Raw genomic sequence first — 144,179 nt, 5'->3', positions numbered from 1 at the left:
ATTGTAGCCTTTTGCAGCTGACAAATTGTGTCAGCGCTGATTGTGTTTAAGTGCAGGCCAAGGTCTTTAGACACTGCACCCAGTGTGCAGATTACCATTGGGACCACCTTTACTGGCTTGTGCCAGAGTCTTTGCAGTTCGATCTTTAAATCCTCGTATTGTGTCAGCTTTTCCATTATTATTTATATTATTTTACTGACACAAAAACACAGTATGTCACAGCAAATGAGATCTATATGTTGAATTCACAGATCGATCACTTCCCAAGTGTCTAGGGCTGTGTAATGTATTTTCAAATTATGCGCGCAGATCCAAGAAAGGTGACCTTTTGCAGTTGACAGATCATGATTTTCTCAATGTTTATTGTCTCCAAATGGCGGCTGATCCTGTGTGCCAATGACCACTGGGACCACCTGTACTGGTTTATGCCAGAGCCTTTGCAGTTCAATTTTGAGGTCTTGATAATGGCTGAGTTTTTCCTATTGTTTTTCCTCAATGTGGCTGTCACCTGGTACAGTGACATCAATAATCCAAACTTTTTTTCTTTTCCACAATTGTGATGTCTTGTGTATTGTGTCCCAAAACTTTGTCAGTCAGGATTCGACATGTTCATTTTCCACTACCTTTGCAGGTTTATGATCCTGATATTATTATTATTATTATTATTATTATTATTATTATTATTATTATTAACTGCAGTTCAAACTGCATTAAATAGTCAGTGTAGATGTGGCCTGGGTGCAAACTACTTTCTGCCTTTGAACTCAATTTGGAGCAATTAAAGTAAGCAGAGGACAAAGAAAGAAAGTGGAAGGAGAAAAACAAGAGATTTTAAAAGTGGGGGGGGGGGTTAATAAGAAGATACATTTGGACTGTCCCTACCAAATTCAGGTAGTTGGAATGTGTTGGAGATGGAAAGGGGAACTGTTTGGCCACAAAAAAATAGGGATTTCATCAAAAGCCTGGGCTGTTTATGTTGGCCAAATCCGACAAGGATCTAAATGCCTGCATTTTGGAAGGCGCTTCACCCACACCCCTAAGCGGTACCATTTCCCCACCTCCTCCTCCTCCCTTGTACATCTGCCCAGCACGTCCCATGAACAACATCTGTGTTCAGTCTTCTCTCCAAAGCGGAAACTCCTCAGCAAGTGAGCGAGAATTTCCATCGGGTGAACTGTCCTCGCCGCCCCTTTCTTTCCAGCCAAGTTCAGACCCATCTACAAGCTTCTGGAAGGAAAAAGAGTGAAAGATTTTGCCAGCACAAATGGTTCTTTTTTCTCTGTTCCTCTGTTCTATTCCTTCTACCAGTCAGCTAGGCTGGAAAGCTACATTCCACTTAAATCAAGCAGCATCCATATATTTCCCAGGGCTCTCTTAGGCAAGGAATACTCAAAAGTGTTTTCCAATTCTTTTCTTTGAAACATGGTCTACAGCACGAGGTATTTGTAGTAACCAAGTACTAACTACAACTGACCCTATTTCCAAAATCTGACCCAATCTGATGCCTTTACAGTTTTTAGGCCCCTAAACACCACTATGCCCCAGGACAAATATCTGGGGGATCATAGCAAACTAAACAGGTTGCTAGATTTAGCTAAGTGCAATGGGACCCGAGTTGACATTAGGAACCAGCTTGCTGTAGCCTTCATAAATAGGTAAGGATGCTAAATGCTGATTGACATTAATTCTAGTAGTAATATAAGTCACCTGCCAGCTATGGCAACACTATTAATTTCATAGCCCTTTCTTGGTCCAGAAATACTCAGAGGTACTTTGACATATCCTTCCACTGACTTATAAGGGCTTCGTAATCTTTTTCCACTTGCGATCCCTTTCCATCTGAGAAATGTTTATGTGAACCCAGGTATATGAAATAGGTGTGTTTGAGGACTGGGACATCTATAGGAAGACCAAGGTGCTTGTTTATAAAGCTATTGTCCTCCCAACCCTGCTATATGTCTGCGAAACATGGACTGTCTACAGACGTTGCACTCAACTTCTGGAATGATTCCATCAGTGCTGCCTCCAAAAAAATCCTGCAAATCTCTTGAGAAGATAGGCAGACAAATATCAGTGTGATGGAAGAAGCAAAGACCACCAGCACTGAAGCGATGCTCCTCCTCTTCCATCAACTCTGCTGGACTAGCTACATTGTTCGAATGCCCAATCACCACCTCCCAAAGCAGTTACTATACTCCCAACTCAAGAACGGAGAACGGAATTTTGATGGACAGGGAAAGAGATTTAAAGAAGGGCTAAAAAGCTAACCTTAAAACTGTGGCATAGACATGGAAAACTGGGAAGGCCTGGCCTTTGAGCTCTCTCGTTGGAGAGAGCTGTGACCAGCAGTGCTGTGGAATTTGAAGACGCAAGAATGGAGGGGAAAAGGGAAAAACGCGCCAAGAGGAAGGTGCATCAAGCCAAACCTGACTTGGACCGCCTTCCACCTGGAAACTGATGCCCTCACTATGGAAGAACATGCGGATCAAGAATAGGGCTTTACAGACACCTACATATCCACCAAGACACTACACTTGGAAGGCCATCATTCTCAGACAACGAGAGATCACCTAAGAAGAAGATAAAATAGGTGTATGAACTAAACATTTACTGATAATTTATCAGTCAAACAGGCAGATTTTCCCTTCTTATGAAGTATAGTTGAAGCTTTTTCTGCAGAGTGCACTGTAAACACCACATGTTGTGGCAAATGGATTTGCGTAAATTAATTGCATTCAGAAACATACTGTTGCAATTTTTGTGTGACTTCAACATTGAGCTGAGGGGACCCCATTTGGGGTCAGGATCTACAGTTTAAAAAGCAGCAGTAGAAAAGAAGAGGATTAAGAAGAGACACGGTAGTCTCTGTTCCAAATACAAAACAGGCCTGACCTTGCTTCGTTTCCGAAATCAAGCTGATGCCTTCAGGGTACACAAAACAAAATGTTGACAAAAGATGAATCATTCTCCCCAGGGTGAAGAAATGCAAAAACTCATAGAATCATAGAATTGAAAGAGACCTCGTGGTCCATCCAGTCCAACCCCCTGCCAAGAAGCAGGACAAAGTACCCTGACAGATGGCCACCCAGTCTCTTTTTAAAAGCCTCCATAGAAGGAGCCTCCACCACACTTCAGGGTAGAGGTTCCACTGCTGACTAGCTCTCACAGTCAGGAAGTGCTTCCTCATGTTCAGGTGGAATCTCCTTTCCTGTAGTTTGAAACCATTGCTCTGGGTCCTAGTCTTCAGGGCAACAAACACGCTTGCTCCCTCCTCCCTATGACTTCCCTTCACATATCTATACATGGTTATCATGTCTCCTCTCAGTCTTCTCTTCTGCAGTCTAAACATGCCCAGCTCTTTAAGCTGCTCCTCATAGGGACCCTTGATCATTTTAGTCACCCTCCTCTGGACACATTCCAGCTTGTCAATATTTCCCTTCAATTGTGGTGCTCAGAATTGGACACAGTATTCCAGGTGTGGTCTAACCAAGTCAATAGAGGGATAGCATGACTTCCCTGGATCTAGACACTCTGCAGGGCGAAATCCCGGCTTTTAGCTCCAGCATCACATTGTTGGCTCGTGTTTAACTTGTTATCCACAAGGACTCCAAGATCTTTTCACACATACTTTTTTCGAGCCATGCGCCCCCCATTCTGTACTTTGCATTTCATTTTTTCTACCTAAGTGGAGTATCTTGCATTTGTCTCCATTGAACTTCATTTTGTCCGTTTTGGCCCATCTCTCTAATCTTAGATCGTTTTGAATTCTGCTCTTGTTGTCTGGAGTATTGGCTATCCCTCCCAATTTGGTGTCATCTGCAAACCTGATGATCGTGCCTTCTAACTCTTCATCTAAGTCATTAATAAAGATGTTGAACAAGACCAGTGGGCCCAGGACAGAACCCTGCTTAGAGCACTCCACTCGTCACTTCTTTCCAGGATGAAGAGGAAGCATTGGTGAGCACCCTCTGGGTTCGTCCATTTAACCAATTACAGATCCACCTCACTGTAGTTTTGCCTAGCCCACATTGGACTAGTTAGTTTGCCAGGTTAACTAGACTCACTTATTTTATTGTAGCAGAAGGTACAGTTGTAATGTATTATTTAAAACACACACAGTTTAAAACTTGGCATTATACTAAAATGTCCTTTGACCAGTAGCTGGCCACTTTGCATGCCTCTGGTGTTGCTATAAGGAGGTCCTCTATTGTGCATTTGGCAGGGCTCAGGTTGCATTGTAGTAGGTGGTCTGTGGTTTGCTCTTCTCCACACTCACGTTGTGGACTCCACTTTGTGGCCCCATTTCTTAAGGTTGGCTTTGCATCTCGTGGAGCCAGAGCGCAGTCTGTTCAGCATCTTCCAAGTTGCCCAGTCTTCTGTGTGTCCAGAGAGAAGTCTCTCATTCGGTATCAGCCATGGCTTCAGGCTCTGGGTTTTAGCCTGCCAGTTTTGGACTCTTGCTTGCTTAGGTACTCCTGCAAGTATGTCTGCATCTCATGGTGCCAGAGTGCAGCCTGTTCAGAGCCTTCCAAGTCACTTGTAGTGACTCATTTAGCAGAGGGAACTCTGGTAAGTTTGTGTAACAAGATGGAAGTCAATCTGATATTTTTCAGATGCCTTGTATGAAAACTCTTGTAAGTACCAGTTGGAACAGGTTTTGCATCTCACCTGTGTGGCCACTCAAAAAGGGTTTGTTACAGCCACGGCGAGCATAACTATCCCTTTCTATTTGATGTATTTCAATAGCTTCCTGCCCCACTGATTTCAAAGAATGAATACACTTATCTGCCAACTCAAAATGGGCTGTAGACCAGGAAACCTTTATGTCATGCAAAAAGACTCCCCCGATGATGTTCCCACAAGTCGTTTGGCTGAATTACTGATAAGTTTCCCCACAGAAACAAAAGATTTACAGCAGTTTATGGTATCGTTGCTTCTTTATTTTGTACACGCATATTTATCTCTTTGCATATTTTTTAAAAAAGATAGTCACAAACAACAGCACCTCAATTAAGGCGAGATGGGGTTAACAATAAGTGGGGAGCAAGGCATATACATATTTCTACCTAAGCTACAAAACACACAGAAGTATATAAAAAAAGGCAAAGGCAGAGAAACAGCATGATAAATTTGTTTCTTAAAACAACATAACACTAAAAGCCTAGTGCTGAACTGATAAGAAGAGAACGTCGTTGTCGTTATGGCCACAATGCAAAGAACAAACATTGTCTACATTAGCCTTTCCTAGCCAGGTGTCCTCCAGAACTGCCGGACTACAACTCCCATAAGATCACAACCATGCAGGCTCATAGGAACTGTAACCAAACACACCTGGAGAGCGCCAAGACTACTCTCAATTCTCTCCCAGGGGCAGTTTGTTTGCTTTTGCTGAACTGGCGACACAAAATAGGCCAAAATTACACATGTAACACTTCAGTGAACACAAACATTTCAATAATGCTATTTTCCTTCACCGAGACAAAATTAAAGCTGATGTCTCAAAGACATTCATGGCAGGCACCTTTATTTTTATATTCAGTATAAAAAATGAAAGGCAAGATTGGTTGTCCATAAACAATACTGCTTTTTGGTATGAAGCACAGCCATCAGGCATTTTACATATTCCCGAGATTTTTTAATCTTTTGGTAAATAACTGCAGAAGGTTCATCTTCCATGCTATTTTTCAGCATGGCAATGGTCACTTTATTGGCTAAATCTATTGGGTTTCATCCCTGGACTGCACAAGTCTCCAGTCCTCAATGAGTAGCTTAGATATAGGATATATCTAGATATATCTAGTATCCTTAGATATAGGATTAGAGTGAGGGATTCCTTTCTTCACATTCCTATGCATGCTTTCCCCAGAATGGGCTTTGTCTTACTCTTCTTGCTTGTCACTATCTCCTCCCCTCTTTGAAGATGTAGCAATTGAATCTCTGTAAGGAATGAGGTAACTTCCTCTTTAAAGTTATTTTTTTATTGCCCTGGGTTTTGGCCATGTAGTCATTTTCCATTGCCCTCTCTCTCTCTACTTAATCACACTAGAGAATGAATTACTTTAAATCCGGTTTCTGCCTCCTGCAGAATTCTGGGGTTTGTAGTTTAGTAAGGCTGTTAAAGGCTCATCCCTAAACTACAAACCTCAGAATTCTGCCAGAAGCAGAATCCAGAATTAAAGTAGATCCATTCTCTAGTGTAATGATGTATTCTACCTTTGTCTCTTTTCCAGTAAGGACGCATTTTGCCTTTCTCCAGGCAAAATGTAGCTGCATGGATACTTTTGATATTTTATTCTTTTACCTTCCTTAGAAAATGAATTTAGTAAGCGAGTTAGCTTCAAGACCATTTCTATCTAGAACTGTTTTCTTTTTTACTTAAATATTTTGAACCTAAAGTTGTGACTCTGCAATCCTGTCCCATCCTGCTGAATGGAAGCTAATCCTGACTCACCACACGTACGTTTCTGCTGGTTATGAAGTCTGCTTCTAGTACTCTGCTATATTTATGGTTGAATCAGGGGTTTTTTTGAGCCCAACAAAATCCAATAATCATTTCAGGGTGTTTTTTCCTTTCTTTCAACTAAGTCCTGTTTATTATCTAAATCTAATTGGAAGCTACTCTCAAATGGAAACTACAGAAGAGTGAACTCGCCCTTCAAGACTACAATGGCCATGTTACCCACTTTGGGAATTATGCAGCTTTCCTTTTTCAGCTAATTGATAGTGAAATGTGAATGAGTTGATTCTGATCTCTATTTAAGCAGGACTGACTTTTCATGTTCTGTTCATTCCAATGGCATTTGCCCAGGAGAAAATGACCTCATTGTATTTGTATGAATGGCACAGCTCTACATTCATTAAGGGCTGACAATACATTCAATAATGCCTTGAAATAAACACTCTCCTTCTGCAAAGTGAGAAGATCTTCTCATTGCGTTTAAGGTTCTACTGCCAGGCAAAACTCTTCATTAAAAGGGAGTTCTCTAAACTTTTCTTACCAGAATAGGGATCTGGCACTCTCTCATGACCTCTGAGCCCAATTTAGGGTCCCCTATCCCTAACATATATGAATAAGTCCTCTATCTATGTTCTCTAAGTGAAGAACCCAGTGGCCTCAGCACAGAATTATCACAAATGGCAAAAAGTGATGGAAAAATAGGAATACTGAAGCAACATATATACAATGGAAGGGAAAGAACTTCTATGAACTTAGCAACGTATGTGTAAGGCAGATTTAGAAAATGTCCAAATATGCAAAGTTATAGGAAATGAAATATTGTGAGGCTCCCCTTCATTCAAGAACAGCAGTCCCAGGAGCATGGTCAATTTGAACCTTGTGTTTCTGTTCCCCTACCTGCAACATATCCCAAATTATGAAGTTCCCAGATAGTTACGCAATTTTTGGTAAAACACAAGAAGGCACAGGTGAATCCAAAAACAGTGGAGGGCAATAATACGTATAGGGAAAGAGCCCTCATGCAAACCTCTGGTGTGTGATGGGAAAATACTAAGTGCACAACAAGCTAAAAGCATGAGATGGGGCATGAAAAAGGGATGACAAGGGGGGGGGGGGGAAGGAATGTACAAAAAGAGAAGGGGAAATGGCAGAAACAAGAGCATGAAGGATCATAGTAAGGAAGAAAAAGAGAGGAGCACAGAAAGAGATGGAGAAAGCAGGATACAACTTCTTTCTCCATCCTTTGCTATTCTCCTCCCCAAGTTTTCTTCTTTCCTCCCCCTTGACCTTCTCTGCCCTGACTCTTGATGCCACCAGACATCTATTCTTGGATGAAGATCAGCCGTGCGGAATACACCAAGTCAGCAAGATAAACCAGCAGATTGACAGCTGTCAGGACGGCAATGGCAATAAACTTGTCCCAGTAGCAGAACGAAGATGTTCTACAGAAACCTGGCCGGGAGGGTATTCCCCCATGCTTCCGGTCGAACTTGTAGATGGGCCAGATGATGGTGGCTGTTGCGTACATGAGCACAGCCAGAAGAGTGTAGCCACTCAGGAACTTGTTGAACGGACAGGGCAGCCAACCGGTGCATTCGCCAATGCAGAGAATGATAACCACCAACGACAGGATGAAACAAATGCAGTAGACAGCCATGCACCACTGAAGAGCCTCCGGGTGATCATAGGAAACCGGATCACTGATGAAGACAAAGATGATACAAGCAATGAAGGTCTCCACCACCTTAAGCAGGCCGGGAACAGTGGCCATATAGCCAGTGACTTCTCCTGGTTTGGCTTTGGTTAAGGTAACCTCTGTAGAGTAAGCCAAGAAGGCGAGGCAAGAGAATACTGTGGCAGCAATGCGGTATCCTCGCTCTTCACGGGGAAGGCTTTGGCTCTGGATGAAGGTTACTGGGTAGATGATGGAAGCGGAGAGGCACACCAAGGTGGCATACATGGCAAACGTGATGGGGAAGTTTTTCCAGGAGACTGGCATGCGGTGCTGAAGGCCAACAACTTCCACCACCAAGATGACAATGGTGATGGCGAAGCAAATGCACCATGAGAACATGCACCAGTCGCCATTACGGCCATACCAGGCACCGCGGTGGACCACCAAGCTGAAGGTGACACATGTGAAAATAGCTTCCAAAAGGCGGATGATACCCAGTTGAGAAGTCAGGGCGTTAGTATTGAACGACGACTTTGAGCGGGTTACCGGCATTGTAGAAATATCTAAGGAGAAGAATTAAAACAGAGACATGTTAAAAGAGGCCATAAGCAATGTGCAACTTGATCTTGGGGTGTGTGATGGTATAGAAATGGAACTCCTATTAACCCTACCCAGCAAGGCTAATAATGAGGACTGGGGGAAATTGTGAAAGTAGGTGGAAGGCTATTCATCTCTTGTCCCTGGCACAAAGTAGTGAGGAATCTATGCAATTATTGGACCATGAGCACCTTCAGGCTTAGCCAGGATTTGCCATTGCTTAAGGATTCTGGTAACACTAATCTACTCATATCTAAATAATCACTGGTTTTTCATTTTTGGGTCCAGCATCAGGTTCTAACTCCAGAGGGCTAAGGTTTAGGTATAAAACTCATGTTTAGTCAGTGTAAGAAATCTCAGCAGGTTCTGATAAGATTGAAAATGTACGAAGGGTATTTCATTCAACACCAACTGTGTCCTCATGCTCACAAGCATACATTGTCCCTTGACATATCATCTCTGAAGGAAAGTATGCCTTTAGTGCAGTAGTTCTCAACCTGTGGGTCCCCAGATGTTTTGGCCTTCAACTCCCAGAAATCCTAACAGCTGGTAAACTGGCTGGGATTTCTGGGAGTTGTAGGCCAAAACACCTGGGGACCCACAGGCTGAGAACTGCTGCTTTAGTAGCAAGAAAAGGGCCCCTGTCTACTCATGTACACCAACCTGAATTTGGGATGAAACCCCACTAAATGTATCTCCCAACTTGTTATCCAATCTGGAACATACGTTTACCTAAGAGGACCGTTATCCCTTTCGTATGATACTAGAAATTAAGGGCTACTGTTCCCCTAGAGAAGACAGTTATTGTCCTGAACTGTTTCCCAAGAATAATGTAATCTGATTTCTCAAGAACATGGCAGAATTAAATCAAAGAGAATTGCCTTTCTAAGAACCCAACAGCAATTCAATATACTTCATGCAGAGCCAGCTCATAAATAGCACTTAGCAAGCACAATGAAGGCAATGTATAAAATCTCAGTGGCTGAAGCAATCTCTCCTCTGAAAAACCGTGTGTTGACAAACAACAGCTGAAGCCCACCATTTTACTTGTGAGCTGCCATGAACTATGGGACACCTTTGCCTTCTTCCTTGTTATCACATTATAGTGTGACCCCATGGATTCCATACGGCAGTGGTTCTCAACCTGTGGGTCGCCAGGTGTTTTGGCCTACAACTCCCAGAAATCCCAGCCAGTTTACCAGCTGAAGGCCAAAACATCTGGGGATCCACAGGTTGAGAACCACTGCCATAGGGTCTCTTGGGGTAGTTTGCCATTGCATCTCTTTAAAATATAGCCTATGGCACCAGGAATTCCTTGGCAGTCTCCCACTCAACTACTAACCAGGCCTGAACCTGCTTAATTTTTAAGATCACACATGATTTGTATATTTGGTATACAGTGTTCCCTCACTTATCGTGGGTGTTATGTTCCAGGATCACCCGCGATAAGTGAAAATCCACAAAGTAGGGACGCTCTCTCTATATATATAGTATTCCAAGAGTAAGGCAGAAGCAAGGAGAAATTTAAAAGCACTGCACACTTTTCTTTTTCCTAGCTATAAGGAAGGGGATATAAGGCTGTGATTTAAATACTGTTTTGTATCTCCTCTCTCTCTTTTTTATGAATGAACACGTTCCTTGAAACATTATGTAAATCACAGCCACCTTGATTGGCTGCCTCTCTCCCGAGGGGGGAGGATGAAACCCTTTTTCACACTCCATCGTTGCCAGGAGGCGGGATTTGGGCAACGGCAACCATTCATAAACTGGGAGGCGGCCTCACCTCCAAGCTTCATTGGCGTCCCAGTAGGGTAAACAAGCTGGGATTGACAACCACTGGCAGGGCTGCGGGCCAATGGCGGGCGTACTATGCATGTGCAGAGCGAGTGCTGCAAAAACCCGAGAAACAGCGAGTCCACAAAAAGCAAATCGCAAAGTAGCAAGGGAACACTGTACTACCTTCACTCTTGTTCTGAATTAAATATCAGGAACACATATCCCAGATTATCTCTCCTGAAGCCTATCACAATACAAAGCAGCAAATAGAGATGACTAAGGGCCCTTCCAGACAGGCCCTATATCCCAGGATCTGATCCCAAGTTTTCTGTTTATCCCAGATTATCTAGCAATGTGGACTCATATAACCCAGTTTAAAGCAGAAAACCTGGGATCAGATTCTGGAATATAGGGCCTGTCTGGAAGGACCCTAAGGTGATTTTTGTCAGGGTTGATACAAGAAGAAAATTGATTGTGTGTGCGCGCACGCGCACATGTGTGCGTGCACACACATATGCAAAAAAGCAAAGGACTGGCAGAAGTATCTAGAATTCTTTTTTACAGAAAGTGCCACAGGAAATCGTGCAGAAAATTAACTCTGCTGTCAAAGTTGCGGAATGGACTGTAGGTGTTAAGCATATTGAGATAGAAAGATAACAACAGGTTAAAACTGAGATAAATGACAAGTAAACCAAAGAAGCTGAAATAAAACTATCACCGAAGTGCCAAGCAAAATGAAAACATGTCTGAAACTCGCTTTAATAATAATAAACACTGAGCGTTCAGAATGGAGAAGGAAATTTTAAGAAATGCACACACATGATCATGGCAAGCAAGCAGACAAACCCACAGCTTGTTCAACACTCTTCAAAAGCATCTTCACTGCTGATACAATTAACTTACACCTGTAGTTGAATTAACGCTGTCCAGAATCTATTTTGTGTTGTTATTGTGTGCCTATAAGCCATTTCCAAATGTTGGCCCTATCGCAGGATTTTCTTGGGAAGATTTGTTCAGAGTGGGTTTGCCATTTTCTTCCACTGAAGCTGAGAAAATGTGACTTGCCAAAGTTATCCAGAGGGTTTCCCAGACTCCTAGTCCAACACTCAAAACCATGACATCATGCTGACTCCCGGGAATCTAACCCTTGTATCCACAGAGGTTTGATTCCAGGACGCCCATGGATGCCCAAGCCCCACTGTATACAATAGCATAATAAAACGATATCTCATATATAAAATGGCAAGGATATGTGTGTATGTATGGATGAATATTTTCAAGTTGTGAATGGCTGGATCCATTCATATGGAAGGCTGATTGTACCAGGCAAATAAGAGAATCACTTACCGTAGATCCTTGAGTATAAGCCAAGTTTTTCAGCCCTTTATAAATGCTGAAAAAGCCCCCCGCATCTTATACTCGAGTCAAGGTTATTTGTTATTTTACTCTGTTATTATTATTATTTCTATTATATTTATTATTTTACTCTCCTTATTATTATTACATTTACATTATTTTACTTTATTATTGTTGTTATTGCATTTATTATTTTACACTATTTATTATTATTACATTTCTTATTTTACTCTTCTTACTGTTATTATTACATTTCCATTATTTTACTCTATTATTATTATTATTATTATATTACTCTATTATTATTTTACTCTATTATTGTTATTACATTTATTATTTTATTCTATTTAGTATTATTAGTTATTATTTTACTCTTCATTATTATTACATATATTATTATTACATATATTATTATTACTCTTCTTATTACATTTCCATTATTTTACCCTATTATTATTATCATCATTATTATTATTATTATTATTATTATTATTATTATTATTCTGACACCAAAACACAGTATGTCACAGCGAATGAGATATATATGCTGGAATTCATATCACAAAATCACAAGTCGAACACTTCCCAAGCATCTAGGACTGTGTGATATATTTTTGAATGATGCGTACAGATCCAAGTAAGGTGGCCAGTTGACAGATTGTGATTTTGTCAATGTTTATTGTTTCCAAATGCCGGCTGAGATCTTTTGGCACGGCACCCAGTGTGCCGATGACCAGTGGGACCACCTGTACTGGTTTATGCCATTTAACCTACAAATGCCTCAATTAATGTAATTTTATTGGTATCTATTTCTTTTTCAAATTTATTTTTATTAAGGGTAGAAAGGGAAGATTAGGGATTGGGGGGTCAAAAGAAAAAGAGGTGAAAGAAACAAAGAAAAAATAAAACTTTGTACATGTAGAGTAGGAGAACAATGGTGTAATAGAAAAGTAGGAAACTTATAACAACATATAACAATTATTGGTATCTGTTTTTATTTTTATCTTTACCAGTAGCTGCTGCATTTCCCACCTTCGGCTTAGACTTGTCAATACGTTTTCCAAGTTTTTTGTGGTAAAATTAGGGGCCTTGGCTTATATTTGGGTCGGCTTATACTCAAGTATATATTCTTTTTTAAATCTCCTCCAGGATTTCTGTGTTGCATGGATATCTCAACCAATCATAGATCGCCTTCCCAATTGGTGAGGAGGCGTTTTGGAAAATAGAAGGTCCAAATCTAACCTGCTGTTCTGTAGGACAAATTTTAGCAATAGATTTAGAAATAAACTGTAAATTTGTTTTTGTGTTACATTGCAATGAGGACACCTGAATTGCACATTTTCCTCTTTTTAGAAAAAGCAATAAAATGGCCAGGTACCAAAAACACTATATTTTTAGTGTCGAGCAAAAAATGCTTATTATTTACCCACATGTTTTAATGTTCCTTAGTTTGTTTACAATCTTTCAATACCACTCCATTGCCACATTCTTGGGAAGCACAGAAGGCGAGTGTTCTACTGAATTACTTGTTTTTATGGTTTGTACCTAACTGGACAGAAAGTACCTAACAGGACAGAAAATAGCATGGACACGTTTGAACAGAGGAATGGGGATCACATGGCCTTGCAGACGCTGTAAGACAGTGGTTCTCAACCTGTGAATCCCCAGATGTTTTGGCCCTCAACTCCCAGCAATCCTAACATCTGGTAAACTGGCTGGGATTTCTGGGAGTTGGAGGCCAAAACACCTGGGGACCCACAGGTTGAGAACCATTGCTGTAAAACTTCGAATCCCACACATCCCTTAGCCAACAATGGGGGAATATTGGAAGATGCAGTTCAACATCTGGAATCCCCATGATTTCCACCTTTTCAAAACAGACATTACAAGATCTGTGCAGTGTTTTTCCCTCTCTCTATGGGGCTGTAACTGATATTTGCACAGAACTATAGTGCATCCTTTGTATTTCATTTTGGTCCCCCACCCCACATCAAAAACCTGTGAATGCTCAAGTCCTATTATGTACAAAGGTCAAATATGTGAGTAGAATCTGTAGATCAGACATCCTTATGCCAGTGTTTCTCAACCTGGGGGTCGGGACCCCTGAGGGGATCGTGAGGGGGTGTCAGAGGAATCACCAAAGACCAGTGGTTCTCAACCTGGGGTCCCCAGATGTTTTTGGCCTACAACTCCCAGAAATCCCAGCCAGTTTACCAGCTGTTAGGATTTCTGGGAGTTGAAGGCCAAAAACATCTGGAGACCCCAGGTTGAGAGCCACTGCCAAAGACCATTAGAAAACATGGTATTTTCTGTCAGTCATGGGGTTCTATGTGGGAAGTTTGGCCCAATTCTATCGTTGGTGGGGTTCAGAATGCTCTTTGTTTGTAGATGAACTGTAAATCTCAGCAACTACAACTCCCAAATGTTAAGGTCTCTTTTGCCCAAATTCACATTTGGGCATATTGAGTATTCATGCCAAGTTTGGTCCAGATCCATCATTGTTTGAGACCACAGTGCTCCCTGCATGTAGGAGAACTACAACTCCAATACTCAATGTCAATGCCCACCAAACTCTTCCATTATTTTCTGTTGGTCATGGGAGTTCTGTGTGCCAAGTTTGGTTCAATTCCATCATTGGTGGAGTTCGGAATGCTCTTTGATTGTAGGTGAACTATAAATCCCAGCAACTATAACTCCCTAATGACAAAATCAATCCCCCTCCCAACCCCATCAGTATTCAAATTTGTGCATATTGGGTATTTTTGCCAAATTTGGTCCAGTGAATGAAAATACATCCTGCATATCAGATATTTACTTAACGATTCATAAGAGTTATAAAGTACCAACGAAAAGAATGTTATGGTTACGGGTCCACACAACACAAGGAACTGTGTCAAGGGGTCACAGCATTTGGAAGGCTGAGAAACGATGTCCTTAAGCAGAAAGGATGGAGGAAGAAGACATGCAGTGGCTGAGAGTCCTCTGGAGCGCTCTCAGCCACTGCGTGTCTAGCCTTCCTCCTGGGATAAGGACGGTATGAGCAACCCCGTCCTTATGCTGAAAGGACAGCCTGAGGAAAGTGCGTAGCAGCTGAGAACCCTCCAGAGTTCTCTTGGCTGTTGCCTGTCTTGCCCTCCTCCTGGCATAATGTCAAGAGGACAGCCCTAAAATCACGGGAGGAGAATCGGGGAGGATTGGCGCAGTTGGCACTTGTCCCGTTTTCCTCCCAACATAAGGATGGGGCAAGGGGCCCCGTTCTTATGCAAGGACAACCTGAGTTAGACCCAGGCCCTGCCCCAGCCCTGCCCTTTCCCAGGCCCTCTTTCTCTTGGGCGCGTCCCACCCAGCACAGGCCCACAATGTGGCCCCAAGGCAAAAAAGTTTGCATGTGTCTGCTGTAGATAGATATCGGTGGTGCAATGGTTTAAACCAGGGGTTCTCAAACTAAGGCCCAAGGGCTGGATACAGCCCTCCAAGGTCATTTACCCAGCCCTCGCTCAGGGTCAACCTAAGTCTGAAACGACTTGAAAACACACAACAACAACAACAACAATCCTATCTCATCAGCCAAAAGCAGCCCCACACTTCCCACTGAAATACTAATAAGTTTAATTTCTTAATATTGTTCTTCATCTTAATTATTGTATTGTTTTAAACTGTTTTTTGCACTACCAATAAGATATGTGCAGTGTGCATAAGAATTCATTCTTTTTTTTTCTTCAAATTATAATCCGGCCCTCCAACAGTTTGAGGGACTGTGACCTCACCCTCTGTTTAAAAATTTTGAGGACCGCTGGGTTAAACTCTTGCGGCGGCAGGGCTGCTGACCAAAAAGTGGGTGGTTCAAATACAAGGTTTGGGACCCCTGGGCGGGGGGTTTGCGAGGGGGTGTCAGAAGGGTCATCAAAGACCATCAGAAAACACAGTATTTTTTGTTGGTCATGAGGGTTCTGTGTGGGAAGTTTGCCCCAATTCCGTCAGTGGGGTTCAGACTGTTCCTTGGTTGTAGGTGAACTATACATCTCAGTAACTACAACTCCCAAATGTCAAGGTTTATTTCCCCAAAACTCCATCTGTGTTTATATTTGGGCATATTGAGTATTCGTGACAAGTTTGGTCCAGATCCATCATTGTTTGAGTCCACGGTGCTCTCTGGATGTAGGTGAACTACAACTCCCAAACACAAGGTCAGTGCCCACCAAACCCTTCTAGTGTTTTCTGTTGGTCAGGGGAGTCCTGTGTGCCAAGTTTGGTTCAATTTCATCGTTGGTGGAGTACAGAATGCTCTTTGATTGTAGGTGAACTATAAATCCCAACAACTACAACTCCCAAATGATGAAATCATAATTTTTTTGAGTGATGGTCACTCCTTGTGTAGTGAGACATTTTGTTGCCAAATTTGGTGTGATTTCGTTCATTACTTCTTTTGTTTTTAAGGTACTCATTGTGCACAGAACATTTTTATATATATAGATGGCAACATCAAAGTCTGCTTGTTGTTTTTTGTCTTTTAGAATATTTTCAACCCACAAATAGAAGAATCAGTGGATGCAGCATCTACGGAAACAGAGGGCCGATCAAATGTTGCAGAGATATGAAACTGTAGTTGATGCAGTCAGCCTTAAGCACCCAGCTGTGGCCGATATACCAGTGCCATGGCTGGGAGAGCAAATGGGAATTCCTGGGGGAGGAGGGTCTGGGACATGGTCCAAAATGTGCCAAAATTAGGAGCAAGGAACTCCATGGGTCAAAGGGCTGTCAGCCTTTCTTGCTGGAGGACACTTCCTCATCTGGATTTCCTGCCTGGGTTGAAATGGAGCCAGGCATGGGGGCTGGGAGAGGCGGAAATATTCACTGGGGAGGGAATATTGCCGCTCTCACCGCGATCCATATAAGGCCGGGAGATAATCCCTCTTTCTCCAAAGTTGGACATTTGGTTTCAATCATGTTTCACTTCTACAGTGGAAGGAAAAGGGGGAGAAAAGCCTCCGCCCGGGCTCAGGGCCAGCCTGCCGCTGGCGGTCTCTTCCTCCCGGGCCCCTTCCCAAAGAGACCGCTTTCTCTTCTCTTGTAAACCCCGCGGCCAATTTTCCCCATCCATCGCCAGGAACTAGCGGCCCAGCCCAGCAGCTACAACTTCCTCCCCTTGTTTGCATTTCCATTTTAGGAGATTGCGGTCCTTTTTAGGAGTTTGCATCCCCTGCCGCCTGCCTCTCCCTTGGAAGTTGTAATGGTCCAACGAAATAAAGGGCAAAGGGATAATAAAAGACCGAAGAAAGCGATCCCAAAATAGATGGCACTACAATGGAGTGTTTCAGGATCTTCTTACCGTGTCCTACAAATTTTTTCCTGTGACTTATCACTTAGCAATTTGGTCACTTCTCTGATGTTGCAACTGCAGAGGGATAATTAAAGTGCTTTGCCAAGATAAAGAATATGTCTGTGTAGCCAGTGAAGAATTGTGCTCGCATGTCCAGACATATAGCCGTGTTGGTTATATGACGGTCACATTGCCTCACAGACAAAAACTAGGACACATGTGACGAAGCAACATTAGAATGTAGTCAAGATGGAGAATGTCATTCATCATAGAATCATAGAGTTTGGAAGAGACCTCATGGGCCATCCAGTCCAACCCCCTGGAAAACTGCATTCAAAGCACTCCTGACAGATGGCCACCCAGCCTCTGTTTAAAAGCTTCCAAAGAAGGAGCTTCTACCACACTTTGGGGCAGAGAGTTCCACTGCTGAACAGCTCTCACAGGATGTTCTTCTTAATGTTCAGATGGAATCTCCTTTCTTGTAGTTTGAAGCCATTGTTAATGAGGGAGGAAACACAAGCTAGGAGAGGGTGCTGCAGTTTGCTTTTGCCTGAGCTTATTGGAAAGGGCAGATGCACCGGTGGCGCAGTGGTTTAAACCACTGAGCTGCTGAACTTGTTGACCAAGAGGTCACAGGTTCGAATCCAGGGAACGGGTTGAGCACCAATCCCCAGAGTCAGACACAACTGGGCTTAATGTCCGGGGAAATCCTTAACTTTTACCTATTGGAAAGGGCAAGATTTATCTTCTCCTCTGGCCCTGCAGCAATGAGGACAAAGGAGGAAAGTGGGAGGAAGAGAAAGGAACCAGGACTTTGCAAAAACAACTGAAAAAGTGGGAAAGCAAAGGCTGAATCGGGACTATCCCTGCCAAGTCAGGACAATTAGAGGATGCACTTCGAAGGAGGAAGGCAAGGAGGAAGAAGTGTCTTTGTGAAACTTTTTTGACAGCGAACACAGCAGGAAGTCACTGTTGCCATGTGCCTTCAAGTCATTTTCAACTTATGATGACCCTAATATGAACCTATTTGTCCAGTGAGGGCTTCTCTTTATCTTCCTGCGAACTGAAGGGGGTTTTTTGGGGGGGGTCAGGAGTGACTTGAAAAACTGCAAGTCACTTTTGGTGTGAGAGAATTGGCCATCTGCAAGGACGCTGCCAAGGATACGGCCAGATGTTCTTGATGTTTTACCATCCTTGTGGGAGGCTTCCCTCATGCCTCCGGATGGGGAGCTGGAGTTAAAAAAGGGAACTCAACCCGCTCTCCTCAGATTCGAACCTCTGGCACAGGGGTTTAACCCATTCCACCACAAATCATAGTATACATGCAGTACAATGAAGCAATGAATTTTAAGTTCTGCTAAGTACCATCACAAAGTGTAAGGAAAGACACTTCCTACACCCAGACATCTTTGTGAATATACTTCAGAGAGAGAAAATATAATCATTATAGAGAAAGACTTTCCTAGAAGGCAAATGACTCATGCCTAGATAACCTAAAGGCTCCAGATATTGTCTAACCTTGGATGCTAAGCAGTGTCAGCCCTGGTTAGTACTTGAATGGGAGACCACCAATGGACACCAGGGACTGCGAGCTATATTTCAGGGGAAGGAGCAGGAAAAATTACTGAGTATTCCTTGCCTAATAAATCCCTATGACAGCATTTCTCAATCTGGGGGTCGAGACCCCTGGGGGGGGTCACGAGGGGGGTGTCAGAGGAATCACCATAGAACATCAGAAAACAGAGTATTTTCTGTTGGTCATGGGGTTCTGTGTGGGAAGTTTGGCACAGTTCTATCACTGGCAGGGTTCGGAATGTTCTTTGATGTTAGGTGGATTATATATCCAAATGACTACAACTCCCAAATGTCAAGGTCTATTTTCCCCAAACTCCACCAGTGTTCACATTTGGGCATATTGTGGATTCGTGCTAAATTTGGTCCAGATCCATCATTGTTTGAGCCCACAGTGTTCTCTTGATGTAGGTGAGCTACAACTCCAAAACTCAAGGTCAATGCTCACCAAACCCTTTTCTCTTGATCATGAGAGTTCAGTGTGCCAAGTTTGGTTCAATTCCATTGTAGGTGGAGTTCAGAATGATCTTTGATTGTAGGTGAATATTGTGTCCAATTCTGGGCACCACAATTCAAGAGAGATGTTGACACGCTGAAATGTGTCCAGAGGAGGGCGACTAAAATTATCAAGGGTCTAGAGAACAAGCCCTATGAAGAGTGGCTTAAAGAGCTGGGCATGTTTAGCCTGAAGAAGAGAAGGCTGAGAGGAGACATGATAGCCATGTATAAATACGTGAGAGGAAGTCATAGGGAGGAGGGAGCAGTTTTGTGTTTATTATAATTTTATATTGTTGTATATTCCTATGTTTTTTGTAATTATGATGTTGTTTATTGTTTATTGCTTGCAGTTTTGGTTTGCGTTCGGTTGTTCTTTATTGTATTTGTTGTTTGGGCTTGGCCCCATGTAAGCCGCTCCGAGTCCCCATCAGGGAGATGGTGGTGAGGTACATAAAAAGTTTGTTGTTGTTGTTGTTGTTTTCTGCTGCTCTGGAGACTAGGACGCGGAACAATGGCTTCAAACTACAAGAAAAGAGATTCCATCTGAACATTAGGAAGAACTAATGTGAGAGTCATTCAGCAGTGGAACTCTCTGCCTTGGAGTATGGTGGAGGCGCCTTATTTGGAAGCTTTTAAACAGAGTCTGGATGGCCATCTGTCGGGGGTGCTTTGAATGCAATTTTCCTGCTTCTTGGAAGAGGGTTGAACGGGATGGTCCATGAGGTCTCTTCCAACTCTATGATTATATGTGAACTATAAATCCCAGAAACTACAACTCCCAAATGACAAACTCAACTGTCCCAACTCCAGTATTCAAATTTGGGCATATTGGGTATTTGTGCCAAATTTGGTCCACATCCTGCATATCAGATATTTACATTACGATTCATAACAGCAGCAAAATTATGGTTTTGACGTAGCAACTAAAATAGTTTTATGATTGAGGGTCACCACAACATGAGAAACTGTATTTAGGGGTTGCGACATTAGGAAGATTGAAAAACACTGCCCTATGGGGTCAAAGTATGTTGGCAGACGACTAAAAGGAACATATCTTCATGCAAGACATGAACATGCAACCCTCTCCCTGGAATCAACAGAGGAACAGTGTAGGAAAAAGCCATTCCTACCTGATTCTGGGGTAGGTATGAAATGGTTGACTGGCTATTGACAATCCTAAATTAATCAGCATGCTCCCAAGAGCACTTTGCAATCAATTGCAATTTAGGCTTTGCATGATTACAGCCCACCACTCCAGCCTGAAAAGGAAACAGGAGTTCAAAGCTCTCTGCATAATATTATCAGAATAATCGTGGCAACGTTTGCCAAGGAAATCAGAATTATTCGTTCCATGTGGCCATGAAGGGGTTGAGAGGGTAGCAGATTTTTCTTGAGGTTGCCCAGCAAAGGGTGGGAGCTAAATTTAAAGGGGTATTTACCTAACTTTAGCCATTATTTATGGCATTGCAGGGAGGTGGAAAGAGATTAATTAAAAGCAGTGTGGGTGGCAACCTCCTCTAGGTTAAACAGTCCTAAAACACATGGTCTGTGGGTTGGGAGACCACACGGTTTCATTAAGCAATGCAAGCGGTTCTGAAGAAAACGGGCAGAGAAATGTCACATATTTGAGCAAAACATTGAGGGAAACGCCCTGGAAACAGAGCTGCGTATTAGAGAGTTTGCCATCCAACACATCATACATTTAGAGATGACAAATAGTTAGGATAACGTGTTGTCGAAGGCTTATATGGCCGGAATCACTGGGTTCCTGTGAATTTTCCGGACTGCATGGCCATGAAGCCTGGAAAACTCACAGCAACCCAGTTAGGATAATTTTTCCTCCTAAGGCGAGTTGGAAAATATTGCTTTTCCTACCTACAATTCCTAGGATCCCAGAGATACAATTCTTAGGATCACACTGCTGGGGATTCTGGGAGTTGCGATCCAAAACATTCTGGCTTCTCCAAGCTCTTACTTAGCACTGTGTTCAGTTTTGTGGCCTCAAAATCAGAAAGACACAAGAAAAACAGCAATCTTTCTTTGTTCTTTGCGGAAGACATGGCTCTGGAGCTCTAATGAACTGATGTAATCCAGGACATATAATTGCAGCCTGGTCTTGGAGTCATTCCAATTGCAATTTTCTCCTGACAGCCATGCAGCCTTCGGAGCATTTCGTTCCCAACAATGGCACCAAATAATATGATTTCCTCGTTTGCGAAACAAAATACTGGATTGGAAAATAGGATCTTTCCATGCAATTTGGAACGGGGTGTGGTCGAGGGAGGAGAAAAAGAATTAAGACTGTAGGACGCTTGTTTGCCTGACTGTCAATATTTATCCACGGATTCGATATCCATGATTTCACCTAACTATACTCCAAAAAGTATCCCACACTCCAGAAAGTGTTTATGGGCCCCTTTAGGTACTCCAGTTCAATTTTTTGGTATCCTTCTGGCCCGGTAAAGGTAAATGTTTCCCCTGACATTAAGTCTCGCCATGTCCATCTCTGGGGGGGTGATGATTCTTCCTTTGCTTTCCCACTTTTTCAGTTGCTTTTACAAAGTCCTGGTTCCTTTCTCTTCCTCCCACTTTCCTCCTTTGTCCTCATTGCTGCAGGGCCAGAGGAGAAGATAAATCTTGCCCTTTCCAATAGGTAAAGGTTTCCCCTGACATTAAGTCTAGTCATGTCCAACTCTGGGGGTTGAAGCTCATCTCAATTTCTAAGCCAAAGAGCCGGCGATGTCCATAGACACCTCCAAGATCATGTGGCCAGCAGGACTGCATGGAGCGCCGTTACCTTCTTGCTGAAGCAGTACCTATTGATCTACTCACATCTGCATGTTTTCAAGCAGCTAGGTTAGCAGAAGCTAGGGCTGACATCAGGAGCTCACCCCACTCCCCAGAACCGCCACCCTTTCAGTCAGCAAGTTCAGCAGCTCAGCAGTTTAACCTGCTGCATCGCGGCGGGGGGGAGGGAAATGTAGTCAAAATATAGTGTTTGCTATGATCCAAGGTTTCAGTTATCCACTGAAACATATCTATTATGAATATGGGGATCATTTTGTACTGTCAAAAACCTAACTGTGCCATCACTGCTGTATGCTCACTGAAGTGTCAATTTATCCCTTGTCCAGGAATCCATATTCATGCAAAATACTGAGCACCTGAAGTATTGGATCTTTAGGAACCCAGGAAATATATGGGGAGAGAATGATGTTTCTCTTTCCTTCTCAGTACGCCAAATAGTATGTGCTATGGACCAGGTTTTTTTTACAGGTTTTTTCCATCGTTGCATGGAGTCAAGGTGATGTCAAAAATGTAGTAGAAGACAACTTGTGGTCCTCTAGAATGGAGTTATTTAACGGTAGTCCATGAACCAGGGCCCACTGGTGGCACAGCAGGTTAAACCGCTGCGTTGCTGAACTTGTGACTGAAAAGTTGGCGGTTTGAATCTGGGGAGAGGGGTGAGCTCCCGCTGTTAGCCCCAGCTTCTGCCAACCTAGCAGTTCAAAAAAATGCAAATGTGAGTAGATTAATAGGTACCGCTCCGGCAGGAAGGTAATGGCACTCCATGCAAACATGCTGACCACATGACCTTAGAGGCGTCTTTGGACAATTCTGGCTTAGTAATGGAGATGAGCACCACCCCCAGGGTTTGACACAACCAGACTTAATGTCAAGGGAAACCTTTACCTTTACTATAAACCAGTGCTGGTCTGAGATTAGAACACGAAGTAATGGATTCAAATGGGAGGAAAAGATATTACATCTAAAAATTCGGAGGAGATTTTTGAGGGTATGAACTGTGCGAGAATGGGACATGTTGCTTGGAAAGTGATGGAGTCTCCTTTCCTGGAGGTTTATAAACAGAGGATGGACAGCCATCTGTCAGGAAGAGTGCTTTGATTGCACAAGGGTGGGTCAAAAAATAATGCCTCCATTGCTCTAACTTTTATTTCTTTCATAGCGACTGGACTATCTATGCATGATATAATAAAGGTAACCTTACTCTACTGATATAGTCTTTTCTTTTTCTGATTGACTGATTAGAATCACGAATCTGAAGCGAAAAGAAAGAGTCGTCATTGAATTTCTGGCCAAAGAAGGTTGTGCACCTAAGGAAATCCATAACCGCTTGAAGAATGTTTATAATTTGGCCCCTTCTGACTTTTATCTGTTTGGATCTCTGAAAAACAATCTAGGTGGTTTCAGATTAAATGACTGGAATGATGTCAAAACAGCTTTACAATCATGAGTCATGAAGCAAAACCCTGAATTTTTCCAAAATGGTTTTGATGCCTGAGTTAAACAATGGTGCAAATTGTGTACAAATTGATGGTGACTAGGTTCAACAGTAGTTTTTTGTAGAAGACAGTTCAGGCTATGATCTGTAGCAACTTCTGCGGTTATATGTTCATTCATGACGTTTTTATGACGCAAGAGGCAACTCTTTTTGACCCACACTCGTATTTTCCTGCATGGCAGGGGGTTGGATTGGATGGCCTTTGTGGTATCTTCTGATTCTATGATTTCCAGGAAAGGAGGAAACAACTGTAGCCAACGAGCACAAAAGTGGTACTTGTCTCTGACATATCAATATCCTGCACATTAGATAATATACAAGATACTGATCTAGAAGCTCTTTCACCCTCCATATTCACAGAGGTTGGGGCAGAGATGTAGTAAATGTAGTAGTAGAACCCTGAATATTTCTGGAAGCAGTGCTTGACTTCCTTGAATAGCAACACCTGGGAATGCAGCAATTTTGGTGGTTGGTTAATGTCTACAAACAAACCATGGTGAGGAAGGGAAGCAGGATCTGAGGGAGTAGCAAACCTGCAAATAGCCAAACCCAGGAATGAGAAGGGCCAACTTGAGGACAGGCCTGTTTTCTGCTGCTCTAGAGACAAAAACTCAGAGCAATTAATTAAACGGCAGGAAAACCGACTCCACCCTAAACTTTAGGAAGAACTTCCTACAGTAAGACTTGTTTGACATTGGGACACTATGCCTCAGAGTATGGTGAAGTCTCCTTCTCTAGTGGTTTTCAAGCAGAGGCCGGATGGCCATCTGCCAGGAGTGCTTTGATTGTGTGTTCCTGCATGACAGAATGGAGTTGGAGTGGATGGTCCTTGGGATGTCTTCCAACTCTAGGATACTATGACTGTATTCCTATTTGCCTTAGACAGATGATGATGATGATGGTGATGATGAATGATGGGAGTTGCAACCCAACTACAGCTAGAGGCCTCAAGGAGACCATTCCGGATTTAAAACATATATACAGATGCATGCCATAGATGCAGGCAAAACATCAGGAGAAAATGCCTCTAGAACATGGCCATATAGCCTGAAAAAACCTACTACAACTCAGTGATTTCGGCCATGAAAGCCTTCGACAATACATATATACATACTGTCAGAGGGCCAAGGTAAAGGTAAAGGTAAAAGATTCCTCTTGACATTAAGTCTAGTTGTGTCTGATTCTGGGGAGTGGTGCTTATCTCCATTTCTAAGCCAAAGAGCCGGCGTTGACCGTAGACGTCTCCTAGGTCATGTGGCAAGCATGACTGTATGGAGCACCGTTGAAGCATCCCGCTGAAGCAGTAGCTACTCACATTTGCATGTTTTCAAACTGCTAGGTTGGCAGAAGCTGGGGCTAACAGCAGGAGCTCACCCCACTCCCCGGATTTAGCAGTTTAGCAGTTTAACCCACTGTGCCACCGGGAGCTCCAAGAAACATGTTTTTATTATCTTATTTCTTTGATTATAAGATGCCATAGATCTAATTTCAGTACCATCAACAGAAAAAACATCCATCCATCTATGTACCTACCTATTTATCTGTCTGTCTGTCTGTCTGTCTACGGTATCTATCTATCCATCCATCCATCCATCCATCCATCCATCCATCTATCTATCTACAGTATCTATCTATAGCACTCACAATTCTAAGGTTCCTTCCACACTATCGTTATATCCCAGGATCTGATCCCAGATTATCTGCTTCTCCCAGATTATCTGGCTGTGGATACTCATATAATCCAGTTTAAACCAGATATTCTTGAAGCAGGGCAGTGTATATATACACTGGCATTGTAGAAAAAGCCTAAGACACACCCTATTTTAGAGATGTTTATATAGAGGGAAAATGTGTCTAACGATCAAGGAAATATGGGATTATTACATATGTTCCTTCCTTTGTTGGCAAGCATCTAGGTCTGCTGCAGTTCATGCACACATATATATTCCAGATGCAAACATACATGTTCCTTGTGCACACGCAAATATTGCCAGCAAACATCTAGTGAGCTTTCTGCCAGTCGTAGATCGTACTACACACCTCTTTTCCTTACACACCAACATTACACTAGCAGAGTCTAATACAAATGTCAGTGTCAAAGTGACATGCCATTTATGCTATTTGCACTTGCGAATCTGACGGGATCCACTTGAGAAACCAACCGCCCTGCTAAGCGCATCATTACACGCTCGGCATTTGCACACGCCATTAAACACAACTTCCATCTTGATACAGCGCAAGCACTCCAAGGATACATGAGAACAACCCCACCCCATCGAGCGAACCTGATGCCCATTTTTATGCCGAGTTAAGTCCCGGTCTGATCGGCGAGACTGGCTCCAAATGAAGTTGCATGCAAATGCACATTTTCCACTATGAGTTCCAAAAGGTTTGTGGCTCCAAGTCTGGCAAACTGAAGAACTTCTGTTCTTAAACAGCCTTTTGCTTGATCAGACCACAGGGAGCTCCAGACGGAGGGCTCCGAGCGCTACTAGTGAAAAGACATTTTGTGCAACGATTCCCTCTTTTTCCTTCCTTAATGGATTTTGTGGTTGTTAAAAGAAAATAAAAATGGAAGGAAAGCATGGGAGGGTCACAAGGTGAAGATGATGCTGGACACAAACATGCTCCGTGGAATGCAGAATTCAATGGGGTGTACACTGGACTAAGCACGCTTCAGTACAGTTATAGCTATATGCTGTGGCAACTTGGGATTTGTAGTTTGGTGAAGCCCCAATACTTTTGGCCAGAGAAGTTTAAAAAGCCTTGGAAAACTACAACTCCCGCTGGGAGTTGTAGTTTTCCAAGGCTTTTTAAACTTCTCTGGCCAAAAGTATTGGGGCTTCACCAAACTACAAATCCCAAGTTGCCACAGCATTTAGCTAAAGACCTTGTCAAACTACAACTCCCACTTCAGCCCCTCTTTGCCTTACACCCTCCTGGGCCAGCCAATCACATTTGAATCCTTTCCTCTTTCTTGCAGATGGGAACTCAGGTATCCCGGGACCTATGTGAAGCCTCTCCAACTCTTCTTCTCCTTCCCAATCTGGCTCAAAGTGGGGTTATCACTAATATCACGAATGGGATTACCACCACTAAAAGGGGCCACGCCCAAATGACTTCCTATGAATCCATTTATACCAGTGGTTTTCAACCTTCCTAATGCCATGACTCCTTAATACAGTTCCTTATGTTGTGGTGACCCCCAACCATAAAATTATTTTCGTTACTACTTTCATAGCTGTTATTTTGCTACCGTTATGAATCGTAATGTAAACATCTGATATACAGGATGTATTTTCATTCACTGGACCAAATTTGGCACAAATATCTGATACTCCCAAATTTGAATACTTAGTGGGGTTGGGGGGATTGATTTTATCATTTGGGAGTTGTAGTTGCTGGGATTTATAGTTCACCTACAATCAGAGAGCATTCTGAACCACCAACGATGGAATTGAACCAAACTTGGCACACAGAACTCCCATGAGCAAATGAAAACACTAGAAGGGTTTTGTTGTGCAGTGACCTTGAGTTTGGGAGTTGTAGTTCACCTACATCCAGAGAGCACGGTGGAATCAAACAATGATAGATCTGGACCAGACTTGGCACAAATATTCAATATGCCCACATGTTTGGGGAAAATAGACCTTGACATTCGGGAGATGTAGTTGCTGGGATTTATAGTTCACCTATAATCGAAGAGCATTCTGAACCCCACCAATGATAGAATTGGGCCAAACTTCCCACACATAACCCCCATGACCAACAGAAAATACTGGTTTTTTCAGATGGTCTTTGGCAACCCCTCTGACACCCCCTCGCAACCCCCCCAGGGGTCCCGACCCCCAGGTTGAGAAACACTGATCTATACTATGGAGAGGATGCATCTTGGCATCCCTTTAAGGGCCACAATGGAATCCCGAGAGTTGCCATTTGGTAAAGCACCAGCTTTCTTGGGCGGAGAAGCTTAAAGACCTTGTGAAACTACAACTCCCATGTTTTGTATAGTATTGAGCCATGAAACTGTAGACTTAATGCAGTTTCACACCTCTTGAACTGCTATGGTTCAAGATGGGATTTGTAGCTTGGTAAAGCACCAGCACTCTTTGGCATGTAATGCAAAAGACCTTGTGAAACTACAACCCCCATGTTTCCATAGTATTCAGCCATAGTACATGCACGCTGTAGGCTTAATGCAGTTTGACACTCCTCGAACTGTCTGCCATGGCTCAAGATGGGATTTGTAGCTTGGTGAAGCACCAGCAGTCTTTGGCAGGTTAAGCAAAAGACCTTGTGAAACTACAACCCCCATGTTTCCATAGCATTAAGCCATGGGAGTAAAGATGGTACCAAGCTGTGTTAATTTTACAGTACAGATGCACCCTGGGGAGACGCTATTCTCACCCTTTCACTTTAGTTTAACCAATGCAGTCAGGGAGTATGTCCACATTGCAGAATGAACACAACTTTACATGACTTGAAGTGCCATTTGCACAATGCTAGTTGTAGTCTGGCAACCTTTCTCTCCCAAATAGCAAGTATTTATTTATTTACTACATTTATATACTGCTTTTCTCCCCCTAAGGGAACTCAAAGCCATTTCCAACATTATAAAGGCAAAATTCAATGTCGTACATACATGTGAAAACATAAACAAAACAAAAAGCAAGACAATAACATACTAGAACTACAAATTAACCTAACCATATTAAAACATAAACATAAAACAACATTGAGTCATAAAGCATAAAATAATTAAACATCGATAAATACAATAACATTAATATTAAATGTTATTGTAGTGCCTCCCCAAAACTATAACTCCCATGTTTGCATAAACACTGAGTCATGGAAGTTAAAACTGCTTTACAGATCAACAACAATTCCCATGATTCCACAGCACTGAAAACAGGGCAAAACTGCAGTGTGTACACCAGGCATGGGCAAACTTGGGCTCTCCTGGTGTTTTGGACTTCAACTCCCACAATTCCTAACAGCCAGTAGGCTGTTAGGAATTGTGGGAGTTTAAGTCCAAAACACCAGGAGGGCCCAAGTTTCCCCATGCCTTGTGTAGACACACCCTACAACTTGAGGTCCCTTCTAAACTGCTATATAATCCACATGAACTGCTTTGAACCAGATTATATGAGTCTACACTGCCATATAACCCAGTCAATAGGATGTTAGGAATTGTGGGAGTTGAAGTCCAAAGCATCTGGAGGGCTCAAGTTTGCCCATGCCTCGTGTAGACACACCCTACAACTTGGGGCTCCTTCTACACTGCCATATAATCCACATCATCTGCTTTGAACCAGATTATATGAGTCTACACTGTCATATAACCTAGTTGATAGACTGTTAGGAATTGTGGGAGTTGAAGTTCAAAGCATCTGGAAGGCTCAAGTTTGCCCATGCCTGATGTAGACACGCCCTACAATTTGGGGCAACTTTTACAGTATGATATAGTCCACATGATCAGATTTGAATCGGATTATATGAGTCTATACTGCCCTATAATGGTAGGATGTTAGGAATTGTGAGAGTTGAAGTCCAAAGCACCTGGAAGGCTCAAGTTTGCCTATGCCTGGTGTAGACACACCCTATAACTTAGGGCACCTTTTACAGTGTCATATAATCCACATGATCTGCTTTGAACCGGATTATATGAGCCTACACTGCCATATAACCCAACCGGTAGGCTGTTAGGAATTGTGGGAGTTGAAGTTCAAAGCACTGGATGGCCCAAGTTTGCCCATGCCTGGTGTAGACACACCCTATAACTTGGGGCACCTTTAGCAGTGTCATATAATCCACACGATCTGCTTCGAACCGGATTATATGAATCTACACTGCCCTATAATGGTAGGATGTTAGGAATTGTGAGAGTTGAAGTCCAAAGCACCTGGAAGGCTCAAGTTTGCCTATGCCTGGTGTAGACACACCCTATAACTTAGGGCACCTTTTACAGTGTCATATAATCCACATGATCTGCTTTGAACCGGATTATATGAGTCTACACTGCCATATAATGGTAGGCTGTTAGGAATTGTGGGAGTTGAAGTCCAAAATACCTAGAGGAGCCAAGTTTGCCCATGCCTAATGTAGATGCACCCTATAACTTGGGGCCCCTTCTATACTGTCATATAATCAACATTATCTGCTTTGAACCGGATTATATGAGCCTACACTGCCATATAACCCAGTCGGTAGGCTGTTAGGAATTGTGGAAGTTGAAGTTCAAAGCACTGGAGGGCCCAAGTTTGCCCATGCCTGGTGTAGACACACCCTATAACTTGGAACATCTTTAACATTGTCATATAATTCACATGTTCTGCTTTGAACTGGATTATGAGTCTACACTGCTATATAATCCGGTTCAAAGCAGATAATCCGGATTTTATATGCCAGTGTAGAAGGGGCCTTGGTGTCACTGGACAGGAGCCCCAAATTTTGGGTGAAAAGAGCCCTAGAGATGCCACCACCACACCTTTTCCTTCCATCCCTCCCAAAGTTTTGACTCCCCCCAAAGACTTACTTTCAAGGCAACAGCTTGGAAAGAAGGCCCACCGAAAGGGATGCTCAGCTCCGTCCCGTGGAGAGAAGCTGCCTGAGGCTGGGAAGGGGAGGAAGGTGTGGTCCTGCTTGGCAAAGTGGGTGTGCAATCCTGGGGCCGAAGAAGGGAGGGAGAAGGAGAAGGCTGGCCCGTGGGCGGAGACTGCGTGGAGCGAGGGAGTGGGAAAAGGAGCAGGAGGAGGAGGCTGGGGGCTTTTGTTGTGGCTGTTGCTGGGAGAGAAGAGAAAACACACACACAGAGCAGAGGTACCAACAGAGAGAGAGAGAGAGAGACCACCTCTAAAGTTGAGCAAAGTTTCACCCAACTCAGCACACACATAAACACAAAGAGTCTCATGTATTTATTTATTTATTTATAATTCAATGCCGCATCATAAAATACAGAATAACAAATATAACAATTAAACATGGACATTAATAAATAAAGATTAAAACAGTATACTTACACTATGATTAGCTATTGTCCGTCTGGTGGCTGTTTAGCTAGCCATCTACTAAGGATTACTCCGCTTAACTTATCCAAATCCTCTTCCATGCCATAGTCAATATTATCAATTGTCCTTTAACCTGATTGCCCGAAGGCCTGGTCCCACAGCCCCGTTTTAACCTTTTTTCTAAAGGTGAGGAGGGATGACAATGACCTAATTTCCCCATGGAACGAATTCCACAGGCGAGGGGCCACCACCAGGAAGGCCCTGTCCCTCCTCCCCGCCAAGCGTGTTTGAGACAAAGGCGGGGCCGAGAGCAGGGCCTCCCCAGATGATCTTAAGCTCCGAGGTGGGACGCAGAAGGAGATACGTTCGGACAGGTACGCTGGACCGGAGCCGTATAGGGTTTTATAGGTCAAGACCAGCACTTTGAATTGTGCTCGGAATTGGATCGGAAGCCAGTGGAGCTGGCACAGCAGGGGGATGGTATGCTCCCTGTATGACGCTCCAGTGAGTAATCTAGCTACCACCTGTTGGACTAATTGCAATTTCCGAGCAGTCTTCAAAGGCAAACCCACGTAGAGCGCGTTGCAGTAATCTATTCGGGATGTGACAAGAGTGTGGACCACCGTAGCCAGATCCGACTTCCCAAGGTACGGGTGCAATTGGCGCACAAGTTTTAACTGTGCAAAAGCTCTCCCGGCCACTGCCGAGACCTGGGGTTCCAGGCTCAGTAATGAATCCAGGATACTTCCAAGCTGCGAACCTGCGTCTTCAGGGGTAGTGTAACCCCATCCAACACAGGCTGTAACCCTTATAACTGACCAGTAGGACCTCTGTCTTGTCTGGATTCAATTTCAATTTGTTAGCTCTCATCCAGTCTGACACAGCAGCCAAGCACCAGTTCAGTAGAGTCTGAGACACACATAAACACAAAGCAAGTAGCATCTCAGGCTCCATCTACACTGCCCTATCATCCAGAGCAGATAATTCACATTATCTTTGCACTGGATTATCTGAGTCTATACTGCCATATAATCCAGTTCAAAGCAGATAATCTGGATTTTTTTATGGCAGTGGTGCAATGGGTTAACCCCTTGTGCTGGCAGGAATGAAGGCCGACAGGTCAGCAGTTCGAATCTGGGGAGAATGCGGATGAGCTCCCTCAGTCAGCTCCAGCTTCCCATTTGGGTACATGAGAAAAACCTCCCACAAGGATGGTAAAACATTTATTTATTTATTTATTTACCACATTTGTATACAGTGTTCTCTCACTTATTGTGGTGGTTACGTTCCAGGGCCTCCCGCAATAAGTCATAATGTAGGGACGCTATATTTATTTTAATATTTATACATTATTTTAGTAGTTATACACTATTTTAAGTCTTTATAAACTTAAAGTGAAGAAAAGGAAGGAAAGGCCTTTCGAGGCTGGAGGGAGGATGGAGGAGGGAAAGTGTCTCAAAGAGCGGTGGCAGCAAAAACCCGCAAAACAGCGAAAATACTGCAATATATATTTTAAATTAATATTTTTTGAAAATCGCAAAACAGCAAGTCCGCTAAAAGTGAACCGCGAAATAGCGAGGAATACTGTACTGCCTTTCTCGGCCCGGAGGTGACACATCAAAACATCCAGGCATCCCCTGGGCATCGTCCTTGCAGATGACCAATTCTCTCACACCAGAAACAAATTGCAGTTTCTCAAGTCGCTCCTGACACGGAAAAAAATATCTGGATTTGATACGTAGAAGGTGTTGCGTAATGGTAATCACCCGTACTTCACGTTTTATCAGCCCATACACGGTCTTACCAGAGAAAGAAAATATGCCATACAGGTGATCAGTTAAGAACAAGTAGTTCACTCTTTGTAATGCAGAACAACAGTCATGTGAACACTTGCATTGACTCACTCAATGTCCTTTTGAGAGAGATTCAAAGGGTCTTTCAGTGCCCATGTGGAAAAACCCCTTCCAGCAGCTCATGAAGCAAGAACTGCCTCTCTCTCTCTGAGCTCCTGCACAGCTCAGCCTAAATATGTACCGTAACCGTTGCCAAAACTCCCAGGCTCAGCTAGCTTCTCAGGTGTGGCCCAACCTATCAGTTTGATGCTTTGCATTTTCAGTTAACACACTCACCAACTGATTTCTTATATGCTCCAACAAAAGGGGACTCAAATAATCTGGATTCAGAAGCTGCATAGAATCATAGAGTTAGAAGAGACCTCGTGGGCCATCCAGTCCAACTCCCTGCCAAAAAGGAGGAAAATCACATTCAAAGCACTCCTGACAGATGGCCATCCAGCCTCTATTTAAAAGCCTCCAGTGAAGGAGCATCCACCACACTATGGGGCAGAGAGTTCCACTGCTGAATGGCTCAAATAATTAAGAAGTTCTTCCTTATGTTCAGGTGGAATCCCCTTTCCTGTAGTTTGAAGTCATTGTTCCACGTCCTAGTCTCCAGGGCAGCAGAAAACAAACTTGCTCCCTCCTCCTTATGACTTCCCCTCACTTATTTATACATGGCCCTCATCATGCCTCCTCTCAGCCTTCTCTTCTTCAGGCTAAACTTGTTACAAAATGCAAACAATCCGTGTGTGTGTCAACTGCAAAATTAAGTGCCTGAAGCCAATTGGTCGGACAATGTATGGGGTGATGGCTGAGCCTAGAACTTTTAGATACTGTTGCAGTTTTGTTCAGGCTCAAACGTTCAGGTGTTCAGAGAGTTGGAAGGCATAAACAGAGAGAGAGACAGACAGATTTGATTCTTGGATGCTGAAAAGGAGATCTCTCATATGGACAATGAAGGACATTTAGCGAGTTGATGCAACTGATCATATGGTACATATGTTGTTCTGAATTAAGAAAAGTAAGCAACTTGTTCTTTACTATTTAACTGCGTGGCATATTTTCTTTCTTTCTTTCTTTCTTTCTTTCTTTCTTTCTTTCGGCTGATCCAACATGAACTGAATTTGCTGACCAAAAGGTTTGTGGTTCGAATCAAGGGAGCAGGGTGAGCTCCTGCTGTTAGACCCAGCTTCGGCCAACCTAGCAGTTCGAAAACATGCAAATGTGAGTAGATCAATAGGTACCGCTCCTGCGGGAAGGTAACGGTGCTCCATGCAGTCATGCTAGCCACATGACCTTGGCGGTGTCTAAGGACAATGCTGTCTGTTTGGATTAGAAATGGAGATGAGCACCACCACCCTTAGTCGGACACAACTAGACTTAGGGCCTTTCCACACAGCCATACATCAAGGCAGAAAATCCCACAATATCTGCTTTGAACTGGGTTATCAGAGTCCATACTGCCATATATTCCAGTTCAAAGCAGAAAGTGTGGGATTTTATTTAGCTGTGTCAAAGGGCCCTTCAAGTTAGGGGAAAACCTAAAGTTAGGGGAGAAAGTAAGTGCAAATGTATTTATTTATTTAGTACATTTATATGCGTGATTATGGGGAAAGAGAGGAAAAATCTGCCGTCCGAGTGGTCTCCGGCAAAAGCAAACCGCTGCAGTCCCTCCAGGCATGTGTTATCTTCCCCATAAATACCTTCTGCTGCTTTGACAACACTCTGCTGATGCTTAAGCCGTGGGCCTCCCATCTGTGAAATACTGGATGAAATACAGACCTTGTTGCTAACACCAAACTGCTAGGAATGCAGAAGTGCAGCAAGTAAAAAGAACATTTTCCATTCCGTGATGTGACAGCGCTGCATGCGTGACTGAAGCTGAACTTAAGAAAAAGGGTTTTCTTGCCACATTAGACCAAAGTTTATTTTACTCAGAGAGTTATTTTTCCAACAGCGGCGAATAGCCAGGCAGTTGCTTCTAGAAGGCACAGAAATGCAGCGGATGAGCTCAGCATTTGCACATTTCTTTGTCTGCTCCTCCTCCTCAACAACTGACAGATAGCAAAAGTCAGCATGATTGGGAAACTACATCCCCAACGATCTTTGAACTGAGTGGATGCGAAAACTCACCACTTTGGGCCCTTCCAGACAGGCCCTATATCCCAGGATCTGATCCCAGGTTTTATGTTTATCCCAGATTGTCTGGCAGTGCAGACTCATATAATCCAGTTTATTTATATATTTGCAGTATTTCTATTCCACCCTTCTCACCCCGAAGGGGACTCAGGGTGGATCACAGAACACATATACAGCAAACATTCAAAGCTGTTATACTCTAACAAGACAGACAACAGTACATAGATAAAGGTATATATAGGCTTTCCCATCTTCGGCATCTTGGAGGCTTGTGCTTGGTTCCGACCATAGGGTGGTGCTGTTGCTCTTTCTTCCCTGCCAAAGAGCTTTTGTTTGTAAACTTCCTCCTTTTGATCAAATTGCTGATATTTTCTGGCATTTCCTTTTGGGTACCTTAAATACCTCCCCACTTTAAAGTGGTACCTATTTATCTACTCACATTTGCTTTTGAACTGCTAGGTAGGCAGAAGCTAGGCTAAAGGCCAGGAGCTTACCCCGACTCGGGCTTCGAACTTTCAACCTTTCGATTGGTAAGATTTGCTGCAGCTGGTGGTTAACTTGCTGTGCTAAATCCTGGCAGAATCAGTTTAAAGCAGATCAAATCCTGAAATATAGGGCCTGTCTGGAAGGGCCCTTTGACTCAGGTGGCGAAATGTCTTATTTATGTATGTATTTATTTCGAATGTTTGTACCCTGCCCTTCTTTACCCCCAAAGGGGGACTCAGGACAGCTTAAAGCCGGCAACAATTCGATGCCCCCCATATACAACAGATAAAATAACAATTACATAATAAGTAAAACATTAAAATTAGATTCAAAACCATTTTAAATAGTGCAAATTGAATTAGTTGGCATGTCAAGTTCTACAACCCGAAACCTGTCCATAGTCCATTTTCCATAGCATTGTCGTCATTTTTATTGTCAGCCTGCTATCCGAATGCCTGGTCCCATAGCCACAGGAGTTGTCTTGGGACAAGTCCCGTGCCTTTCCCATTCTGTAAAGTGAACCAGCACAAAGTAGCTCTGCATCTGAATCCAGATCCATCCTTGTTTGAATCCACAGTGTTCTCTGGATGTAGGTGAACCACAACTCCAGAATTCAAGGTCAATGCCTAACAAACCCTTCCAGTATTTTCTGTTGGTCATGGGAGTTCTGTGTACCAAACTTGGTTCAATTCCATCATTGGTGGAGTTCAGAATGCTCTTTGATTGTAGATGAACTATAAATCCCATCAACTATAATTCTAAAATGATAAAATCAACCCCCCCCCCAACCCAACCAGTATTCAAATTTGAGCGTAATGGGTATTGGTGCATAGATATTTACATTATGATTCATAGCAGTAGCAAAATTACAATTATGACGTAGCAACAAAAATAATGTTATGGTTAGGGGTCACCACAACATAAGGAACTGCATTAAGGGGTCACGACATTAGGAAGGTTGAGAAACATTGTGTTAAGTGAACCAACACAAAACAGCTCTGCATCCGAATATGCTATTGTCTACCTTCAAGTCATTTTCAACTTATGACGAGTCTATCATTGGGTTTATTTTTTTTGTTTTTGTCTTGTCAGTTGGGTGCTCTTTTGGGCTGAGAAGGCTGAAGGCTTTGTAAAACTACAACTCCTAGGATGGCCAGGAACCTATGGCACTTACAGTGGTGTCCAACAGCCGTAATTCCACAGTATAGCTGCATTCCCTGGCTCGTCTTCTGAATGCACTTCTCCTTTTTGAATTAGCGTAATACCTTCCTGTTTTATAGACTTTTGCTTCCGCATTCAAAAACCACAAACCCATCCTTCCAAGGAAATATGTTCATGGGCCTTTCAGCTGACTTTTGCAATACTTTTCCCAACAGTGGCATATAATTCTTTAAAAAAGCAAAACATGAAAAACAAAATGAATCTTCCAGGACTTTAAGATCGTCTGGGGAGGCCCTCCTCTTGATCCCGCCCTCATCACAAGCATGGCTGGTGGGGACGAGAGACAGGGCCTTCTCAGTGGTGGCCCCTCGGCTATGGAACGCCCTTCCTAGGGATATCAGATCAGCCCCCTCCCTTTTAACATTCCAGAGAAAAGTCAAGACTTGGCTTTTTGAGCAAGCGTTTGCAAGTACAGTGTAACTGGCATAGAAAAATGGAATGATTAGACAATGGGATTGGTCAATGTTTTCAGCAAGAAGACGCTAATGATATATGTTTGTTATTTACTTTGCTATGGTTTTATATTATTTTAATGTTTTAATTGTATTTTATGGTCTTGGTACCGACTGAATTGCCCTGAGTCGCCTGCGGGCTGAGAGGGACGGTATATAAATATAGTAAATTAAGCATGTGGACAATTTCAACAGAAAGGAGGAAACCATGAAAATGAATAAAATTTGGCTACCAGTATTAAAAAAAACTCTAAAATGACAACAGCAAAACAAGAGAGAGGAAACAAACAAGGACACCTAATCACCTCTCAACAAAAGTTTGCTCCAGGCACTGTCGGGCCATTATATGCTAATCAAGGTGGTTAGTTGAAACATTCACACCTAGCTCCAACAAGAGTCCTTTGTCTCACCCTGGTCATTCCACAGATATATAAACCCTTTTGCCTAGTTCCAACAGACCTCACCTCTGGGGATGCTTGCCATAGATGCAGGCGAAACGTCAGGAGAGAATGCCTCTAGACCATGGCCATATAGCCCGAAAAAAACTACAACAACCCAGTGATTCCGGGCATTAAAGCCTTCGACAATACAGTAAATTAATTAATTAATGTCTGTCCTTTGTGTCTGTAAGTGCTTTGCTCCCAAAAAACCGCAAATGTCCTTAGCCAGAAAATGCAGCTTTGGCCTCAACCGTTCCAGGCTGATTCCATTACAACAAGCCCGTCTCCTCCCCTCCTTTCCTTATTTCCACCATCCCTCTTGGAAGAACAGAGGATTCCTTATATACCCAGCCTCTCCCCATATTTTTATTTTTCAGGCGGGGAAAATATAAGCCAAAGGGCCTCTTCCCATGTAAACGTCGGCACAAGGAAGTGAACAGAAGGCCCTTAAAAACACACACACGAGAGATTAATATCCGCCTAGCAGCTTAGGAAAGGGAGCCATAAATCAAGGTAGCCTGCCACATGGGATGCCTAGATGGCCTTTGGCAAGTGGCTCTCCCTCCCATTCAGCATGCCGCCTCTCCAGATGCAAGAAATAGGGAGAATATATTGCTTGCAGAATCTGAAAAGACTGGCTAGCATTTCATTAAGGCATAAGCTCGCTCGGCTGTAGAGTCCACCTCATCAGTCTCAACACTAGTCAAGAAAAAGGAACGCCCTAATAAACTTGCCTGAAATCTTTTTTTATTGTAACTACCAAAAATCTCTGTTAACATAGTGTGTTCCTTAGCATATTTATTTGTTTTATTTACTGTATTTGTATACCGCTTTTCTCAGCCCGTAGACAACTCAAGGCGGTTAACAGGGCAAAATTCAATGCTTACAATGTCATAAATACAACTAAAAACATAACTAATAAAAACTAAACAAATCAATAAAATATAAATTAATAGTGTCTCCTTGCTAAAAATGTTGCCCGGACCCGTCGTCTAGTCGTTCCATTTTCCTATGTCAGTTACTCTGCATTTACAAACGCTTGTTCAAAAAGCCACATCTTCACTTTTTCCCAGAATGTTAAAAGAGAGATGTCCGATCTAATATCTGTAGGGAGGGTGTTCCACGGCCGAGGGGCCACCACTGAGAAGGCATAATCTCATTAACAGAAAATTTGGTACTAGAGCAGTGTTTCTCAACCCGGGGGTCGGGACCCCTGGGGGAGTCGCAAGGGGGTGTCAGAGGGGTTGCCAAAGACCATCAAGAAACACAGTATTTCTGTTGGTCATGGGGGTTCTTTGTGGGAAGTTTGGCCCAATTCTATCGTTGCTGAGGTTCAGAGTGCTCTTTGTAGGTGAAGTATAAATCCCAGCAACTACAACTCCCAAATGTCAAGGTCTATTTTCCCCAAACTCCACCAGTGTTCACATTTAGGTATATTGAGTATTGATGCCAAGTTTGGTCCAGACTCATCATTGTTTGATTCCACAGTGCTTTCTGGAGGTCGGTGAACTATAACTCCAAAACTCAAGGTCAGTGCCCACCAAACCCTTCCAGTGTTTTCTGTTGGTCATGGGAGTTCTGTGTGCCAAGTTTGGTTCAATTCCATCGTTGATGGTGTTCAGAATGCTCTTTAATTGTAGGTGAACTATAAATCCCAGCAGCAACAACTCCCAAATATCAAGGTCTATTTTCCCCAAACTCCACCAGTGTTCACATTTCGGCATATTGAGTGTCTGTACCAAGTTTAGTCCAGATCCATCACTGTTTGAGTCCACAGTGCTCTCTGGATGTAGGTGAACTACAACACCAAAACTCAAAGTCAATGCCCTCCAAACCCTTCCAGCATTTTCTGTTGGTCATGGGAGTTCTGTGTGTCGAGTTTGGTTCAGTTCCATCATTGGTGGAGTTCAGAATGCTCTTTGATTGTAGGTGTACTATAAATCCCAGCAACTATAACTCTCAAATGACAAAATCACCCACCCACCCCCCTCCACAAAACCCACCAGTATCGAGCGTATCGAGTATTTGTGCCAAATTTGTTCCTATGAATGAAAATACATCCTGCATATCAGATATTTACATTACGATTCATAACAGTTGCAAAATGACAATCATGAAGTAGCAACGAAAATAATTTTATGACTGGGAGTCACCACAACATGAGGAACTGTATTAAGTGGCCATGGTAATAGGAAGGTTGAATACCACTAAACTAGAGGAAGAAGTAACTTGGGGCCCGTCCAGAGAATACCTTTCTCCCAAGAGCTGTTTGTTCCCAGGTTTTAGATGCTTCTTCCTGATTGGTCAGTTCCTAAAAAGAAAGTGCCACTTGAGTAGAAGGCAAAAACTTTGTTTGTGTGCCAGAAATTTCATGGAACTGTGTGGAGGGCACATTTTCTCTGGCCAGGACAAAGTTGTGGCCCCCAGTCAATGTTGTACATCTTTTCACGAGAAGAGCATTCAGGAACAGACATGAATAATCCAGGAACAGCATCCTGTTGTTTGATGCCACAAGCACACAACCAAATCTTTCTGTGCTTTGCTTCTAAAGTGTTGCTAAAGCTGGTGCTTTGCTTCTAAAATGTTTCTAAAGTTCTGGTGGTGAAAATTTCTGAACTCTAAGAAAATGGTTCTAAAGTACTTACAAAACTAGAGGCGCTGGTGCTTTACTTCTAAAGTGTTGCTAAAGCTGGTGATTTGCTTCTAAAGTGTTTCTAAAGTTCTGGTGGCGAAAATTTCAGAACTCTAAGAAAATGGTTATAAAGTACTCACAAAACTAGAGGCACTGGTGCTTTACTTCTAAAGTGTTGCTAAAGCTGGTGCCTTGCTTCTAAAGTGTTTCTAAAGTTCTGGTGGTGAAAATTTCAGAACTCTAACAAAACTTTCAAAATTTTGTTATAAATGGCAGTTCCAATTGGTTTTGTCATAAAAATCACCAATAACAAAATAATAATGAAATTTTGGAGGTTTTGTTAGAGTTCTGAAAATTTTTACCACCAGAAATTTAGAAACACTTTAGAAGCAAAGCACCAGTTTAAGAACTTTACTGCGTGGCATATTTTCTTTCTCTGGCAAGATTTATTTTACGCCACACATACAACACTGAACATTAGTTCTTTTGGTGCATTTCTTTGTTTCTGCTTCACATCAAAGTTCTATAAGTGACCCCTCAGAATGAAAGATGAGGTACAGATTCTCCTAATTTTTTAATGTTCAGAAATCCTTTTGGATAGTGGACATCTGTGGGAATGACCCATGAAAACTGGATACAGGTGTTGGGCCTGTATCCCAAGGGGGAAAGGAGACACGTGCTACTTCCCCAAAGTCCCCTTTTCCCTATGGATGCCAGATCTCAGGCTCTAAACCTGAGTAGTATCTGGTATTCCTGGGTCATTTCCAGGTGGGAGAAAAAACGTAAACTCTCCAGTTTTGGTGGCCTCATTTCCAGGAAGGGCTGGGTGCTGCTATTAAAACAGCAGCTTGCCACAATTTACAAGGCTTGATTTCTTGCCGCGACTTGCAAATACTTTCCAGGAGGTCTATATATTTAGTTAGCCTCCACCTTCCCTTCCAGTCATTGTAGCGCTAGGGTTTTACCCTCCACTTCCAGTGAAAAGCAACTAGGATAGATATAGTATTACTTACCCCATTGTCACAACAGAATGAAAGGGATTAACCCCCTCTTTTCACTTTGGCACAGAAACCTCAGGACCTGGGACAGTTCTGAGCTGGCAACCCTATTTCCCTCAGATAGACCAGTTATATTAGGGATGCTAGGCTGCTGAGTAGTCATGCTAAAACAGGCACTGGGCAAACTTTGGCCCTCCGGGTGTTTTGGACTTCAACTCCCACAATTCCTAACAGCCTAATAACCACAGAGCTGCTGACCAAAAGGTTGTCGGTTCAAAATGGGGGGGCAGGGGGGTGAGCGCCTGTTGTTATCTCCAGCTTCTGCCAACCTAGCAGTTCAAAAACATGCAAATGTGAGCTCATCAATAAGTACTACTTCAGTGGAAAGATAATGGTACTCTATGCAGTCATGCCGGCCACATGACCTTGGAGGTGTCTATTGACAATGCCGGCTCTTCAGCTTAGATATTGAGATGAGCGCCGCCACCACCCCAGAGTTGGATATGACTAGACTTAATGTCAGGGGAAACCTTTACCTTTAATTCTCTTTAGGAATTTTTAAATCCTCCAGTGTGGCTCGATGGTGAACCCATTCATGCTGGAAGATTTGTATTTCTACCAAGAACACCTCTGTAGGGATATCTGGGTCCTCCAATGCAATTTTATGTTTGGCTTTCAGCAAACGTTAAGCCTATAAGTTGTTCTGGAAGATTTAGAAATTCCCAGAGAAGTGTTTTCTGAGATGAAACTGCATACAGAATCCATGGAGAACAGGATCGCACTTCACTTGCCAAAAGGATTTGTTTCCTCTCTGACCCCAAATCCTTCCTAAAATATTGTTAAGCAAACTGAATTATTTTCTGCTTGAATCATAGAATCATAGAGTTGGAAGAGACCTCATGGGCCACCCAGTCCAGCCCCCTTCCAAGAAAATTGCATTCAAAGCACTTCTGACAGATGCCCATCCAGCCTCTGTTTAAAAGCCTCCAAAGAAGGAGCCTCTGCCATATTCTGGGGCAGAGAGTTCCACTGCTGAACAGCTCTCTCAGTTAGGAAGTTCTTCCTAATGTTCAGGTGGAATGTAGGATGGGTAATAATTGATCTGATATAAAGTAATGCAAAGTAATGTTTTTAGCCAGGCTTTGCATGTCAGGAGCGACTTGAGAAACTGGAAGTCGCTTCTGGTGTGAGAGAATTGGCTGTGTGCAAGGATGTTGCCCAGGGGACGCCCGGACATTTTGATATTTTACCATCCTTGTGGGAGGCTTTTGAAGGCCATTCAGTACTAACCAATGTGGCCAACTGCAACATTCGCACTTGCCGCAAACAGACAAGAGTTTTTCCTTCCATCCTGGACATTCCACAGATATCATATAAACCCCACTCGCCTAATTTCCAACAGACCTCACAATCTCTGAGGATGCCTGCCATAGATGTGGGCAAAACGTCAGGAGAGAATGCTTTTGGAACATGACCAGACAGCCCGGAAAACTCACAGCAACCTAATGCTAGATTTCTGGTGTCAAGAAAAAGCAAGGACCACCTTCTACTTTTTGGTAGCTTTCTAAGACATGCTCCACTGCTCTTTTCCCATTTTTCGTGCCTTCTATTCCTCCACCTTATTATTTTGCATTTGTTTACTGTATTTTCTGTATTTTATTTTGATGTTATTATTTGCTTGTTTGTATTTTACTTTGCTATATAGTAAATTTGGGCTTGGCCTCATGTCAGCCTCCCAGAGTCCCCTTCGGGGAGATGGTGGCGGGGTATAAATAAAGATTATTATTATTATCATTATTTGAAACACAACAAGATGAGTCCACAGCAGACAAGATCACTCTGCTGGCTGTTGTATTGGATCACACGTCGGACACTTCCCAAGTGTCTAGGACTGTGTGATGTATGCGTGCAGATCCCAGTATGGTGGCCTTCTGCTGCTGACAGCTGGCAATCTTTTCAGCACCGAGTAAAGGTGGTCCCAGTGGTGATCGGCACACTGGGTGCAGTGCCTAAAGACCTTGGCCTGCACTTAAACACAAAGTGCAGGCCAAGGTTTTTAGGCACTGCACCCAGTGTGCCGATCACCACTGGGACCACCTTGACTGGCTTGTGCCAGAGTCTTTGCAGTTCGATCTTTAAATCCTCATATTGTGTCTGCTTTTCCAGTTGTTTCTCTGCAATCCTGCTGTCACCTGGGATTGCAACATTGACAATCCATACTTTGTTTTTTAACACGATTGTGAGGTCAGGAGTATTGTGGTCTAGAACTCTGTCTATTATCATTATCATTATCTGTCTATTATTATTATTATTATTATTATTATTATTATTATTCCTGAACATTCACCAAACTCCTTCCAATCCTGTCTTTGTTCTTCTCTAATGACTTAGGCACACAGCAAATTGTTTTACCCTGGTCCTTTATTTTAAAAGGACACTGCTGACACCTAATGGCTGACAAATGGTTCTGCCAAGAAGTTGAGTAGGCGGACTCAAGGAAGGCTTCTTCCAGAATTTGAGAAAGCAAGCCTCCCATATTCCAGCCTTTTAGCACCAGTAATGAGCCGTTTTCTATAGTCATGTAGAAGGGGAGTTAATGCATAGGTTTTGCACAGCACTTGCGTTGATTACCCAGCAAACCCCTTCCCTCTCCACCAAGATCTTTGCTCATAAACAACCTGATTAGCAAAGGTGCCAGGCAGCATTAATTCAAAATCTGTCATTGCAAGGGCTGCCATTTTATTGCTTCCTGTTCACTATGGGGGTGGGCAGTGATGAATTGCCCTTTGTTAGTCAGCTCTTGCTTCCTGGTTGGAGCGGGGTTTGGAAATATTTTGTTCCCATTTCTTTTAAAAATTGTTTTCCTAGAAGCATAAATATAAGAGCTTATGGCACTAATAATTGCTAATAGCACTGCCGCGTAAAGGATTATAAAATGCAATAGGTTCATAAGAAGGACGCGGTCTTCCAGGGAACAAGTATAGTATTCTTAGGCTGGCATCATATAACTGATTTAAGAGAGAGAGAGAGAGATCTTAATGGAAAAGTAAACATAAAATACGTTCACGACTAACACAAATAAAGCAAACAAAGATTTAAGCAGTTTAATAGATGCAAATTCTCCATACTTGAAAGCAATGATGGGCCACTATTGGGAGAGGTTTCAATAGAGCATTACAAGGAACACCTTGACAGTATTATTATCTATTTATTTATTTACATCAAATCATCTGGGCGTCCTTGCAGACAGCCAATTCTCTCACACCAGAAGTGACTTGCAGTTTCTCAATTAACTCCTGACATGACAATATATATATATATATACAGTATTTATATTCCTCCCTTCTCACCCCACGGGGGACACAGGGCAGATTACAATGAACATATACATGGCAAACATTCAATACCAATTAGACATACTACATATATGGACTGAGACAGAAGCAATTTAACAGTCCAGTTTTCCGGCTTCATGAGAGTATTCTCAATTCTGGCCACAGGGGGAGCTGTGGCTTCACTATCCATTTCTGACACCAAGTCTTTTGATGGAGTACTTCCTCATTCTTCTGCACGCTGCTGGAAGGTTTTATGGCATCGTAAATTAGTAAAATTAGCTTCCCCACATAAAGCGGTACCTAAATTTCCTTCTTGACAGATGCAACTCTTTCGGCCTGCAAAGGTTGACAGCAATCTAAACTAATGGCGAGAAGCTCATTCCGACCCGGGCTGGTTTCGAATTCATGACCTCTCAGTCAGTAGTGATTTAATTCAGCTGGCTATTAGCTAGCTGTGTGACAGTAAGAGTGGTTTGGTAATAGAACCAACCAAGAGGTAATGAGATTTCCTTCTCTGGGTAAAAAAAAAAAAAAAAAAAGGCTGGACAGACAATCACCAACAAGGCTGATTGATAACTGGGATATAGAGGGAGAAAACATGGAGGCAGTGACAGACTTTGTATTTCTAGGTGCGAAGATTACTGCAGACGCAGACTGTAGCCAGGAAATCAGAAAATGTTTCCTTCTTGTGAGGAGAGCAGTGACCAATCTCGATAGTGAAGAGTAGAAACATCACACTAGCAACGAAGATCTACATAGTTAAAGCAATGGTATTCCCCATAGTAACCTATGGATCCTATGGATAGGGGCCCCCAGTGGCTCAATGGGTTAAACCATTGCGCCGGCAGTACTGAAGACCGGCAGGTTGAAGATTCAAATCCAGGGAGAGCGCGGATGAGCTCCCTCTGTCAATTCCAGCTCCTCATATGTGGACATGAGAGAAGCCTTCCACAAGGATGGTAAAACATCAAAACATCCAAGTGTCTCCTGGGCAATGTCCTTGCAGATGGCCAATTCTCTCACATCAGAAGCGACTCAAGTCACTCCCGACACGCACAAAAAAAACTATGGATGTGAGAGCTGGACCACAAGGAAGGCTGAGTGAAGGAAGATAGACACTTTTGAACTGTAGTGTTGGAGGAAAATTCTGAGAGTGCCTTGGTCCGCATACTCCAGGAAATAATGCTCGACTGCTCACTGGAGGGAAGGTGTAACGAAATAGCTAATTATAATGTAAGTTTTAAATGTGTTTATTGGTGTTGGGATATGATAAGTACAGGCCAGCTTATGTGTCACTTGAGCTGAGGCGTTGCCATAGCGATGGAACTGGCTGTTAGAATGTATTCAAGTTAGAGAAGCCAAAGGGGCGGAGCTAACTGCCACTTGGCAGAGCAGGCATTTTAAAAAGTCAGTTTCTTTTGGTCAGTCTTTGGTGAGGAAGCCAAAGAGGAAAGTGGTTCTGCTGTGTTGAGAAACCGAACCAAGGGATTTAAGTCTTCAGCCTGTGTGTTTAGAGAATCAATTGGACCTGTTGAAATGAACAAGTAGCTTGTGAGCTAAGGGGAAAAAGAAACCCCAGTAGTCATTCATAACTTCAGTGGGGATGGCTGAAGGGAGGAAAAGGCAAGCCAGTGCCTTGAATGGTCAGTTAAGAAAAGATAGAAAAGATAAATAAGTTTAAAACCTGTCTGGTGGAAGTAAAAGCCATACTGAGAGTTATATTGGAAACTGTTACGAGTATTTGTGTTAAACTCAACTGTAACAACATTTAAAAGAATATAGAATATAGAATAACCATCAAGCCTTGTACACTTGCGAATCCTTGAATAGATATTTCTTTGATCAGTTCTTTCGAATTATGACTCATGTCCATTTATTGAGAAGAGGAGTTACCTCAGAAGAAGGCGGCTGAAGATATTGGGAGAAAGGATTCTGGTTTGAGTTACTCCTTTAAAAAGTGCCTCAAGTAAAAACAAGCCTCAGCAACACACACCACCATTATTTGAGTCTCCTCATCTCCCTGGTTATATATATATTTGTGTGAAGGAGCCCATATATTACTGCTACTAATTGTAAAGGCTTGGCCACTGATTTGCAGTGATGCCACCAAATTGTAAAGATGTATAAATATAACTGCTACCAATATGTAGAGAGTTGGTAAAAGGAGCCACCTCTTTGTGAGGGCTTATTATATTGATGACACAACCAATAGCTTGTAATGTTGCTTTGGTCTTTCTTCAATATGTAGCATGACTTGACTTGTAACATAGGCTTGATTTCAAAAAGAAACTGTAACAAGTTTATTGAGGTACAGAAGCTTGATGGTTTCAAAGTTTCCTTTCTCTTAGAGATACAGATCTTCAAAGGTTACATTCATAACAATTCTTAAATAACTCTTAGGCGGTCTAATTCTTCTAACAAACAGGTCTCAAACTTAGTTCCTTTAAAAAGATGTTTCTTTCTTTAACAGATTGTTTCAGGCACACGCTTATCCTTTCTTTATGATGGCTCAGTTACAATAAAGAAGCTTATTAGGGCTTCCCCTATTTTTCTACAACCATTACTTTTATTATAAATAAGTCACCCGACTTATCTAAACTATATTGGCTCAAAGCCAAAACTTTCCTGATTCTTAATACCAAATAATCAGCCTTCCCTTGTATTTCTTTAACTACAGAATCCTCACTGGTTCTCCACACACAACAGAACCAGCCACTTCTGCAGTTCACCGACCACAGACTGACTGCTTTAAAATGGCTGCTCTGCCAAGTGGCTGTTGGCTCCACCCCTATCTCCATGGCAACGAAGCTCAAAGTGAGCTAAGCTGGCTACCATCCTTCAATATTATGCAATACTATATACTTACCCTTACAAACACTTATCTATAACAATACATAACTGTAGATAAAAATTTACACTTCATCACAATTTGTCATTTGTTCGTCGTCTTTTACAGAAGGATATTAGAAGCAAAGGTGAAGTTTTTTGGCCACATAATGAGAAGACAGGAAAGCTTGAAGAAGATAATGGTGCTGGGGAAAATGGGAGGAAAAAGGAAGAGGGGCCGACCAAGGGCAAGATAGGTGGATGGTATTCTCGAAGTGACTGGCTTGACCTTGAAGGAGATGGGGGGTGGCAACAGCCGACAGGAAGCTTTGGCGTAGGCTGGTACATGTGGTCATAAGTACTTGGAAGCGACTGAACGAATAAACCACAACAAAAGGCACCTGCTTGGGATTTTTAGCTGAAGAATTGGGCTTGATGGTCCATGAAACTGGTGTTATGATTCTGTGATTCCAAACACCCTGGGAAATCTCCCCATCTATATAAATAAAAATGTAATGTTCGTTTGTGAGATTAACATAACTCAAAAACCACTGGATGAATTGACACAAAATTTGGATACTACACCCTTAACAGACCAAGTGACCATCACTCATAACCCCCTCCCCCACCCAAAAAAAAACCCAGCAGAAAGGACTTTAAAACCCCAAAAAGCTAAATGACAAAACAGTGCAGGTGTGAAAATGACAGCTCCCAGCATCCCCTAGACCAGGCCCTTTAAGAGAGGAGGATGTTCCAAATGCACTGCTCCCAAGCTGCAAACTTGGGAGCAGTGCATTTGGAAGAAGGAAGAAAGGGGAGCAAGAGGAAGGGGAGGGGAAGGAAGAAAGGAAAGAAGGAAGGAAGGAAGGAAGGAAGGAAGGAAGGAAGGAAGGAAGGAAGGAAGGAGAGAAAAAAAGGGAAGAAAGGAAGGAAAGAGGGAGGGAGGGAGGGAGGGAGGGAAGGAAGGAAGGAAGGAAGGAAGGAAGGAAGGAAGGAGGGAGGGAGGGAGGGAGGGAGGGAGGGAGGGAGGGAGGGAGGGAAGGAAGGAAGGAAGGAAGGAAGGAAGGAAGGAAGGAAGGAAGGAAGGAAGGAAGGAAGGAAGGAAGGAGAGAAAAAAAGGAAGAAAGGAAGGAAAGAGGGAGGGAGGTAAGGAAGGAAGGAGAGAAAGAAAGAAGGAGAAAAAGAGGGAGGGAAGGTTGACCACAGCAACGCATGGCGGGTACAGCTGGTAAATACATATAAACACACAGATTTCTGCAAATATAGATAAGTGATAGACCTCTGCCCCATCTGTCTGATTCGCAATTGGCAAACTCCAAGAAAGCCCATCATACTTTCCAAAAAAATGATTATAAGCCAGTGATTGTATTTGGCAATTAAATGTTTTAATCCAGTTTTCAACATACATGAATAATTTGAAGGAAAAAATAGAAAGATTCTTACACCTATCACAGTGCCTGTGCTGGCGTCTGGTCCCACTCCCCCTTTTGCAACCCCCCCCCCCAAACAAGAAAGACAAGTTTGAAGGAATACATTGATTTTAATTCAGAGATACTGTCATGAGAATGATCTTTGGAAGAAGAATGTATTGGCCAAGATTCTATGCCGGGACACTATGGAGACTCTGAGACAATATCAGGAATGTCCACTCTGGGACACTATAAGGAAAAAATAAAATAGGGACACTATGGGGAAGGCTGCAGGGCAAGGAGTAGACTATAGGGCTCTTATCCTTATTGGGGAAAATTAGGATTTATAAAAGTACACAATTTTGCTAAAACCAGGACTGAAAGAAAATCAATGACAAGGCAACAAGAAATCTGCCTCTCATATAAGAAACAAACCTCTATGTAAATGTTTCAATGAACTGTATAATGAACTTCTCCTGAGATAGGAGAGTTTATAAATAACTGTTTTGTTCACTGATGCATCTATGGACCATAATACATATTGTTGCTGCTGTTGTCTCTCACATATGGCACCTTCAAGATGCTTTCACTCAGTTTCCACATGATAAAACGATTTTAAGTAGTGAAAGAATCCACTTAAAATCTGGTTTCTGCCTCCTGCAGAATTCTGGGGTTTGTAGTTTAGTGAGGCTGTTAAAAGCTCCTCCCTAAACTACAAACTCCAGAATTCTGCAGGAGGCAGACACTGGATTTTAAGTGGATTGTTTCTCTAGTGTGATGAGGCTCTACCGTAGGCCCAGATCAGATCTCTTCCCTGTTACTGAGGCTATAGCTGAAAATGGTAAACACAAGAGCTGTGAGCGGGACTAACACAGCCTCATATTAGATGCCCACGTGGTACAAACCACAGTCTTTCTGTGGAACAAGCTCACAGTTTGGTTTAAAAAAGAAACAACAAAAAAGCAAGTTAAATGTGCAGCCAAATGCTTTAAACACACCCAGCGTATCCCTCTGGGGCCTGGGCTGTTCTGTTTAAGAGCTATTTCCTATTTTAGAGACTTCGGCAAAGCATAGGAAGGAGCAAATATACTTGGGGTTTTTTGGCCAGCACATCTGTAGGGGAACAAAGTAAGCTTCAGTCTATTGTTGAAAGCGTCCATGCTAGCATCACTGGGTTGCCGAGTTTTTTGTGGGGCTGTAAAGCCATGTTCAGAGAGCATTCTGTTCTAACATTTTGCACACATCTGTGGCCGGCATCTTCAGAGGTCTGTTGGAAGTGAAGCAAGTGGAGTGCATAGATATCTGTTGAATATCCAGGACGGGAGAAAGAACTCTTGTCTCTTTAAAGCAGGCATGGGCAAACTTTGGCCCTCCAGATGTTTTGGACTTCAACTCCCACAATTCCTAACAGCCTACCAGCTGTTAGGAATTGTGGGAGTTGAAGTCCAAAACACCTGGAGGGCTGAAGTTTGCCCATGCCTGCTTTAAAGCCAGTGTGAATGTTGCAATTAGCAAGCCTAAATGGCATTGAGTAGCCATGAAGCTGCAAAGTCAATCAGTGAGGGTATCTCCATAGAGGTTGCCTCCTTACCTCTTAGGCAGATACCCTCACTGATTGACTTTGCAAACTTCATGGCTACTCAAATGCTAATTCAAGCTTGCTAATTGCAACATTCACACTGGCTTTAAACAGACATGGATTCTTTCTCCCAATGTGGAAATTCCACAGGTATTCATTTATTATTATGATTATGATTATTATTTCTATTTTAGAGACATGATGATGATGATTATTATTATTATTATATACACTCCACTTGCCTCGCTTCCAACAGACCTCTGAAGATGCCGGTCACAGATGCAGGCGAAACATGCCACACAGTCTGAAAAACTCACAGCAACCTAAGCTTCAGCTGACTGCTTCTTGTTGAACAGTGACCTTTTTTAGCATTAGGGAGCTAGGTTGTCTTGCCCACAGGCTAACCTAAAGTGTCTGTTTGCTAGATGAGAGACCCCACCGGACAACTTCCTTAATAGGATAGTATTACAAGCGAGGAGCAGATCATAAACATATTCTCTCTTTCCCAGAGGAAGCGGCGTCAAGTCAAGGAACTTGAGTACAGTATGGCAATAGACTGAAGAGTCTTGTATCTATACAGGCCAAACATGTTTGGTATCGATGACACAACCCATCTATCCTAATCAGCCAGGAAGGAAATTCTCCAGGCGAAGACAGATCTTCCAGGATCCACCCGACAGACCGAGATCCCTGCAGGCCGAAGGTGACAACAAGCCACACTTGTCATCCCAACTGTGAGGAAGGCTGCTTCTGCTGAAGTCACTGGTGTTACGAGGCAGTGAAGCAGGGAGGAGATCACACCGTAAGGCAACCTTGCCCATGAGCACAGCTTCTGTCCTTAGCATGTCATGCCTCAGATTGTGACTGAATTCCTACTCAAATTGAGAGGAGTGTGTATACTTCTTTGTCGCACTTGACCCATAATGCACATTTGCAATATCCGACTGGCTGCTTTTCTTTAGCGTAAGTGCTGCCGGTTTGCTGAGAATCTGGAGAGTGACAGAAGAGAAGACCTCCATATTACTTTCATGCAACAAATCAGTAACTGCAAGTGCTCCCTGAATCTCTGGAAAAGACTTATGTCACGATCTCTTTATTACTTCTTGGTTACCCATGCACTTCAGATACAGAAATACAGATGAGCGAGCAGAAGCAGCCACAACATCCATTTTCTTTACTCTCCATTTGGATAATGTGTAGGATGGACCCACAGGAGGAGCTGATTCCTCATCTATGGTTTTACTTGATGGCTCAACTGTTGCATTTTATTATAAGAGACTTCCAAGTCATCCTGCCATCAATAGCCTTGCATTAGGGAGAAAGAACTCTTGTCTGTTTAAAGCAGGCATGGACAAACTTTGGCCTGCCAGGTGTTTTGGACTTCAACTCCCACAAAATGTCTTGCAGTGGTTTCCTGCACTGAGTCTACCTATCTGTAATGCAGTCCTCCTCTTTGGAACCATGTGCCACTCCTTCAATAAACTGATCCAAATATGTATCAAGACAAATAAGAGAATTAAGTGTCCCTCTTTACTCACAAGCTACTTCTGCATAGAAATATAGGCAGCCCCAAAGTTAGAGAAAGATAGGTTTTGTAGGTTCTTAAATTTGTTTGTTAAGTCAGAACAGGAATATTTTTGAGTGTAACTCCAGCCACACATATACATATACATATATAAATAGGGGGCCCTGGTGGCACAGTGGGTTGAACTACTGTGCTGCTGAACCTGCTGACAGAAAGGTAGGCGCAGTTCCAATCTGAGGAGCGGGGTGAGCTCCCGCTGTTAGCCCCATCTTCTGCCAACCTAGCAGTTCGAAAACATGCAAATGTGAGTAGATCAATAGGTACTGCTTCAGTGGGAAGAAAACAGCACTCTATGCAGTCATGCTGACCACATGACCTTGGAGGTGTCTGTGGACAATGCCGGCTCAGAAATGGAAATGAGCACCACCCCCCAGCGTAGGACACGACTAGACTTAATGTCAGGGGAAACCTTTATCTTTACGTGTGTGTGTGTATGTAAAGCTTTCGACAACATAGGGAAGGATTAACACCCCTGTAGTGTTTATTTTGCTGTCTGTGCCCCTGTTCAGAAGATGTCATCTCACTTTCTATACCTGTGATAATTGCATTTTGGAAAGTTTGGCTTGTTGTGGAAACAAGGATTGTGATAAAGTACAAACACGTTTTCCCCATGATAACTCTTTCAGGGGTGAATTTCCTTTCCGAGGGGTAGATTTCTCTCACTTCCTGTTGTCTCTCCCCAAGTCTTAACTATGAGTAGTTTATAACTCGGATGTTTGTAACTTGGGGACTGTCAATATGTCAGTAGAGGAGTTTTTATTCATTTACTGGAAGTGTAAATTGATGCCTCTCTAGAAAGGAAATTGTCTCACGACCTCATGTATGTGCATATGCATATGCATACATGGGCACAAATATACACAGAGCTTGGCATTCCAACTAAGGGTGTTCTCTAACAAGGGCATAATAAGAACATAATATTATATAGTAAAAACAAGAAGATAACTGATTTAGTCATTTTAAGTATATTAAATAACAATTACTCAACAGTGCTAAAATTCTGGAGAGGGGCATTTTGTATATTAGATGTGCGTGTGTGTATCTGCATGTATGTAATATGCTAGTTATATACTACTATGCTAAATCGAAAGACAGCAAGCAAAGAAGAGGCCTGCAGCATCAATGGATTAATTTCATCAAGGTAGTTATGGTCCAGAGTTTGTAAGATTTTAGCAAGGTTGTTTAAAAAGTGGTCACTTGGAACCTGTATCAAAGTATGTATCAAAGTCTACTTGACAGTAAATAACAAAAAAAACCCCACATTGCATTAAGAAGCAATAAACTGCTTTGTAAAAATAATATGGCAAGCTCTTCACAAACTTCATAGTTTACACAAACCCTGTGTAAACACTATTAAAAGCAAGGTATATCCGTTATAAGACATACCCTTTGGCCCATCCTCTTCTAGGATTGCCTGGGAGCTTTCCCTTCCACTTTTAACCCATCCTGTAAGTTCTGTAACCCTCACAAAATACCCCAGCAGCCTCTCCATCCCTTCAACTCACATCCTTCATAACTTTTTCTTTGAGCTCTTCATGTGTTAAGGGTTTCTGGTCTTCTTCTGCTATGGGATCATGCTTATGCCTGTGAAGGGAAAAGAAGATAGTGAAGACCTGAAAGAAAAAACTCCCTTGCAATGACTCCTTCCAAAACAGATTGTTTCTGTATCCTGTGGTTTAAAACACTCAGAGGTCCTATGAAATTCCAAAGAACTTCAGAATGTCAACTGTTTTCCTTTGAGAAGGTCTGGCTTTTAGGCTTTCTCTTTATTTAACTCTATAGATCAGGCATGGGTAATACAATGTAAAGGCCATTTTAGCATATTTTAATTATGTTTTTACCACACTGTTACTAAGTAGCTGTTTTTTAAACTTTCGTATTGCGCCTTTTGAACTTGTCTTGTGTGGAGTGTGAGCCACCTTGAGTCCCCACAGGGAGAAAGGCATATTATAAATAAAGATAAACAACAACAATAACAACAATATATTTATTTACTCTATTTCTATCCCTCTCTTCTCACCCTTGCAGGGGACTCAGAGTAGCATACAAATGGCAATAGTCAATAAAAACAATAACAACAGCAGCAGCAGCAGCAATAATAATTGCAGAAATCCCAGAGGCCATCCAGACCAGCCCAGTAGTTTAAACTGCAGGAAAAACACAATCAAAGCACCCCAATAGATGGTCATCCAGCCTTTGTAATTAATAATAATGATAATAATAGGAGAAATCCCAGAGGCCATCCTGTACAACCTTCTTCTAACATGCAGGAGAAACACAATCAAAGCATTCCCAACAGGTGGCCACCCAGCCTTTGTAATAATAATAATAATAATAATAATAATAATAATAATAATAGCAGAAACCCCAGAGGCCATCCTGTCCAACCCCCTCCTAGCATGCAGGAAAAACAATCAAAGCACCCCTGAGCAGTGGGAGAGAAATAGGGTTTTGGCAAGCAAGGCAAGGGGGGAAGGATCTGGGTAGCAAGGAAGGTGAAGAAAAAAAGCTTTTGGTGGCAACAGGGTGGAGTGGGGAAAGAGGAGGGAAAGCTTTGTAGGAGAGGAGGAGGGGAGGGAAGATGACACCACATTATGAGAGAAATAATAGAAAAAGACAGAGAAGGAGAGAAGGCTGTACTAAGCCCAAACAGTGGACACAGAGGGACAATCCTAATGCAAAGGTAGGCAGGGTCAGTGCACATGTGTACAATGGTCAGGCTAGAATAGAGCAGGAGAGAAGCCTGGAGACCCTTAGTTTGTTTTGCAGAGCCCTTAGGGCTCCGCAGAGCACAAGTTTGCTGTTCTGGATAATAAAATTGTCCACAAGGCAAGTGAATTCATTGGATTTTTCCAATAAATATCAGAGTAGTTGAAATCCCCCATTACTATTATATCTCTTCTTTCTGCATGTTTGGTCCTCTGGTCAAGGAAGGATTCATCCAGTTCTTCAGTCTGGCTTAAAGGTCTGTAGTAGACCCCCACGACTACATCTTTCCATGTATTGTCGAAGGCTACATCTTTTCCAGTCCTTGTTCCCTTAATTCTTATCCAGATTCTCTCAATCTGGTTTCCAGAACTGAAGTCTTGCATCTCCTCACAGATGTAAATATTTTCGACATATAATGCTATCCCACCCCCTCTCCTGTTTGGTATGTTTCTCTGAAATAGGTTATACCCCTCCATTGTTACATTCCAATTAGAGGACTCGTCCCACCAGGTTTCAGTTATACCTGTTTACATCATAACTGTTTTGTTGTGCTAAGAGTTCCAGCTCATCTTGTTTATTTCCCATGCTCTGGGCATTAGTGTAAAGACATCAAAGTGAGTAGGACATTCCCATTAGCTGTTTATTTGAGATTATTGTCCTCTTGCTACTTGGTATTTGTTGTCTTTGTCCAACCCTCTCTTTAGCCTTTTGGCTGTTTATTTATCTATTTATTTACTGCGCTTATATACCGCAATTCTCAGCCCCAAGGGCGACTCATTGCGATGTACAACATGAAGAAAAACAAGTGCAATCTACAAAGCATAGTGCAAAACAGTGTACAATTCGTCATAATCATAAAAACATCTTATCAGACAACAACATTACTACAAAATTACTACTACATTCCGAATCGTCTCATCGTCAAGCCACAATCCGATATCATTTCTGCTGTTCCATTCCTATGGTCAATTGCCAGTCATTGCACTTATTGATCAAATGCCTTCTGTTCACTCCGAGCCTTGATAAACTACTGTTCCCAAGGATAATGTCACCTTCTCACTGGCAGCACTGAATCTGTGGATTTCACTCCATCGAGAGGCTCAGTATTCCTTGTTCATTTAGGCAATGGATTTTAAAAGGTTTTGTTTCAGAGGGCTTTTGGTTTCTTCTGAAAAAATTGGTTGGTCCAAGGCCTCAATTGCTCCTTCAACTAGAGCAAAAGTCAGTAAATGCCCTTTGGCCACATGCTGTCATCACCATATTTGCCATGGCAATGAGAACAAAAAAAGACTGCTATTTCTGTTTAAAAGAAGCTGTGTGGGTGTATGAGCTTTGTTTTGAAGGTGAATCACCCTCCCAGACGTCTTCCAAAAAACCACAATTCAGCACAAACTGTGCAGATGCCTTGGTTAAAAGGAAATTTATGGAGTTTTTAACCACTGCCATGCTACCAACCTTTGAGGATGCCTGCCACAGATGCAGGAGAAACGTCAGGAGATAATGCTTCTGGAACATGGCCATACAGTCCGAAAAACTTACTGCAACCCTCCACTAACTGTTTGTATATATAATTGTTCACCTATATTGTATGTACATTTTGGTTTGCCAGTTTGACTGTGCCTCTATGGTGTGGAAAGGGCTTTAGACATAGTACTCCATTTTGTATACAGTATGCTTTTAGACCACAATGAAGGTGGATACAGTTTGTCTGCTTTCAGACATCACTGAGTACAGTTACACATTTTGGACTATATATGCTTAAAGGCATTCGACTATAGACGAATATGCTGAATATATAAAATAAATTTGTTAGTAAACCTGAGATGTTATTTTTTTTTAAAGAAGACTACTTTGTTTTGTCTCTTGAGTGCATATTTTAACTAAGGTTTTTAAGGCAGTATATATCTTTTTGGGTAATTGCAATTACAAATTCTACTTCAAAGAAACAACCATCCTCTGCTAACCAAATATATTTTTGTAGTGCAATATCTTTCTCCTTAGCAGTTTAAAGACATGGTTCTTCAGTTTAACAGATGAGTTACCTGTGTGCCATTACATGAATGCTTGTGAATATCACTTGTTCAGAGGGTTGACTTCTAACAAAGTCATGCTTGTCTTGACTAGTGGTTTTCAAAAAGTGGTCTCCACATATTCATGGAGATTCACATTTGCTAACCGGATGTGACTTCCTTTTTACCTTTTCAATAAGGTTATGGTGCATTTATTTCCAACAGGTTATGGAATTTCCAATAGCCCCTACCTCCATATATTGTCTACGAATCCCTCTCCTTAAATTCTTGCTCTATTAATCAAAACAGTGGGGCTCCCTATTTCCCCAGCCCCACTAAGTCTCAATATGCTAAAGATCCCTTCATCCTTGAACCCCAGACATGACCACAAACCCCCTGCTCCCTTGTTTGTTTTGCCCTATATGAGAAAATCACAGTCTCCTATAGCTCTTAGCCTTGCCTCACCCCTTCTTTAAAATAATTTTTGTCCTGTCTTTCTGCTTGAAAACAGGCCTCTGCGGCAGTTTCACTAATTAAAAACAACACATCCCAATAAAACAGTTTAAAAATATATACAACATAAATAAGGGCATTATTCAATCCACAATAAACAACATAGAATGCAGGAAATTGGTTAAATCCTGCCTCTCCCACCAAAAAGCCTGAGTAGATGTTTGTAATCGGCACCCAAATCTAAACCAGTTTTTGAACTACAACCCCTGAATTCTTTATCAAATGCAGTCAGTGGCTATGCCAGCTATGGGCTTCTGTAAACAGCATCCCAAATAGTAGTTTTGTAATGTGTTGTGGAAGGCTTTCATGGCTGGAACCATTGGGTTTCTGTGAGTTTTCCGGGCTATATGGCCATATTCCAGAAGCATTCTCTCCTGGCTTTTCGCCCAAATCTACGGCAGGCATCCTCAGAGGTTGTGAAGTCTGTTGGAAACTAAGACAAGTGAGGTTTATATATCTGTGAAATGACCAGGGTGGGAGAAAGAACTCTTGTCTGTTTGAAGAAAGTATGAATATTCCAATTGGCCACTTTGATTATTTATTTATTTATTTATTTATTTATTTATTTGAAACATTTATATGCCGCCCTCCTCACCCCAAAGGGGATTCAGAGCGGATTAGCATTGAATAGACTTGCAGCTTCAAAGCTTGGCTTCTTTCTGCCTGGGGGAAACCTTTGTTGGGAGGTGTTAGCTGGCCCAAGAGTTCTTTCTTCCACCGTGGACATTTCACAGATATATATACCTCACTTGCTTAGTTTCCAACAGACTTCACAACCTCTGAGGATGCCTGCCATAGATGTGGGTGAAATGTCAGGAGAGAATGCTTCTGGAACATTGCCATCCAGCCCGGAAAACTCACAGCAACCCAGTCATTTTTCAAGTTCTGATACTTTTAAATTAAATTTTAAAAGTGTAACTACAAAGGAAGGAAAGAAGAAAAGTATACATGGACTAGGCATATTCATTAGTTTAAGCTGTTCAGATTTCCAAGAACATTTTTTCTTGAAGCTGACACCTATACATTGCACATTCAATCATAACTGAAGCAGTAAAGTCTTCTGACCATTGAAAGATAGTGAACCATCATCTTTCTGGAAGGAACAGGTTTTAGCAACAGTAAAAGCACCTAGACTCCAACTACTGGCTGGTAAATTTCCTGTTGCAGAGAGATATGTGCATTGGCAGTAGTCAAAGGTTCTTCTAATACAAAATTAACATGTTCTTATCCATCCAGCTAGAAGATGATTTATTTCTAAAGCGACGTAATGGTGTGTGATATACCTGCAACATTAATTTTTCCTGAACCAAATGTAGCTTTAGGAAAAGATATTTCAGAAGCCAACACTAAGGCCGTTTTCCCTTAGTTGATTTACATAGGACTATCTAACTATTTCATTCCACTCAATTCCGCAAAGCTCTAGCATTAATAATGTAGGCACTGACAAATGGGTTCCTACAGACCTGGAGATTTTTTCCCCCAGAATGATAGAGCTAGAGAGCTAGAGAGAGCCTCAATGGCCACTTAGTCCAGCTCTCTGTTTGATGTGGGAAATCCAGTACAAAAGCTCCCCTCGAAACTATTCCAGGCAACAAGGCATTTCTTTTGCTGTTCAACCAAATCTATCTTTCAATTCATATATTATATTGAATCACCAAACATATATTGAAGATGGAGGAAATGAAACAGGCTTGTTTTCACAGAGCAATGGGTTCAAACTGTAGAGAATGAGATTCCACTTGAATATCAGGAAGAACTTCCTGAATTATTTTTTTGTGTGCGTGTGTCAGAAGCAACTTGAGAAATTGCAAGTTGCTTCTGGTGTGAGATAATTGGCCATCTGCAGGGAGGTTGCCCAGGGGACACCCAGATGTTTTACCATCCTGTGGGATGGTTCTCTCATGTCCCCGCATGGGAAGCTGAAGTTGACAGATGGGAGCTCACCCCATCTCACAGATTCAAACTGCCGAACTTTAGGTCAGCAGTTCAGCTGGCACAAGGGTTTAACTCATTGCACCACTGTGACTCCTAACTCTCTGATGGTAATTGCTACTTGACAGTTGAATATGCTGCTCTGGGGCATGGTCTCTTTCTCTGGAGGTTTTTAAACAGAGATTGAATGCCCATCTGTCAGAAGTGTTCTGATTATGTGTTCGTGCATTGAAACTTGAACAGAGAAACTGAAGTGCAAAGATACAGAATGGGGGACAGCAGTACGTGTGAAAAAGATGTTATTGTCATCCTTGACAACAAGTTAAACATGAACCAGCAATATGATGTGGTAGCTTAAAAAACCAATGGGATTTTGGCCTGCATCAATAGGAGTCTAGTGTCTAGATCCAGGGAAGTCATGCTACCCCTCTATTTTGCCTTGGTCAGACCACACCTGGAATCACACTATGTCCAATTCTGTGAACTGCAATTGAAGGGAGATGTTGACAAGCTGTAATGTGTCCAGAGGAGGGCGTCTAAAATTATCAAGGGTCTGGAGAACAAGCCCTATGAGGAGTGGCTTAAAGAGCTAGGCATGTTTAGCCTTCAGAAGAGAAGACTGAGAGGAGACATGATGGCCATGTATAAATATATGAGGAAAAGTCATAGGGAGGAGGGAGCAAGCTTGTTTTCTGCTGCCCTGGAAACTAAGACATGGAACAATGGCTTCAAACTACAGGAAAGAAGATTTCACCTGAACATGAGGAAGAACTTCCTGACTGTGAGAGCTGTTCAGCAGTGGAACTCTCTGCTCCAGAGTGTGGTGGAGGCTCCTTCTTTGGAGGCTTTTAAGCAGAGGCTGCATGGCCATCTATCAAGGATGCTTTGAATGTGATTTTCCTGCTTCTTGGCAGTGGGTTGGACTGAATGGACCACGAGGTCTCTTCCAACTCTATGATTCTATGAATGGGTTGCACTGGACAGCCCTTGTTTCTAATTCTATGAATGCCATCACAGGAAAAGCCCCGTCTCCACGCTTATCTCCTGCTTCAATGCTGAAGGTGGCACACACAGAGAAAAACAAAAAATGGAAACTCTTTATATACAGGAATGTTCCTCTGGGAGTGACTAGCTCTTCTTACCCAGTAGAAGGTGGTCGCGGGTGGATCGCTTGAGGCTGCTTCTGAAAGTTCTGCCCCAGAATCAGTTGAACTGTCTCCACAGTATCAAAAGGCTTGTCTTGTTCCTGAGAAAGGATAGAATAGGCATTCAGGAAGAGAGGGGCTGGTTTTCATCCTCCCCTAGGATTTAAATAAGAGCCCAAGCCTATGGAAGTGAAACACTCTGACCCATCTATTAAGTCAAATCAATCAATTTTAGTAAGTCCAGACTAAGTAACATGTGTTGATGCAATTGCAATTAGACTGTTAGGGTTTTTTGTTTTGTTTTGTTTTTATGTGGACAACACATGTTTTGGTGTCTCAAATGTTAGCCCTGTTTCTGGATATATTTGACCTGATGATTCCAAAAATGGCACCAGTTTCTCCCCATTAGCTCTAGTTTTTGAGATACAGAACATTTGGCATCTACCTGTTGACAACTGATTGCCCATAGAAAACCATGATACTCATATCTAAGATATTAGAGCTGACATGGTCTATATTCTGAGCTAACACCCCAAAGAACCCAGGAAGAGCCCTAAAAACCAAGACACCAAGGTATTTTTCTTTTTTGTTGGGCTGTGTAATTCTTGTAGTTGCTGAAATGCATTTGTACAAAGTGTTATGGAGCCAGGAATGAGACACCATGACCCAAAGTGTTAGTATGCTTTGATGCCGGAGTGGATTTGAGAACATAATTCTAAACAATGTTTTTTTTCATACACTAGAGGAATCGGAGCACAAATAAGGAGTCACATTAGAATGGAAAAATCTACGTAGATGTTTTGCAGGAGAGTGCGAAGGGAGCCTTTTGTACAACAGTCCAAAGCTGCATATGTTTTCGGGCCCACTAAAATCTTTCCACATGTTAATAACAAAAGCTTGACTGGGCTGCATATTCTGGGGAAATCAAGCCAAAGCCCACCTCTTCCTGTTCTAGAGGGTTTTAAGAGGTTAAAAAAGCCACATTCAAAATTTCTCGTTAACAAACAAATTGGAAACATCTAACCCTTCTTCCACTACCAAAGTTTTCTCCTGCCCACTGCATACCTCAGCAAGCATTAAGGAATACATTGCCAACAGCTCACTGGTCTTCTTTTCAATTGAGCTAAGGTAGATTGGAACGTTTTCATTCCGGACGGCTGTTGTCCCCCCTAGAATGTGCTCCAAGGCTGCCTGATCACACTGCAGCTTCCAAAAGAGAGACTCAATTTCTTGGAGAGGAGGGGAAAAGAGCAAAATTAATACATTATGGCCCATCAAGCTGTGTGTGCCTTATCTAAGCACTGATTTTTTGCTCTCTTTCTATAAAAAGTTGGCTCTTTGGGGCTCTGTCTCTACTCACTCCAGTTGATAGGAACCCTTGGCAAACATAGGTTTAGTGAATGTCATCTTTGAAGGATATTTTCAGCTGGCCCCAGCAACACCTGGCCCTTTTGGTGGCAGGGATTTTGCAAGACTTGGCCAGAGGCAGGTGAAATTCAATGGGTTTGTTTTCCCAGCCCCCTTCCACACAGCTGAATAAAGTCCCACATTATCTGCTTTGAACTGGAATATATAACAGTGTGGACTCTGATATCCCAGTTCAATGCAGGTATTGTGGGATTATCTGACTTGATATTCTGGATAATACGGCTGTGTGGAAGGACCCCCAGAGAACTGAAAGTCTGAAAGAAAAATATACTGAGGGTCAAAAAACCTCAGAAACCACTCAGCCCTTTTAAATGCTACCATGTGTCTCCAGCCTTAATGACATGTTATACTGAATTCCTTTCTTTTGTCTGACGATGTAGCTAATCCGTTCCACTGAACTAACATGAGTTCTCCCAATTTGAGAAAAGAAAAATGTTTTCTCTCTCTGGGCCTTTCTACATATCCATATAACCCAAAATATCAAGCCAGATAGTCCACAATATCTGCTTTGAACTGGGTTATCTGAATCCATGCTACCATATAATCCAGTTCAATGTGGATTTTATACAGGTGTGTGGAAGGGGCCTTCCCCCCCCCCCTCTGTCTCTCTCTGCCACTCAGTCCTTGAAGGCTGGGCAAATCTCTGGTCTTGCAGATCTGTTCGACTAGAATTCCCATCATCTGGACTACAGGTCAGGCCTTGTTGTTAAGGAATGATGAAGCTAGAAGTGGACAGCCATGACCTGTCCAATCCTGCAATCCCACTCTTCAAGCAATTGAAAACTCTCTCTACAGCTGTTTTCATAAAGGTCTCTACAACCAGACCTGCCTTTTCAACAAGTAATTTGCTTGCTATCAGGGAGAAGAATCATGAAGCTTATCCGCTCTTATTACACTTTGGTTCCAGTAGCATTAGCCAGCAAGGAAAGGAATTTTAGATATAACTATCTAAAGCATCTATATTGTTCCCAGCTGTATTAAGTTCATGAGACCTTTCCAATCCAGATAATAATAATAATAATAATAATAATAATAATAATAATAATAATAAGTAATAACTTTATTTTTGTACCCCACCTCCATCTCCCCAAAGGGACTCGGAGCGGCTTACATAGTTAAAATAACATATTAAAATACATAAACAACAGCACAAAACAACAACATTATGACAGCATATAAGAGCAAACATCAAAGCAACAACCAATTAAACTGAAATAATTGTCCATTTCAGATCGTGGGCCTTCTTTCCCCCACTTCCTTTAGAATCCTGATGGCACTTCTAACCACTGCTGCAGAGCAGCCTCAATTTTTGTGTCTTTATGAAGTTGTGCAGAATGCAAGGCTGGAGAACAACAAACAGCCTTCTTGATGTTTTTGGATTACAACTCCCCTAGCTAGAAGAGCAGATGATATATGATGTCGGAAAATGCTGTCTGGTGCCGCACGTCCATTCATTACATGGAATGGCATGGCCAGAAGTGGGTCACAGCCTTCATGCTGAGCAGGGAGTGGGTAGGACAAGTGGGGCCCTCCTCATGTCACAGGATGACAGGACAAGGGGAAGGTTTCTAGCACTTGAGTGATATTGTTCTAGCCTTCAGTTGTCATCACCAAGTCCCACATTTCTGTAGGTTTGTTCTGCGATTACAGCATCGAACATGCCATGTAGCACTGTTTGAAGGTTTCATTTAAAAACAAGAGCAAATCCTTAGACCTCAGAGAAAACTTTCCAACATGTTTGTGGGTCTGCCATCCCACAAACATCACATGTCTGTGATGCCCTCCACCCGCCTAAGCAATACTTGTTTACCATTTTTGATCTGCTCCCAAATCTTGCTGACACCTTTAAGCTTCGACTCAAGGTGGTTTGCCTCTTTGGCAGCTTCCTCCTGTCGGGCTTCAACCTGTTTAAGCTGTGAACGGCGCTCCGCCTCCTTCTGGCTCTCCCGCTTTTTGACCTCTTCTATCTTATGGCGAAGCTAGATGAGCAAAGGAGAAAAATGAGAAACGAGGAGCAACAGTCTTCTTGACGGAATGTCAGAAGGAATGAAGTGGTCTTACATTTACAGCTAGCTGCAGTAGTAGAGGTGTAAAATCACCTTGTGTAAAAAAAATCCATGACACTTTAGGAAAAACATGATGCCATGGATTGTATGTTGGAGATGCAAATCCCGCAAGCCTTTTTTGTAGCCTTTGAGCCCCTTCTGGATCCCCCTAAAGATCATCCATTGAGGGGGAGTAAATGTTTTGGCATAACTATTTGCCTGCCTACTCTTATAAGGAGAGACATTTTATTTAGTTTATAGCAGCATTTCTCAACCTGGGGGTCAGGACTCCTGGGGGGATCACGAGGGGGTGTCAGAGGGATCGTCAAAGACCATAAGAAAACACAGTATTTTCTGTTGGTCGTGGGGGTTCTGTGTGGGAAATTTAGCCCAATTACATCATTGGTGGAGGTCAGAATTTATTTATTTTATTTATTTCGAGCATTTCTTGTCCTTCTCAACCCCCGAGGAGGGACTCAGGGCGGCTTACAACTGGCAATCATTAGATGCCAACAAACAAACAATCGTAATACAAACAATTTACATTAAATAAGAAAGCAAGATTATAAAATACATTAAAATATTGGTCATTAAAATATTAAAACGCAACCAAGTCTAAGTCCGCAAATCCAAATCATAGTCCAGAGTTCCAATACACTATCTATTCATTGACAAGTCTCATGAATCATTGCAGTTGCTGATCGGTCAGCTGCCCAGATGCTTAGACCCAAAGCCAAGATTTAAAAAAAAAAATTCTAAAGGAGAGGAGAGAAGGAGTCACTCTGATTTCATTGGGGAGTGCGTTCCATAGAATGTTCTTTGAATGTAGGTGAACTATAAATCACAGCAACTACAACTCCCAAATGATAAAATCAACCCAACCCCACCAGTAATCAAATTGGGGTGTATTGGGTATTTGTGTCACTTCTGTTTTGTTTTTGTTTTGTTTTTTTGTTTTTGTTTTTTAGGAAAGCTGGTCATAAAAGTACTTATATATCTAGGTTCTTGTGGGTTTTTTCGGGCTATAGAGCCATGTTCTAGAGGCATTTCTCCTGACGTTTCGCCTGCATCTATGGCAAGCATCCTCAGAGGTGTGAGGTCTGTTGGAAGTAGGAAAAATGGGTTTATATATCTGTGGAATGGCTGGGGTGGGGCAAGGAGCTCTTCCCTGCTGCAGTTAGGTGTGAATGTTAGCTGATCACCTTCATTAGCATTTGAAGGCCTGCCTAAGCCTGGGAAATCTGTTGCTGGGAGGTGTTAATCTGTGCCTGGTTTTTTCCTCTCTGTTGTTTAGCTGTTATAATTTTAGAGTTTTTTAATACTGGTAGCCAGATTTTGTTCATTTTCATGGTCTCTTCCTTTCTGTTGAAATTGTCCACATGCTTGTGGATTTCAACGGCTTCTCTGTGTAGTCTGACATGGTGGTTGTTGGTGTGGTCCAGCATTTCTGTGTTCTCAAATAATATGCTGTGTCCAGGCTGGTTCATCAGGTGCTCTGCTATGGCTGACTTCTCTGGTTGAAGTAGTCTGCAGTGCCTTTCATGTTCCTTGATGCGTGTCTGGGCGCTGCGTTTGGTGGTCCCTATGTAGACTTGTCCACAGCTGCATGGTATGCGGTAGACTCCTGCAGAGGTGAGAGGATCCCTCTTGTCCTTTGCTGAACGTAGCATTTGTTGGATTTTCTTGGTGGGTTTGTAGATAGTTTGTATGTTGTGTTTCCTCATCAGCTTCCCAATGCGATCAGTGGTTCCCTTGATGTATGGCAGGAACACTTTTCCTCTGGGTGGATCTTCATCTTTACTCTCGTGGCTTCTTCTTGGTCTTGCAGCTCTTCTGATGTCTGAGGTGGAGTATCCATTGGCCTGGACTACACAGAGAAGCCATTGAAATCCACAAGCATGTGGACAATTTCAACAGAAAGGAAGAGACCATAAAAATGAACAAAATCTGGCTACCAGTATTAAAAAACTCTAAAATTATAACAGCTAAACAACAGAGAGGAAAAAACCAGGCACAGATTAACACCTCCCAGCAACAGATTTCCCAGGCTTAGGCAGGCCTTCAAATGCTAATGAAGGTGATCAGCTAACATTCACACCTAACTGCAGCAGGGAAGAGCTCCTTGCCCCACCCCAGCCATTCCACAGATATATAAACCCATTTTTCCTACTTCCAACAGACCTCACACCTCTGAGGATGCTTGCCATAGATGCAGGCGAAACGTCAGGAGAAATGCCTCTAGAACATGGCTCTATAGCCCAAAAAAACCCACAAGAACCTAGTGATTCCAGCCATGAAAGCCTTCGACAATACTTATATATCCTTTGCATGAACAGCAAGTGCAATAACAACAGTCCCTGGTTCAATCTGATACTTTACTTCTGCATAGAATAAGGAACTAGATGCCAAGAAATGAACTTCACCCTACTATTATTACTTTGCGAAGTCTGAAGGGTACACCCAAGGAATGAACTGGTAGTGGTTTTAAAGAATGGAGTGTTGATTAGGAAGAACTGGAAGGGAAATGAGGCCCCCATTCCATGATATTGGGAGCCCTTCTGAGCCCTCCTCCAGATTTCGCCAGGCCCTCCACATGCTTTGGAATTAAACAAAGCCTGACTTACAATGGAAATGGCAAGGAACTATGGGATGTTGTCAAAACTATCTGGAAAGGCAAAGTTTCCTTTTTCCAGTTTATGGATTACTAACACCATAACCTTAAAGGACCTGAAATATGGTGTGTGTGTGTTTTAAAAACAGAAATTATGATTTGTCGTATAATAATAATAATAATAATAATAATAATAATAATAATAATTTTTATACCCCACCTCCATCTCCCCGAAGGGACTCAAGGCAGCTTATATCGGGCCAAGCCCAACAAAACAGTTAAAACATAACACATTAAAATGCATATCAACAAAATAATAACAAAAGAAGTATAACAAAATAAAAACAACAACATTAAACAGTGTATAAAACAAACATCAAAACCAACAACTAATAGCAAAGTTCAATGTCTTGTCATGGGTGGGCAATCTGGTACCACAGCATTAAAGGACAGAGCTAATGAGTAAAGTGCAAATCTCATATAGCAGCGATGATTAAGGATTTGGATATAACATTTTATTCAATAACACAATCTTGCACCCATCCATCCATTCTATGAAGGATTACATGCATTCAGCAATCAAATGCTTGATAAAGGTTTGGATTAAAATCGGTGTTCCCCATTTTATGGTGTCAGATTCTCTACCCAATCGACATGGATTCATAGGCACAGTTCAACTGATTTGCATTTGTTCTAATGCTCAAATCTGCTCCCCCAGTATTACTTGTTCCTTAACAAAAAGACTTAGGGCCTTTCTACACAGCCCTATATCCCAAAAATATCAAGGCATAAAATCCCACAATATCTGGACTCAGATAACTGGGTTATCTGAGTCCATACTGCCATATATTTCAGTTCAAAGCAGATAATGTGGGATTTTATTCAGCTGTGTGGAAGGAGCCTTATTCTCCTTGTTTAAGAACTTGGGTACTGCGTATTGTTTTGTGCAGAAACCACAGAGGATAGTTGCAGTATTTAACAAACTGCCCTTCTCTCCTTTTGGAAGAAAAGAAGAAAGTAAACGATAGACCTCACATCATTTTTATTCACCTTTTTGATTTGTTCCTGTAACAGTTCCTTCTGATTGTTTTGTTCGTTGACATAGTTGAACTGGGCAAAGTTCCGCTCTTCCACTAAATTAGAAAGAAAAGATAAAGCATATATGAAAGAAAGAGTGTTAATACCAGGCTGTGGCTCATTTTACCCCGCTTCAAGCTGCTGGGAGTCATAAAGGTTGAGAATAATCTGGCCAGTTCAGGATCACCCCAAGCCCTAAAATTTCCAGACCAAAATCAGATCCCTGGGGATGAACCCTTTGTAATGTGATGGGTAGAACATTTTATCTCTCTTAATGTGCTTCCCACTAAAAGGTGGATGTGGTGACACAACTGAGAGAAAAGAAGGAAGCTAACTAAGAAATTATGCAGACCTCCTGAAGAATCTTCACAAATTGCATCAATAAAAGAATTAAACTTTCAAACTGTAACAAGCTGTTGTTCTCCTTGTTGAGTTGGAGATCAGCACACAGCCCCTTCCTATTGTCTGGAGAATTTGCACCATTGTCTCCCACTTTTTGGTGGGAACTAAAACTGAATACCCAGGGCCAGGTTATTATCTCCCTGAAGAAGGAGACTACAATCTAGGCCAGTGGTACTCAACCTTCCTAATGCCCCAACACCTTAATAAAGTTCCTCATGTTGTGGCGACTCCCAAACATAAAATTATTTTTGTTGCTACTTCATAACTGTCATTTTGCTACTGTTAGGAATTGGAATGTAAATATCTGATATGCAAAATGTATTTTCATTCATTGGACCAAATTTGGCACAAATACCCAATACGCCCAAATTTGAATACTGGTGGGGTTGGGGGGGATTGGTTTTGTCATTTGGGAGTTGTAGTTGTTGGGATTTATAGTTCACTTGCAATCAGAGCATTCTGAACTCCACCAGTGATTGAATTGAACCAAACTTGGCACACAGAACTCCCATGACCAACAGAAAATACTAGAAGGGTCTGGTGGGCATTGACCTTGAGTTTGGGAGTTGTAGTTCATCTACATCCAGAAAGCACTGTGGGCTCAAACAATGATGGATCTGGACCAAACTTGGCATGACTACTCAATATGCCCAAATGTTAACACTGGTGGAGTTTGTGAAAAATAGACCTTGACATCTGGGAGTTGTGATTGCTGGGATTTATAGTTCGCTTACAATCAAAGAGCATTCTGAACCCCACTAACAATAGAAATGGGCCAAGCATCCATCACAGAATCCCCATACCAACAGAAAATGCTGTATTTTCTGATAGTGTTTGGCGACCCTTCTGGCAACCCCTAGCGACCCCCCCCCCCCCCGGGTCCTTACCCTAGGTTGAAAAACACTGATCTAGGCTCCGACTCAGCAAATAATAATATTAATAATAATACTTTGTTTATATTCCGCCACTTCTCCCCAACCATCCATATGTTCTAGGGCTGGAAGGCTGAAGGGAAAGCTAGTATTGTTCATCTATTGGGGTACAAAACCTTTCCTCAAAAAATTGGATCCAGGTGGTCAACCATTTTCTTCAGCAGCAATGAGCACGGAAGGCCACAGGCTGACCTTGACCTAACTTCACACACACTTTAGCCTTTTCTGCAAAGCCCTTGGTTCTGGTGCTGCCCACTTTTGTTTCCAGTTCTGCCAACTGCCAGAATGTAGGCCTCGAGAGATCTAAACTGGAGTCATCTAGACCACTGCTTCTTAAACTGTAGATATGACCCTTTCAGAACTCCCCTTTTTCATGGGGTCCTAAAAAAAATTCTGAACACCATGTGGTGGCTGTTTTAGACATCTACACAAATCTGTTGTGCAGTGCATACACTGCGCTCTATAGAAGATGTTTCAGCTGCACTGCATAAAAAGAAAACTCAGCCTGTTTAGCAAGCCTTGTTATCAGCCATTTTTTGTTTTGATACTTATTTCATATAGCTATATATCTGGGGTCATAAATTTTTATCAGGTGAAAAGGGGTTCTAAACCCTGATCTAGAGTTAGAACAGACATGGGAAAATTTTGGCCCTCCAAGTGTTTTGGACTTCAACTCCCACAATTCCTAACAGCCTGCTGGCTGTTAGGAATTGTGGGAGTTGGAGTCCAAAAACACCTGGAGGGCCAATGTTTGGCCATGCCTGAGTTAGAATCTAAAAATAACTTGTTGCAAATAACACATTACTTGTAACAAGCTCTTTTCCCCATAAAGCTGGTGGAGCTATATTACATCCTACTGTTACTTAACAAAGGATAGCACTGTTCTTTTGAGGGCATAATGGAACCCCTAAAGTTTGTTGCAGTTAAAAATTGTGGCTTAAATGATGGAGGAAGAATGGAACATGGTTCACGTTCTCTGCTTTATGTGGCTATTTAGAAGATTATGAGGTGCATAAGGAGCAAATTGTATTAAATTCCATGCCATGAACTAATGGTAACAGTCAGATGCTTTTTCAAAAGAAACTAAAAATAATCATTCCAAATATATTTGTGAGATGACTTATAAAAAAGCATAAAGGGAATCAAGTGATTCCAGGGTGGAGTGGCACTGGAACTGGAACTAATTACTTTAAAAGTAACTGTGTAGACAGAAAAAAAAATCCACTCCCTCCGACACGTTGGCACTCTACAGTCACATAGATCACCTTGAATGTATCTGTCCAACGCAGCCTTTAGGTCTGTTGTTCCAGTTACTTCCAGAATTTTATTCACGACATCATTATAAGATTTAAGCTCCTCCTCATCCGGGTCCTGTTTGCGCTTTTGCTCTGATGGGAGAGAACAAAAGCATTTAGTTGCCCATTTCTTGTCTTAGCTCCAAATGCTACTCTCAGCTATACAACAACAACAACATTTTATTATGGTCCAAAGACCCTTATTGCACCATAGGTGTACAAGTATGCAGGTAATGAGATTTTATTTCCATGTCAGAAGCAACTTGAGAAACTGCAAGTCACTGCTGGTGTGAGAGAATTGGCCACCCGCAAGGACATCACCCAAGGGACACCTGGATGTTTTGATGTTTTACCATCCCCTGTCGCACAGTCGCCACCGAGCTGCTGACAGAGAGGTGGATCAAAGGAACTGAAGCAGTGGCCCCGCCCACTGGCTACTTATACTCACTAGGGGAGAATGGGTGGGGCTAACCACCAGAAAAGTTTTCAAATCTTTCTAGAAGGTTCTGAAGCTGTTTGCTCAGGTGCACAAACTACCATATGTGCAATTCACAGTTGACCACGATGGGAAACAAAGTTTGTCCACGCCTGTTCTAGAAGATGGATTCTGAACTAATTGAAGTTTCCAGGTCACCTTCAAGGGTAAGTCCACATACAAGACAAATCCCAAGTAGAATGCTAGCAGGCTTTGGATTGCAGTAGCCAAGAAATCAACATTCACGTATAGCTGCAGTTGGCCACTGAAGGAAATAAAACAGCACTCCTAGTACATTAGCAAATAGAAATTATTAATCCCTGCTAGCTAATTAACACAATAGTGTACATAATATGCATAATCTCTAAAAACATAAGCGTTCCTCTTCTTTCAGGAACAATTTTTCACCTGTATGCAAATCCAACACAATAGGCTTATCAACGCCCACGATACTTCATTTCTGAACTACTATGTTCCACTAAGACAGTGGCTCTCAACATGTGGGTCCCCTGGTGTTTTGGCCTACAACTCCCAGAAATCCAAGCCAGTTTACCAGCTGTTAGGCCAAAACATCTGGGGCCCCACAGGTTGAGAAACACTGCACTAAGAGAAGCCAACTGTCTTGGCTCAAATCTGCTCCATGAGGTAAACCATAATCCTCCCCAAAGGCAGAGCAACAGTGACTTCAAACTGCACCTCAAGACATACTCACCTTTCTTCTTCTTAGCTAGCATTGCCTCTTCAGTGATAGCCCTCTCTTGAAGCTTAACAGCAATGAATTCAGACACACGGCGGTCATTCTCCTGGAGGCGGAGCAACTCTTTCATTTCTATTTCGTATTGCCGGCGATCTCTCTCAGCCTTTTCCTTCAGCTGTGTTAAACGAGCCTGTGCTTCATCCCTATTATTTATCCCCACAGGGCAAGAGATTCAGAGATATCGGGGGTGAGGGGAGAGAAGGGGAGAGAAAACAGAAATGGGAATCTGAATGTCTTTTCTCCATGCTCTGACTTATGTCATTCTCATATCCCACCAGTAATCTAGGGTAGTTATGGCCCCCAAGTCCTTGGCTCAAATTTCCACCGAGAACTGGAGGAGGAGATAGGCCAGAATTTCTCAATCTGGGGGTCGGGACCCCTGGGTGGTCGTGAGGGGATATCAGAGGGGTTACCAAAGACCATCAGAAAACACAGCATTTTCTGTTGGTCATAGGGGTTCTGTGTGGGAAGTGTGTCCCAATTCTATTGTTGGTGAGGTTCAGAATGCTCTTTGATTGTAGGTGAACTATAAATCCCAGCAACTACAACTCCCAAATGTCAAGGTCTCCACCGGTGTCCATATTTGGGCATACTGAGGATTCGTGCCAAGTTTAGTCCAGATCCATCATTGTTTGAGTCCACAGTACTCTCTGGAAATAAATCTCCCAAACTCAAGGTAAATGCCCACCAAACCCTTCCAGTATTTTCTTTGGTCATGAGAGTTCTGTGTGCCAAGTTTGGTTCAGTTCCATCATTGGTGGAGTTCAGAATGCTCTCTTATTGTAGGTTAACTATAAATCCCAGCAACTACAACTCCCAAATGGCAAAATCATTCCCTCCCCCCAACCCAACCAGTATTCCAATTTGGGCGTATCGGGTATTTGTGCCAAATTTGTTCCAGTGAATGAAAATACATCCTGCATATCAGATATTTACATTATGATTCATAACAGTTTCAAAATTACAGTTATGAAATAGCAACAAAAATGTTATGGTTGGGGTCACCACAACATGAAGAACTGTATTAAAGGGTCATGACATTAAAAAAGTTGAGAAACATTGTCATTCCACATATTCCATATCCATCTATTGTACTACAATTATTCTCCAAAGGCTTGATCCCAAAACCACATTTTCACCTTTTTTCTGAAGACCAGCAGGGAGGGGGCTGATCTGATATCATTGAGGAGGGAATTCCACAGCTGAGGGTCCACCACTGAGAAAGCCCTGTCTCTCGTCTCCACCAGTCTCACCTGCAAACGAGGTGGGACTGAGAGCAGGGCCTTCCCAGTTGATCTTAATCTCCAAGATAGTTCATGGGGGAGATACATTCGGACAGGTATGCTGGGCCGGAACCATTTAAGGCTTTATAGGTTAAAGCCAGCGCTTTGAATTGCGCTCGGTAGCAGACTGGCAGCCAATGGAGCTGACACAACAGGGGGGTTGTATGCTACCTGTACGCCACTCCGGTGAGCAATCTGGCTGCTGCTCATTTACTCCCTAGCATGAAAAGGGTTTCAAGCACCTATGCTGCAAAGTGCTACAACTCAAAATCTTGGGGAGCTGGTGCTAGAGATCCAGTTGGGCAATACTACATTCTATGGATTGATGGACCTGGTTCAATATAGATGGAAACCCATACAGGAAAAGAGTATAGCTCAATAGTAGAACCTATGTGTTGTTTCTAGAAGGTTGTGGATGCGATACTACTTTCTACTTCTAGCTGAAAGGTTGTTGAGAAACAAGGCAAGGAAACTGCCTGAACCACTTGTGGATGATGGTGATATTTATTTATATTCTGCCTCTTTTCTTGACAATGCTATGCAAGATGGATGCTCTAACTCCATCCTAGAGGCTTTCACATGTTCAAAGCCAAATCCTTGCTCGAGGCTTTTTATTCTTCAAAGCAGCTGGCCACAGTTCCCTATTTATGAAACCAAGTCTCCAGAGAACTTCACAGTCAAATGAGAGCCCAGTCTAAAGAACTCAGGAATACAATTTCCTAGCTCCCAATTCTGACCTATTATCCATCTCATCAAATGATGCAGGTACTCTCTGATTTGCAGTGTGGAGAAAGGACAATCAAGATGCAATCAGGCAAAACTTTAGCAACCTGAGAATATTTAAAGTGCTTTTCTTATTTTTGCAGAGAAAAGCTTGAGAGTCCATTAGCGCTGCTTATAAAACTCTGAAACCAGGGGAAACATTATGATTTGAGTAATCAGGCTGCCCTGAAAAGCTTCAGTTCTCTGGTCAGTTCCTTGCCACAAACAACAATGCCAAATTGGGCAGTTTGCAAATATTTAGCAGAGGGAACCAAGTTCCACTTTTCCTTACACAAAATTTGCACAGCACTTGCCTTTGATATCAGAAACCAGTTGGCTTAAGGCTACATGTTAGGAGGAGGTGTGTGATTAATCCTTATAAAGCTATTCCCATGGATTAAAAGGGGGATGGCCACGAGGCAATTAAGAAGCTATCAAGGACTTGGTGGAGTTATATAATGCCTGGGGTTTGAACAGTACAGGGCAGCATCCAAGTGTGAGGTCAATTATTCCCCACTGCATGAGTTCCCTTTTCTCCCACCTTGCTTCATAGGCAGCGGCGGATGTGCTGACCATGGTTGCCACGGCTTTACGAGCCTCAAGCATCTCCTAAGAAATGAAAGAAAAGAGAAAGAAAGCTTTAGATTTCGCCCAACTCAGTTACACCAGCCAGAGGACCATGCTTATTTATGAAGATCCATTCACTTTCTGTAGGCCAACTGCAACCCATCCTTTCTTTCCGAATTGTCATCAATCACGCCAGCAATATCCATTCATATATTTTCCAAGTACCGTACTAAACTGGCTTTGCAAACAACGTGTACAATTCTTCTTCGTGCTTTTTAACTCAGCCAGCCAAGACTAAACCTAACATATGTCTTTGTGATGGGTTATTGTAGGTTTTTTCGGGCTATATGGCCATATAGCCCGAAAAAACCTAGAACAACCCAGTGACTCCGGCCATGAAAGCCTTCCACAATACATTGTCTTTGTGATGTTTCTCATCACACAAAAAATTGCAGACTATTCTTCAAGTTGTTTGCAGTGAAGCAAACAGGCCATATTTTGGAAAAGTGTGGTCAATCAGGAACAGAGCATGAATTAAAGCATTAAAGTTTAATTCATACTGTAAATAATCAACAAAAATGCAGATTGCCAAATATGGGATCTTGAAGAGCCCTTGAAATCTAGATAAAGGCATATGCTTTTGTTATTTATTTATATTTATCATATCAGAAGCGAACCGAGGGTACAGTTTGATGTATTTTAAAAAGCACAAAGTTTAAAATACTTGACATTATACTAAATGTCCTTTGACGAGTAACTGGCCACTTAGGGTGCTTCTGGTGTTGCTATAAGAAGGCCCTCCATTGTGCATGTGACAGGGCTCAGACTGCACTGTAACTGGTGGTCTGTGGTTTGCTCTTCTCCACCACACTCACATGTCGTGGACTCCACTTTGTAGCCCCATTTCTTAAGGTTGGCTCTGCATCTCGTGGCGCCAGAACACAACCTGTTCAGCGTCTTCCAGGTTACCCAATCTTCTGTGTGCCAAGAAGGGAGTTTCTCATCCAGAAGGGGGCTGGATTTTAACCTGCCACTTTTGGATTCTCGCTTGTTGAGTTGTTCCTGCACGTGTCTCTCTTGATCTTAGGAAGCTGTTTCTTGATTTAAGGTGTTGGCATGCTGGCTGATATCCAAACAGAGGGTTGGCTGGAGATGTCACTACCTTGGTCCTTTCATTATTGGCTGCTACTTCCCGGCGGATGTCAGGTGGTGCAATACCAGCTAAACTGTAATTTATCCAGTGGTGTGGAGTGTAGACATCCTGTAATAATGTGGTATGTCTCATTAAGAGTCACATCCACTGTTTTAATTTGGTGTGATATATTCTACACTGGGCATGCGTATTCAGCAGCAGAATAGCAAAGTGCAAAGGCAGATGTCTTCACTGTATCTGGTTGTGATCCCCAGGTTGTGCCATTCAGCTTTCACATGATATTATTTCTGGCACCCATTTTTTGCTTGATATTCAAGCAGTGCTTCTTATAAGTCAGAGCATGGTCCAGCGTAACTCCCAGGTATTTTGGTGTGCTGCAATACTCCAGTGGAATTGCTTCCCAGGTAATTGTCAGAGCTCGAGATGCTTATCTGTTCTTAAGATGAAAAGCACATGTCTGCATTGTAGATGGTGCCAGAGCGCAGTCTGTTTAGTGCCTTCCAAGTTGCTCAAGTCTTCTGTGTGCCCACAAGGAAGTCTCTCATTAGGTATCAGCCATGGCTTGAGGCTCCACTTTTTTAGCCTGCCACTTTTGAACTCTCACTTGCTGAGATGTTCCTGCGAGTATCTCTGTAAATATTAGAAAACTATTTCTTAAGGCATTGGCGTGCTGGCTGATATCCGAACTGGGGATGGGCCGGTGATGTCACTGCCTTGGTCTTTTCAAGTCAGTAACATCTCCGTAATGAAATAATAAGCTTTTGTAAACTTCATGTACTTCCTCAGATGCAAAGAGTGAACAAAGAATGAATCTTTATGAGCAGACTGTATAAATAGCCATACTTGTGACTATGGTAATGAAGTGACAAATTTAGTTTTAGAGAGGGGTGGTCATTGAAAAACAAAGACAGAATGAAAGTTGCTGCCTAAGGCCAAGATGCTGGAATATAGAATATAGTATAATGGAATATATACTGGAATATAGTATAATGGTGGCTGGAAACCAGAAAGAAGGTGTGATAAACCGACAAAGAGAGACCCCATAATTTCCTCCGCCATTCATATGGCTATCAATGCAGGCTTTAGGCATGCTTTAGGCACCATCTTTCCTCTTTAACTTCAACCGAATTTGTCACCTCATGACTATACCCACAAGTTTTGCATTTTTATGCCTACTCATCAAGATCTGTTCCAAGGAACAAGTTTTCTCCATGCATTTGAGGAACTAAATGAACATCTTTCTCTCACTTTAGCCCCCACAGTCCTACTGCTATCTGAACACAGCTATGTTTTTGAATTCTAACTGATGTGGGTTGACCTGGGATCTTGACAGGTTTTCACATTTCAAGTCCTCTTTGATTTTCTCATCTAGGCAAACTTTTTATTTGAAAATCTTGTATTGAGTGACTTAATGTAGTGTATTTTCTGGCTTCCTGGAAATTTTAGTTTATTGCAAGGTTTAAACGTTCCTCATACATACACTAGTATTTATGGGTATATACTCAAAGCTATTCCACAACTCCCAAACAGCCAGAACCAGAAAACACATGTTCATGCAAGACGGTACATTTATTTCTGAATAGCTGTCAGCTCTCCCTTTCTAGAGCACAAAACAAAATATTACGATTGCCTTGAGGGAAAGCCATACATGGCAGATAGCCGGAGCTTAAAAACACTCTGTATTTTTTCTCAGAAAGTAATGCTGAAAAATGTCTACTTCGGTGTTCTGAATCTGTGTGATTCAGAATGTTGTGTTTTGTTTCGTTATATTGTTTTTGTTATTATTTTGTTGATATGCATGTTCATGTGTTACATTTTAACTGACCCAAGTCCCTTTAGGGAGATGGAGGAGGGTATAAAAATAAAGTAGTTATTATTATTATTATTATTATTATTATTATTATTATTATTTCTGTAAGAAAATCTGACTGTGGTGAAATAAAGTATCTGGTCTCCTTGGGTAAGGGTTAATAAATGCAATTGAATCAGGTTGATTGGGAGGAGGAGAAGGCCTTCTGAACTAGCTTTCAGGAGCACTATAAAGTTCTGTCCCAGAATAATAATAATAATAATAATAATAATAATAATAATAATAATAACAGCAGCAGCAACTTTATTTTTTTATCCCACCACCATCTCCCCAAAGGGACATGGGGCAGCCTACATGGTGATTTGGTTTCAAGTGCCTTTTTCAGCTAATAACTGGCCTTGATTTTTATAGTTCCACCTTGAACCACCAATCACTCCATTCCATTCTGTGCTGGAGTTCTCACCCAGCAACCTGATCGCAGAATTCTGTAACAGAATTTTTTAGCCCAGTGATTCTCAACCTGTAGGTCCCTCAGAAATCCTATCAGATGGAAAACTGGCTGGGATTTCTGGGAGCTGTAGGCCAAAACAACTTGGGATTCACAGGTTGAGAACCACTGTATTGCCCCATTATTAGCATTTTGACTCAAGTTTCCTTCAGAAACTGTCAGACAGGTTTATCGTGCACACACTCTCCCATATTTTGCTTAACATGACCCTACCGTCTCTAGCTGCTTGTGTTGCTGTTGAAAGCGTTTGTGGTCAATCTGGAGAGTTTCAATATCATCACGTAACTGGGAATTCAAGACCAGCCGAGAACTGAAATCTGTAGAGACCTGAAAGTGCAAAGTGGAACAGGAGGAAAAAGGTGGAACAACCAAGGTGAGTCCTGATTTTCAGCACACCATCACACACACACACACACACACACACGTTTTTACCTTGTATAGCTGGTTCTTTGCTGTCTGTGTCCTCTTCTGCAATTGCATTTTCTGTTGCCGGACCTGTCTCGCTCTCGCTCTGCCTATCGACTGCTTTTGGTCATCCAAACGTTTTTTCCAGGCTTGGATCTGCCAGTGATCAGGCAAAAAAAGAAATAAAAATAAAAGAGAAAAACCAGATAAAGAGAGCTAGTTTCATACTCAGAAAGGAAGAGGAAAATCTTGATTCTCAGAAATATCACATTAGAGTTTTACCTGCCAGCTTTCACTCCCTGCATATTAACAATAAGTCGTTTAAAAAAAAACAAGCAAACAGTAGATCATACTGTCCTCCCTGTTTTTCATTAGCTTCCAGTTTCCCTTTATCTGGAGACAGTGGCAGACTGATCAGAGTGTCAGCTTGTCAGATGGCAAGTGGGCCTCCTTAAACATGTTTAAGTGGGGTCCCTTGAACATTAGAGAAGATGTTAAAATGTGAACTATCTTTTAGTATCTCTAAGATCTTCTGGCAAGGCTCTCCTCTCGCTCCCACATCTGTCACAAGTGTGGTTGGTTGGGATGAGAGAAAGGGCCTTCTCGGTGATGGCCTCCCGGCTCTGGAGGCCTCCCCAGGGATATTTTAACTATATTAATAGGTTGTTGTAGGTTTTTTCAGGCTATATGTCCATGTTCTAGAGGCATTTCTCCGGACGTTTCGCCTGCATCTATGGCAAGCATCCTCAGAGTAGTGAGGTCTGTTGGAACTAGGACAAAGGGTTTATATATCTGTGGAATGACCAGGGTGAGACAAAGGACTCTTTTCTTCTGGAGCTAGGTGTGAATGTTTCAACTGACCACCTTGATTAGCATTTGATTGCCTGGCAATGCCTGGAGCAATCTTTTGTTGAGAGGTGATTAGATGTCCCTGTTTGTTTCCTCTCTGTTGTTGTGCTGTTCTAATTTTAGAGTTTTTTAATACTGGTAGCCAGATTTTGTTCATTTTCATGGTTTCCTCCTTTCTGTTGAAATTGTCCACATACTTGTGGATTTCAGTGGCTTTTCTGTGTAGTCTGACATGGTTGTTGTTGGAGTGATCCAGCATTTCTGTGTTCTCAAATAATATGCTGTGTCCAGGTTGGTTCATCAGGTGCTCTGCTATGGCTGATTTCTCTGGTTGAAATAGTCTGCAGTGCCTTTCATGTTCCTTGATTCGTGTTTGTGCTCTGTGTTTGGTGGTCCCTGTGTAGACTTGTCCACAGCTGCATGGTATATGGTAGACTCCTGCAGAGGTGAGAGGATCCCTCTTGTCCTTTGCTGAACGAAGCATTTGTTGGATTTTCTTGATGGGTCTGTAGATAGTTTGTATGTTGTGTTTCCTTATCAGTTTCCCTATACAGTCAGTGGTTCCCTTGATGTATGGCAAGAACACTTTTCCTTTGAGTGGATCTTTGTCTTTACTCTCATGGCTTGTTCTTGGTCTTGCAGCTCTTCTGATGTCTGATGTGGAGTATCCATTGGCCTGTAGAGCCCAGTTGAGGTGGTTCAGTTCATCTTGGAGGAGGTGGGGTTCGCACATTCTTTTTGGATGGTCTGCCAAGGTTTTAATGGTGCTTCTTTTTTGACTTGGGTGATGGTTGGAGTTTTCACACCTAGCTCCAGCAGACAAGAGTCCTTTGTCTCATTCCACAGATATATAAACCCTTTTTCCTAGTTCCAACAGACCTCACTACCTCTGAGGATGCTTGCCATAGATGCAGGCGAAATGTCAGGAGAAATGCCTCTAGACCATGGCCATATAGCCTGAAAAAACCTACAACCCAGTGATTCCGGCCATGAAAGCCTTCGACAATATATTGATAGGGCTTGTCCCCATGTAAGCCACCTTGAGTCCCTTCAGGGAGATGGAGGCAGGATACAAAAATAAAGTTGTTGTTGTTGTTATTATAGCTAGAAAACACAATAGAAGTTCTAATATTATTACTGCATGCAACTATTATTACTATTTGAATAATACTTTTAATTGTGCTTTTTTTCTTATGTGTTTTTAAAGCAATATTTACTTTTACATAATAATAATAATAATAATAATAATAATAATAATGCATTTTATTTGTGCCCCTTTTGTCTCCTGGCAATCAATATTTCTATCTCCAATCTCCCATTGCCTGGAGACAGAAAAAAGTAAAAAGTGTGTGTGTGTTTGTATTGTTTCCTTAGTAGTTAATACTTAGGTGTTTGCATTATATCCCCACATTGTCCTTATATCTCTTGCTTGCTTCATATAGCATATGCTGTTTCTTCGTGCCCCCTTCTGTATCCTGCTCCCCATATGAATCTATCTGACTTTTGAGGTCTTTGTAGACAGAGTTTTTTATAACAACAACAACAACAACAAAAGCTGTATTCATATACCCCGCCATCATCTCCTTGAAGAGACTCAGGGCGGCTTACATATGGGACAAAATACCCTGTCCACAAGACATAAATACAAAACACTCCATTAAGGCAAAAACACAATTAAAATAAGAGCATAAAAAAATACAACAATCCAGATAAAAACACAATTAAATAAAACAACAAGAATATAAACATCAGCATTTAAACTCAATCAAAACAATGCTCAACGAAAACCAATAATCAGTAATACAATGGGTGTGACCAGGCTATAAAAAGGGCCGGGCTTAGGATAGTGCAAACATGATGAAGTTTCAATTCCAATAACATATGCAGGAATATATCACCTCACAATTTTACTAGCTCCACACTTCACTTTAAGAACCCCTCAGCATCTTCGTTTTTATCCCACCACACCTCTTTATCAAGTAGGGCTAGCTGCTTCTTCTCTTCTGTGATTTGCTGTAGCGCCTCATCCCGCTGGCTCAACAAGGAACGGAGAGTGTCACATGTGGATTGATCCTGCCTCCGGTTGACACGGTTCTGAGCCACAACTAGCCTGCGTACCAGGTCTTCATTCTCCCTCCGCAGGCGCTTCACCTGGTCCCTGTCCAAGACAAGGGGGTCGGGGGTGGTTAGGGGTGGCAGGATGGCATGGTGAGAAACAGCTGCACAGGCACGTTTGGGAGCTTCATGGCACGAGTGATGGTGATGCTTGGCTGGGATTGGTGGCAGAGCCAGCTCAGAACTTTCTGGACACTGCTGGGGATTTAAGGTGGAAGAAACTATAAGGGTGCATCACTTAGACACACATATATCCATCAGTGTCTGGTGGGACCAACCCAATTATTTACTATGTGTTGCCGGGGCAATATCAGTTGCCATATGCACTTCTGTTATGTCAATGTTTACAGCAGCTAGTGCTCAAATATCTCAAAGGCATCAGTTCCTATCTGATCTTGGAAACTGAACAGGTTCAGGCCTGGTGAGTATTTGGATGGAAAAATATACCAGTGGGCTAGAGGACGGCATGAGCAAAATTGCTTTCCCCTCTCGACCACCTGTGATTTGCACCTATGGTAATTCTGCAAGTACTCTTTGCCTAAGACAGAGTTTCTCAACCTGGGGGTCGGGACCCCTGCGGAGGTTGTGAGAGGGTGTAAGAGGGGTCACCAAAGACCATTGGAAAACACAGTATTTTCTGGTGGTCATGGAGGTTCTGTGTGGGAAAACTGAATTCTATTGGTGATGTGGTTCAGAATGATCTTTGATTGTATGTGAACTTTAAATCCCCACAACTACAACTCCCAAAAGTCAAGTCTATTTTCCCAAACTCAACCAGTGTTCACATTTGGGCATATTGAGGATTTGTGCTGAGTTTGGTCCAGATCCATCATTGTTTAAATCCACAGTGCTCTCTGGATGTAGGTGAACTACAATTCCAAAACTCAAGGTCAATGCCCACCAAACCCTTCCAGTATTTTCTGTTGGTCATGGGACTTCTGTGTGCCAAGTTCGGTTTAATTCAATCACTGGTGGAGTTCAGAATTCTCTTTGATTATAGGTGAACTATAAATCCCAGCAACTACAACTCCCAAATGACAAAATCACCCCGCCTCCCCAAAACCCACCAGTATTCAAATTTGAGTGTATCGAATATTTCTGCCAAATTTGTTCCCTTGAATGAAAATACATCCTACATATCAGATATTTACATTACGATTCATTACAGTAGCAAAATTACAGTTATGACGTAGCAACGAAAATAATTTTATGGTTGAAGGTCACCACAACATGCAGAACTGTATTAAAGGGTCACAGCATTAGGAAGGTTAAGAAGCACTGGCTTAAGAAAATATCTTTAAATTCAAGGAGTAGGCATAAGTCCACACATAACCAGAAGGCAGATACTACAACTACTATATAGGAGAAGGAATACAGAAGGGAAAGGGAATTAATGGTTTTCTGGTGTTCAGTTAATAGCTATCTAATTGCTGCGGGATGAACAATATCCAGGCTCTCCATAAAACAAGAACTGAAAATTTCAGAACAAGAGATGGGAGCCAGAGGACAGACACCAGATATCACCTCTGTGCCAAGACATATGACCAGGAAATACTCCCTACAATGGAATGCATTCCAGACCCATGGTGATGAAAACCTAGAGATAAGGACTAGGCTAACTGAAGCTACTTTCCCCCAATGTGAGATTTAGAGTTAGTTTGAAAGAGGGCTCAAGGAAAATAAGGCTATCAATAGCTACTAGACATGGTGACCATATTAACTACACTATCAAGGGCATTATGCCTCTCAGTACCAATTACCAAGGGCCACAAATAGGAGGGTGCTTTCTATTATGTTTCTAGTCTCACAAAGAGGGTGAGTAATCTATGATTTACATGAAAGCTCTCCCAGGCTAGCCATGCCAAAGCTTGAGTCAGTAATGCTGCCCCAATCCTAACAACTCTGCTGAGGAAAAGGGCACGTAGTGAACACATTCCCTGTTTCTTAGCAGCAGCCAGAGAAGGGTGTAGCCTCAGCAAATACCCTGTCTTCAAAAATAAAATGCACGCCTGAAGGGTCTCCAGACAGTAACCAATACTATAAATATAAGACCCTATAATATAGAAATAGTACCTATATTACAGTATGGTACATGTAGCTTAGAATTAGAAACTTTTTTTTCAACCTCAACTTAAAAAGGACCTTATGTTGAAGGTTTCACAGCCCTCTGGATTTAATTAACAGCATCACTCATATGTACTGTAGTGCAACAATTTGATGTTCAAACACTTACATTTTTGATTGTACATCTTATTACACGGTAGGCGCTCATTACGTATTCTTGAGTCTTCTTTCTGTCCTCTTTAATACTGCTTGCGAGTTGGCTTCTATGCAAACAGACTATTTGGACCTTTGATCTGCTTAAACACAGCTCTTTTATGCTCTTGTTTTACAGTTTTTGTAGTGTTTCCAGAACTTGTGAGACTATAGACAACACTGACAAAAAGGATAGCTGTACCATAACTATCAAAATAGTTACAGCTTTGTCAAGAACTTTGTCTACCTCCAGCATGACAAGGAAGACAACGCAAATTACAAGAATGACATTCCACTGTAAGGTAAAGGTAAAGGTTTCCCCTTGACATGAAGTCTAGTTGAGTCTGACTCTAGAGGTTGGTGCTCATCTCCATTTCTAAGCTGAAGAGTTGGTGTTGTCCACAGACGCTGCCTAGGTCATGTGGCCAGTATGACTGCATGGAATGCCGTTACCTTCCCGCCAGAGTGGTACCTATTAATCTAATCACATTTGCATGTTTTCGAACTGCTCGTTTGGCAGAAGCTGGGTCTAACAACAGGAGCTCACCCCGCTCCCTGGATTCAAACTGTCAGACTTTAAGCAAGTTCAGCACCTCAGGGGTTTCACCCTCTGCACCACCGGGGGTGCCTGTAAAAAGAATAAAAATATCCCTCCCACAAACAATATGTTTTTGGTAGGTTTTAAGGCACATTTCATGATGGTGAAGGATGTTGGGTAAATACATACATTTGTCGGCGCATGATCTCACGGGATTCCACAACATAGGCACGACGGTTGCTCTCTAAGATACGGACCTGGCGCTGAAGTTTAGCCAACTCAACTCCCGCTGGTGGAACACAAAACCAGACAAAATATTAATAGTTGCAGGAAATAGAGAAAAGAAAGATGGATTGGAAAATTTAGAATGGCAATTTTCTAGTTGGGCTCTGTTTCTCTTATTGAAGGGATGGTGCATGAAATTATGCTGAAAACCCAGAGCTTGGGAAACTTTATTTTTGGGACTACAGCTCTCAGAAACCTGTGCATATTGTGGAAAAAGCTGTATGAAATTTCCTATCTGGAATAGCAACTGCAACAGCAAGCACTATGCCTATTTATTTATCGTATCAGAAGCGAACCAAGGATACAATTGTAATGTATTTTAAAAACACAAAGTTTAAAAACTCAATGTCCTTTGACCAGTAGCTGGCTGCTTGGTGTTGCTGTGAGAAGGTCCTCCATTGTGAATGTGACGGGGCTCAGACTCCATTGTAGTAGGTGGTTTGTGGTTTGCTCTTCTCCACACTTGCATGTCTTGGACTCCACTTTGTGGCCCCATTTCTTAAGGTTGGCTCTGCATCTCGTAGTGCCAGACGGCAGTCTGTTCAGCACCTTCCAAGTCACCCAGTCTTCTGTGTGCCCAGGAGGAAGTCTATCACTTTGTATCAGCCATGGATTGAGGTTCCAAGTTTCAGCTTGCCACTTTTGGACTCTTGTTTGCTGAGGTGTTCCTGCGAATATCTCTGTAGATCTGAGAAAACTATTTCTTGATTTAAGGCATTGGAGTGCACTGTGGCTAACAAACCAGGATATACATGAACTTTCATTCTATGTTTGGTAAAGAAATCTAATTTAATTGTCACCCATAGCACCCATTTGCATAATTAATTCCAAGTGTCTTCTTTTTAAATTATGATTTCTTAGGAAAGAGACAATTTAAGAGAACCAAAGAGTTTTGGGAGACACCTCACGTTGCAAGGCGGTGTGTGAACAAAGCTTTCTTTTCTCCCATGGTAACTGCTGATGAAATTGGTTTTGCAGGATTTTGCAATTTTAGAAAAAAAGAAATCCTGGACAACCTGCCAGAAGTGAATGCTAGGTGAATATAGACATCATGAGTAAAAAACATTTCAAGGAGCTTAGAGAAAAGTAATCACTCAACTGATTCAAAATAACTCAGATGGAAATCAATTTGAAATACAAGACTGGAGAAGAGTTCCACAGATTGTCAAAAATCATAGATTGGAAAGAACTACATGAGGCATTTAATCCAGGGGTTCTCTAAAAGTGTGCTCTTTGGAGCCCTTGGGGGTTCGCAAAGCATATTGAAGGGCTCTGTGCTTCCCTCTTCCTCCCTCCTCCTCTCCAAGCTTTCCCTCCTCTTTCCTGCTAATCCCCCTCCCCCCAAAAGCCTTTTTCCTTGCCTCCCTCACTGCCCAGATCCTTTCCCCCTCGCCTTCCTTGCTTCCAAAACCCTATTTCCCTCCCACTGCTCAGGGGATGCTTTCGGTTGTGCTTTTCCTGTGTGGTAGTATGGGGTTGAATTGGCTGGCCCCTGAGGTTGTTGTTGTTGTTGTTGTTGTTGTTGTTGTTGTTGTTGTTATTATTATTATTATTATTATTATTATTATTATTATAAACACAAGATGAGTCCACAGTAGACAAGAACACTCTGCTGGCTGTTGTACTGGCTCACACATCGGACACTTCCCAAGTGTCTAGGACTGTGTGATATATTGACGAATAATGCATGCAGATCCCAGTAAGATGGCCTTCTGCAGCTGGCAGATGGTAATTTTGTCAGCGCTGATTGTGTTTAAGACTTTAGGCACTGCACCCAGTGTGCCGATCACCACTGGCACCACCTTGACTAGCTTGTGCCAGAGTCTTTGCAGTTCGATCTTTAAATCCTCATATCGTGTCAGCTTTTCCAGTTGTTTCTCTTGAATCCTGCTTTCAGCTGGGATTGCAACATTGACAATCCATACTTTGTTTTTTAACACGATCATGAGGTCAGGAGTATTGTGCTCCAAAACTCTGTCAGTCTGAGAGTAGTTTGACATGTTCATTTTCTGTAACTTTTTCAGTCTTGTGATCCCACCAGTTCTTTGTCACAGGCAGATGGTATTTGTGGCACTAGTTCCAATGAATCATCTGAGCAACGGTATTATCCCTCTGATTGTAGTCTGTCTGCGCGATCTTCTTGCAGCAGCTGAGGATGTGATCTATCATTTCTTTTTTAAAAATATTTTTATTAACCACAAAAGAAATATTATATACATAAAAAGAGGTGGAACAATATAGTGAAAGAAAAGAAGGAAATAAAGTTCTATAAGTCTTAACAAAAACTACTTCATCCTTTTCTTTAAGCCAGATTCTTTACAGCGATTCAACTTGCTCTTTTTTTTCTTAAAAAAAAACCTAATAATTTTGTTGCATTTATATTCATTTATATTCAATCTCTATAATTCATATAATTACTTCTTCTCCTTTCCCCAGTTGTGCTACCCCTTGTGCTCCCCATCTCCGGAGTTATTTTCTTTATGCTCCCACCAGAACCTCATTTCTTCTGGTGAGGATTGGTTCCCATCTTCTTGCCTTAATGTTTCCTCAATAAATATTTTCCATATATTTTCAAAATCATTATCCTTCCTTGGGTCTTTTTTTAACCTTTAGAGTGATCTATCATTTCATCTGCTTCCTTGCAGAGTCTATATTATTATTACTATTACTACTATTATTATTATTACTACTACTACTACTACTACTACTACTACTGGATGGCCATCTGTTGGGGGTGCTTTGATTGTGCTTTTCCCACATGGCAGAAGGGGGTTGGACTAGATGGCCCCTGGGGTATTCCACTGAAATATTGTTAAGTTTATGTTAGTCAAAAAGTTTGCCCATGCCTGATAGAGATAGATAGATAGATAGATAGATAGATAGATAGACTCTCTCTCTCACACACACACACATTATATATAATATAATATATAAACCGTTATTGGGGCTCCACAATAAACTTTTGCTTCAAAAAGAGCTCCATGACTGAAAAGGTTTGAGAACCCTGATTTAATCCATCTCTGCAATACAGGATATACTGCCAAAGTACCCTTAATAGATAGTCAATCCAGCCTCTGTTTAAAGGCCACCAAAGAAGGCCTGAACTCTCAACACAAATCAAAACAACTAAAGGCTATCACACATTGGACCTATGAGACAATATGGCTGATTAGAAAAAAATAATACAACATAAACCTTAAGGTAGTAGGAAAAAGGAAACTCACATCACCAGTGGCAAGAAAGGCATGGCCCAAAGTCTGTAAGACCTTGATAGAACAGCAAGATGTCCTGGAGATTTCTCACTCATAGGGTGACCATAAGTCAAATGAAAGAACAACAATCAATAGCTAAGGATGTGACAATGCCTACCTTGTGCCAGGACACTTTCTGAATTGTTAACCACATACTACAGAGCACAAGTGAGGGGGAATAGTCACAAGGTTCTTGCCTGGATGAACCCTTATTCTTTCCACCTGCCCTGCTTCCATCTTTGCCTTACAGATGCCCGTCCTTAGTGACAAATACATTTTCATTTGGTTCCCTGACTACCATATTTGCTCACTCAAAGCAAGTGAATGACTCACTCCCTGGATCCTCATACAGCGATTGACTCATACCACATGTGTTCCCCGTCTGCTAGGCAGAATTTGGACAATTTGTACCTCAATGATGTTAATTTAGTCCCTGCTGTATTTCAAATTCACCGAAAATGACTGGTTCACTCATAAAAGCTCACCAAAGCATGTGGAAAATAGCCAAAGCACCCTGTTCTATTTTTTATGCCCCTATTATTTGAATACAAAGCCTTCGTTTCTTGACTTTCTGTTCTCTTCTAACAGCTGCTGCCCGTGGCAACATTCTAGCTTGACTGGACAAAATATTCCTCAATCCCTTCTTGGCAAACTGTGAAGAAGCTGGAAACTGTTTGATTTGGTTGTCAAAGAACCAAAGAATCACTAGTTATGTCTTATATGTTTGTGCAGTACAGCTTGCTACCTTCATTTCCCATCAAGGAAAATCAATATAAATCTGGTTTACTTACGGTATATAATTTAACTATAAACAATGAGTTACTAGCACAACCTCCACAGGAAGAATTTCTCATGTTACTGGCTGCATAGTTTTTCATGACAGTACTCTGGGATTTGTGTAACAAGACCACAGTCAATGCCTCCTTTCAAATGCCTCTATGAAACAGTCATGCTGGATAGTTGATTTTCCTTACTAGCCAATGGCGAAAGAATTTTTATAGATGAATGAGACAGAGAAGTACACAGGAAGTTCTATGACCACAAAAAAAAAAAAAAAAAACCCGGTGTCCTACTCTCAGTGGAATATCCATGTAATCACAAAGCACAAAAATATGCAGTAATTCTAGGAAGCCTTCACCAAAAATATTTTTCAAAAATGCCATTGTCCTATGAAACAACAGAGACGCTCTACTCCCATTTCCTCAACTTTGGGAAGGAGGCATGTTACAACAGAGGGGAGCAAAAGACATTTCCATCTTGTCTTTACTAATAATATAATATAGTATATTGTATATACATATAATATTTATGATATTATCATGTAATACAATATAATACTAGTAATAATAATGCAATATTATAATTATTATATATTTAAATTACATGTAATATTACTAATAATATTACAATATAATGGTATAGTGTAATATAGTAATATATAATACTGATATTGTACTATGCTAATAATATAATATATTGTATGAAAATACATCTTGTAAGCCGCTCTGAGTCCACAATATAATGGTATAGTGTAATATAGTAATATATATTATACTGATATTGTACTATGCTAATAATATAATATATTGTATAAAAATATATCTTGTAAGCCACTCTAAGTCCCCTTCGAGGTGAGAAGGGTGGCATATAAATGCCGTAAATAAATAAATAAATACATTTTCATATGTGGAGCAAAGGTGCAGAACCTGACACATCGGGAGATTCATAAGTACCTCGATTCCAGCATAGAACTACCACATTGAAGGAAACAAAAACAAAGTATATATCAGGCAAAACTACAACAGACCTTGACCAAACTGAGACATCCTCTACAATAGCCAAAAATGCTCAGAAGCAACTCAAAGAACAAATACAAGCCATTCACTTCATGACAGGTCATGAAGTTATGAGTTGGAAACAGAATACAGTACTTGGATGGATCAGCCTTTCTCAGTCTGGTTCCCTCCAAGCATTTGAAACTACGCTTCCCTCACCTGTGAATTTTGGCTTATGCTGAGTGGGAGTAAAATTGAAAGAAACAGAAGAGAAAGAATTGAAATAGGCCAGCCCAATATTGATCAAACTTGGGTTTTCCAGGTGTTTTGGACTACATCCATGCCATCTTAAGCTTTTTTTTCTGGCAGAAGAATGCATTTGTGATGACAAAGTTGTCTTCTCCACATTTGATAAGAATTAGGATTCCATACTGGTTGTTGTTTCCAACCCCACATTTTCCTACAGTCCGTGGCCACAGGTCGAAGACTTGTACAACTGTTGCATTTAAATCCCCCAGAAGGATGATTTTGTCCTCCTAAGTATCTCCAATAGGATGGTGTCCAGCTGACAGTAATTTTTTCCTTGATGTCTTCATCAACATCTAGTGTTGGTGCATAAGCACTTCTGATAGTTGCCTGCATGTTTTTGGCAAGATTAATATGGAGGGTTGAGAGTCATTCATTAATGCCAATGGGTGCTTCGGACAGGTGCTTCACCAGGTCATTCCTGATAGCAAAGCCGACTCTGTGTATTCTTCATTCTTGTTCAGGAAGTCCCTTCCAGAAGAAGGTGTAGCCTCCTTTTTCTTTCTTCAGCTGTCTCTCTTCTGCTCTCCAGGTCTCTTGAAGTGCTGTTATATCGATGTTAAAGCATCTCAGCTTCCTTACAATAATAGCAATCCTGCGTTCAGGGAGTTCATTGTCTGTGTTATCCAACAATGTCTGTAAATTCCATGTTCCAAAATTCATTTTTCTTTTTAGTCACAAGATGGTGACCCCTCTGGACATGGCAGTCCAGTCAGGGATAAGAGCAGCAGACTATGTTTAGGGCACCTTTTCTAGCCCCTTCCCCATATGTAGTACACAGAGTGGATCCTAAGCATGGCTGCTCAGTCGTGGACACAGCAGTTGAACTACTCAACTGCTTCAGACCTTGAAGCAGAATGATCGAATCCATATCCACCGCCCATGTGCCAGTCTGTGACTAGAGGCTTCCAGATTTCACAGTCTTGCCCCCATCGCCACTCACTGATCGCCATGGGACTTTTGTTGGATTTTTTTTTCTTGGAAGATGGCTGTGTGTGAATTTGATTTATATGTGGAGATCAGTGCACAAATCAACACACAGTCTTCACAGAATGAGATGCACATCCAGTGGCATGATTAACCTAACGACAGGTGGCTTCTCTTCTGTTGTGGCCTTCTTTCACCTTCACAGCTGTTGTAACATGTACCATGTTATCCCCTGCTCCGCCATTGAGGACTTCTGATTTTGTTTGGTCTGGTTCCTCCCCTGCTTCCCAGGGAAACCCTCCTGGGAGACATGACTCTGGCGGCTTCACTCACAGGTTCATTGGAACCTGTGTTAGAATTAACACATATCAATTCAAACAGAGAACATGTTTCCTGTTCTAACAAAAGAGAGTTTCAAATAGCTCCACCACTTGAAATTAGGTTCTCCATACAGGATCTCCAGCTCCGGTCTCAATTCAAGGAGCAGGTTATCCCCTCCAAAAACCCTAAACAGTTCAGGACCTGCCTATCTTCGTGACCGCATGGACCTACGTGATCTCCAAGATCTTCTGGGGAGGCTCTCCTCTCACCCTCGCACCCGTCACAAGTGCGGTTGGTGGGGATGAGAGAGAGGGCCTTCTCGGTGGTGGCCCACCGGCTCTGGAACTCTCTCCCCAGGGAGATTAGACTGGCATCCACCCTGTCGACTTTTCGTAAAGACCTAAAAACGTGGATGTTCCACTGTGCTTTTGATTAAACAGTTTTCCAGATAATGTTCACCCCCCAGCTATGACCCAAGATCTAGCCCTGTACTTTACTACTGTTCCCTGCCCATAGATATAGTGTTCTACTTCATATTGCCCTTCTACTCCTAATTGTTATCTGGATTTTGCACTTTATTCATCAGCCCTGTACTTGCAACTGATTTGCACCAGCCCGTCCTCCTGAGCTCAGTAATCGTGTACTATGTCAGACTATTGGTTGTTTGTTCGATGGTTGCTTTTAAACTGTTTTATGATGTTGTTTTATGAATTTTACTGTGTTATATTTTAAAAGATGTTGTTCGGGCTTGTCCTCATGTAAGCTGTCCCGAGTCCCTTCGGGGAGATGGTGGCAGGATACAAAAATAAAGTTGTTGTTGTTGTTGTTAGTTTCCCAAACCCATATTCTTTCTAGACGCAGATTCTAGGAACTCAAACCTCCCAGAGCAATATCCTCCTTCCCTCTCTAGAAAATTACCGAGCACGTCCATGTCGCTGCTATCAGATCGGATGCTTGAGGCCGACCTAAAGGCTGGCCTGAAGGCTGGGCCAGAGGCTGGCCTGAGGACTGGCATCCTCCTTTTCCTCCTGCTAAGAGAAAAACAGAGAAGAGGGAAACAGAGTAGGTGAGATTCCATGAGTCACATTGTTAAAATAACTGCTTCAGACCAGCCAATTTGGTATAGTGAATAGAACACTAGAACTATAATTAGGAAAACCAAGTTCAGGGACATGACATTTCACAGTGGAAGCTTAGGCTAGTTGCTTCTCTTTAGCCTACAGTGGTTGTGAGCATGAAAGGACAATGGGAGGGTAGAGGAAGTCTATATACTAAACCCACTACTGTGATTCTGTAAGGTCCTTGACAAAAAGATTTTAAACACAAGAAAACAACAATCTAGGGCACAATAATAAATAACACTCTCAAGATTTAATCGAATATGCTAATGGTTATCCCTTATGGGAAATGTGTGATCTTTCAGATTTTGATGGTAAGAACCTCCCAGTATTCTTCTGATAAGACTGCTGTGGGAAAAGACATGGAAGAAAAGAATGAAATACACTGCATGTCAAAACCTAAAGAAAAATGTTTATAAAATGCACCTGCGATGGTATCTCTCTCCAGAGAGACTAGCTAATATGTATAATTGCTCCAACAAGTGTTGGAAATGTGGGAAAGAAAAAGGTACATTCCACCACACATGGTGGACTTGCAACAAAGTAAAAATTACTGGAAACAGATCCATGTATATCTTGAAAAAATGCTAAACACAAATTTCAAAATGACACCTCAAATGTACCTTTTGAATATGCCCAAGTAAGAATTAGAAAGAAAATTTGGAAAAATGTTGTTTTACACAACAGTGGCAGCTCGAATAGTATATGCTAGATATTAGAAAACCCCAGAGATGCCTCCTTTAGAAGAATGGGAAAATATATTATAGATATGCTGATAATGGACAAAATAACTGTATTATTAAGAGAAGAACTATTAGATAACTTTGTTAATGAATGACAACCAATGATTCAACACCTTAATGTAAAATTAAACTAAAAATGTATATAGAGGATCCTATAAGGAGGAAGTGGATGTAAAGTAAGAGTCTGTGATATTTTTATATGTATTATTTAGATAGTAGACTGTGACCCCTTAAAGGAAATATATTATCAGATAAATTATTATGGAACATTAATAGATAGAAAGTATTGCACTATATGCAACAAACACTTGCAAATGTATGCCTACTTCAATAAAACTTTTAAAAAAGATTGCTGTCTGTCAACATCTTAAAAGGCAACATCTCCCCCATTGCACATTACCAAATATTTCAATTTATTTACCATTATCAAATACTACCAAATGTTAAATCATTCCCCAAATGTGCTTATATCCCACTGAAAGTAAAACATCTCGCCAGCTGAACAGTTTTGATCATTATTCTACACATTCTGGTGTATATTAGAACCATTTTATTTGTTCTGTTAAGCATCACCTTCTCTTCCGTAAAAAAAGATCACAGCATGCATATAATGCCCATCGGAATTCAAGCCTGCAAATACAAACCATGAGGACCAGACCACTCCCCAATTTTCTGTGGTAGAAAAAACTGCCTCTAGGTCAGCGTTTCTCAACCTAGGTGTCAGGACCCCTGGGGGGATCACGACAGGGTGACAGAGGGGTTGCCAAAGACCATCAGAAAACCCAGTATTTTCTGTTGGTTATGGGCTTCTGTGTGGGAAATTTGGCCCAATATATCATTGGTGGGGTTCAGAATGAACTATAAATCCCAGCACCTACAACTTCCAAATATCAAGGTCTATTTTCCCCAAACTCCACCAGTGGTCACATTTGGGCATATTGAGTATTTGTTCCAAGTTTGGCCCAGATCCATCATTGTTTGACTCCACAGTGCTTTCTGGATGTAGGTGAACTAAAACTTCAAAACTCAAGGTGAATGCCCGCCAAACCCTTCCAGTTTTCTGTTGGTCATGAGAGTTCTGTGGTCCAGGTTTGGTTCAATTCCATTGTTGGTGGAGTTCAGAAAGCTCTTTGATTGTAGGTGAACTATACATCCCAGCAACTAAAACTCCCAGAGGACAAAATCACACACACACATACCCTTAAAAAACCCCATCAGTATTCCAATTTGGGCGTATTGGGTATTTGTGCCAAATTTGGTCCAGTGAATGAAAATACATCCTGCATATCAGATATTTACATTGCGATTCATAACAAGAGTAAAATGACAGTTATGAAGTAGCAACGAAAATAATATTATGGTTGAGGGTCACCACAACATGAGGAACTGTATTAAGGGGTCGCAGCATTAGGCAGGTTGAGAAACACTGACATAGAGCATGTCCTATGGATGTGAGCAAAGCACATCAGCAGAGCACTATGAAATTTCAAAATAAAGTAGTGTACTCTATATCATTTCCAGCATTTCACTTTAATAGTCAATTTGCTATGTCATGGATTATCTGCAAGCCAGCCCAAGTTTACTATTGAACTAAAACTGTTGCTAAATTAATGTTGTATCTGGTTCTACTATCTACCCAAAATGCTTAGCACCTAGAACCTAAACACGTGCATTATTAAAAATTATTCATTGTATCCCATTCTTCCTCTAGGATCTGTGCCCTGTTGAAGTCTCTGAAGCACCAAAATATGATGATCCCACCCACAACTAAACAATAATGCATTTCCTAAACTTTTTCAAACTCCCACCCAACTCCTCCCATATCTTCTATATACATTTCCAACACAGAACTCAACTGTACCCAAGCCTCCCATAAAACTGCATGCCTTTGAACCTACATCTGAAACCTTTTTGTGCAAATTTATTAAAAGTTCAATTGTTCCAGCTTCTACAACCTGAATTAAAAGACCAATATCCATTCCTAAAGCAGTTAAAAGGTACCTTAATCTGTACTGGAGAAACTCTTATGATAGATGACTGTGTTTAGGCAGGCTGTTTTTCGGTATGCACTGGTGAAAACAGCCTCTTGGTGTCCCTTGCCAACATCAGCTGTTGCCTTTGTCAACTCAGTTGTTAGCAACTATCTCCAAGAAATTGGTCTCCACCAATCCTGATGAGAGAGGGAAAGGAAGGGAGGGTGGGAGCAGAGGGGAAAAAGAGCACAGGATGCACACAAGTGAATCCAGAAGCAGCAGGATTCCTAGATCTGGGCCAGGAGCTGAAAAACAGACATAATGTGTATTACTCCAAAGAAAGGAAGGCGGAGCCTATATTACAGTTCAAAGAAATATCAGTATCCAAAAGGATCTTGTAGCATCTTAGAGACTAACTGGATAAAATGAAGTTAGCAACCTAAGATTGCTCTAAACTGTGGAATTAATACAGTTTTACACCATTTTAACAGCCATGGGATACCATGGAATATTGGGATTTGTAGTTTGGTGAGGGACCAGCAGTCTTTGGCAGAGAAAGCTACAGACCTTCTAAAACAGGTATGGGCAAACGTGGGCCCTCCATGTGTTTTGAACTTCAACTCCCGCAATTCCCAACAGCCCCCTTCCTTTTCCCCTCCAGTTGCTTATTGGAGCTCACAATGGGTCTGAACAGAGTGGTACTTATGGATTTTTGGGAGTCCCTAAAGCCTAGAAGGGAATACTTTTGATCCTCACTACTCTGAATCTCTTTTCCACCAATGCACACAACAGCTAACACTTCATGCACTTTCTATTATAACCATTTGGGACCTCTGTTGTAATTGGAAGATTATTTCTCAGTATCTTTAGAGCAGATGTTCTCAAATTGTGCTCCATGGAGCCCATAGGGCTCTGCAGATGCCCCGTGGCTCTTCTGTTCCTCCCTGCATGTGAAGTCCATGTGGCCTGGAGAAGCCTCCACACCGCCTGGAGAGGCCTCTTCCAAGGCTATGCGGCTTAGAGAGGCCTTTGCGCACCCTAGAGAGGCCTTTGTGTGGCTGCAAGAGGCCTCTACCGTGGCCCTGCAGACTGGAAAGGCATTAGCCATGGCTGCAAGAGGTCTTAACCATGGCCTGGAAAGTCCCGCATTGCCACTGCTGCCATGGCCTGCATGATCTCCCTTACATGGCAGAATGAGGCAGGACTTGATGGCCCCTAGGTTTCCTATTTTTATTATTCTTACTATTATTATTACAGAGGCTGGGTGGCCATCTATTGGGAGTGTTTTGATTGTGCTTGTGCTGCAGAATGGGGTAGGACTGGATGGCCCCTGTGGTTTCAGCTATATTATTATTATTATTATTATTATTATTATTATTATTATTACAGTCAAACTACTCTGTTGGGAGTAGTTTGACTGCTTTTACTGCATGGCAGAATGGGATGGGACTGGGTAGCTCGTGCTGGTTGCTATTATTATTATTATTATTATTATTATTATTATTTATTATGAAGCAGAGGTTGGGTGGCCATCTGTTGGGGGTGCTTTGATTGTGCTTTTGCTGCATAGCAGAAGCAGGTTGGACTGGATCGCCCATGGGCCCTTCCACGGAAAATATATTAAGTTTATGTTGGATAAAATCGTTCTTAATTTTAAATATTGTATTGTTCTTTCTTTTTTGCACTACAAACAAGATATGTGCAGTGTGCATAGGAATTTGTTCTTTTTTTCAGTTGGTTTACACAAACATTCTCCATCTATGCATTGTCAAAGGCTTTTATGGCTGGAATCACTGGGTTGCTGTGAGTTTTCCAGGCTGTATGGCATGTTCCAGAAGCATTCTCTCCTGACATTTTGCCTGCATCTAGATGCTTCTGGAACATGGCCATACAGCCCAGAAACCTCACAGTAACCCATTCTCCATCTGGCCCACCTGTCAAACTTTAAAATGCAATGTGGCCCCTGTGTCCAAAAGATTCTTGAGGCTCCATGAGAAACGTTTCCTTCCAAAAGGACTCCACAGCTTTAAAAGTTTGAGAACCCCTGCTTTAGAGAAATACTTGCAGCAGCGGTAAACCATATTTGTTGCTATGTTTTGTCATCTAAAATCATTATCCGTAGGTTGTGTTCTGCCTCCCCATTCCTGTCCCTCTGCTACAACAGCTGCTGCTGCTTCTTTAACAGTCTTTTCACGACCACCTTGTCTTCAGCTAACCTTTCTTCTGCTGCCAATATGACTTTTCCACATACAATATTCATTGCTTATTTCGGATGACTCTGCCGTGCCTTGTACAGACCCAAGAGCCACACTGATTTTATATTCTGTGTAGAGCGCATTTTGGGTCCCCATAACAACAGCCTGACAACATAGAAATTTAACATTTTCCATACCACCTGTTGCCAAAAGCATTTCACTTGCTGCATTTCTGTATTCCAAAGGCTATTAGTTAAAAACACAAGAATACAGCAGCTCTACCTAGCATGCATTGTCAGAAGGACTAATAATGGTGCATCTACATTTTAGAATTAATGCAGTTTAAGCATCACTTTCAAGTCTATGGAATCCAGGCATTTGTACTTTAGTGAGGCACCAGCACTCTTTGGCAGAGAAGGCTAAAGACTTTGGAAACTATAACTCGCATGTTTCCACAGCACTGATACCAATAAAGTGGTGTCAAACTGCATTAATTCTACAGTATAGCTGTGCCCAGTCAATCCTCACTTGAACCCTAAATTTGCTCATGAATTATTGCTCCAACATTGCCAAACATTGAGGAAATAAAAATGCTGGGTACTAACCAAGTGGGAGTCATAAGAATTTGTGACATTGTTTTTAAAATCATGCTAAAATCCCATGGTGTTGAGAAGACGTAGTTTTAAATGGGATTTTCATTTATGTTTCCAGTGATTGTAAGTCCCATATGTCTTGATTCACAGAGACCTTTGACTGCAAAAATGCTGATGTTTGGAGAAAGAGCTGCCACAGGGAGGTAACTACGCTCAAGGATGAATTCATCAGGGTAAAACTGGCTAGAGATAGTACTCCCTAATTTTCCCAGCTGCTTGAAGTTTGTGCTTGAAATAGGAAAGGAGATAAGACCGACTCATAAACACTTTCCAATTAAGTGCTCAGGGCCAGAGACATGAAAAGTGCCATTGTTAGCTACCACCTGTTTGCATTCTTGCTTGTTAGAATCATAAAGAGCCAATGAAAATCTGTATTAATCAACTTAGACTAATGGGATAATTTATTACTGCATTTCTCAAATTAGGGGTTGGGACCCCTGGGAAGGTCGGAAGGGGGTGTCAGAGGGGTCACCAAAGACCATCAGAAGTTACAGTATTTTCTGTTGATCATGGGGGTCCTGTATGGAAAGTTTGGTCCAATTCTATCGTTGGTGGGGTTCAGAATGCTCTTTGATTGTAGATGAACTATAAATCCCAGCAATTACAACTCCTGTCAAGTCAATTTCCCCCAAACTTCACCAGTGTTCACATTTGGGCATATTGAGTATTCGTGCCATGTTTGGTCCAGATCCCTCATTCTTTGAGTCCACAGTACTCTCTGGATGTAGGAGAACTACAATTCCAAAACTCAAGGTCAATGCCCACTAAACCCTTCCAGTATTTTCTGTTGGTCATGGGACCTCTGTGTGCCAAGTTTGATTTAATTCCATCGTTGGTGGAGTTCAGAATGCTCTTTGATTGTAGGTGAACTATAAATCCCAGCATCTACAACTCTCAAATGACAAGTTTTTACCATCCTCCTAAAGGACAGGAGGGAGGGGGCCGACCTCATCTCACCAGGAAGGGAGTTCCATAGCCAGGGGGCAATCACCGAGAAGGCCCTGTCTCTCATCCCCACCAATTGTGCCTGTGACAATGGCGGGACGGAAAGCAGGGCCTCCCCGGAGGATCTTAATTTCCGTGATGGTTCATAGGGGGAGATGCGTTCGGACAGGTAATTTGGGCCGGGGCCGTTTAGGGCTTTATAGGCCAAAGCCAGCACTTTGAATTGTGCCCGGTAGCAAACTAGCAGCCGGTGGAGCTGGTGTAACATGGTAGTTGTATGCTCCCTGTATGCCGGCCCCAGTTATTAACCTGGCTGCCTCTCATTGGACTATTTGAAGCCTTTGTCTTCAGCTCCAGCTCCCCATGCCGGGACATGAAAGAAGCCTCCCACAAAGATGGTAAAACATCAAACATCCGGGCATCCCCTGAGCAACGTCCTGGCAGACGGCCAATTATCTCACACCAGAAGCAACTTGCAGTTTCTCAAGTTGCTCTTGATACACACACACACAAAATCAGATCAGTCATATGGCGTTTCTAGTCATATCAAGGGCTTAGGAACTTAAACTGTTCTTACTATGATCACCTTAATGGATATCCCATTTTCATTTCTTATTTACAGCTCTTTGAAGCAGATACCCCCATCAGCCCACCTTGGTTGGGATTGAATGTTTACTTTTAAGCTTTTTTGTATTTATATTTGAATTATTGTATGTTTACTTTTAAGCTTTTTTTTATCGTATTTCTATTTGAATTACGTCTAAGCTTTTTATTGTATTTATATTCAAATTATTATGTCATGCTTATTATAGTATGTTTGAATTGATATGTTAATTGTTTAAATTGATACGTTATGTGTATTATTATATGTGTAATGCGGCATCGTATGCCATGGATTGTAAGCCGCCCCGAGTCCTCCAATGAGGTGAGAAGGGCGGGGTATCTATATATATAAATTTGTTAGGGGCATCCAACGAGGAAACAAAACTCAAAAACCCCCCAACGAAACTTAACCAAAATTCCCATGCCCATAACACAACCCACAAGGTACAAACATACCTACTCAAAATGAGAAACAACACAACAACACACTCACAAAACGGCAAAACAACAAAACTCAAAAATCCCCCAACGAAACTTAACCAAAATCCCCGTACCCATAACACAACCCACAAGGTATAAACATATCTACTCAAAATGAAAAACAACACAACAACACACTCACAAAACGGCAAAACAACAAAACTCAAAAATCCCCCAACAAAACTTAACTAAAATCCCCGTGCCCATAACACAACCCACAAGGTACAAACATATCTACTCAAAATGAAAAACAACACAACACACTCACAAAACGGCAAAACAACTGAGCATGCGCATTGGCGCCCAGCCGCAAGTTCCATCGCGCGCGCACATGGCCTTCCGGCCAACGTTCCCTCTGCGGAAACCATGCCCACTCCAAGCCCCGCCGCGCCGCTTCCCACACACACACACCCCCTGCCGCACACACACACGCAACCCCACGCTCCATCACTCCCCCACCGCCGCACACACACACGCAACCCCACGCTCCATCACTCCCCCACCGCCGCACACACACGCAACCCCACGCTCCATCACTCCCCCACCGCCGCACACACACGCAACCCCACTCCCCCCACCGCCGCACACACACACGCAACCCCAGGCTCCATCACTCCCCCCGCCGCCGCACACACACACGCAACCCCACGCTCCATCACTCTCCTGCCCCAATCTTACCTCCTTTTACTTCAGGCCACCTCCAAACCCCACCCCGCCCCTTCCCGCCCTGTCAAAATCTAGGAAAGACAGGAAGGAAGGAAAGAAGGAAGAAAGAGAAAGGGAGGTAAAGAAAAAGGGGGAAGGAAGGAAAGTTAGAGGAAGAAGAAAAGGAAAGAAAGGGAAAGATGGAAGGAAAGAAAAGAGAGACAGCAGAAGAGAAAGAAAAAGGGGGAAGGAAGGAAAGAGATAGAGAAAGAAGAGGAGAAGGAAAGATGGGAAGGAAGGAAGGAAGGAAGGAAGGAGGGAGGGAGGGAGGGAGGGAGGGAAAGAAGGAGAGAAAGAGGGAAGATTGGCCACAGCAACACGTGGCGGGTAAAGGTTGTTATTTCTATGATTATGATGATGCTATTATTATTCCTCTGAGACCCTTTTAGGGGGAATGGGAGAGGTGTCAGGTCCCAGAGGCAATGCATTGCATTATTGTTATTGTTATGATGGTGGTGAAATAAAAGGAAATAAAAAGAGAAAGAAGGAAGCAAACAGGGAGGGAAGAAAGGCAAATGAAGGAAGGGGGAGGGAATGAAGGAAAGAGAGAAGGATGAAACCAAGTAGTGAAACAAGGAAAGAAAGAAAGAGGTAGAGAAGGAAGAAAGGAGAGAAAGGGGGAGGAAAAGGGGGAAGGAATAGGTAGGGACCTCTCTTTCGTAATAGTCCAGATATCTACCTCAACTTTGATAAGTTTTACTATAGGCCACAGCAACGCGTGGCAGGGCACAGCTAGTAAATCTATATAAATAAAAATGTAATGTTCGTTTGTGGTATTCACAGAACTCAACAACCAGTGGGCGAACTGACACCAAATTTGGACAGCATACACCTAACAACCCAATGTATGTTCGTCACTCTTTTTTTTTTTTTTCATCATTTGGGAGTTGTAGTTCTTGGGATTTATAGTTCACCTACAATCAAAGAGCATTCTGAACTCCACCAATGATGGAATTGAACCAAAGGACTCCCATGACCAACAGAAAACACTAGAAGGGTTTGGTAGGCTCTGACCTTGAGTTTGGGAGTTGTAGCACACCTACATCCAGAGAGCAGTGTGGACTCAAAGAATGGTGGATTTGGACCAAACTTAGCACGAATATTCCATATGCCCAACTAGGAACACAGATGGAGTTTGCAGGGGGAATAGACCTTGACATTTGGGAGTTGTAGTTACTGGGATTTATAGTTCACCTACAATCAAAGAGCATTCTGAAGCCCATGAATGATAGAATTGAGGCAAACTTCCCACACAGAACCCCTATGACCAATAGAAAATACTTAAGGCTATTCCAGTCCAACTCCCTTCACCAGGGCAAGAAAACGCAATCAAATATGTTTACCCACAAGCATAAAGAAATTACATATATTAGAATCCAACACTTTCTCATTACTTTATTGTCCAGATCACCAGACTGGGCCACAGCAACGCGTGGCAGGGGACAGCTAGTGTAGAATAATAATAATAATAATAATAATAATAATAAAAGGTTTGCAAAGCTCCATGCAAATATGGGGCTCAACTACATTGCTAGAATGTATTGTCGAAGGCTTTCATGGCTGGAATCAATAGGTTCTTGTAGGGTTTTTCGGGCTATAGGGCCATGTTCTAGAGGCATTTCTCCTGACGTTTCGCCTGCATCTATGGCAAGCATCCTCAGAGGTAGTGAGGTCTGTTGGAAATAGGAAAATGGGTTTATATATCTGTGGAATGACTGGGGTGGGGCAAAGAGCTCTTCTCTGCTGGAGCTAGGTGTGAATGTTTCAACTGACCACCTTCATTAGCATTTGAATGCCTAGCTGAGCCTGGGGGAATCTTTTGTTGAGAGGTGTTAAGATGTGCCTGGTTGTTTCCTCTCTGCTGTTTTGCTGTTGTAATTTTAGAGTTTTTTAATACTGGTAGTCAGATTTTGTTCATTTTCATGGTCTCTTCCTTTCTGTTGAAATTGTCCACATGCTTGTGGATTTCAATGGCTTCTCTGTGTAGTCTGACATGGTGGTTGCTAGAGTTGCTACAATTGGTTGCTATAGTTAGCAGCCAAGACCTTTTGAATGTATGCTTTTGGGAGGCTCTTCTGGAGTCCTGTGAAGTTATAATCAGCGCTATTACCAAATCCTATCAGCTTCCAACTATTCCCCTTGCACTCCCTTCAACTCTCCCCCATTAGATGGCCCTTTAGCTAAAATTCAAACTCCCAAAAGCCCCTAAGCCACGCCCCTGCCTTTACCTCCAGACCTACCTTCCTACTGCGCATGTGCGAACCTAACGGCTCGTTGATATCCCTTCTCTTCTCGCCTCTTCCCCCTCACCGCCTGTGGAGCGGACATGCGCACTACGAGGCTCCCTAGTTGTAAGACGCGAGGGAGTTGCCATAGCAACGTTCCATCACCAAACCGCCGCGCATAACCATGTTTGTCTCTCGCCTGCTGGTTTCCATGGAAACCGTTTTCAAAACGGAAGCTGGGAAGAAAGGAGGAGGAGGGGGGGTTCATCATGGGGCGCCTGAGGAAGGAAAAGGGGAGGGAAAACCCACACATTGTTTATTATTATTATTGTTATTATGCCATTTTCTTCTCTCAAATGAATCTCTCAACGACCCACAGCGTTAAAAACAGTACACATTACAGTATAACCCAGATAATGTCCACATTATTTGGATTATATGAGTCTACACCAGGCCTGGGCCCTATAGGTGTTTTGGACTCCAACTCCCATCATTCCTAACCGCCTCAGGCCCCTTCCTTTTCCCCCTCAGCCGCTTAAGCGGCTGAGGGGGAAAAGGAAAGGGCCTGAGGCGGTTAGGAATGATGGGAGTTGGAGTCCAAAACACCTATAGGGCCCAAGTTTGCCTAGGCCTCTCTCCTGAGGAATCTGTATAATGACCAAGTAGCAGCAGTAAGAACCGACCATGGAACAACAGACTGGTTCAAGATTGGGAAAGGCCTACGGCAGGGTTGTATACTCTCCCCTAAACTATTCAACTTGTATGCAGAACATATCATGCGATATGAAGGGCTTGACGAATCCAAGGATGGAGTTAAAAGTGCTGGAAGAAACATTAACCTTAGATATGCAGATGATACCACTTTGATGGCTGAAAGCGAGGAGGAGAGGAGAAGCCTTCAAATCAAGGTGAAAGAAGAAAGTGCAGTTAAACATCAAAAAAACCCAAATTATGTCAACAAGAATGATTGACAACTGGAAAATAGAGGGAGAAAACGTGGAGGCCATGACAGACTTTGTATTTCTAGATGCAAAGATGACTGCAGGCGCAGACTGCAGCCAGGAAATCAGAAGACGCTTACTTCTTGGGAAGAGAGTAATGACCAATCTCAATAAAACAGTGAAGAGTTGAGACATCACACTGGCAACAAAGATCTGCATAGTTAAAGCAATTGTATTCCCCGTAGTAACCTAGTGATGTGAAATCTGGACCATAAGGAAGGCTGAGTGAAGAAAGATAGATGCAGGTGACTGAGTGTCAGCTGCATTAAGATAACTTCTGACCAAAGGTCATGAGTTCGAAGCCAGCCCAGGTCGGAGTGAACTTCCGACCAATTGTGTAGCTTGTTGTCGACCTTTGCAACCCGAAAGACAGTTGCATCTGTCAAGTAGGAAAATTAGGTACCACCTATGTGTGGGGAGGGTAATTTAACTAATTTATGAGGCCATAAAAAAGACTTCCGCCATAAAATGCGGAAGTACTTCATCAGTGTCGTAGATGGACAATGAAAGCAACAGCTCCCCTGGCGGCAGGCATGTAGCCGGGGGGGGGGGGGGGGGCTTGAGGGGCTTCAGCCCCCCCCCCCCCAAATTCTCATGGTTGTTCGCAAAAAGGCCTTACTGGTGCATTATTTAAACTGTTATGTTTATTCATATCATGATCTGATTACCATAATCAATATATCCCATATGCATGGGGGTATTGGGGTAATGATACAAAAGGTTTGCTAGGCTAGACCCTCTTTCACTCAGGCTCAGCCCCCCCCCCCGAAACTCAGCCCCCCCTGAAGCCCCCCCTGAAATTTTTTTAGCGCCCCCCCCCCCCCCCCCCGAAACGAAATCCTGGCTACGGGCCTGCCTGGCGGCCAGAAAAGTGGAATGTTAAATAGCCTCTGACTGTCTGTCTATATGTGTTGTGTGTTTTTGGCATTGAATGTTTGCCATATATGTGTACATTGTAATCCGCCCTGAGTCCCCTGAGGGTGAGAAGGGCGGAATATAAATACTGTAAATAAATAGATGCTTTTGAACTGTGTTGTTGGAGGAAAGTCCTGAGAGTGCCTTGGACCACGAGAGAAGATCCAACCAGTCCATACTTCAGGAAATAAAGCCCAACTGCTCATTGGAGGGAAGGATATTAGAGGCAAAGATGAAGTATTTTGGCCACATAATGAGAAGACAGGAAAACTTAGAGAAGACAATTATGCTGAGGAAAATGGAAGGAAAAAGGAAGAGGGGCCGACCAAGGGCAAGACAAATGGATGGTATCCTTGAAGTGACTGGCTTGACCTTGAAGGTGCTGGGGGAGGTGATGGCTGACAGGGAGCTCTGGCATGGGCTGGTCAATGAGGTGACGTAGAGTCAGATGACTGAACGAATAAACAACAACAGAGTTGAGTCTGAAGCTCCAGTGGCTTTTCTAAGTATTCGTTTTCTAGGGTTCAGTTTGATAATTTGCGGAAACTCCTTCTGTATGCAATAATCAATTTGGGCTTAAGCCGAAATTCTGGCAAGCATTGCAAATGGCTTCCAAGTGTAGTATCTTGCAGTAGATACGTAGGTGACTTTGGAGCCCTATTCTTGACCTGCATGTTCTTCCACAGTGGGGACATCGGTATCCAGGTGGAAGGCGGTCCCAGTCAGGCTTGGCTCCACGCACCTTCCTCTTGGCACATTTCTCCCTTTCGCCCTCAATTCATGCCTCATCGAATTCCACAGCACTGCTGGTTACAGCTGACCTCTAGTTAGAACACTCAAGGGCAAGGGCTTCCCAGTTCTCGGTGTCTATGCCACAGTTTTAAGGTTGGCTTTAAGCCCATCTTTAAATCTCTTTTCCTATCCACAAAGATTCCATTTTCCGTTCTTGAGTTCAGAGTAGAGTAACTGCTTTGGGAGATGGTGATCGGGCATCCGGACAACATGGCTAGTCCTGCCAAGTTGATGGCGAAGGATCATCACTTCAATGCCGGTGGTCTTTGCGTCTTCCAGAACACTGACATTTGTCCATCTGTCTTCCCAAGAGATTTGCAGGATTTTTTGGAGGCAACACTAATGGAATCATTCCAGAAAATGAGTGTGACGTCTGGAGACGGTCCATGTTTCGCAGGCATATAATAGGGTTGGGAGGACAATGGCTTCTTGGACTCCCTACGAATATCACAATCCCCAAACACTCTCTGCTTCATTTGGGAACATGCTGCACTCGCAGAGCTCAGGCGGTGTTGTATTTTGGTGTCAATGTTGACTTCTGTGGAGAGGTGGCTGCCAAGGGAGCAGAAATGGTCAACATTTTCTAATGTTACACCATTAAGCTATAATGAGGGATTGGCTGGTGACTGCTGGAAGAGCACTTTGGTTTTATCGCTGTTCAGTGAGAGGCTGGGCTTCTTCTATGCTTCTGCAAAGATGTTTAGAGTGGCATGTATGTCTTCTTCTGAATGTGCACAGACTACATTATCGTTGGCATATTGGAGTTCTATGACTGATGTTGTTGTGGTTTTGGCTTTCGGTCTGCTTGTCATCTGTCCAATATTTATTTATGTATTTACTATATTTCTATACTTCTATATTTCTATACCACCATTCTCAGCCCGGGGACAACTCATGGCGGTTTACAGAACGGCACAATTCGATGCCCATAACAATATAAAAATAGATAATTTCCACACTGGTGGGAGGTTTCCCATCAACAAGATAAAGTATCATAGCGGTGATGGTGGAAAATAAGGTTGGGGCAATAACATATCCCTGTTTGACACTTGATTTCACCTTAAATGGGTCACTTTGGGAGCCACTGCTGTCCAAAATTGTTGCCATCATGACATCGTGGAGGAGCTGCAGGGTGATCTGGTCAAAGTCTTAAGGTGATAAAATTGATAAATATTGATTAAGGTGGAGGATCCCAACTTTGAATAGTTCCCTCTGTTTAACAAAAACCATTGCAGGTAGAAAAACAGCATATTGGGTAAGACTGAGCGAGAACATTGATCCCTAATATTCTAAGTGTATTTGTTTGTTTATTTGCAGGGGGAGATATTTGGTTGCTGCAGAGTAACATTTAAGACAGTACCACCTACTTACAGCCTGGAGCAGTTCATTTCTCTTTATGACTACAAGATTCCACCATTTTACCCTCCGTCTTGTTTTAACAAGGTAAATGGTGGGAATCCGCCTGGGACTATTTTTAATCGTGTGGTGTTATTTCCATTTATGTCCTCCAGCTTGTTATTATTTCTGGATAAATACTTCCATTGAAAAGCCAATTAATCCAACCACTCCCTCTTCTGTTTATTGTCTTGCCGGTCTTTTAATTCCCCACACGTTTTATCCAATTCCATCTCACAAAATCATAGACATGATCACACTATTGTGCTTCATGTTAATTATTCTCAAATAGCTACTCTGCTCTAGTTTCTTAATCACAACTTGAGTGCCCATTAGGCAGAATGGTGGGAATGATCTTTTTAAAATGCCATGTTTTTAAAATGTCTGAAGGGATATGCAGGCAGCCCTAATTATATTTTTTATTATTTTATGCAAGATAACATGAGCATTCTCCTGAAAAGAAAGACATTAAATAAGGAAATAGAGGGGGGAATTCATTATATCAAGGAGTAGTACTTCAAAGTCATGGCACTTCTGTAATGCTGTTCACAGTGGAAGGCTAGCTGCATATCTAGCCAATCGATGCCAATGCAGAAAATGTGTGGATTTTGCAACATTCATTTTACACACACTCCTAACTTCTGGTTTTCTTCTTCCTTTCAGACCAAGCACTTTAAGGCTAAATAAAGGCAATGACAGCAGCAGAAGATCACCAGATTGGTGCCCTGGGGGGTCTGTAAACCTTCTAATACAGTGGATCTAGCATTGTTCCAGGTGTAACCAAGTACTGTAGGCACCTGAATTCCCTCAATAATAAATCTGTATATAAATATATAGTATATATAATTAAAGTCGGTCTATCTGTAACCCAACAGCTGTTGCTAGGTGAAGTGGCTCTCTGTGATGTATGTATGCATACATTTACATGCCAGCTTCTGCCAGATGAAGATAATGCTAATGTATACCTGAAGAAGCTATATGCCATCTGGGAAAATGTGTGCCATTGTGTCACTACTGTTTATGGTAAGTGTCTTTCAGATTGAGGGTGAATTTTGATTCCAGAAGAGGTTTCTGGGGAGCACCTGAATTCCCTCAAATATAAATCAATCAATCTGTCTATCTATCTATGTCAAAGTCTGCCTGTCTGCCTAGCTGTACCACAACAGCTGTTGTTAGGTGAACAAGTGGCTGTTGCTAGGTGAAGTGGCTCTCTGTGGTGACATGTGTATTAGGGAAAGGAAGGAATAAAGGAAGTTGCCACAAAGAGAGGCAATTTGCCATGGAGACACTATGCCATGGAGCCTTCCACACAGCCATATAATCCAGAATATTGAGGCAGAAAATCCCACAAGATCCGCTTTGAACTTTGTTATCTGAGTCCACACTGCCATATATTCCAGTTCAAAGCAGAAAATGTGGGATTTTATTCAGCTGTGGGGAAGGTGCCTACGAGATAGACTCACAGAGAAAGGAGAAAAAGGAGGGGAGGAAAGAAATAAGTGGAATAAAACAGTGGAGAAGGAAGGGAGGGGGAAAGAAAGAAAAATGAAGAAAGGAAGGAGGAAGGGAAAGGAAAAAGAAGGGGGAGGTATATAGAAGGAAGGGAATGAAGGTGAGAAAGAAACAGGTGGGAAGGAAGGAAGAGAAATTAAAGGAGAAGGGGTATGAGAGACAGAAGGAAAGCGAGAGAGAGAGAGAGAGAGAGAGAGAGAGAGAGAGAGAGAGAGAGAGAGAATGAAAGCAGGGGGAAGCAGTCCCTCCTACACAAAAGCAACAAAGATGCCATCTAATCAACTCTAGCAAGTAACTAAAGTGGCAGACTGAGAAAGAGAGATGTGGCAGAACATCCTTGAGGTCATGTACATATCCTTTCAAATTCTGAAAAAAGGCTATTTTAAAATCAGAAGAAAGAGTGCTATATGGAGTTCACCTTGATGGTCCCAGCACGTCCCACTAGTCACAGTTGTGCAGATTTACAGGCTCAGGTTTCCTGCTTTTCCATCATATTCCTGGCTGGTCATTTGGTTCTCTCTGTCCTGGATAGGTCACAACAGCACTCCTATCTGCACCAACGTGTCTGATCTATCAGAGTTTGCATTACAAGTACCGTAAGTTATTTTCCCCATCTCAGCAGATTGATTTCTCTGCCGTTGCTGCTGTTGTCCTAAATCTTCAAATTGTCTCTGATTTATGGTAACCCCATCACAGGGTCTCTTGGCAAGATTTGTTTAGACAGAGTTTGCCATGGCCTTCCTCTGAGACTGGAAGAATGTGATTTGCCCAAGGTCAGCTGGTAAGTTTCCATAGCTGTTCAGACTAGTTTCTGAAGCATCAAAGCATAACACCATGCTGGATCTCTCCAGGCATACAATCCAGAAATCCTATCTGGATGTGTTTGTAGTAACTCATTTAGGATTAAAGGACTCCAAAACATTACGCTATGCTGGTTGTTATTGTACCAATATGTGTGTGTGTATGTGCATTCATGTCGGCTGTTAACTTATGGTAACCCCATTAATTTCATACCACTTTATTATGCAAGGAATCCTCAAAGATGGTTTCACCGGTCCCTTCCTTTTAAATATAGCCAACACCACTTGATATACTACAGCCCCATCTACATTGCCATATAAAATCCAGATTATCTATTTTGATCTGGATTATATGAGTCTACACTGCCATATAATCCAAAACAGATAATCTGGATTGTATATGGAAGTTCAAAAGGGACCTAAACGCTAACCAAGATTGATTTTATTTAGCTGAGGAATCTGGTGCCTTTGGGGTATTTAGGATCCCCATTCTATGTTCAATTATTGTGTTGAATGAATGTTACTAAAAGTAGAAGTGTGGTTATAGAGAATTATTTAAAGAGAACAGGGTAATACGGGATAAAAATCAACAGACAGTGAGGGTGAGGTTCATAGAATTGTCTGTGTTTGTTGGCAAATATAGCTTGTGTATCTTATGTTAATGTAGGTTAGTGTATTGTCAGTGTGTTTGTTTTTGTTTTGGTTCTATAGCAGATAGTAGTAGCTAGCTAGCTGCATAGTTTTAGCAGCACATATTATACAATACTGCTTCGTTTTTGAATTCATCTTGTTTTTTCAGTTTTAAAAAATTCTGAATTGTATTTTTTAAGTTGCAGTAAATTAGCAAAGTAAATTACTGCTTGTACAACCTATAACTGCCTTTATAAGAAGTACTTATTGTATATGCCCTTCCTGCTTTTCGACCCTATGTTTACATATCCCCCTATACTCTGATGTATGTATGTGTGCATGTATTTACATGTCAGCATCTGCCAGATGAAGATAATGCTATTGCATACCTGAAGAAGCTGTATGCCATCTGGGAAAATGTGTGCCATTGTGTCACTACTGATAGCCTTTATGATAAATGTCTTTCAGGCTGAGGGTCAATTTTAATTCCAGAAGAGGTTTCAGGGGAGCACATTCCAGTATTGGGTGAGGCAAAAGGTTGAGACCAAAAATACCAGCATAATTGAGCGTGTAGCTCTGAGTTTCAGTCACAGAAACCAAAGGGGAGGCATTTTAGGCTTCTGAAAGAGGGGTCAGCGGGAGGGAAACGAAAAATTCTACTAAAGTTGGGAAACCACCAGAGACGATGGTGTCATCTGGAATGGGGTGTGGTGAGCTGAGAAAAACCAGAGGGCCAGTGTACAGGGGTGGGATAGAGTTTGCTTGTCCAGCCTTAAAGTGTCACATCAGATGTGTACACTGTGGCGTCGAGAAGGTAGATACTAAAAATAGAGGCTTGAATCTAAATTCAGGGATATGTAACAGAGCAAACAAAAGCAGACTTCACCACTAACTCCCTGCAGCACCTTCTCTAGCTATTACTATTATCATCATCATAATAAATAATATCTCACTTTCTCATATTAGGACTCAAAACAGTTAACAGCCAGGGCTGGATTAAGATCTTTAAAGGCCCTAAGCACTTAAATATTTCAGTGCCCCATATAGACCTTTTTTAATGAAGCAAACTACAACCTCCAGGATTCCATAGCTTTGAGCCATAGCAGCTCAAGTGGTACCAAAGTGCATTAATTATTCAGTGTGGATGCACCTTCTCCCACCCCCACCCCCAATATGTCAGGGTCTTAACATAGAGCAGTGGTTCCCAACCTTCCTAATGCCATGATCCCTTAATACAGTTCCTCATGTTGTGGTGACCCCCAACCATAAAATTATTTTTGTTGATACTTCACATCTGTAATTTTGCTATTGTTATGAATCGTCATGTAAATATCTGATATTTATTTATTGTGTCAGGGGCAGACCAGACAGTTGCATTTGCAATATCTGATTTGTAATATCTGATATGCAAGATGTATTTTCATTCACTGGACCAAATTTGGCACAAATACCCAATACGCCCAAATTTGAATACTGGTGGGGTTGGATGGGGATTGATTTTGTCATTTGGGAGTTGTAGGTGCTGGGATTTATAGTTCACCTACAATCAAAGAGCATTCTGGACTCCACCAATGATGGAATTGAACCAAACTTGGCACACAGAACTCCCATGACCAACAGAAAATATTGGAAGGGATTGGTAGGCATTGACCTTGAGTTTTGGAGTTGTAGTTCACCTACATCCAGAGAGCACTGTGGACTCAAACAATGATGGACCTGGACCAAACTTGGCAGAAATACTCAATATGTACAAATGTGAACACTGGTGGAGTTTGGGGGAAATCGACCTTGACATTTGGGAGTTGTAGTTGCTGGGATTTATAGTTCACCTACAATCAAAGAGCATTCTGGACTCCACCAATGATGGAATTGAACCAAACTTCCCACACAGAACCCCCATGACCAACTGAAAGTGATAGATAAATATTTTATGGTTGGGAGCGGGGGTCACCACAACCTGAGGAACTGTATTAAGGGGTCATGGCATTAGGAAGGTTGAGAATCACTGAGACAGATGGATGGATAGATATTTTATGGTTTGGGGAATCACCACAACCTGAGGAACTGTATTAAGGGGTCATGGCATTAGGAAGGTTGAGAATCACTGAGATAGTTGGATGGATAGATATTTTATGGTTGGGGGGGGGGGGCACGACAACATGAGGAACTGTATCAAGGGGTCGTGGCATTAGGAAGGTTGAGAACCACAAAGACAGATGGATGGATAGATATTTTATGGTTAGGGGGTCACCAGAACATGAGGAACTGAATTAAGGGGTCATGGCATTAGGAAGATTGAGAATAACTGAGATAGATAGATAGATAGATAGATAGATAGATAGATAGATAGATAGATATTTTATGGTTGGGAGGTCACCACAACCTGAGGAACTGTATTAAGGGGTTGCAGCATTAGGAAGGTTGAGAACCACTGTTCTAATCTATTTGAATCTACCTCTGGCTTGTTAACGAAGTGCAAAATACATTCCAAAGCCCATTCTTTTGGTGTGGTATGGCCAATGGATACTTGAAAGCAGAATACTTGAATTCCCATGTTGAACTGAAACTCCCGGTGTGTTTCATCATTGGTGATGATTGTCAGGATGGTTGGGAGATGCAGTCCATTAGTATGGAGCCACACATTCCCATCTCTTGTCAAAGGATTGTTGTAGGCCCATGTAGGGCATGAGTGGAGAAATAGGGAGGGGTGCACATGCTATTTTGGTTACAGTTTCAGGGAAAGGCTAGAGCAGGCATGGGCAAACTTCGTCCTTGCTCCAGGTGTTTTGGACTTCAACTCCCACTATTCCTTACAGCCTCAGGCCCCTTCTTTTTCCCCTTCAGCCGCTAAGCAGCTGAAGGGGAAAAGGAAGGGGCCTGAGGCTGTTAGGAATGGTGGAAGTTGAAGTCCAAAACACCTGGAGTAAGGACAAAGTTTGCCCATGTCTGTTCATGACAAATTCCAAATCTGATGATTCTATTGCCTTGAGACTGAGCCATGAGTGCAAAAGTGGTGCCAGACTGCATGACTGTAGTTCAGCCCTTCCTTGTCTGTATGAGATAAAGGAAAGGATGAGAAGAGAGCTGCCAGGGCGCAGAAGGGGACCGACCAAGGAGAAGGGGAGAAAGTGGCAGAGAAGAACAGCAAAGGAGACCCATGAGACACGGTCTACTGACACACATGTGGAGGGGGGGGGGGAGAGAGGGAGGAAGGGCTCCCCCATCCTGTGCCAGAAGGGATCCGGCCCTCCTCCTTCCCTCCCTCTCTCGCTCCCCATTTCACCCCCTTCTTTGGGGCACCAAGCCAGCCACGCGCTCCCTGGTCCCACCCACGGGGCCAGATGCCAAGGGCAGGGCTGGGTGAACGTGGTGATGCGATGGGGATGAACTGAGCTGGGTTGGTTTGTCAAAAAGGAAGGAAGGAAGGAGGAGGAGGTGGTGGTGGCAAGAGGGCGAGGGGGTGAAGTCAGAAGAGGAAAGTTGAGGCGCAAGAAGAGCCGATCCCGAAAAGAGACCCCAGGAAGCATCCAGGTACCCTTTTCGAGGCGGAAATTGGGGTGCTAGGACTCCTGGGGTTGGCAAACAGGGGGGTTGGAGGGATCTGGGGGGAGTCTGTGGGATGGAACGGATCCCCAAGGGGTTTATTGTGGAGGGAGGAAGATCCGATCCTTTAGAACAGAGCCACTGGGTCAGGCAGGGTGGGGGGGGGGGGGGGGAAGGGTTTCCAAGAATGGGAGAGAAAAACGAAGCGCATCCCTTTGACGCATCAGGATGTCGGAGGAGGGAATTGGGGAGGGGGGCTCGGAGACGCCACAAACGCGCCCTTCCTTCTGCTTGCCAAATCCTTCATCGTTTGGACCCCCCCCCCCTCCTTCTCCCTTAAAATCCCACATCTTCTACGAAATAGGAAGTGCTTCTCCATCCAGCCCTCCCTCGCCACGATCACGCGTCTTCGCAGACTTTTGGTCTCTCTAGACCTGAAGCGTTGGCATTTTTATGCCTTCTTAGGGAGCATCTGCACTGTAGAAGTAACGCAGTTTGACACCTCGTTAAGGGCCCTCCCACATAGCCCTATATCTCAGAATATCAAGGCAGAAAACCCCATAATCTGTGTCGACTCAGATAACCCAGTTCAAAGCAGATATTGTGGGATTTTCTACCTTGATATTCTGAGATATAGAGCTGCGTGGAAGGGAAGGGATCCAAGAAACATGTAGTTTTACAAGGCCTTTAGCTAAAGAGTACTATAGAAGCAATGCAGGTTGGTATTACTTTCACTGGCGTGGCTCAGTACTTTGTGATCCTGGGAGTTGTAGTTTTACAAGGTCTTTGCCAAAGAGCCCTGTGGCCTTACCAAACTGAGGATCTTAGGGTTCCATAGCACTGAGGCCCCTTCTATATTGCCATGGGACTCAAATTATCAAAGTGGATAATCAACATTATCTGCTTTGAACTGGATTATCTGAGGGCCTTTCCACACAGCCCTATATCCCAGAATATCAAGGCAGAAATCCCACATTATCTGGGTTGTTGTAGGTCTTTTCGGGCTATATGGCCATGGTCTAGAGGCATTCTCTCCAGAAGATGCTTGCCATAGATGCAGGCGAAACGTCAGGAGAGAATGCCTCTAGACCAGGCATGGGGAACCTTCGGCCCTCCAGGTGTGGTGGACTTCAACTCCCACAATTCCTTGAGGCTCGGCATTCGCCCCAAAGGCTTACCGAGCCTCAAGGAATTGTGGGAGTTGAAGTCCACCACACCTGGAGGGCCGAAGGTTCCTGACCCCTGCTCTAGACCATGGCCATATAGCCCAAAAAAACCTACAACAACCCAGTGATTCCGACAACCCACATTATCTGCTTTGAACTGGGTTATCTTGGGGCCCTTACACACAACCCTATATCTCAGAATATCAAGGCAGAAAATCCCACATTATCTGAGTGTGGCCTCAGATAAACCAGTTCAAAACAGATATTGTGGGATTTTCTGCCTTGATATTCTGAGATACAGGGCTGTGTGGAAGGACCTTGAGTCTACATTGCCATATAATCCAGTTCTAAGCAGATATATAAACTCCATTTTCCTAGTTTCCAACAAACCTCACAACCTCTGAGGATGCCTGCCATAGATGCAGGCGAAACATCAGGAGGGAATGCTTCTGGAAACATGGCCATACAGCCTGGAAAACTAACAACAACCCAGATAATGTTGATTTTATACAGTTGTGCAGAAGGAACCTGAGCCATGGCAGTTCAAGTGGTTCCAAACTGTATTAATTCTACAGGGCGGATGCAGCCTTGGCCATTCTTGGTTATTATTTGTTGGTGATTTAGAGCTATGATAATGCATCAAAGGCATTTCTGTTCCATTCTAGGGTTTTTTTTTCTTTCTCAAGGGAACTGACTCTCGGGCTGGATCTACACTGCAATGTTATCCTGGTTATCAGAGCAGATAATCCACATCTGCTTTGAACTGGATTAGATGACTCTACACTGCCATATAATCCAAACTGGATAACCAGGTGTAGATCCAGCCTCATTGGATGCATCTACACCACGCATGGGCAAACTTTGGCCCTCCAGCTGTTTTGGACTTCAACACCCACAATTTCTAACAGCTGGTATTTGGATTTAAAGTCCAAAACACCTGGAGGGCCGAAGTTTGCCCATGCCTAATCTACACTGTAGAATGAATGCAGTTTGATACCACTTTTAACTGCCATGGTTTGATTGGGGCATTGTAGTTTTATTTAGCTTACTTTGCCAAATATACTGGTGCGTCACCAAACTATGACTCCAAGGCTTCTATAGCACTGAGTCATGGCAGTTCAAGTGGGATCAAATTGCATTCATTCTACATTGTAGATCAGTGGTTCTCAGCCTGGGGTCCCCAGAAGTTTTTGGCCTTCAACTCCCAGAAATCCTAACAGCTGATAAACTGGCTGGGATTTCTGGGAGTTGTAGGCCAAAAATATCTGGGAACCCCAGGTTGAGAACCTCTGGTGTAGATACACCCTTCATTTCCACCCTTTTTCGTCAGGGCAAAGATTATGTGAGGGAATTAGGGAAAGACCCTTAATGTAATCTACAAAGTGCCCCTCCCTTGGTTTTGGCCCAAACTGTGACCTCAACCCCAGAGGGTTTTCAAAGCAGAAGTTGGGGCGGGGTTTTGCAGAAAAGGAAGGAGATCCTCACTCCCACATCCGTGGTTTTTAGTCAGAAGTGTGAGAAGGTGTTAAAGCGAGGTCAAACTGCATTCATTCAATATTGTAGATGCAGTCGTAATGGAAATCTTAATGTCAGGAATCTCTTAATGATCTTTAAATGTCAACAGTGCATTGAAGAAACAGAGAGAGACCTTATAGGGCAGTGTTTCTCAAGCTTCCTAATGCCGCAACCCCTTATTGCATACAGTTCCTCATGTTGTGGTGACCCCCAACCATAAAATTATTTTTGTTGCTACTTCATAACTATAATTTTGCTACTGTTATGAATTGTCATGTAAATATCTGATATGCAGGATGTATTTTCATTCACTGGAACAAATTTGGCACAAATACCCGATACGCCCAAATTTGAGGGTTGGGGGGGGGGGTATAGATTTTGTCATTTGGGAGTTGTAGTTGCTGGGATTTATATTTAACCTACAATTAAAGAACATTCGGAACTCCACCAACGATGGAATTGTTGGAATTGGCACACAGAACTCCCATGACCAACAGATAATATTGGAAGGGTTTGGTGGGCATTGACTCTGAGTTTTGGAGTTGTAGTTCACCTACATCCAGAGAGTACAGTGAACTCAAACAATGATAGATCTGGACCAAACTTGGCACTAATACTCAATATGCCCAAATGTGAACACTGGTGGAGTTTGGGAAAATAGACCTTGACATTTGGGAGTTATGGTTGCTGGGATTTATAATTCATCTACAATCAAAGAGCATTCTGAACCCCACCAAACTTCCCATACAGCAGTCGTTCTCAACCTGTGGGACCCCAGGTGTTTTGGCCTACAACTCCCAGAAATCCCACCCAATTTACCAGCTCTTAAGATTTCTGGGAGTTGAAAGCCAAAACATCTGGGGACCTACAGGTTGAGAACCACTGCCATACAGAATCCCCATGACCAACAGAAAATACTGTGTTTTCTGGTGGTCTTTGGCGACCCCTCTGAGACCCCCTTGCAGGCCCCCAGGGATCCGGAGCCCCAGGTTGAGAAAAGCTGCCTTTTAGGGAGATATGTTTCTCTCTTGCTGAGTCTCTTTTAATCTTCCCTCTGTAAATATCCTGAAGGCACCAGATCTTGGAAGATAAGCAGATTCATCCCAGATTAGTACTTGGACAGCAGACCACCTACCAGTATCTGATTCTGTAGGCTATATTTCAAAGGTGGGAAATGGCAAAACCACCTCTGAGTATTCCTTGTCTTCACTAAACCTCACTAAAATCATGGAGCCACCATAAACTGACAAGCAACTTAAAGGCACACGCACACCAGATGTACTGTATTCCCTTTTGCTTTCATTTTTCTGCTTCTTCAGTTGATTAAACTCAATCTAGATATTTTAGGGCGTTTACGAGGATTCAGACAGACTTCTTGGAACAGCCTGTGCTCAAATTGAAAAGGAAGAAAAACAAAGAAGTTGCTGGCTAAATTTTGGGTTTTCTTCCCCCACTGGCAACACGTGGCATAAAGGAGAAACGAAAAGGCTTTAGATAAAAAAGCAAGTCTCTTGAAAGAAACTGTGTTCCTAACAGGAGGTTTAAAGTGAAAATCATAATAAAAGATGTAAAGGAATCCAGTAGCATTTTGAGATAAAGGAAAAGACATTTCCAGCACAAGCATTCTTCGGCTCCTGTGTTGGATGAAGTGGACTGAAGCCCAGAAAAGCTTTATTTTCGTAGTCTTAAGAGGATTTTTTTTTACAGTACCTTCCCCACCCCCAAACAAAACAATCTTTTGTGTTATTTTAATAAGAATTTGCACTTCGTTAAAAGGTACGCTAAGGCTGCTGTGATATGTACATGGATTCAAAAGTGAAGGTCCATTGAATATAGGAGGCCCAACCCAGTGATTCATTCCAACTAGAGGGAATCATTTAAATGTATTGTCGAAGGCTCTCATGGCCGGAATCACTGGATTTCTGTGAGTTTTCCGGGCTGTATGGCCATGTTCCGGAAGCATTCTCTCCTGATGTTTCGTCCACATCTATAACAGGCATCCTCAGAGGTTGTGAGGAGGTCTATGGGGAAACTAGGTAAGTGGGGTTTATCCATCTGTGGAGGGGAATGTTCAGGGTGGGAGAAAGAACTCTCTGTTGGAGGCAAGTGTGAATGTTGCAATTGGCCACCTTGATTAGCCTTGAATAGCCTTGCAGCTTCAAAGCCAGGCTGCTTCCTGCATGGGGGAATCCTTTGTTAGGAGGTATTAGCTGGCCCTGATTGTTTTCTGTTTGGAATTCTACTGTCTACTGTTCTACTTTTAGAAATTTTGTAATACTAGCAGCCAGATTGAGGGCCCACTGGTGGCGGAGTGGGTTAAACCACTGAGCTGCTGAACTTGCTGACCAAAAGGTTGGCAGTTCAAATCTGGGGAATGGGGTGAGCTCCCGCTACTAGGCCCAGCTTTTGCCAACCTAGCAGTTTGAAAACATGCAAATGTGAGTAGATCAATAGGTACTGCACCGGTGGGAAGGTAACCATGCTCCATGCAGTCATGCTGGCCACATGACCTTGGAGTGTCTATGACGTCAGCTCTTCGGCTTAGAAATGGAGATGAGCACCACATCCCAGAGTTGGACGTGACTAGACTTAATTTCAGGGGAAACCTTTACTTTTACCTTTAGCCAGATTTTGTTCATTTTCATGAGAAGACAAGAGTTCTTTCTCCCACCCTGGACATTCCACAGATATATAAACCATGCTTGCCTAGTTGCCAACAGACCTCACAACCTCTGAGGATACCAGCCATAGATGTGGGAGAAACATCAAGAGAAAATGCTTCTGGAACATGACCATACAGTCTGGAAAACTCACAGCAACCCATCAATGCTTAAGTAATCAATGCTTAAGCAAATCAAGTAACTATTGTCTATTATGGATGGAGATTGTGGGAAAATTCCTTTCCGGATTTCAATTCCCAGAATTCTGTAACTGATATGGATTCTGGGGAAAATCCATGCTGACTGAGAAAAATAGTCCAGAAAAAGGAATTTTGCCACACTGGTCATGTACTGAAGGATTTGGGGAGGAAGCTGGAAGAGAGAGATCCCTATAAATTGGGCACTAAGGGAGACTCCAGACTCCTATTTCGGCACCATAGGTGCATATAGACTGTAGAATGAATGTGGTTCGACGCCACTTGAGCTGCCATGAGCAAATGCTATGAGATCCTGGGAGTTGTAGTTTGGAAAGGCGCCAGCACTCTTTACCTAAATCCTGTGTCAAACAACAACTCCCAGGATTCCATAGCATTGAGCTGGTGGCAGTTCAAGTGGTGTCAAGCTACAGTCATTTTCCAGTGTAGACCAGGCATGGGCAAACTTGGGCCCTCCAGGTGCTTTGGACTCCAACTCCCACAATTCCTAACAGCCTCAGGCCCCTTTCTTTCCCCCCTCAGCCGCTTAAGCGCTTAAGCGGCTGAGGGGAAAAAGGAAAGGGCCTGAGGCTGTTAGGAATTGTGGGAGTTGGGGTCCAAAACACCTGGAGGGCCCAAGTTTGCCCATGCCTGGTCTAGATGCACTCATAGACTAATCCCACTCTGAAAGGATTAATGGCTGTCTGCCTTCAGTGCCTGGATGGCTTGTCCTTGAGAAAGGATGATTTAACACACACACACACTTCTAAAAGTAGTGGAGTATTGTTCAGGACAGGAGCAAACTCGAAATCCAGCATTGAGACAGTAAACTGGAACTACTGTAGTGTTTGGGAGGTGATTGGAAGGTGACAGCCATGGGGAGGAGCAGGTGGGTGGGCTAGAAATACATGTAAATTTCCACCTTTCCCATTTGTAAGTTCCTGGATCAGTTTCCAGCCCACCCACTGCTGAGTGAGTGTGTTTAGGATTGTGCTGCAATCCAACCCAGCAGACTTCCTGAGGAAACATGCATGGCCTTTTAATTCTATGGGATTCCTCACTAACTTTGAGTAAGTCATTCAGTAAACATTTTCAAAACTTTATTTTGTGCATGTATTTTCTGTGTTTTTACTGAATTTATCGAATTATCTCTGGTTTAATCTAGCTCAAATTTTTGTCTCTTGTGTTTTCATTACCAACTTGGCTCTATCAGCATAGTATATGTGTATGTTAACTTATGGTGATCCCATTAATTTCATAAGGTTGTAGGATAAAAATCCTTGAGATTCACATTTGTCCTCCAGATCTCTCACATATCAAGTAAAATTCTTCCCACTGTTTAAACCATCTCTTGTTGGTTGGAATGGGAAACTTGGAATGGGCAAACTTGGATCCTCGGAGTGTTTTGGACTTCAACTCCCACAATTTCTGACAACCTCAGGCCCTTTCTTTTTCCCCCTCAGCTGTTAGGAATTGTGGGAGCTGAAGTCCAAAATACGCTGAGGGCCCAAGTTTGCCCATGCTTGGTCTACCTCAGTGGTTCTCAACTTTCCCAATGCCGCGACCCCTTAATACAGTTCCTCATGTTGTGTTGACCCCCAACCATAACATCATTTTCATTGCTACTTCATAATTGTAATATCGCTACTGTTATTAATCATAATGTAAATGTCCGATATGCAGGATTTTTCATTCATTGGACCTAATTTGGCACAAATACCCAATACACCCAAATTTGAATACTGGTGGTGTTCAGGGGAGATTATTTTTGTCATTTGGGAGTTGTAGTTGCTAGGATTTATAGTTCACCTACAATCAAAGAGCATTCTGAACTCCACCAGCAATGGAATTGAACCAAACTTGGAACACAGAACTCTCATGACCAACACAAAATACTGGAAGAGTTTGGTGGGCAGTGACCTTGAGTTTTAGAGTTGTAGTTCACCTACATCCAGAGAGCACTGTGGACTCAAACAATGATGGATCTGGACCAAACTTGGCAAGAATATGCAATATGTCCAAATGTGAACACTGGTGGAGTTTGGGGAAAATAGAGCTTGACATTTGGGAGTTGTAGTTGCTGGGATTTATAGTTCACCTACAATCAAATTACATTCTGAACCCCACCAATGAGAGAATTGGGCCAAGCTTCCCACACAGAACCCCCAAAACCAACATAAAATACTGTGTTTTCTGATGATCTTTGGTGACTCCTCTGACACCCCCTTGTAACCCCCCCCCCCCGGGGTCCCAACCATCAGGTTCAGAAATGCTGGTCTAACTGGTGAATTTTGTGTCTGTCTTCAAGTTGCCTGCTGACATGGTAACCCCATGACTTTCACAGGGTTTTCTTAGGCAAGGAATACTCAGAGGTGGTTTTTTGCCAGTTCCACTCTATGACATACACCCTACAGCACTTAGTATTGGTTGGTGGTCTCTTGTCTAAGTATTAACCAGGGCTGACTCTGTTTAGTGTCCAAGATCAGACAAGATCTGGTGCCATTAAGGTAGTGTATTATTTACACAAGCTTGTTAAATGCCAACATCATCCTAAAATTTAATTAACTTGGGGCAATCTGACCAGGAATGTTTTTCAACCTGGAAAGCATCATTTGCAAAAGCATATTATACTAAACAGTAAGTGCAATAGAATTATTTGTGAAAAACAAGATCAGACATACTGTGGTTCAGATAGCGGGGGTGCTCCAAATGTTGTTGGACTGCTGCTTTCATTGGCCCTTCCCAGCATAGCCAGTGATGAAAAGGATGTTAACAGACCAAAACCATCTGGAGGGGGCTATCTCTTTCATTTTCAGTGTACTGTACATCTGGAATGGGCATCCCAACTAGAGGAAATAATTTAAAATGTGCTGTGAAGTTTTCTGGGCTGTATGGCCATGTCCCAGAAGTATTCTCTCCTGATGTTTTGCCCACATCTATGGCAGGCCGCCTCAAGAGGTTGTGAGGTCTATGGGAAACTAGGCAAGTGGGGTTTACGTATCTATGGTATGTCCGGGGTGGGAGAAAGAACTCTTGTCTTCTTGGCCACCTTGATTAGCCTTGCAACTTTAAAGTCTGGCTGCTTCCTGCCTAGAGGAAAGTAGTTCTTAAGCTGGGGTCCCCAGATGTTTTTGGCCTACAACTCCCAGAAATCCCAGCCAGTTTGCCAGCTGTTAGGATTTCTGGGAATTGAAGGCCAAAAAATCTGTGGACCCCAGGTTGAGAACCACTGTAGAAGGTGTTAGCTGACCCTGTTGTTCCCTGTCTGGAATTCCCCCCATTTTCTAAGTTTTGTTCTTTATTTACTGTCCTACTTTTAGAGTTTTTTAAAATACTGGTAGCCAGATTTTGTTCATTTTCATGACAGGACAAGAGTTCTTTCTCCCACCCTGCACATTCACAGATATATAAACCCCACTTGCCTAATTTCCAAAAGACCTCACAACCTGCCATAGATGTGGGTGAAACATCAGGAGAGAATGCTTCTGAAACTTTGCCCATGCCTGGTGTACATATTTAGGAAGAGTGCGTCCACACATGCACATGCAAACATAATTTTGCAGCACTGAAAAGGAAGCAGAAAAGAATGAAACAGCAATGTGGTAGATTATAAGATCCTAAAAGGCTGCCTTGATATATCCTCAAGTGTTCTTTAGTTTAAAATCATCCTGGCACATCTTGTTAATTATTCTCCTCCATTTTATTCTGATCCTAAAATTAAAGATTTCTCTCTGTTCCTTTCCCCCCTCTCTCCCCCTTTTTGTATGCGAAAGTAAACAAGGATAGCGAATTCCTTATTTTCCAGGGCTACCAGCATCCTTGAGTCAGAGATAAGAAGTCTGTGAAGTTTGTAGTTTATGTGATAATAGTAGATTGCGGGCTAAAGGATTAACTTGGAGAGGAATGTGTGCCCTCCTACTGTCCCAATGTGGGGGACAACCCACGTGTTAGCTACTTCCAAAATGTCCTTGGTTTTGCTTTACTCCTTTCTGCTTTTCAGTTTACTTCAATTAGTGTAAACAATAGTTTGCACTTGCATTAATTCAACAGGGGAGAGTTTTGCCCTTCCTAGTAAATTCAGACACAAGCAAATTGTTGCAGCCTCCCCTAGTTTTTGTGTTTTCCCCCTAATTAATAACTCAAGACTACGTTCTAATGTTGTTTGACCACATGTGTCACAGGTTTTGCCTGGAGGGTAAGGGAATGGGATGAAGTAGTTCGATGTTGGAGAAGTTAGAAGCTAAGACTTGTGAGAGTACATCTATAACAGGTATGGCCAAACTTGGGCCCTCCAGGTGTTTTGGACTTCAACTCCCACCATTCCTAACAGCCTCAGGCCCCTTCCTTTCCCCCCTCAGCCGCTGAAGCGGCTGAGGAGGCAAAGGAAAGGGCCTGAGGCTGTTAGGAATGGTGGGAGTTGAAGTCCAAAACACCTGGAGGTCCCAAGTTTGGCCATGGCTGATCTACACTGTAGAATTAATACAGTTTATCACCAGCTGTAGCTCAGTGCTGTGGAATCCTACATTCGTACTTTGGGGTAGGCTCCTGACTTGGTAAACTACAACTCCCAAGACTCCATAGCACTGAATCGTGGCAGTTTAAGCTGTTTCAAACTGCATTAATTCTTGAGCGTAGATGTGTCCAGAATCTTCTACACTGAAAATGTTGGTAGAAGGTAAGGGGTTTAATTGCCTGAATCCAATTGTTTGTCCTAGCTAGAAGAAATCCTTTAAATTAAATTGCTGAATGGCAAATCAATACTTCTGTCAATCACCTTGATTCAGTGAGTCTACTCTAATGAGGATTAGCAGCTGAATGTGCATCAACATTTTTTCCCAGAGGGAGAGTGGATACTTTTTAATTTGGGCAGCCCAATAATTTATTTGTGAAGGCTCATTTGCAAAACACTGGATGGTTTCATAAACCTTTATCTTCTTTTTACTAACACTGTTTTTAAGCATATGCCACAAACTGCAAAATGTAAAAGCAACAAAAGTATGCTTGCATATAGGCACGCATGATGTCGGTACTCTTGTTGGGAAGCTAGGATTAGACATGGCTTCTTTTACAAGCATATATGGTGGCAAAATTGAAATAAAATTAAAAATTAAAGCCCTGGCAGACTGTGCAAAAAGAATCTGCAAAGCCCACCTCCTCCAAGGCGAACTGAACCACCTAAACTAGGCTCTACAGGCCAATGGAGACTCCACCACAGACATCAAAAGAGCTGCAAGACCAAGAACAAGCCACGAGACTCAAGACAAAGATCCACCCAGAGGAAAAGTGTTCTTACCATACATCAAGGGAACCGCTGACCACATAGGGAAGCTGATGAAGAAACACAACCTACAAACTATCTAAAGACCCACTAAGAAAATCCAACAAATGCTACATTCAGCAAAGGACATGAGAGATCCCCTCACCTCTGCAAGAGTCTAACATATACCATGCAGCTGTGGACAAGTCTACATAGGGACCACTAAATGCAGCATTGCCCAAACACAAATCAAGGAACATGAAAGGCACTGCAGACTACTTCAACCAGAGAAGTCAGCCATAGCAGGGCACCTGATGAACCAACCTGGACACAGTATATATTATTTGAGAACACATAAATGCTGGACTACTCCAACAACTACAATGTCAGACTACACAGAGAAGGCATTGAAATCCACAAGCATGTGGGCAAATTTCAACAGAGGAAGAAACCAAAGAACAAAATCTGTCCACCAGTATTAAAAAAACTCTAAAATCAGGACAGTAAATAAAGAGCAATACTAAAAAAAAGAGGAATTCCAGACAGGAAGCAATCAGGGCCAGCTAACACCTCCCAACAAAGGATTCCCTCAGGCAGCAACCAACCAGACTTTGAAGCTACAAGGTCATTAAATGCTAATCAAGGTGACCAATGGCAACATTTACACCTGCCTCTAGCAGACAAGAGTTTTTTCCCACCCTGGGCATTATTCCACAGATATATAAACCCCACTTATGTAGTTTCCAACAGAGCCCTCAACCACTGAGGATGCCTGCCATAGATGTGGCTGAAAGGTCAGGAGAGAATGCTTCTAGAACATGGCCATACAACCTGGAAAGCTCACAACAACCCAACATTGAAACAGCTGTGAAAAAAGCTAAGATTGTCTCTGTGTGTTTGGGTGCCTTCGAATCACCTGTTGACCTATTACAATCCTATGGATTTCATAGGAGTTTCTTAGCTAAAGAATGGTCACAGATGGCTTGGCCAGTTCCTTCCCTTGCAATCTAACCTACAGCACCTGGTATCCATTTGTGGTCTCCCATCCAAGAAGTAACTCAATCAGGTATAATTCTTCCCTTTATATGAGACACCAAAATGGTTAGGGGAGCATCTGTCCTGCTGTAAGGGGGGGAAAAGTAAGTCAAGAAATTGCAAAAGGTTTCATGCGAAGCCAGGGCTCATATTCCCAGCTTGCAGCTTTTTTTGGCGTTTATTTTTGTTTTGCCGTTTATTTTATACTACTGTAATTCCCTCTTTTTGCTGCTTGACAAACCGCTGGAGGGGCCTCTCATTGGGGCTGAAGCAGGGTGGGAACAGCACAGAGACAAGCTGTTTGCTCCCTCTACCCGTGGCTTGCCCACTGCTCACGTGATCCTACAACATCTGGATCATATTAGGCAAGGCCTAAAGCCGCAGGAATGCGAGCTGCTGAGTGGATGAGTCTGCATCCTAACTTCTCCGCTGTGTATTTGTGGGGCGGGAGATCCGTTACCGACAACAGACAGGATCCAGGCGTCCTGGGACAATTTTGAACAAACCGGTGAAGTTTGAATCATATTTTATGACTGATAGAAACTTGAGAATCTGGAGGTTGTGGGAGTTCTCTGGGAGGGAATTAAAGATTAGGACTTGGTTCTCTAAATGTAATTGTGGACCTTGGAAGAGAAATGCTTTTAGTAGTTAGAGTTACAAATGACAAATTATGGGGTCGAAAACTGGGGTTCTGTCCCCGGGGAGCAGAGATGCTCACTTGCTTAGGAGGAAACTGGGGAAAATATTTAGGCAATGATGGAGGTTTGGAGACATAGTTAAACATTAATCGGATTTTTGCCACTCCAGGATTGTGAAGAAGACAACTGGCTTTCTTTAGGAGTCTAATGTTACTCTCATTGTTTTTTCCCAACAGGTGTCAAAATGGGTTTCCTCCTCTTCGCAGTCACAGCCCTCCATGTCCTGATTCTCATCTTACTCTTTGTAGCCACATTGGACAAGGTGAGACCAATAGGACCTCCAACTTTTCCAATTTCCCCATTAATCCTCCATTATCTCACTTTTTAAAGATGCTTTTAAAATGTCTCAGTTTTTCTCTGTCTCCCTCCCATTTTCCGATGTTGTCCTCAGCTGGCTTCAATTACTTCAACCTGAACTCAAAGTGCGATACTCACTTAGCAGGTGGAAGGAAAGAGGAGGAATTGTGCATTTCCCAGGGCCCTCCCACACAGCCATATAACTCAGAATATTAAGGCAGAAAATCCCACATTATCTGAGTGTGGACTCAGATAACCCAGTTTAAAGCAGATTTTGTGGGATTTTCTGCCTTGTTATTCTGGGATAACTTTGTGGAAGGGCCTTGGGCCTCCTCCACAAAGCTGGATAAAATCCCACATTATCTGCTTTGAATTGGAATATATGGCAGTGTGGCCTCAGATAACCCAGTTCAAAGCAGATATTGTGGGATTTTTGCCTTTATATTCTTGGTTATATGGCTGTGTGGAAGGGCCCTGGGTTATCTGAGTCCACACTGCCATATATTCCAGTTCAAAGCAGATCATGTAGAATTTTATTCAGCTGTGGGAAAGGGGCCCCAGAAGTTGAGGCAAAAGCAGACTCCTGCAACTTCTCCTAGGGCCCTTCCACACAGCCCTATATTCCAGAATATTAAGGCAGAAAATCCCACAGTATCTGCTTTGAACCAGGTTATCTGAATCCACACTCAGATGTGGGATTTTCTGCCTTGATATTCTGGGATAAAGGGCTATGTGGAAGGGCCCTTAAAGAGGTGTCATAGATGCAGGCGAAATGTTGGGAGAGAATGCCTCTAGATTGAACATGGCCATATAGCCCGAAAAAACATACAACAACCCGGCCCCTAGTTTGTCTGTTTTCTCCTGTTAGTAACCTTTACCATCTTGGCTACATTCTGATATTGTTCCTGATTAATATGTTTTATTTTTAATTTACATATTCATAAAAAACAGTGAAACAAATCTATATACATGTATATATGCATGAACTAATACAATATTTCCTAACAACTATACAATATTTGTATTTGGTTATACTCTTCCCCTCCTCCCACCCCTACATTCTGATATTGTTTGGCCACATGTGTCCCAGTTTGTATTTGTGAAATAACAGAGATGACACAAAGAGGACAGAAGCTCGGGGCCTTTCGACACAGTCATATAACCCAGAATATCAAGGAAGAAAATCCCACAATATCTGCTTTGAACTGGGGGCCCTTCCAGACAGGTCCGATATCCCACAATCCGATCCCAGGTTTTCTGTTTATTCCAGATTACCTGGCAGTGTGGACTCATAAAATTCACTTTAAAGCAGAAAACCTGGGATCAGATCCTGGGATATAGGGCCTGTCTGGAAGGGCCCTCGGTTATCTGAGGGCCCTTCCATACAGCCCTATATCCAAAATATCTGCTTTGGTTATTTGAGTCCACATTCTGATAATGTGGGATTTCCTGCCTTGATATTCTGGGATATAGGGCTGTGTGGAAGGGCCCTGAGTTCACACTGCCATATATTCCAGCTCAAAGCAGAAAATTTTATTCAGCTGTGTTGGAAGGGGGCCACAATCTCCATTGCTTTCTTCTTTGAACCAGGTTTGCTAGTTAGCGGCTGAGGGGGAAAAGGAAAGGGCCTGAGGCTGTTAGGAATGGTGGGAGTTGAAGTCCAAAACACCTGGAGGGCCTAGGTTTGCACATACCTGGTTTAGATGACATAAGCTATCATCCCCAACCATTGACAGGGTTGGCTGGGGCTAATGGGAGTTATATCCAAAATGAGAGGAATTGTACATAAAAGAAAAGCTGTGTTAATGGTCTGGGAACCAATTTTGCACCCTACAAAAATAATTTAATGTTACGTGGTTTGAGCGTACGAACCGCTATACTACTGGATAGCGTGACTTTTAATAGTGAATGCAATGCTTTATATGTCTTAATGTGCATTTAATTTTAATTTTTAGCTTAAGTGTATTTTAACTGTTGGTTGTCCAAAGGCATTGAATAGTTGACTTGAGTCCCCTTTCGGGGTAGAGAAAGGCGGGATACAAAGAGAGTAAATAAATAAATACAACTCTGAAATCCAGGTTTGAATCCCTGCTCCGGTATGGAAACTGACAAAATAATATTGGAAGAGTCATGCTCTCTTGGCCTGAGATGAAAGCAAAATCACATACGTTGTGATAAAATCTTGCCAAGATCATTTTTGCCTTAAGGTTGCCATAAATCAGAAAAGACAAGACTCACAACAAAACAGTGCTCCTTTATTTGGCTATCTAATGGCCCTTGCATATGTTAATCAAAGTGTGATAGATCATCTAGTTCCCCATCTCACTTGAGATAGAAGAAGAAGGCGGCAATCTGGGTATGTCTGAGAGATTGTTTTGCTTGCAGCATTATCTTGTTCCCCTTTTGAGAAAGGCTGCGGATCCTTGGCCTATCTGGCCTCAAGGCGAGCTTTCCTAATGCTTTTACTGCTAGATGATGCCAAATTGATTACGAAACTAATAAATATATTTATAAAGGCCTTGGATAGTTCTGGCACCTACTCCCTGTCTGGAGAATAGACTCCCCTGCCCTTGAAAATGCAGACAATGGGCCTTTCAGTCCAAGATAACGAGAGCTGGCCCCCCCAAAAAGGTAGAAAATGGGCTTATTTCCCATAAAGTCAAGGCATTATTTTGTAAAAATTATTTTGGTACTTGTAAACATTATTTGTAAACATTATTTTGGCACTTGAAGCAGAAAATACCTTTCTTAGCAGCACAAATATAATGGTGGTAAATGTGCTATTTGCTTCCTTTTTTGACGTCATCACACTAGAGAATGAATCCACTTTAAACCCGGGTTCTACCTCCTGCAGAATTCTGGGGTTTGTAGTTTAGGGAGGAGCCTTTAACAGCCTCACTAAACTACAAACCCCAGAATTCTGCAGGAAGGAGAAACCAGATTTAAAGTGGATTCATTCTCTAGTGCGGGCATGAGCAAACTTTCTAACTTGGGGGGCCGCAAGCTAGCACTCCTTTCTAGGAGAAGGAAGGGAAGGAGGAAGGAAAGAGAGAAGGACGGAAGGAGGAAAGGGAGGAAAGGAAGGATGGAAGGAGAAAGAGGGAGAGAGGAAAGGAGGAGGAAAGAGGGAAGGAAGGAAAGACAAAGGGGAAGGAAGAAAAAAATCAAAGGGTGAAAGGGAAAGATGGAAGGGATGGAAGAAGGGAGGGAGGAAGAGAAGGGCAAATGAAAGAAGGAAGGAAAGACAAAAGGGAAGGAAGGTAGGAGAGAGGGAAGGAGGAAAAGGGAAAGAAGGAAAGATAAAAGTGAAGGGTGGAAGGAGAAAGGAAAAAGAGAAGGACGGGAGGAAGAGAAGGATGGGGGAAGAAAGGGAAGGATGAAGGAAAGAGAGAAGGAAGGAAAGACAAAAGGGAAGGAAGGAGAAAGAGGGAGAGAGGGAAGAAAGAGGGAAGGATGAAAGGAGAAAAAGGGAGGGAAGGTAGGGAGATAAGGAGGGAAGGGAGAAGGAAGGAAAGACAAAAGGGAAGGAAGAAGAAAGAGGAAGAGATGGAAGGAGGGAGGGAAAAAGAGGGAAGGAAGAAGGGAAGAGAGAAGGAAGGATAGGATGGTGAGAGAGAGGAGGGCCTGAGAATAGAGCCCAAGGGGCTGCATCCGGCCCCCCCGGGCATGGGTTTGTTCATACCTGCTCTATTGTGATGAAGTTGTTTATGGCATACCTCAAGTCTGCTGCTTTGTGTGTCTTTCCTCCTCTTTCTAGGGTTACAGTCAACCCTCCATAAAGTTGTTTCTCAAACAACAGGCCAGATTCCAGTATGTTACATATACACAAATAGATATATATATACACAAACACACTTAAGCAAGCCTTTGAAAATGCAAAAGAAACTCTTTCATTCACAGACCCTCTCCGACATCTGCCTAATACAGCTCAAGCATTTCATAATCTATGTTAAGAGACAGCAGTTGTTTGTATCTCAAATAAGGAGTTCCTTTATCTTTGGGGATTTACAATGTATCCTTTGGCAGAGCTCTCCCAAAAGAGAGAGAAAGGAATTCTTTATTCGGGAGACAAGAAACGACTGCAGCTTCTGCTGAGGAAATCTCCTAAAAACATTTGAAACAGGAATGTGGAGACAATTTTTCTCAGCACCTTTTGAGGGCCCTTCCACACAGCCACATAATTCACGGCCCTGCCACACAGCCCTGTATCTCAGAATATCAAGGCAGAATAACCCACAATAATACCGAATGCATGATACTCCACTTAGAAAAAATGAAATGCAAAGATACAGAATGGGGGGTGCCTGGCTCGAGAGCAGTACGTGTGAAAAAGATCTTGGAGTCCTCGTGGACAACAAGTTAAATGTGAGTCAACAATGTGATGCGGCAGCTTAAAAAGCCAATGGAATTTTGGCCTGCATAAATTGGAGTCTAGTGCCTAGATCCAGATCCATGTTATCCCTCTATTCTGCCTTTGTTAGACCACACCTGGAATACTGTGTCCAATTCTGGGCAGCACAATTGAAGGGAGATGTTGACAATCTAGAATGTGCTCAGAGGAGGACAACTAAAATGATCAAGGGTCTGGAGAACAAGCCCTATGAACAAGCCTTAAAGAGCTGGGCATGTTTAGCCTGCAGAAGAGAAGGCTGAGAGGAGACATGATGAGGGCCATGCATAAAGATGTGAGAGGAAGTCATAGGGAGGAGGGAGCACGTTTGTTTTCTGCTGCCCTGGAGACTAGAACGCAATGGAACAATGGCTTCAAATGACAGGAAAGGAGATTTCACCTGAACATAGGGAAGAACTTCCTAACTGTGAGAGCTGTTTAGCAATGGAACTCTCTGCCCTGGAGTGTGATGGAGGCTCATTCTGTGGAGGGTTTTAAACAGAGGCTGGATGACCATCTTTCAGGGGTGCTTTGAATGTGGTTTTCCTGCTTCTTGGCAGGAGCCTGGACTGGATGGCCCACGAGGTCTCTTCCAACTCTATGATTTATGTCATGTAGAACAGGGCTTCTTTTTCCACTCACAACCCCTTTCTGCCCAACCCCATGTATATAGATAATATAAATAGGTATAAATATCAAGTATTTATTGATAATAAATCAGCATTTGCAGGACTTGCTCAACAGGCTGATTTTTCCTTTTTGTGGAGTACAGCTAAAGGATTTTCTGCAGGATATGCATGTTGTTGCTAACAGATTTGGGTAAATGGGTGACATTCATAAACCTTTTACTGTTGCCAAATTTTTCGTGATTCCAACATTGAGCTATGGGGGGCCATTTGAGCTCAGGACCCACAGTTTAAGAAGCAGTGGACTAGATGACCTTTGTGGTCTCTTCCAACTCTTGGAGTCTATGTTCTATGAGGAACAACAGCAGGAACAAGCGTGGCGGGACCTTCCACACAATAATTTCAATCATGATCTTATTTTTGGAACTTGTAACCCAGCAAACCTGCTTGGATTTGGGTTATTGTGAGTTTTCTGGGCTATATGGCCATGTTCTAGTAGCATTCTTTCCTGATGTTTCGTCTACATCTATGGCAGGCATCCACAGAGGTTGTGAAGTCCCACAGGCCTCACAACCTCTGAGGATGCCTGCCATAGATGCAGGCAAAACATCAGGAGAGAATGCTTCTGGAAGATGGCCATAAAGCCCAGAAAACAACTGAGTGATTCCAGCCATGAAAGCCTTCGACACTACTTGGATTTCTTACTCTTCCCATCTCAACCTAAAAAACGTGGTGGGTTCCCCCCCCCCCCATTCCTATCTTTTCCTTCCCTTTCTTTTCAGACTGATAGCTCTGCCAGCGGCTCCATCTTGAGCCTGTGTTTGGGGGCGGATGTGCCATTTATTCTGCCACTGTGTCTGTGTGTACTTCCTTGTCTTCATTAAGTCCTGACAAGTATTTCCCTGAGAGCTGACAGCTTGCTGAAAATGGAACAGCATGCCTATTAACATAAGTTGGGGTTGTACCGTAGGCATGAATTTGGCTTCCGCTCAGCATAGACAATTTACATGTATTATTTTTAAAAATTCATTTAATATTTCAGACTTGATGTCATCGTTTTTTTTGAGATTCTTCCTGCCCTCCTTCCCCGCAGGAAACAATTAACACCGGAACCCTATGCATGCAAATCCCTCAATGTTTTAGGCTCCATTTGGAGCAGAAGCATCGCATTATGAGTTATTGTCGTTTAATTGTTGCTTCCTAAAGTTAGGCTTTTCCCCTGTAGCTTAGAGAAAAAAAGCTTACATAGAAGACAATTTGCATGTGTCTGAGATCGATAAATAGGGAAAGATCTAAAATTTCTTACACCATTCATAAATCTTGATTTGGCAGGGACAGTCCCCGGACCCAGCTACATGTCCATATAATACAGTTTCAGAATGCAGTTTAACTGCATTGAACTGGGATATATGAGTCTAGATTGCCATACAATGCAGTTCAGTGCATTGAAACTGCATTCTGAAAATGCATTGTATGGCAGTGAAGAAGGAACTCACATTCTTCTTCGTGGTCTTCTGTGAATCACACAACTGGGTTATCTGTGCCTGCACAGCACCCCTTTGGAATGCTCTCTTATCACTAAGCCAGTGTTTCTCAACCTTCCTAATGCCACAATCCCTTAATGCAGTTCCTTATGTTGTCGTGACCCACAACCATAAGATTATTTTTGTTGCTACTTCATAATTGTCATTTTGCAGCTGTTATGGATCTTAATGTAAACATCTGATATGCAGGATGTATTTTCATTCACTGAACCAAATTTGACACAAGTATCCAATACGCCCAAATTTGAATACTGGTAGGATTTATTTTGTCATTTGGGAGTTGTAGTTGCTGGGATTTATAGTTCACATACAACCAAAGAGAAATCTGAACTGCACCACTGATGAAATTGAACCAAACTTGGCACACAGAACTCTCATGACCAACAGAAAATGCTGGAAGGGTTTGGTGGGCATTGACCTTGCGCTTTGGAGTTGTAGTTCACCTACAACCAGAGAGCACTGTGGATTCAAACAATGACAGATCTGGATCAAACTTGGTGTAAATGCTCAATATGCCCAAGTATGAACACCAGTGGAGTTTGACGAAAATAGACCTTGTCATTTGGGGGTTGTAGTTGCTGGGATTTGTAGTTCACCAACAATTAAAGAGCATTCTGAACCCTACCAACAGTAGAATTGGGCCAGATTTTCCACACAGAACCCCCACGACCAACAGAAAATGCTGTGTTTTCTGATGGTCTTTGGTGACCCCTCTGACATCCTCTTGCAACCTCCCCAGGGGTCCCAACCCCCAGGCTGAGAAATGCTTGTGTACAGCCCCTCTGACCTCCCCTCATGACCCTCCCCCAAGGGGTCGCTACCCCCAGGTTGAGAAACGCTGCAGTAAGAAAAAAATATTCAAGCAGTCCCAAAGTTACAAACAAGAGAGTAGGTTTGTTCTTAAGTTGAATTTGTAAGTAGAAACAGGTCCATTTTTAAATATAGCTCAGGATACACACACACACACACACACACACACACACACACAAGCTTTGGATAGCATAGGGAAGGATTAACACCCATGTGGTGCTTGTTTTGCTATTTGTGCCCCTGTTGACAAGATTTCATGTCACTTTTCTGTCCCCGTGACAACTGGATTTTGAAAAAAATGGCTTGTTGGGGAAACAAGGATTGGTACTAAAGCTTCAGTGGATACTCTTTTTCTCCATGATTATTCTTTTAGGAGTGAATTTCCCTTCCTAGAGGTAGATTTGTCTAACTTCCTGTTGTCTCACCCCCATTCTCATAGTAGCCTCATCATATTAGAGCAAGCACGGGCAAACTTCGGTCTTTCTGGTGTTTTGGACTTCAACTCCCACAATTCCTACTAGTCAGTAGACTGCTAGGAATTGTGGGAATTGACGTCCCAAATACCTGGACGGACAAAGTTTGCCCATGCCTGCACTAGAGCGTGGATCCACTTTAAATCCAGTTTCTGCCTTCTGCAGAATTCTGGGGCTTGTTGTTTACTTGTTTATAACAAGTAACAAGAATAGGGAATTCTCAAAACACTGTAACAAGTAAGGACAACAGTAACTCTCCAATTCCTGCTTCCAATATGAGGGCGAATTTAAATAGTTTCTTAGCCTAAGAGGCCATCAGAAGTTGTTTAGAATAGAACCAGCGGGGATTTTGTCAAGAACAAATCCTGCCATATCTTTTTTTGATCAGGTCAGTGGTTTAGTAGAGGCTTTGTATATAATTTGTCTTGATTTCAGCAAAGTATTTAGAAAGGTTCCCCGAACTGGGTTGCTGTGAGTTTTCCGGGCTGTATGGCCATGTTCCAGAAGCATTCTCTCCTGACATTTCACCCACATCTATGGCAGGCATCCTCAGAGGTTGTGAGGTCTGTTGGAAACTAGGCAAGTGAGGTTTATATATCTGTGGAACACTGTCCAGGGTGGGAGAAAGAACTCTTGTCTGCTTGAGGCAAGTGTGAATGTTGCAATTGGCAACCTTGATTAATAATTGTAATTATAATTATAATTATTTATACCCCACCACCATCTGCCTAGTTTCCAACTAACCTCACAACCTCTGAGGATGCCTGCCATAGATGTGGCTGAAACGTCAGGAGAGAATGCTTCTGGAATATGGCCATACAGCCTGGAAAACTCACAGCAACCCGGTGATTCTGGCCATGAAAGCTTTTGACAACACGTTCCCCAAACTGACTAAATATGGAACGGATGGAAGCAGCAGCAGATGGATTCATATCGGTTGGGAAACTCTGCTCAAAGAGTTGTGATTGTTGGACCTGCTTCAAATTGTAGTTTCCTGGGCTGAAATTCTCAATGTTTAGTGCCCTGTGGCTGATACTCTTCAATGTTTTTATTAATGATTTAGATGTTGTACTTAGATGTGACCAGGATCTTGGGATTACTGTTGAACATAAACTGTACATGAGCTAACAGGGTGATGCTTCAGCCAGGATGGCAAATGTTGTCTTAGCCTATATTAATACAAATATGGTTTCCAAGTCAAAGCACGTAATAGCCCTAGTATATTCTGTGCTGGTCAGGCTTCAGCTGGATTATTGCATTCAGTTGTGGGCACTCATTTTAAAAGGATATGGGCAAGTTGGAGCAAGTTTAGAGAAAGGCAATACAGTTGATAAGAAGTACGGAGAACAAAATGTGAAGAAAAGCTAAGGAAGTGGGCATGTTCCATCTGGTGAAGATAAGATTGAGGGGCGACATGATTGCATTCTGTAAATTCCTGAAAGGTTGTTATAGAAAGGAGAGTTCAGGCTTATTCTCTGCTAACTCAGATATTAGGAGCTGGCCTCGTAGTTTTAAGTTACAGGAAGGTAGGATTAGGTTGAACAATGAGAAGGAACTTCTTGATAGTCATAGAATCCTGGAGACCTTGTGGACCATCCATTCTAACCCCCTGCCAAGAAGCAGGAAAATCACATTCAAAGCACCCCCGACAGATGGCCATCCAATCTCAGAGTGGTTTGGCAATGAAATCTACTGCCAAGAGAAGGGTCTTCTTCTTTGGATATCTTAAAAACAGCAATCTTAGGGGAATACTATACCTCAGTGGTTCTCAACCTGGGGTCCCCAGATGTTTTTTTTGCCTTCAACTCCCAGAAATCCCAACAGCTGGTAAACTGGCTGGGATTTCTGGGAGTTGTAGGCCAAAAACATCTGGGGACCCCAGGTTGAGAATCACTGCGTATAGCTGGAGACCCGTCATTGTGTAGAAGATGGGATTTGATGGCCCATGAAGCTGCCTTCAACTCTATGGGTTCATCTTCACTGTGGAAGTCATGCAGTTTGACATCACTGTAACCAGCAAGGCACAATGCTATGAAATAGTGAGAATTGTAGATTTACAAAGTAGTTCATTAGCCTTTTTCCGCCTCACCAAACCACAACTCTCAGGATTCTAATGCATTGAGCCACAACAGTGAAAGTGGTGTCAAACCGTGTTAATTCAACACTATAGATCAGTGTTTCTCAACCTTCCTAATGCCACAACCCCCTAATATAGTTCCTAATGTTGTGGTGACACCCAACCATAAAATTATTTTCGTTGCTACTTTATAGTGGTAATTTTGCTACTGTTCTGAATTGTAATGTAAATATCTGATATGCAGGATGTATTTTCATTCACTGGTCCAAATTTGGCACAAACACCCAATACGCCCAAATTGGTGAGGTGGAGGAGGATTGATTTTGCCATTTGGTATTGTAGTTGCTAGGATTTATAGTTCACTTACAATCGAAGAGCATTCTGAACTCCACCAAAGATGGAATTGAACCAAACTTGGCATACAGAACTCCCAAGACCAACAGAAAATACTGGAAGGGTTTGGTGGGCATTGACCTTGAGTTTTAGAGTTGTAGTTCACCTACATTCAGAAAGCACTGTGGATTCAAACAATGATGGATCTGAACTAAACTTGGCACAAATCTTTAATATGCCCAAATATGAACACTAGTGGAGTTTGGGGGAAATAGACCTTGATATTTGGGAGTTGTAGTTGCTTGGATTTATAGTTCACCTACAATCAAAGAGCATTCTGAACCCCACTAACAATAGAATTAGGCCAAAGTTTCTACACAGAACCCCGTGACCAAGAGAAAATTCTGTTTTCTGATGGTCTTTGGCGACCCCTCTGACACCCCCCTTGTGACCCCTCTGGGGCCCGACCCCCAAGTTGAGTAACACTGTTGTAGATGCACCCTTTTCCATTTTTCTTTCCTTCTCCAACACAGTCCTGGAGACATGTGTTGGAAGCTCTTCTGAGATCTGTCCATAATTCTCCTAAAAATAATAGTCACATTGCCAAAATCAACGTGTAATCTGAATTCAGATAGTCTAAAAGTAACACAAGCCCCATATTGTGTCTGGTGCTATAGTACAGTAACTAAAAAACACATCAGGGAGTCTGTCGTCCTTATCGCACCCCTGCCAGGAATTCACAAAGGCAAATTTAGTTCTTTTTCTCTCTTGTTCATGTTCAGCGTCCAACTACAATAGAAGGATAATAATGCGGACTGACCTTACAAGGTTGCTTTTAGCCAGGACTGGAACAAGAGTGGGTGTCTAGAGTGCTGAATATCATTATTAAATGGGGTATACCTAAAACGGGCTGAAAATCATTATGAAGTGGTACATGCATAAAATGAACCATATACGTAAATGAGACAAACCAATGTTAGAATTGAAAGCTGGTCTTCACACAAGGAAAAAGATGAAAAAGGAGGATGTTCCTCATTTCATTTGTAATAGAGGAATATCATTTATAACACCCAAATAAAGCTATGTTTCCTTTGCAAATCACTGTAAACCATTAAAATAATGTCATGTCAAAGGCTTCCATGGCCGGAATCATTGGGTTGTTGTGAGTTTTCCAGGCTGTATGGCCATGTTCCAGAAGCATTCTCTCCTGGTGTTTTGCCTACATCTATGTCAGGCATCTTCAGAACTTGTGAGGTCTGTTGGAAAGTAGGAAAATTGTGTGTGTGTGTGTGTGTATATATATATATACATACATACATACATACATACATACATACATCTGTGGAATGATGTCCAGGGTGGGAGAAAGAACTCGTGTCTGTTTGAGGTAGGTGTGAATGTTGCAATTGGCCACTTTGATTAGCATTTGATGGCCTTGTAGCTTCAAAGGCTGGCTGATTGCTACTTGGGGATCCTTTGTTGGGAGGTGTTAATTGGCCCTGATTGATTCTTGTCTGGAATTCCCCTGCTTTTGAGTGTTGTTCTTTATTTACTGTTATGATTTCATGAATGAAATGAAAATGAACAAAATCTGGCTACCAGTATTTAAAAACTCTAAAATCATAACAGTAAATAAAGAACAACACCAAAAACAGGGGAATTTCAGACAAGAAACAATCAGGGTCAACTAATCACCTCCCAACAAAGGATTTCCCCAGGCAGTAACAAGCTACACCTTAAAAAACCTGTCAGGCCATCAAATGCTAATCAAGGTGGCCAATTGAAACATTCACAACAGACAAGAGTTCTTTCTCCCACCCTGAATATCATTCCACAGATATATAAACTCAATTTTCCTCGTTTCCAACAGACATCACAACCTCTGAGAATGCCTGCCATAGATGCAGGTGAAACGTCAGAAGAGAATGCTTCTGGAACATGGCCATATATCCCAGAAAACTCACAACAACCCATGAAAACAATATTTTGACTTGTCTAGAAAACCATTCAGCTAGATTTGCCCGCAGAGGTTGCTGTTTTGCATTCACTTTCCTAGGTGTAAGCTGTACTGATGCAATTGGGCTTACTTTTAAGTAGACATGAATAGAATTATATTGTAATTCATTCTTCCAGATATTTGTTTAGAAGAGATCTGTCTCCACCGTCCTTTAACATGGAGGGTGCATCTGCATCGTAGAATTAATGCAGTTTGACTCCACTTTAGCTGCCGTGACTCAAAGATAGGGAATCCTGGGAGTTGTAGTTTGGTGTGACACCGGCACTGATAGAATAAAAGGCCACAGAGCTTGTAGAACTAGTTTCCATGATTCCATAGCATTGAGTATGGGAGTCAAACCACATTAACTCTATAATGTAGATGCACCCCGAGAGAGTGTAACTTCCCCAGTGGCACCCAGTGGGTTACCCAATACCATGACTAAGGAGGGTCTCCAGATTCCCAGTCCAATGCTGAAATCACTATACCATGCTGGCTCCTACGCCTCCTAATTAGACAAACCAATGTAAACTTTGACTATCTTTTTTTGCTGATGTGATCTACAAAACCTCTCTTGTAATTCTCTTCTTTTTCTTCTTCCCTTCCTTCAGTCATGGTGGGTCCTCCCGGATAAAGAAACCGTTAACATCTGGTATGATTGCGTCTTGAACGACACCACACACACTTGGCGTTGTTACTCAGTGTCTGAAAGTGGTGAGTATTTAGGAGGCTACGATGTGTCTTCTGGAGAGGACAATAATGGTATTTATAGCAACTTCTTACCCTAGAGATAGCTATATTTGCACAGTTCCTTCCTGACTCTTCCCCCCTTCCCTCTAATCTTTCCACCCAGCATGGCTTCAAGCAGTCCAGGCCTTCATGGTTTTAAGTCTTCTCTTCTCCAGTTTTGCCTTCATTATCTTCATGTGTCAGCTCTACACCATGAAGCGAGGAAGTCTGTTTTACGCCACTGGAGTCTTCCAGATCCTAACTGGTAAGGAATAGTGTGGGTGGATTTCTGTTTTAGTTGTAATATACATTGAGTTGCGGTGTACATTGTGGTATCGTGGTTGAAATGTTGGACTGGTGCTTGAAAGACCCAGATCCAGCTCCCTACTGATCCATGAATTTTACTGGGATGATGTTCACACCTAAACATACCATATTATTTGAGAACACAGAAATGCTGGACCACTCTAACAACTACCATGTCAGGCTACACAGAGAAGCCATTGAAATCCAAAAGCCTTGCAGCTTCAAAGTATGGCTGGTTGCTGCCTGGGGGGATCCTTTATTGGGAGGCGTTAGCTGTGCCTGGTTGACTCTTGTCGGGAATTCCCCTGGGTTTTTTTTTTGTTTGTTGCTATTTATTTACCGTCCTGATTCTAGAGGTTTTTTAAATACTGGTAGCCACAGACATGCTGGACCACTCAAATAACAGGCTGATCAGGAGAGAAACACAATTTGAGAAGTCAAATGAGTGGCCTGGAGTTATATTAATTTTTTTTACTATCTTAGCTTTCAAAACAGCAAACATTCCAGAATATAATATAATGCAATATAATATATTGTATATACGTATAATATGTATAACATTATAATGTAATGCAATATAATACTAATAATAAGATATTATAATTATATATTTATATTACATGTAATATTATTAATAATATTACAATATAATGGTATAGTACAATATAGTAATATCTAATACTGATATTGTACTATGCTAATGATATAATATATCGTATGTATATATCTTATAAAGCCGCTCTGAGTCCCCTTCAGGGTGAGAAGGGCGGCATATAAATGTCGTAAATAAATAATAAATAACAACCATGACAGACTAAACAGAGAAGCCATTGAACTCCACAAGCATGTGGACAATTTCAACCAAAAGGAGGAAACCATGAAAATGAACAAAATCTGGCTACCAATATTTAAAAAACCTCTAAAATTATAACAGCAAATAAAGAACAACACTCAAACGCAGGGGAACTCCAACCAAGAAACAATCAGGGACAGCTAATCACCTTTCAACAAAATATTCCCCCAGGCAGTAACAAGTCACGTCTAAAAACTGTTAGGCCATCAAATGCTAATCAAGGTGGCCAATTGAAACATTCATACCTAGCTCCAACAGACAAGAGTTTTTTTCTCCCATGCTGGACATTCCACATATATCTAAATCTAAGTCTAGTTTCCAACAGACTTCACAACGTATTGTCGAAGGCTTTCATGGCTGGAATCACTCAGTTCTTGTGGGGTTTTTTTGGCTATATGGCCATGTTCTAGAGGCATTTCTCCTGACGTTTCGTCTGCATCTATGGCAAGCATCCTCAGAGGTGTCACCTCTGAGGATGCTTGCCATAGATGCAGGCAAAACGTCAGGAGAAATGCCTCTAGAACATGGCCATATAGCCCGAAAAAACCCACAAGAACTGAGACTTCACAACCTCTGAGGATGCCTGCCATAGATGCAGGCAAAATGTCAGAAGAGAATGCTTCTAGAACATGGACATATAGCAACAACCCAATGTTCACACTGTTCAACTCTCCTAATTTGACAGCCATGATTAATCCTCCTTCATTCCACTTTTTCAGTTGCTTTTGAAATGTCCCCGTTTTTCTCACCTTCTTCCACTTTCCCCCTTTTTTTTGTCGAACTTTTGTGCTGCTGAACTGCTGACTTGAAGGTTGGCAGTTCAAATCTGCAGGACGCTGTAAGCTCCCGCTGTTAGCCCAACTCCTGCCAAGCTAGCAGTTCAGAAACATGCAAACATGAGTGGATAAATAGATTCTGCTTCGGCAGGAAAAGGCAAAAGGACACTCCAAGCAGTCTTGCTGGCCACACGACCAGGAGGTGACGACACAGGCTCCTCGGCTTGGAAATGGAGAAAAGTACCTCTCCCAGAGCCAGAGATGAGCACCACCTCCAGAAGTTGGAAATGAAAGGAGTCTTTGCCTTTGTCTGTATGTCTCATTGTATGTGTTTGTAATCAAGGCATTGAATGTTCTCAAACTATGGGTCCTCAGGTGTTTTGGCCTACAACTCCCAGAAATCCCAGTCAGTTTACCAGCTGTTGGGGTTTCTGGGAGGTGAAGACCAAAACATCTGGGGACCAACAGGTTGAGAACTATTGGTCTACTGTATATGCTATAATCTGATCTGAGTCTACTAGGCGAGAAGGGCAGAATATAAATAAAGTGTATTATTATTATTATTATTATTATCATCATCATCATCATCATCATCATACAATGTACAACAAGGATACAGCCAAGGATACACATCTAATTTTCTGATGTACCTTTTCCCAGCTATCTCCGTGTTCACTGCCGCCGTGATCTACACTGTTCATGTGGATGAGTTCCAGCATAGACGGTTGCCAGGAGGCTCCTTTGGCTACTGTTTTGTGCTGGCGTGGCTCTCCTTCCCCTTGGCAATGATCAGCGGAATCATTTACATCCACCTTCGAAAGAAGGAGTGACCCTCAACTGGGAGATCTCTCCGTTTGCCTTGAAAAAGGGTCCCGTTCTCCTCTGAATTTCGCTGTCTTAACTCTTTTGCTGTTTCCAAAGGCAATCATGGTACAAAATCCTACACAATCCACTGGGGCTATTGCACTGTGGGTGAATCACCTCTGCTCTTTGTGTTATCATGTACTTCACATGATAGGGCAAGTTAAAGGTGTGCCACCTTACACTGGGCATTTCCCTGGTCTTTTGAGATATTTGCATGCATTGTGCATGTGAATTGTTTGCTGGCAGAATGAAGTGCCATGGTATTCAGGGAACATGTCTCTGGTGTTCTCCAGCTAGAAATGGTTGCTTCATCCCTTTAAAAAAAATTATATACATGAGAATAGAGAACCAACTTTTGTTTTTCCAAATTTTTCATTTTTTAAATAAAATTATATTTTGCAGTGTGGCCAAGAATCAACCTTTACCTTTAACACTTTTTTTTTAAACGAATGTGTAGGTTATGTGGATCTGTTTCCAAAATATTTGTTTTCAATTAGTCAAACATAAGCTGTTTTAAACGGGGGGGATGCTATCATGTTTTTAATACGTTTGAAACTCAGATGCTGAAAGATCAGGTGGGATGAGATGTAGGAAATTGATAAATTCTAATAGAAAGCCCTGAAATCATGTACATTTTGGAGGAGCAATGAAGGTAGAAAATGAGTATGTTTTGTGCACAGCAGAACTCAGAAATCTCGTGAACTCAAAATCTGAAGCGACTATCTCAACTGTTGAAATGAATGTGAAGATAAAACAGTTCAAATTTGGCTGTAGAAATTACTCATAACATTGAGTTTCATTTTCATTAAGGGTGTTTTGAAATTACACACACTTTGAAAACAACAGCAGCAGTTTAAGTGTTAACTTGACATGTTGCCCAGGTGATAAGCTTTGCAAATACATATTTGCTCACTGAAGGAACCACAATTATCTGTAATTCTTTGTTTACTGACCCCTCAAATGGCAAGTCTGTTAGCTTTGGTGTAATGTGTGAAATAGCCCCGAGAAAAATATTCTGGTCATGTGCATTTTGTTAGAACAGAGACATAGGCGACAACCATCATAGCTCCCTTCCCATCTCGCATTCCAACTTAAGTGTCTTCCTACTGTTTCTCGCCAAGTATGAGTCTATGGTTTTACTAACTTCTAAATCAGTGGTTCTCAACCTGTGGGTCCCCAGATGTTTGGGCCTTCAGCTCCCAGAAATCCTAACAGCTGGTTACCTGGCTGGATTTCTGGGAGTTAGGCCAAAACACTTGGGGGTCCACAGGTTGAGAACCACTGTACTAAAATGATAGTATGGGCTGGGGAAATGAAGCTAATCATTTCAGCTTCACTTCTAAAACTGGGGAGATCCTGCCTGCCTCCTTTTACAGACATCCTCAATACGATGGCTTCCTGAAATGTTGGAGTACATCTCCCATTATCTCTTAAGAGTTGTAGTCTGACACAACTGGAGAGCACCATGTCGGGCAAGCCTGCCCTGCTAATTGCACAAACAGTTGTAATTAGAATAGATTTTGGTCTTCCTGTTGCCTTAAATGGGCAGTTTGCTTCCTAGTTTCAGAAAACGGGTTCCTTTCATGACATATCTATAACCGAAATCAGTATTGTACGTCCTGACCTCCCTGTGTCCCCTTTTATCTTCTCAATGTGGCCTTTTTATATTTTATATGCATTTTAAGAATAAAAGTAATTATAAATCAAGAGCTATGTCTTCTTTTCTTTATACTTTAGATAGCAGTGCTTTATATATACTTGTCCTGCAAGCAATTTAATCCCAGTACTCATGAGAATGCAAGTTGCCCTTTAAGGGTGGTGGAATCTCATATATGGTAACGTGGGCAACTTGTGTCTCCTTTGGATGCACTAGTGACATTATATGGAACGATGGGAGTTAGAATACAATGGTGGTTCTCAACCTTCTTAATGCTGCAACCTCTTAATACAGTTCCTGATGTTGTGGTGACCTCCAACCATAAAATTATTTTTGTTGCTACTTCATAACTTTCAGTTTGCTACTGTTATGAATAGTAATGTAAACGTCTGATATGCAGGGTGTATTTTCAATCACTGGACCAAATTTGGCACAAATACCGGATACACCCACATTCGAATCCTGGTGGGGTTGTGGGGGGGGGGGGTTGGTTTTGTCATTTGGGAGTTGTAATTGCTGAGATGTATAGTTCACCTACAATAAAAGAGTATTTTTTAACTCCTTAAATGGTGGAAACTGAACCAAACTTGGCACACAGAACTCCAATGACCAAAATAAAATACTGAAAGAGTTTGTTGGGCATTGACCTTGAGTTTTGGAGTTGTAGTTCCCCTGCATCCAGAGAGCACTGTGGACTCAAACAATGATAGATCTGGACCAAACTTGGCATGGATACTCAATATGCCCAAATGTGAACACTGGTGGAATTTGGGGGAAATAGACCTTGCCATTTGGGAGTTGCAGTTCATAGAATCATAGAATTAAAGAGTTGGAAGAGACCTCATGGGCCATCCAGTCTTACTCCCTGCCAAGAAGCAGGAATATTGCATTCAAATCACCCCTGACAGATGGCCATCCAGCCTCTGTTTAAAAGCTTTCAAAGAAGGAGCCTCCACCACACTCCGGAGCAGAGAGTTCCACTGCTGAACGGCTCTCAGTCAGGAAGTTCTTCCTCAAGTTCAGGTAGAATTTTCTTTCTTGTAGTTTGAAGCCATTGTTCCCCGTCCTAGTCTCCAGGGAAGCAGAAAACAAGCTTGCTCCTTCCTCCCTGTGGCTTCCTCTCACATATTTATACATGGCTATCATATCTCCCCTTAGCCTTCTCTTCTTCAAGCTAAACATGCCCAGCTCCTTAAGCCGCTCCTCATAGTTGCTGGGGTTTATTGTTTACTTACAATTAAAGAGCATTCTGAACTCCACCAACAATAGAATTGGACCAAACGTCCCACACAGAACTCCCATGACTAACAGAAAATATTGTATTTTCTGATGGTCTTTGGCAACTCATCTGACATCCACCTCGCTACCCATCCATGGGTCCCAACCTCCACGTTGAGAAATGCTGCTCTGGATGCACGTGTGAGCATTGTATGAAATGATGGGAGTTACAATATCACCTGTAAGGCCACCTGTTGCCCATCCTAATTTACTTGTATTCGTATCGTAATAAACTATTTATCTGCTATAGGTGTAGACTCAGCAGGTGTGAGTACAGAAGCAAGTGTCCTTTACCAAAATTCATAATATCCTGCATTTTAAACAATGTAATAAAATCGCCCTCGGGCAAAAGCAATTTTAACACCTTTATAACCTGCATTCCAAATTGCTGTTATTTATTCAGCATTTTTCTTTGATCCAACTGTGCCTCGGCAAACAATATTTTATTTATCATCACATTGTAATCTTTTAT

At 42.3% G+C, this 144,179-nt stretch overlaps 3 protein-coding genes across 8 annotated transcripts; 1 reads left to right on the top strand and 2 right to left on the bottom strand.

The window, feature by feature from the left end:
- Positions 1-4,918: 4,918 nt before the first annotated feature.
- Positions 4,919-30,242, bottom strand: MYADM (myeloid associated differentiation marker). Its single transcript, XM_060780415.2, has 2 exons — positions 30,093-30,242; positions 4,919-8,695 (listed from the first exon to the last, which is right to left on the bottom strand). Exon 2 carries the CDS (start codon positions 8,682-8,684, stop codon positions 7,779-7,781), a length of 906 nt encoding a protein of 301 aa, XP_060636398.2. The 5' UTR covers positions 8,685-8,695; positions 30,093-30,242; the 3' UTR covers positions 4,919-7,778.
- Positions 30,243-48,294: 18,052 nt separating this feature from the next.
- On the bottom strand, positions 48,295-101,676 carry ODAD1 (outer dynein arm docking complex subunit 1). 4 transcript variants are annotated; one of them, XM_060780414.2, is made up of 16 exons: positions 101,601-101,676; positions 93,808-94,084; positions 90,864-90,976; positions 83,270-83,369; positions 80,140-80,329; positions 77,350-77,478; positions 77,131-77,244; positions 73,421-73,488; positions 70,790-70,977; positions 69,573-69,695; positions 66,947-67,029; positions 63,051-63,219; positions 60,878-61,041; positions 59,810-59,913; positions 53,010-53,088; positions 48,295-50,908 (listed from the first exon to the last, which is right to left on the bottom strand). In XM_060780414.2, exons 3-16 carry the CDS (start codon positions 90,958-90,960, stop codon positions 50,792-50,794), a joined length of 1,725 nt encoding a protein of 574 aa, XP_060636397.2. In that variant the 5' UTR covers positions 90,961-90,976; positions 93,808-94,084; positions 101,601-101,676; the 3' UTR covers positions 48,295-50,791. The 4 variants fall into 4 exon arrangements, with proteins under 4 accessions (XP_060636397.2, XP_067325972.1, XP_067325974.1 ...); XM_067469871.1 differs by having other exon boundaries at positions 90,864-90,973; XM_067469873.1 differs by lacking the exons at positions 90,864-90,976; positions 93,808-94,084; positions 101,601-101,676 and adding an exon at positions 86,735-86,923.
- A 10,218-nt stretch (positions 101,677-111,894) lies between these two features.
- On the top strand, positions 111,895-142,479 carry EMP3 (epithelial membrane protein 3 (MAM blood group)). Of its 3 annotated transcripts, none has more exons than XM_060780411.2 (5): positions 111,895-112,161; positions 124,875-124,960; positions 137,856-137,958; positions 138,098-138,238; positions 140,569-142,479. In XM_060780411.2, exons 2-5 carry the CDS (start codon positions 124,883-124,885, stop codon positions 140,736-140,738), a joined length of 492 nt encoding a protein of 163 aa, XP_060636394.2. In that variant the 5' UTR covers positions 111,895-112,161; positions 124,875-124,882; the 3' UTR covers positions 140,739-142,479. The 3 variants fall into 3 exon arrangements, with proteins under 3 accessions (XP_060636394.2, XP_060636392.2, XP_060636393.2); XM_060780409.2 differs by lacking the exon at positions 111,895-112,161 and adding an exon at positions 118,666-118,778; XM_060780410.2 differs by lacking the exon at positions 111,895-112,161 and adding an exon at positions 124,365-124,508.
- The last annotated feature ends 1,700 nt before the right edge of the window (positions 142,480-144,179 follow it).

The sequence above is a fragment of the Anolis sagrei genome, chromosome 6 (assembly GCF_037176765.1).
Source record: "Anolis sagrei isolate rAnoSag1 chromosome 6, rAnoSag1.mat, whole genome shotgun sequence".
Classification (NCBI taxonomy): Eukaryota; Metazoa; Chordata; class Lepidosauria; order Squamata; family Dactyloidae; genus Anolis; species Anolis sagrei.
Note: the sequence above shows the minus strand (reverse complement) of the source record. Positions and strands in the feature narration are given on the sequence as shown.

What these genes read in the sequence shown, in the direction of transcription:
- ODAD1 (XM_060780414.2), bottom strand. Translation starts at nt 90,960, where the DNA reads ATGCCAGTCCTCAGGCCAGCCTCTGGCCCAGCCTTCAGGCCAGCCTTT. An exon ending in GAGATCATGCGCCGACAAAT is followed by an intron (nt 80,330 to 83,269) that starts GTATGTATTTAC and finishes TGTCTTGGACAG; the next exon opens with GGACCAGGTGAAGCGCCTGC. An exon ending in AAGAAAAAGTTATGAAGGAT is followed by an intron (nt 50,909 to 53,009) that starts GTGAGTTGAAGG and finishes GTCACTCTCCAG; the next exon opens with ATTCTCAGCAAACCGGCAGC.
- EMP3 (XM_060780409.2), top strand. Translation starts at nt 118,736, where the DNA reads ATGCATGGCCTTTTAATTCTATGGGATTCCTCACTAACTTTGA. An exon ending in GGATTCCTCACTAACTTTGA is followed by an intron (nt 118,779 to 124,874) that starts GTAAGTCATTCA and finishes TTTTCCCAACAG; the next exon opens with GTGTCAAAATGGGTTTCCTC. An exon ending in TTGTAGCCACATTGGACAAG is followed by an intron (nt 124,961 to 137,855) that starts GTGAGACCAATA and finishes CCCTTCCTTCAG; the next exon opens with TCATGGTGGGTCCTCCCGGA.
- MYADM (XM_060780415.2), bottom strand. Translation starts at nt 8,684, where the DNA reads ATGCCGGTAACCCGCTCAAAGTCGTCGTTCAATACTAACGCCCTGACT.